The sequence below is a fragment of the Panulirus ornatus genome, chromosome 59, assembly GCF_036320965.1.
Source record: "Panulirus ornatus isolate Po-2019 chromosome 59, ASM3632096v1, whole genome shotgun sequence".
Taxonomy (NCBI): Eukaryota; Metazoa; Arthropoda; class Malacostraca; order Decapoda; family Palinuridae; genus Panulirus; species Panulirus ornatus.
Genome location: NC_092282.1, coordinates 226,051 through 370,229, shown reverse-complemented (window position 1 = coordinate 370,229; position 144,179 = coordinate 226,051). Strand labels below are relative to the sequence as shown.

At 43.0% G+C, this 144,179-nt stretch overlaps 1 protein-coding gene across 1 annotated transcript; it reads left to right on the top strand.

Annotated features, from left to right (window-relative positions):
- The first annotated feature begins 43,314 nt into the window (after positions 1–43,314).
- On the top strand, positions 43,315–142,019 carry Syn (synapsin). Its single transcript, XM_071696692.1, has 15 exons — positions 43,315–43,668; positions 53,198–53,316; positions 81,551–81,629; positions 87,567–87,677; positions 98,231–98,410; positions 102,895–103,010; positions 109,071–109,220; positions 114,774–114,909; positions 115,593–115,697; positions 118,767–118,972; positions 120,247–120,343; positions 121,627–121,794; positions 125,322–125,339; positions 135,238–135,403; positions 136,035–142,019. Exons 1-15 carry the CDS (start codon positions 43,315–43,317, stop codon positions 136,274–136,276), a joined length of 2,247 nt encoding a protein of 748 aa, XP_071552793.1. The 3' UTR covers positions 136,277–142,019.
- Positions 142,020–144,179: the final 2,160 nt, after the last annotated feature.

Below are 144,179 nucleotides of genomic sequence, written 5' to 3'. Positions count from 1 at the left end.
TATATATATATATATATATATATATATATATTTTTATTATTTATTTTGCTTTGTCGCTGTCTCCCGCGTTTGCGAGGTAGCGCAAGGAAACAGACGAAAGAAATGGCCCAACCCACCCCCATACACATGTATATACATACATGTCCACACACGCAAATATACATATCTATACATCTCAATGTACACATATATATATACACACACAGATACATACATATATACCCATGCACACAATTCACACTGTCTGCCTTTATTCATTCCCATCGCCACCTCGCCACACATGGAATACCATCCCCCTCCCCCCTCATGTGTGCGAGGTAGCGCTAGGAAAAGACAACAAAGGCCCCATTCGTTCACACTCAGTCTCTAGCTGTCATGCAATAATGCCCGAAACCACAGCTCCCTTTCCACATCCAGGCCCCACACAACTTTCCATGATTTACCCCAGACGCTTTACATGCCCTGATTCAATCCACTGACAGCACGTCAACCCCGGTATACCACATCGATCCAATTCACTCTATTCCTTGCCCGCCTTTCACCCTCCTGCATGTTCAGGCCCCGATAACTCAAAATCTTTTTCACTCCATCTTTCCACGTCCAATTTGGTCTCCCACTTCTCCTCGTTTCCTCCACCTCCGACACATATATCCTCTTGGTCAATCTCTCCTCACTCATTCTCTCCATGTGCCCAAACCATTTCAAAACACCCTCTTCTGCTCTCTCAACCACGTTCTTTTTATTACCACACATCTCTTTTACCCTTACATTACTGACTCGATCAAACCACCTCACACCACACATTGTCCTCAAACATATATATATATATATATATATATATATATATATATATATATATATATATATATATATATATATAGAGAGAGAGAGAGAGAGAGAGAGAGAGAGAGAGAGAGAGAGAGAGAGAGAGAGAGAGAGAGAGCTGTTATTTCGGTGCATCGCACATATGTAGAGAGTGGATGTGAGCGAATATTGCCTTTCTTCGTCTGTTCATAGCGCTCCATCTCTACCTTGGAAAACGGCAGTCAAGTATGAAAAAACTATCATTCGCTTACATCTGTTCTCTCCTGTCGTGTGTAATGCACTGAAGTCACTTCTCCCTATCCATAACCAGGCCCCACAGACCTCTCCATGATTTTCCCCTGATGATTCATATACCTTGAGTTAGTCCACCGACAGCACTTCGCCCCCTATATATCACATCGCTTTCAGTCACTTTATCTCGTACACGCCTTTTACCCTTCTGCATGTTTAGGCCCCTGTCATTCACAGTCTTATTCATTCCATCCTTTCGATCTACCCCTTCTCCTTGTTCCTTTACATCTGACACATATATACCCCATTTTGTCAACCTCTTGCCAGGAACTTCACGGCTCCCCCACCCATTCTGAATATAAGCGTAGCGTCTGCCACTTTCCAGTTCTTCGGTACTGTTCCATCCTCGAGAGATTTATTGAAAATATAAGTTAAGAGTCTGGCAATTTCATGTTTGATGTTTTCACTTATTGTTAGAAACGAATACGAACTGGACTTTTATCAGTTTTCCACTTATCTGTGTTATTACTTCTCGACCTGTGGCTGTAATTTTTGGTGTCATGAGAGAGAGAGAGAGAGAGAGAGAGAGAGAGAGAGAGAGAGAGAGAGAGAGAGAGAGAGAGAGAGAGAGAGAGAGAGAATGTGTTTTTGAACTGATTTTTGGGTCTTTTTACAAGTGAAGATATCTAGACAATGTATATAGTGATTTCAATGCGAAAAATATAACTCAAGCATGAAATCTCATTAGATCAGCAATCTTCGTCGAAATTTGAATAAAGAATTCTTTCTGAGTGTCGTCCAGTCAGAAACTTGAGTGAAGCTTTACTGAAACCAAGATATTTTCTAGATTCAGCCTAGACTCAGCAGTAAAGGCTGAAGGATTTTGGATTACACTATCTGTTTTAACAAGAACGGTTTCCATACCATCATGATTGATGGATGGAGGGAATGTGTTAGGGTTCGACACGAGGCCCCAGAGGAAGGGTCACTGACATCTGAACAGGAATGACCTTTTGAAGTTAATCAAGAAGTAAACTCTCATTGAAATTTTGGAAATGAGTTGGTGAGATTAGTGTACCAGAGGTTAATGAGGTGGGTCAAGTTTGTATGACGAGACTAACGAGTCATTAGTTATGATCCAGTTACCTGACTTGGCCGAAAAAGGTCGACAAAATAAAAAAAATTACCACGTGTATGTTCAGGTGGGGGGGGGGGGGGGGGAAGGGGGCAAGTAGGCAGAGTTAAGGCTGTCCAAAAGAATGGCGCTGGTGGCCAAGGTTAAAGGTCAAAGATAAGACTGTAATTAAGGGCGTTTAACTGTGGTAAATGTGGGGATAGAGGAAGGAATGTGTGTGGTAGTGGTCGTCTTTGTGGTCGTGGATGATGTGTGTGGTGACGGACAGTCTTTGTGATAGTGGGCTGTGTGTGTGGCAGTAGATGGTGTGTGCGACAGTAGGCGGTGTGTGTGGCAATAGATGGTGTGTGCGACAGTGGGAAGTGTGTACGGCAGTTGATGGTGAGTGTGACAGTGGGCTGTGTGTGTGGCAGTAGATGGTGTGTGCGACAGTGGGCGGTGTGTGTGGCAATAGATGGTGTGTGCGACAGTGGGCTGTGTGTGTGGCAGTAGATGGTGTGTGCGACAGTGGGCAGTGTGTGTGGCAGAAGATGGTGTGTGCGACAGTGGGCAGTGAGTGTGGCAGTAGATGGAGTGTGTAACAGTAGGCGGTGTGTGCGGCAGTAGATGGTGTTTGGGACAGTGGGCAGTGTGTGTGGCAGTAGATGGTGTGAGTGACAGTGTGGTATGTGTAGTAGGTGTACCCTCTCAGTTGCACTGGAACTCTGGTTACCACACTGCTCCATCTCAGGCCAGTATACATGTATATTGCTCAACTTCAGGCCAGCACGCATGTCTATCCCTACACCTCATGTCTATACCTATGCCTCAGGCCAGTGCACGTTTCTATTCCTCCACCTCAGGCCAGCGCACACGTCTGTCCCTCTACCTCAGACTGGTGCACATGCTGACCCACAGAGGTAACTGCACCTCCAGATAAGGCTTGCGTCTACAGGATGTTGCTAGGGTAAGACAACTTGTCTCATTTGTCATCCGCACATTTTCTCACAGCAAATCCTCCACTGCATCATTCGCTTTGCTCACGCCGCCCCCTTACATTACAGACCCGCTCCCCTTTCCGCCGTTCACCCCAAGTTCCCTCCCTCACATGTCGCCTGTCCTTGATCTCATGAGGAATTTGTTGGGCTTCCCACCTCCTTCCTCCCCACGTCAGCATCGTCATATGGGTCGAATTTCCTTCCATTTCTGATCAACCATTTTTTCAATCTAGCCCGTAAAGCCTCCCTCGCTTCATTTTCTTCATCTCTTTCCTTTCTCCCTTCTTGTCTACGTATCTTTCACTCACTATCATCCACTTTCCCTCTCTATATACATTTCAGACATAACGCATACCTTTTCCCTGTTGTATCTAATGATACACATTACTATTCCTCTATATAAACTTAGTACTGGAATCACAAGCCATGGACACCAGTTCTCCCGTCCGTAGGTCCTCTTCCCGTAGTTCCAAGGCTTTCCAAATCTATTCCCTCTCCTTCCGAGCTGGTTTTTCAGACGCTACTTCTATGATCATGTTCCCATAACGACCCCGCTGACCCATAGTCTGTCCCATTCGAGTGACCAGCTATTCTCAGTTCTCGGTAAGAGGTATTAGGGTAATAAGAAAGGCGTTTCCCCTGATCTGGAATATCACCGAAAAAGAAAGTTTGGAAAGCTGTACCTGAACTAGAGATCTTCAGTCTTCTCTGTGGCCATTTGTAGTCTTCACTTAAAAGTTGCAACGAAGGAAATTTCCCATGTGCTCCAAAAATGGACGATGACAGATGTCTAAAAATGTGTAGGATTCATAGTTTTCCAGGAAATATGAGAAGCAGGGTTTTTTTTTATACAACCTTCTTAAGTTTTAGCCAGATGTTCACTCATCTCGGAAGACGCGTTTTTGTAGCATTTAGTTTGAATTTGCCGGTGACTTAGAGCTCCGTGTAACTTGTAAGGCGCTGACTTGCCCGCCGAGCCGTCAACTGTTGCCATTGATTTCCAGGATTCCTGCCACTGCCGCTAGAGGGGAGCGTGCGCTCCATATCGATTTGCTCATCCATCCCAATCTGTGCAGATAAACTTTACAATTATCGATGATAACAACCTTCATTGATGACTATTGGAAAATGTATTAACTTAAAAATGGAGTACATTGGTATTTACGATAATTAAGGGTATATAATGAGAAATACACATCGATGTGAAATGTTAGACTGACTGAGCCAACGCCAGCACCGAGGAAGGGATCTGGACGCGAGCTGGAGTAGTGGCGATTCTGTCCTGCCACTCGGAGACGTTCTCTCGAGCCAGCAACAACGGTGAGTACTACAAATATTCTCCTCGGATTTCCCACTCTAACATCCTTTGATTCCGGCACTTTCTACAGAAATTCATCCTCAATATAGGTCCACCTTATAAAAGTAATTACAAGTGACCCGATGTAGTGTCTTCGAAGATTTGGAAAATCTGGCGTGAAAATCCAATACCGGCGACGAGTGACTGCAGGAGTGGGCGTGTACTCCACTACCATAGAAAACTTGTAAGAGTCTTAATGAAAATTTGTTGAAAACATTTATCTTGATTTGCTAAACTGTAGAACGATCATGATAATAGAATAGAAAGTTCATGATATTTACCATGTTCAAATTTCTGGTAAAGCGGATGAGAGTCGGTCCATCATCAGTCTGAGATCGCTGAGGTCGGCGTTTGCGGTTCACATGCCATGACATACTCTAGTGACCGAGACGCCTCTGCTTGTGGCCTACTGCCCTAAACTACGCATTCAAACTCATGAGCATGACGGATGGCACGACTTGAACACGACAGTATGAAACTTGGATGTGATAGTCAAAGGTCACCCCATCATATCCGTGGATCTTTAAGACGTACCCAATGGTTCAATGTTTGTATAAGATCGAACGGTCGTGTTTCAAGGTTTACCATGGTAATCTCCCTCATACTAGCTTTATCATGGTAAGTAACGTAGCAGAGCTGCACGGGATTCGATGCCAAGTGCCGGATATGGGTACTGAGTAATGGTATTGATTAGTCAAGTTTGAACTACAGGTTTTAGCGTGGGGCGAGAGCATAGTACAGATGGGTGTGACACCGGCTCTTCACTCCCCATCACTCTCTTTTGGTGTTCTATCCTTACCCTTCTTGCTCTAACCTCGCTTTTTTTTTTCTTTTAGCGTTAAGGCCAGTCCACCTCGCTTGGACCTTGGGTCTGTGTTGTCTGAGTATCTATTTGACTCCCTTGGTACTTTCTAACTTTGCTCTCATTGTGCTGTCTCGCTCTGTTTGGGCAGTGAAGTTCCTTTGTGCTAGAAACGCTAACTCCTCTCCCCTACTGCGATTAGGTATTTGGTGATTGCATAGAAATTTAACCCCACTAATCCACTGTGATCTGCTTGAGTGAGGATGAGGTTACTCTATACCTAGGGACTCAACTGCCATGTGTCGGAAGTCACTTTCCCCGAGGATCCATCTTTCATGTGTCTGAGGTTACTGTGTGCCAGGTGACTCACCTTTCGTGTGTTTGAGGTTACTGTGTGCCTGGTGACCCAGCTTCACGTCTCTACCATGCTGTTTTATCTCATGCCACTCTAACCCTTTAGCGCTTACGGTTATTGACTGGTTTATAGCTACTGCAAGCTCGAAACGCATAGAAAAAGCACCGTTATCAGGATGTGTGTGTGTGTGTGTGTGTGTGTGTGTGCCTGAAGGCACTGAGTTTGCGGCTCCATGGCTCGCGATTGGCCCAAATTTAAAGGGGGAGGACCGGAAGGTTTCAGCTTTGTTAGGTCCGACGTTGTTGGGCAAAAATGGATATTGAGGGGAGCCGTGAGCCCACCTAAAAGGTACGGTTATACAGGAGTGTTGTCAAGGCGGCAGTCCTTTGTGCATGATGGTACGACGCTTGAATAGGATAGCCTGGCCTTTAACTAACCCATAAGGATCTGGCCAAAGGCCGAGTCATCATCCGAGCCCTCAAGAGACTGAATTTCCAGTCTCTACTGCCATGTTCTCGTGTTGTGGGGTAAAACAAACGCTTCATCAGTAGTAATCCTACCAGACAAATGATTTCCAAGGAATATCGTTCACGGATTTTGTGGTATTCAGTTAGGATTTGATTTACCGTTGTTTCATTTTGCTGTATACACATTTTTACTGTAACCACGGAATGCAGCTTTTTTTTTTTCTTTTTTAATAAACATCATTTTACTGCTCTTTGAAATAGCTTTCTAAGTCCAACACGGTGAAGCTGATTGACATAACGTGGATTTCATGTTCTCAAGAGTGGAACATAGTGGTGAGGGAATGAGCTCAGCGTCAGCTGAGTGGCACTTGAAAAAGTAGTCCTTTTGAAGATTCAACATGAGGACACTGAAGGAGACTAGTACACGAGCCAGGTACCACTTCAACTTCCTCTTTCTTGTGGAGTACTCGAGGCCTTATGCCAACCCTGTGTTGGTGAAACTAGTCCTCCAGTGACTGCTGTATGAAGTCTCTGGTGTGTATTAATCATCCGGCAGATGTTTGTACTTCTCTCATGCGAGGCAGGCCCACTAGTTTGGTTCCACCATTCCCTCATAATGAAGAAACTTGCAGCTCTTTTTCTAGACGAAGCACATTATTCCTTTTTTGTAAGGCAGTTAGACTAGTTGTTCAAGCGCCATCACCTTAACACTGGAGGGAAATACTTTACAGTATCTGAACATTACCTTAACACAGGGAGAAACTACTTCACAAGATCTGAACATTTCCTTAACACAGCAGATAATGTTACACTAGATCTGAACAAGTCAAGCATTAATCATGAAAACAGTCTCATTATCCTTGAACTATCGAAGGAAACTGCATTATCGCTCGTTGTCTCTATTAACTCTTGGATAACTAAAGTATACTGATAATGAGCATACACGAATTGCATAGATCATCAGCATACACGGAAGTAAACTGTGAAGACCAGGTAGACGCAATAATAGACCATCAGCATACACGAAGTAAACTGTGAAGACAATGTAGACGCAATAATAAAACAGCAATAACGTAGTAACCAGCAGATCACTACCCCAAATCTTTGTAACAAGACAATCACCACCTCAGATGTTTGTAACAAGGTAACCGCTACCTCAGATGTTCGTAACAAGGTAATCCTTATTTCATGTTTGTAACAAGGTAATCACAACCATAAAGGTTTGTAACAAGGTAATCACTACCTCAGAGGTTTGTAACAAGACAGTCACTACCTCGGGAGTTTGTAACCAGATGAGCAACGCTCAAAAGTGACATCACAAAGTCAGTACAGGAAGTTAGACTCCATGTAGTATTATATTTAGTTGAGAGAGAAACCACGCTATAATAACCCACACATTTTTGTTGTTGTTATAAGCTAAACATAGACGTCTCCGTCCTTCCCTTATCATCGAAATTCACAAAGACGTGGCATTTCTTTGACAGTTTGGGTGAAAGTCATATGGATTTGGGTAGGCGGAGACGAGCACAGCGGGTCCACTCCATCGATATAGTAGAGTGGCCAGTGGGCCTGGGTGGCCCAGAGGCTCCTCGTTTCGTCAGAATTGCATCACTGGTAGTGAGTGTGTGAGTCTGGCATGACAAAGAAGAGAAAGTTCTCTTGGAGTGTTGGTGGAATGAGGTGTGGTGTGTGGGTGACAGATCTGTCGAGAACTAATGTGTTCCGGCCGGCCGTACCCAGTGCAGGTAAAGCCTGCGGCCTCCTGCTGCAGATCTCCTTCTGCTACGTTATTGTAATGGATTTTTCTTTTGTTCTTGTTACTCAGTCAGGGCGTGAAGGTCACTGTAGCCACATCAGATAACCATGAATTGAGTGATCGTTAGGTGTGTTAGTATACTGTCTGATATGTTGAGTCACGATGTGGTAGCTACATAGGTCAGTCTATGGTAACCATGTAAGTCAAACTATGGTAACCATGTAAGTCAAACTATGGTAACCATGTAAGTCAAACTAAGATAACCACGTAGGTCAGTCTATGGTAACCATATAAGTCAAACTATGGTAACCATGTAAGTCAAACTATGGTAACCATGTAAGTCAAACTAAGATAACCACGTAGGTCAGTCTATGGTAACCATGTAGGTCAGTCTATGGTAACCATGTAGGTCAGGCTATGGTAACCATGTAGGTCAGGCTATGGTAACCATGTAGGTCAGGCTATGGTAACCATGTAGGTCAGGCTACGGTAACCATGTAGGTCAGGCTATGGTAACCATGTAGGTCAGGCTATGGTAACCATGTAGGTCAGGCTATGGTAGCCATGCAGTTGAGGCTATGATAGCTATGTAGGTAAGTCTATGGTAGCGATGTAGGTGAGGCTATGGTAGCCATGTAGGTCAGTCTATGATAACCATGTAGGTCAGTGTATGGTAGCCATGTAGGTTAGGATATGGTAGCCATGTTGGTCAGTGTATGGTAGCCATGAATCAGGGTATGGTAGGCATGCTGGTCAGGTTATTGTAGACCTGCAGATGAGGACATCGTAGATGCAGGTCGTGTTATGATTGGCAATGAGTTTAAGGTGTGTAGACGTGCAGGTCAGGGTATGGTAGAGGTGCAGGTCAGGACATGGTAGAGGTAGGTCATGATATGGTTAGCATGGAGGTCAGTGTATGGTAGACTTGCAGGTCAGAAAATGGTAGAGGTAGGTCATGTTATGATGGGCATGGAGGTCAGTGTATGGTAGAGGTGCAGGTCAGGTCATGATAGAGGTAGGTCATGATATGGTTGGCATGTATAGTTACCGATCCTGAAGTAACACCATGAACTACTTTGATGCAATTATGATAATTGTTATGCAATTCTTGTCTTTACGTCAGCTCAAGATAATATGATGATATCCCTGAAAACCTTATATGTTAGGGAGGTTTATAGGAATGTTTTAATGTGCAGGAGGGTCCTGATGGAGCCACACTTCCTTACCATTGCAGTTAGTAAAGATAAACTACGTGTATCAGAAAGATGAAAAATATTGTCCAGTCAGCTTCAGTTACCTTTTACCACCATTACATATTTACTGTAACATGATGTCACATAACGTTACATCCTGTAGTCTCTATTACGCTTACAGTTCTCTCTCACTTCATATATACTGGATAACTACATCTTGTGAAGTTTTCTGTCTGGAGAACATGTCATCTAACTTACCACACATTGTTATAGCTGGGGAGCCATTTTGGTGGAGCTTACTTTACCGAAGGAAATGGTTTCACTACAGACGTGTAACTCGCAGATATTTCCCAGGTACAGTATTGGCAATATTTCCCAGGTACAGTATTTACAATATTTCCCAGGTACAGTATTGGCAATATTTCCCAGGTACAGTATTTACAATATTTGCCAGGTACAGTATTGGCAATATTTCCCAGGTACAGTATTGGCAATATTTCCCAGGTACAGTATTGGCAATATTTCCGAGGTACAGTATTGGCAATATTTCCCAGGTACAGTATTTACAATATTTCCCAGGTACAGTATTGACAATATTCACCAGGTACAGTATTGACAGTATTTCCCAGGTACAGTATTGACAATATTCACCAGGTACACAATTGACGATATTTCCCAGGTACAGTATTGACAATATTCACCAGGTACACAATTGACGATATTTCCCAGGTACAGTATTGACAATATTCACCAGGTACAGTATTGGCAATATTTCCCAGGTACAGTATTGACAATATTCACCAGGTACACAATTGACGATATTTCCCAGGTACAGTATTGGCAATATTTCCCAGGTACAGTATTGACAATATTCACCAGGTACAGTATTGACAATATTCACCAGGTACACAATTGACATTTCCCAGGTACAGTATTGACAATATTTCCTAGGTACAGTATTGACAGTATTACCCAGGTACAGTATTGACAATATTGACCAGGTACACAATTGACAATATTTCCCAGGTACAGTATTGGCAATATTTCCCAGGTACAGTATTGGCAATATATCCCAGGTACAGTATTGACTGACAATATTTCCCAGGTACAGTATTGGCAATATTTCCCAGGTACAGTATTGGCAATATTTCCCAGGTACAGTATTGACAACATTTCCCAGGTACAATATTGACAATATTTCTTAGGTACACAATTGACGATATTTCCCAGGTACAGTATTGACAATATTTCCCAGGTACAGTATTGACAACATTTCCCAGGTACAATATTGACAATATTTCTTAGGTACACAATTGACGATATTTCCCAGGTACAGTTTTGACAACATTTCCCAGGTACAATATTGACAATATTTCTTAGGTACACAATTGACGATATTTCCCAGGTACAGTATTGACAATATTTCCCAGGTACAGTATTGACAACATTTCCCAGGTACAATATTGACAATATTTCTTAGGTACACAATTGACGATATTTCCCAGGTACAGTTTTGACAACATTTCCCAGGTACAATATTGACAATATTTCTTAGGTACACAATTGACAATATTTCCCAGGTCAGTATTGGCAATACCTCCCAGGTACAGTATTGACAATATTTCCCAGGTACAGTATTGACAATATTTCTCAGGTACAGTATTGACTATTTCCCAGGTACAGTATTGACAATATTGCCCAGGTACAGTATTGACAATATTTCTCAGGTACAGTATTGACTATTTCCCAGGTACAGCATTGACAATATTTCCCAGGTACAGTATTGGCAATACTTACCAGGTACAGTATTGACAATATTTCCCAGGTACAGTATTGGCAATAATCTCCAGTTACAGTATTGGCAATATTTCCCAGGTACAGTATTGTCAATATTTCTTAGGTACAGTATTGACAATATTTCCCAGGTACATTATTGGCAATACTTTTCAGGTACAGTATTGGCAATACTTCCTAGGTAGAGCATTGGTAATATTTCCCAGGTACAGTATTGGCAATATTTCCCAGGTACAGTAATGACAATATTTTCCAGGTACAGTATTGGCAATATTTCCCAGTTACAGTATTGACAATATTTCCCAGGTACAGTATTGACAATACTTCCCAGGGACAGTACTGTCAATATTTCCCTGGTACAGTATTGGCAATATTTCCCTGATACAGTATTGACAATATTTCCCAGGTACAGTATTGCCAATATATCCCAGGTACAGTATTGACAATATTTCAGGTACAGTAGTGTCAATATTTCCCAGGTACATATTGACAATATTTCCCAGGTACAGTATTGTCAATATATCCCAGGTACAGTATTGACAATATTTCCCAGGTACAGTATTGACAATATTTCCCAGGTACAGTATTGACAATATTTCCCAGGTACAGTATTGACAATATTTCCCAGTTACAGTATTGACAGTATTTAGATAAGCTAATGTGTGTCCCCTCACCCACTTCTCCCCGCCATGTTTACCCTCACCCACCACTTGGCCTAATCGTCTTTCATACTCTTGTTTTATCCTTCCCTTTTAACTCCTCTAAATCTTTCTCCTCGTATTGGTTGAGGTCATCCTCCTCCTCCTTGTGTTGGTTGAGGTCATCCTCCTCGTCCTTGTGTTGGTTGAGGTCATCCTCCTCCTCCTTGTGTTGGTTGAGGTCATCCTCCTCGTCCTTGTGTTGGTTGAGGTCATCCTCCTCGTCCTTGTGTTGGTTGAGGTCATCCTCCTCCTCCTTGTGTTGGTTGAGGTCACCCTCCTCCTCCTTGTGTTGGTTGAGGTCATCCTCCTCGTCCTTGTGTTGGTTGAGGTCATCCTCCTCGTCCTTGTGTTGGTTGAGGTCATCCTCCTCCTCCTTGTGTTGGTTGAGGTCATCCTCCTCGTCCTTGTGTTGGTTGAGGTCATCCTCCTCCTCCTTGTGTTGGTTGAGGTCATCCTCCTCGTCCTTGTGTTGGTTGAGGTCATCCTCCTCGTCCTTGTGTTGGTTGAGGTCATCCTCCTCGTCCTTGTGTTGGTTGAGGTCATCCTCCTCGTCCTTGTGTTGGGTAAGGTCATCCTCCTCGTCCTTGTGTTGGGTGAGGTCATCCTCCTCGTCCTTGTGTTGGTTGAGGTCATCCTCCTCGTCCTTGTGTTGGTTGAGGTCATCCTCCTCCTCCTTGTGTTGGTTGAGGTCATCCTCCTCGTCCTTGTGTTGGTTGAGGTCATCCTCCTCGTCCTTGTGTTGGTTGAGGTCATCCTCCTCCTCCTTGTGTTGGGTGAGGTCATCCTCCTCGTCCTTGTGTTGGGTGAGGTCATCCTCCTCCCCCTTGTGTTGGTTGAGGTCATCCTCCTCCTCCTTGTGTTGGTTGAGGTCATCCTTCTTCTCCTTGTGTTGGTTGAGGTCATCCTTCTCCTCATTGTGTTGGTTGAGGTCATCTTTCTTCTCCTTGTGTTGGTTGAGGTCATCCTTCTTCTCCTTGTGTTGGTTGAGGTCATCCTTCTCCTCATTGTGTTGGTTGAGGTCATCCTTCTTCTCCTTGTGTTGGTTGAGGTCATCCTTCTCCTCATTGTGTTGGTTGAGGTCATCCTCCTCCTCCTTGTGTTGGTTGAGGTCATCCTCCTCGTCCTTGTGTTGGTTGAGGTCATCCTTCTCCTCCATGTGTTGGTTGAGGTCATCCTCCTCGTCCTTGTGTTGGTTGAGGTCATCATCCTCCTCCTCCTGTTGGTTGAGGTCATCCTCCTCCTCCATGTGTTGGTTGAGGTCATCCTCCTCGTCCTTGTGTTGGTTGAGGTCATCCTCCTCCTCCTCCTGTTGGTTGAGGTCATCCTCCTCCTCCTTGTGTTGGTTGAGGTCATCCTTCTCCTTTTGTTGGTTGAGGTCATCCTCCTCGTCCTTGTGTTGGTTGAGGTCATCCTTCTCCTCATTGTGTTGGTTGAGGTCATCCTCCTCCTCCTTGTGTTGGTTGAGGTCATCCTCCTCCTCCTTGTGTTGGTTGAGGTCATCCTTCTCCTCCATGTGTTGGTTGAGGTCATCCTCCTCGTCCTTGTGTTGGTTGAGGTCATCATCCTCCTCCTCCTGTTGGTTGAGGTCATCCTCCTCCTCCATGTGTTGGTTGAGGTCATCCTCCTCGTCCTTGTGTTGGTTGAGGTCATCATCCTCCTCCTCCTGTTGGTTGAGGTCATCCTCCTCCTCCTCCTGTTGGTTGAGGTCATCCTCCTCCTCCTTGTGTTGGTTGAGGTCATCCTTCTCCTTTTGTTGGTTGAGGTTATCCTCCTCCTCCTCCTGTTGGTTGAGGTCATCCTCCTCCTCCTCCTGTTGGTTGAGGTCATCCTCCTCCTCCTTGTGTTGGTTGAGGTCATCCTCCTCCTCCTCCTGTTGGGTGAGGTCATCCTCCTCCTCCTTGTGTTGGTTGAGGTCATCCTCCTCCTCCTTGTGTTGGTTGAGGTCATCCTCCTCGTCCTTGTGTTGGTTGAGGTCATCCTCCTCATCCTTGTGTTGGTTGAGGTCATCCTCCTCGTCCTTGTGTTGGGTGAGGTCATCCTCCTCGTCCTTGTGTTGGGTGAGGTCATCCTCCTCCTCCTTGTGTTGGGTGAGGTCATCCTCCTCCTCCTTGTGTTGGTTGAGGTCTTTATCCCGTCGCCTGCCCTCCTAACTACCTCAGATGATGTTGATCCAGATGAGGCGGCAGTTAAGTATGGTTGTCCCTGCCGATGATCATCACCTTTAAGCTGTGTCGCGCTCCGTCTCGTCCGTGTTGTGCGGGACCTGTAGCCCCACGGTTGACCTCCCAGACTTGACCTCCCAGACCCTGATGACTTGTATTTGACAAACAGCTTTACCGTTGTTAACCCTATGACCTACATTTGACCATCAGCTGACTATCTGCGGCCTATGACCTACTCATGATTTCGAACAACCACTGAACAAGGGTCATATTCAATTTTTTTTTACGTTAAGCAATATATAGTGCGGATGCCACCATCTTCAGCACCGACCCGACGTCCCTGATCATTGGGCCTATTCCTTAGTATAAGTCCTAAGCAGTGATCGAGGCTCCTCGACACTAAGGCAAGGCCCTCAGTTCTGAGCGAAGGCTCTGAAAACTGAAACGGGATCATCAGCACTGAGCCAAGGGTCTCAGCACTTCGCCAGAGCCCTCAGCACCGAGCCAAAGACCTCAGAATTGGGCCAGGGGCCCTTAGCACCGAGCTAGGGGCCCCAGTACTTAGCCAGGGCTCCTAGCACTGAGCCAGGGCCCTCATCCTTGAGCACCGAGCTAGGGCCCTCATCCTTGAGCACTGAGCCAGAGCCCTTATTCTTGAGTCCTAAACTAGGGCCCTCATCCTTGAGCACTGAACTTGGGCCCTCATCCTTGAGCACTGATCTACGGCCTCCATCCTTGAGCACTGAGCTAGGGCCCTCATCCTTGACCACTGAGCTAGAGCCGTCATCCTTGAGCACTGAGCTAGAGCCATTATAGCTGAAATATGGTCCTCAAGGCTGAGCCAGGATCACAGTTTTGAGCCAGGGCCTTGCCTTGTGTTACGTGTCTGTGACGAGTAGTGCGAGTCTGTGACTAATATTACGTATGAGACAGTTGTATTACGTGTCTGGCTCTAGTTTTCGGTATCTGTCAAGAGTGAGTTACGTGTCTCCACTGGAAATGAAAGCTGGAATGTACGTCCACGCATCCTTGAGGCAGGGATCAAGTGATGAAAAATATCAAGATGATGTGCGTGTAAGTAGATAGTAACAAAGCGTTCGCTCTATGCTTGCCTCCACCAACTATATATCATCATTCATACTGTAATAAATGTGATTTATTTACTGTACTTTACAAATCATGTAAATTTTCATATGTGAATTATGCACGATGTATTTAATGAAGCCTATTCCCTCCTTTCACCACCTGCTGTATCATTACCAGTTCAACTTCACCCTTTACATTGTCTACCCAAACTGTGGTGTCTTTTCACTACATTGCAATGTTTGTTCGTGTACCCAAACTGTGGTGTCTTTTCACTACATTGCAATGTTTGTTCGTGTACCCAGACGAACCCTGGTACTCTACAGATGTATTTCCTATGTTACCATGCTCTGTAATATACCAACGACAGTGATGTTGTTCATCCTTTTCTGAGGGGAACACAAACTCCAAGCCCGCTCGGGACCACCTGTCACTCCCTGTGTCGATGTGTGTTGTATACTGAACCTTCTCTACTTGCCACCACCTACCTACCTACCCCTAGCCATGTTCCCTTCACCCAAGCATTGACTATGTTATGTTTACATAAGAAGAAATTTGAAGAATGATAAAGTTAAAGTTAGATTTAAGTAAAGTTAGATTAAAGTAGATTTAGATTAAAGTTAAAGTGTTCTTTGTATTGAGTACTGTGAACCGTAAAACTCGATCCACTCGCTTTACGCCACGATGTTGATTCTCTTTTCTTCCACTGTCTTACTTCAATTACTGCTTTCGAGAGCTGGCTGCTTGTTTTTCCCTACTATTAGTCTGAGTACGTAATGGGCACCTCATCACATGATTACTTTGTACACGCTGACAACTCAAGGTTGGCCCTTTGTCATGTCTCTCGTTACTCCGCTTAGTTTTCGATCTCTGTACCGTCCCATGTTTTTCCTAATTACGAAGTGGTCCTTTTTTAAAGGAAGGATTTCCAGCTGTTTTGTGTATTTCTTTTAAGAATTGGCCTCGATAGAGACACATATAGATTGGGATATGGTTTTTATGACATGAGTGAGGAAGTACCATTAGGGGACAAACTAGATAACACGAAAGCAGTGTTGAATTATTAACAGAAACAGAAAATTTACATGAAGGCTGGTGGGAAAGAAGAGCATGATTTCATACACGATCACTGCTGTTGCTGAGATCTTAAGCGGCAAGAAAATATATATATATATATATATATTTTTTTTTTTTATATACTATTCGCCATTTCCCGCGATAGCGAGGTAGCGTTAAGAACAGAGGACTGGGCCTTTGAGGAATATCCTCACCTGGCCCTCTTCTCTGTTCCTTCTTTTGGAAAATTAAAAAAAAAAAACGAGAGGGGAGGATTTCCAGCCCCCCGCTCCCTACCCTTTTAGTCGCCTTCTACGACACGCAGGGAATACGTGGGAAGTATTCTTTCTCCCCCATCCCCAGGGAAAATATATATATATATATATATATATATATATATATATATATATATATATATATATATATATATATATATATATATATATATATATATATACTTTTCTGAAAACCCATACAAATCTTCACCTTAGCTTCCACAAGATAATGATCAGACATCCCTCCAGTTGTAGCTCTCAACACATTAACACCCAAAAGTCTCTCTTTCGCGCGCCTGTCAAATAACACTTAATCCAATAACGCTCAATGGCCATCTCTCCTACTTACATACGTATACTTATGTATATCTCGCTTTTTAAACCAGGTATTCCCAATCACCAGTCCTTTTTCAGCACATAAATCTACAAGCTCTTCACCATTTCCATTTACAACACTGAACACCCCATGTATACCAATTATTCCCTCAACTGCCACATTACTCACCTTTGCATTCAAAGGGTGGTGAGAGTAAGTGAGCTTGGGAAGGAGACTTGTGTGAGGAAGTACCAGAAGAGACTGAGTACAGAATGGAAAAAGGTGAGAACAATGGAAGTAAGGGGAGTGGGGGAGGAATGGGATGTATTTAGGGAATCAGTGATGGAGTGCGCAAAAGATGCTTGTGGCATGAGAAGCGTGGGAGGTGGGTTGATTAGAAAGGGTAGTGAGTGGTGGGATGAAGAAGTAAGATTATTAGTGAAAGAGAAGAGAGAGGCATTTGGACGATTTTTGCAGGGAAAAAATGCAATTGAGTGGGAGATGTATAAAAGAAAGAGACAGGAGGTCAAGAGAAAGGTGCAAGAGGTAAAAAAGAGGGCAAATGAGAGTTGGGGAGAGAGAGAGTATCATTAAAGTTTAAGGAGAATAAAAAGATGTTCTGGAAGGAGGTAAATAAAGTGCGTAAGACAAGGGAGCAAATGGGAACTTCAGTGAAGGGCGCTAATGTGTAGGTGATAACAAGTAGTGGTGATGTGAGGAGATGGAGCGAGTATTTTGAAGGTTTGTTGAATGTGTTTGATGATAGAGTGGCAGATATAGGGTGTTTTGGTCGAGGTGGTGTGCAAAGTGAGAGGGTTAGGGAAAATGATTTGGTAAACAGAGAAGAGGTAGTAAAAGCTTTGCGGAAGATGAAAGCCGGCAAGGCAGTAGGTTTGGATGGTATTGCAGTGGAATCTATTAAAAAAGGGGGTGACTGTATTGCTGACTGGTTGGTAAGGTTATTTAATGTATGTATGACTCATGGTGAGGTGCCTGAGGATTGGCGGAATGCGTGCATAGTGCCATTGTGCAAAGGCAAAGGGGATAAGAGTGAGTGCTCAAATTACAGAGGTATAAGTTTGTTGAGTATTCCTGGTAAATTATATGGGAGGGTATTGATTGAGAGGGTGAAGGCATGTACAGAGCATCAGATTGGGGAAGAGCGGTGTGGTTTCAGAAGTGGTAGAGGATGCGTGGATCAGGTGTTTGCTTTGAAGAATGTATGTGAGAAATACTTAGAAAAGCAAATGGATTTGTATGTAGCATTTATGTATCTGGAGAAGGCATATGATAGAGTTGATAGAGATGCTCTGTGGAAGGTATTAAGAATATATGGTGTGGGAGGCAAGTTGTTAGAAGCAGTGAAAAGTTTTTATCGAGGATGTAAGGCATGTGTACGTGTAGGAAGAGAGGAAAGTGATTGGTTCTCAGTGAATGTAGGTTTGCGGCAGGGGTGTGTGATGTCTCCATGGTTGTTTAATTTGTTTATGGATGGGGTTGTTAGGGAGGTGAATGCAAGAGTTTTGGAAAGAGGGGCAAGTATGAAGTCTGTTGGGGATGAGAGAGCTTGGGAAGTGAGTCAGTTGTTGTTCGCTGATGATACAGAGCTGGTGGCTGATTTATGTGAGAAACTGCAGAAGCTGGTGACTGAGTTTGGTAAAGTGTGTGAAAGAAGAAAGTTAAGAGTAAATGTAAATAAGAGCAAGGTTATTAGGTACAGTAGGGTTGAGGGTCAAGTCAATTGGGAGGTAAGTTTGAATGGAGAAAACCTGGGGGAAGTAAAGTGTTTTAGATATCTGGGAGTGGATCTGGCAGCGGATGGAACCGTGGAAGCGGAAGTGAATCATAGGGTGGGGGAGGGGGCGAAAATCCTGGGAGCCTTGAAGAATGTGTGGAAGTCGAGAACATTATCTCGGAAAGCAAAAATGGGTATGTTTGAAGGAATAGTGGTTCCAACAATGTTGTATGGTTGCGAGGCGTGGGCTATGGATAGAGTTGTGCGCAGGAGGATGGATGTGCTGGAAATGAGATGTTTCAGGACAATGTGTGGTGTGAGGTGGTTTGATCGAGTCAGTAATGTAAGGGTAAGAGAGATGTGTGGAAATAAAAAGAGCGTGGTTGAGAGAGCAGAAGAGGGTGTTTTGAAATGGTTTGGGCACATGGAGAGAATGAGTGAGGAAAGATTGACCAAGAGGATATATGTGTCGGAGGTGGAGGGAACGAGGAGAAGAGGGAGACCAAATTGGAGGTGGAAAGATGGAGTGAAAAAGATTTTGTGTGATCGGGGCCTGAACATGCAGGAGGGTGAAAGGCGGGCAAGGAATAGAGTGAATTGGATCGATGTGGTATACCGGGGTTGACGTACTGTCAGTGGATTGAATCAGGGCATGTGAAGCGTCTGGGGTAAACCATGGAAAGTTGTGTGGGGCCTGGATGTGGAAAGGGAGCTGTGGTTTCGGACATTATTGCATGACAGCTAGAGACTGAGTGTGAACGAATGGGACCTTTGTTGTCTTTTCCTAGCGCTACCTCGCACACATGAGGGGGTAGGGGGATGGTATTCCATGTGTGGCGAGGTGGCGATGGGAATGAATAAAGGCAGACAGTGTGAATTGTGTACATGGGTATATATGTATGTGTCTGTGTGTGTATATATATGTGTACATTGAGATGTATAGGTATGTATATTTGCGTGTGTGGACGTGTATGTATATACATGTGTATGGGGGTGGGTTGGGCCATTTCTTTCGTCTGTTTCCTTGCGCTGCCTCGCAAACGCGGGAGACAGCGACAAAGCAAAATAAAAAATAAAAGAAAGATATATATATATATATATATATACATATTTACTCTGAGCTTTCTTCTTTCACACACTTTACCAAACTCAGTCACCAGCTTCTGCAGTTTCTCACATGAATCAGCCGCCAGCGCCGTATCATCAGCGAACAACAACTGACTCACTTCCCAAGCTCTCTCATCCACAACAGACTGCATACTTGACCCTCTTTCCAAAACTCTTGCATTCACCCCCCTAACAATCCCATCCATAAACAAATTAAACAACCATGGAGACATCACGCACCCCTGCCGCAAACCAACATTCACTGAAAGAAGAAAGCTGAGAGTAAATGTGAGTAAGAGCAAGGTTATTAGGTACAGTAGGGTTGAGGGACAAGTCAATTGGGAGGTAAGTTTGAATGGAGAAAAACTGGAGGAAGTGAAGTGTTTTAGATATCTGGGAGTGGATTTGGCAGCGGATGGAACCATGGAAGCGGAAGTGAATCATAGGGTGGAGGAGGGGGCGAAAGTTCTGGGAGCGTTGAAGAATGTGTGGAAGTCGAGAACATTATCTCGGAAAGCAAAAATGGGTATGTTTGAAGGAATAATGGTTCCAACATTTAATGGTTCCAGTATATACATATATATATACATATATATGCGACAAAGCATAAAAAAAAAAAATGAAGGCATTTTGAACATGTATTTATTAAATTGTACATTTAATACTTTTTGTTATGCCCCTGCCTGGAAGTGGACTTAGCAGCGAATGGAACTATGTAAGCGGAAGTGAGTGAGGTTGGGGAAAGGGGCAAAGGTTCTGGGAGCTATGAAGAATGCGTGGAAGGAGAGAATGTTGGCTCAGAGAGCAAAAATGGGTATGTTTAAAGGAATAGTAGTTCAAACACTGATATATGTTAGTGAGACATGGGCTATAGATAGGGTTGTACGGAGGAGGGTGGATGTGTTAGAAATGAAATGTTGAGGACAATATGTGGTGTGAGGTAGTTTGATTGAGTAAGCAATGAAAGGGTAAGAGAAATTTTTGGAAATAAAAAGAGTGTGGTTGAGAGAGCAGAAGAGGGTGTGCTGAAATGGATTGGACATATGGAGAGAATGAGTTAGGAAAGATTGACAAAGAAAATATATGTGTCAGGGGTGGAGGGAAGAAGAAGTGGGAGACCAAGTTGGAGGTGGAAAGATGGAGTGAAAATGATTTTGAGCAATTGGGGCCTGAGCATACAGGAAGGTGAGAGGCATGCAAGGAATAGAGTGAATTGGAACTATGTGGTATACCGGGGTTGACATGCTGTCAATGGACTGAACCAGGGCATGCGAAATGTTTGGGGTTAACCATAGAAAGGTCTGTGGGGTCTGTATGTGGATAGAGAGCTGTGGTTTCGGTGCATTACACATGACAGCTAGAGACTGAGTGTGAATGAATGTGGCCTTTTTTGTCTGTTTTCCTGGCACTTCCTCACTGAAGCGGGGTAGTGATGCTGTTTCCTGTGGGGCAGGGTAGCGCCAGGAATGGATGAAGGCATGCAAGTATGAATATGTACATGTGTATATATGTATTATGTCTGTGTATATGTATGTATATGTTTGAAGGAATAGTGGTTCCAACAATGTAATATGGTTGCGAGGCGTGGACTATAGATAGAGTTGTGGGAGGGTGGATGTGTTGGAAATGAGATGTTTGAGGACAATATGTGGTGTGAGGTGGTTTGATTGTGTAAGTAATGAAAGGGTAAGAGAGATGTGTGGTAATAAAAGAGTGTGGTTGAGAGAGCAGAAGAGGGTGTTTTAAAATGGTTTGGTCACATGAGGAGAATGAGTGAGGAAAGATTGACAAAGAGGATATATGTGTCAGAGGTGGAGGGAACGAGGGGAAGTGGGAGACCAAATTGGAGGTGGAAAGATGGAGTGAAAAAGATTTTGAGTGATCGGGGCCTGAACATGCAGGAGGGTGAAAGGAGGGCAAGGAATAGAGTGAATTGGATCGATGTGGTATACCGGGGTTGACGTGCTGTCAGTGGATTGAATCAGGGCATGTGAAGCGTCTGGGTTAAACCATGGAAAGCTGTGTAGGTATGTATATTTGCGTGTGTGGACGTATGTATATACATGTGTATGGGGGTGGGTTGGGCCATTTCTTTCGTCTGTTTCCTTGCGCTACCTCGCAAACGCGGGAGACAGCGAAAAAGCAAAAAAGAAAGAAAGATATATATATATATATATATATATATATATATATATATATATATATATATATATATATATATATATATATATAAAGGTGAAATCGCACTTCAGTAGAAGTTCATACAATTCTATTCAACATGTAATTTTTTTCTATACATTCAGCATTCTGAAGTCAGTAAGGATGGTAATCCCTCTCTTCCTTATATATATGGTCTCCGAAAAGCTCACAAAGATTGATGTCCCCTCAGACCAATTATATCATCTGTTCATTCCGGAACCTAGTCATAAGTTATCTCAATGGTTAACAAAACATCTTAGCAATGTTCAAGGAAAAATCTCTTCATCGCATGTTAGTAATAGTTTCGATTTTGTTAACAAAATTAGCAACATTAATTTGCCTGATCATAAACTCATCAATTTTGATGTGAATTCCTTTTTCACTAAAGTACCCACAAATGAAACCATCACATATCTAAGGAGGAAATTGCCCGATCTCAACCTTGACTTGCCCCTTCCCATAAAAACTTTCGTTGACTTGTTGAGCTTTGTGTTTGTAATAATGTTTTCCAAGATGTTAAAGATAATTTTTATAGACAGAAATTTGGTCTTCCAATTGGAAACCCTCTTAGTCCGATTCTTAGTAGTTTATTAATGGAATATTTTGAGACTGAATTTCTAACTTCAGTCAGGAATCATCCGAAAGTCTGGTTTAGATAGGTGGATGACGTGTGGTCCTTGTGGCCATCATCCCAAGGTTGTGATATTTTCTTTAGTAGATTAAATAACATACACCCCACTATCAAATTCAAGATGAAATGGGAAAAAACAGGCAAACTGCCCTTTCTAGATGTGTTGATAAACAGAGAATCTGATCAGTTGTCCTTTAAAATCTACAGGAAGCCTACCAACTTTGAGAGTTATATTCATTATTTCTCTGTAAAAATGTCTGTAGTTATGTATGTTTTTATGAGCATTTCGGATATGTGATCCCATAGGCCAGGCAGATGAATGTAGTCATATAAGACGTATCTTTAGTTAGTTATATTATCCCAAATGATGTGTGAATAAAACTTACTGGTCTGCTAGGAAGACATCATTTGCTTCTTGTAACAAAGATGTGACAGATAAGGATAAGTCTAAATGTTTAGTGTTGCCATATTCTCCTAACTTAGCTAATTTTAGACATGTTTTAAAAAAACAGTTCTTGTAATGCTTTCCAGTACAATAACACCATCAGCAAGACCTTAGTAAATAATAGGCCAACTCATGCTACAATTGGGAGTGTTTACTCCGTTAAATGCAAGGCATGTAAATATATGTATGTACATAGGTCAGACCTGTAAGCCTGTAACGGAGAGGTGTTACTGTCATCACCATTCAGTACTGAGGGATGACCACAAAAATGCGATCGCGAAACATTATCATGAAAATGATCACCCTGGCCATAGATCTTGAAAATCTCGTTATTTTATACCTCTCTGCTGATTATGCCACACTAACGTCATTGAATCTGTCTTAATTGCTAATACTAAGAACTTTAATTTGTCCCCAAGCAGTTTTAAAGCCCATCCTAGCATTAACCAAATCATTATGAGAGAATTGACAAAAGACGAAAACATAAAACAAGTTGTTCATGACACACCCTGCTACCCAATTCAACCTCCGCCACCTGACCCTCCTTAATCACTCCCCCTTACAAGGGTCACGACCAGACATAGCAGACAGTGCTTGGCCTAGATAGAATGGTGTTGTACAGCAGGAACCATGTGTGATGTTGGGATTCAAATAACTTTGTTAAGTACTGGCACCTAATGAGGTGGATTGTCTTCACGAAACGTGTCGTGCCACATATATAGAAAAATTACATGTTAGATAAAATTGTATGAACTTCTACTGAAGTGATATATATATATATATATATATATATATATATATATATATATATATATATATATATATATATATATATATCATATTTATCATTCTTTCCGCTGTTTCCCGCGTTAACGAGGCAGCGCAAGGAAACAGACGAAAGAACGGCCCAACCCACCCACATACACATGTATATACATAAACGTCCACACAAGCACATATACATACATACGTATACATTTCAACGTATACATACATATACATACAAAGACATATACATATATACACATGTACATATTCATACTTGCTGCCTTCATCCATTCCCGCCGCCATCCCGCCTCACATGAAAATAGCAGCCCCCCTCCCCCCCACGCAAGGTAGCGCTAGGAGAAGGCAACAAAGGCCACATTCGTTCATACTCAGTCTCTAGCTGTCACGTGTAATGCACTGAAACCACAGCTCCCTTTCGACATCCAGGCCCCACAAAACTCCATGGTTTACCCCAAACGCTTCACATGCCCTGGTTCCTTCCCTTGACAGCACGTCGACCCCGGTATACCACGTCATTCCAGTTCACTCTATTCCTTGCACGCCTTTCACCCTCCTGTATGTTTAGGCCCCGATTGCTCAAAATCTTTCACTCCATCCTACCTCCTCCAATTTGGTCTCTCACTTCTCCTCTTTCCTTCCACCTCTGACACATATATCCTCTTTGTCAATCTTTCCTCCCTAATTCTCTCCATGTGACCAAACCATTTCAACACACCCTCTTCTGCTCTCTCAACCACACTCTTTTTATTATCGCACATCGCTCTTACCCTTTCATAACTTACTCGATCAAACCACCTCAGACGACATATTGTCCTCAAACATTTCATTTCCAACACATCCACCTTCCTCCGCACAACCCTATCTATAGCCCATGCATCGCACCCATATAACATTGTTGGAACCACTGTTCCTTCAAACATACCCATTTTTGCTCTCCGAGATAACGTTCTCGCCTTCCACACATTCTTCAACGCTCCCAGAACCTTCGCCCCCTCCCCCACCCAGTGATTCACTTCCGCTTCCATGGTTCCATCCGCTGCTAAATCCACTCCCAGATATCTAAAACACTTGTCTTCCTTCATTCAAACTTACCTCCCACTTATCTTGTCCCTCAACCCTACTGAACCCTACCTTGCTCTTATTCACATTCACTCTCAGCTTTCTTCTTTCACACACTTTACCAAATATATGTATAATGTGTGTGTGTGTGTGTGTGTGTGTTTTATACTTGATCGCCGTTTCTCGCGTTAGCGAGGGAGCGCCAGGAACAGGCGAAGAAAGCCCACAACCAGGCCCCACAGACCTTTCTGTAGTTTACCCAGGGCGCTTCAGTGCTCTGGTATAATCCATTGACAGCACGTCGACCCTGTTTACTACATCGTTCCAATTTACTCTGTCCCGTGGACGCTTTTAACTATCCTGTATGTTCAGGACCCCAGTCGCTCATATTCTTTTTCGCTTCATCCTTCCATCTCCAATTCGGTCGCCCCGTTCTCCTTGTTCCCTCCACTTCTGACACATATATCCTCTTTGTCAACCCTACCTCACTCTTTCTTTCCATATGTCCAAACCATTTTAACACACCTTCTTCAGCTCTCTCAACTACACTCTTTTTATTACCACATATGTTCCTTATCCGTTCGTTACTTACTCGATCAAACCACCTCACACCACATATTGTCCTCAAACATTTGATTTCCAACACATCCACCCTCCTTCGCACATGCCGTTCATCCATATGATATTGTTTAAAACTACTATTTCGTCAAACATACCCAAACATTTCCCTCCCAGATAACGTTCCTTCTTTCAACACATTCTTCAGTGCTCGCAGAACCTTCGCCCTTCCCCCCACCCTATGACTCACTTCCGCTTCCTTGCTTCTGTTCGATCACATGTCCAGTCCCAAGCACCTAAAACACTTCACTTCCTCCAATGTTTCTCCATTCACACTCACACCTCACCTAACCTATTCTTCAGCCTGCTAAACCTAAAAACAGTACGTTTAGTCACATTCACTCGCACCTTCCTCCTTGCACACACTCTTCCAAACTCAGACACCAACTTTTGCAGTTTCTCACTATCCACCACTAGCGCTGTATCATCAGCAAACAATAGCTGACTCACTTCCCAGGCTCTTTTATCCCCACAGCCTGCATACTCGCCCCTCTCTCCAAGGCTTTCGCATTTATCTCCCTCACCACCCCATTCATAAGCAAACTGAACAACCATGGTGACATAACTCAACCCTGCCGCAGAACATCCTTCGCTTGGAACTATTTACTCTCTTCTATTCCTACACACGCCTTACGCTCTTGATAATAACTTTTCACTGCTTCAAGCAGCTTTTCTTCCACACCGTATATTCATAAAAGATCTTTCACAAAGCATCTCTATCAACCCCATCATATGCCGTCTCCAGATCCATAAATACCACTTACTAATCCATCTGGATTTCTAAGTAATTCTCATTCAATTTCATTAAAGCAAACACCTGATCCACTCATCCTCTAGCACTTCTAAAACCACACTGCTCTTCCCCAATCTGATGCTCTGAACATGCCATCGCCCTCTCAATCACTACCCTTCCATACATCTTGTCAGGTATACTCAACAAACTTTTACCTTTGTAGTTTGAACACTCATCTTATTCCCTTTGCCTTTATGCAATGGCATTCTCCATGAATCCTACCAATCCCCAGGCACCTTACTGAAAATCCTTACCAACCAATCAACAATGCAATTACCCCTATTCGTATTCAGTTCAGCAGCAATGTCATCCACTCCAGCGGCTTTGCCATATTTTATCCCATCTAAGTTATTCAACACCTCTTCTCTCCTCACCAAACCACTTTCCATGACTTTCACCTCGTATACAACCCCAACCCCAACACCCTACATTTGCTACCCTTTCCTCAAACACACTGAAGTTCTAATTCACCCCATCTCCTCCTTGCTTCATCACTACCTATTGCGGCTTCCCCGTTTGTCCCATTCACCGATGTTCCTATTTGTTCTCTTGTTTTTCGCACAGTATTAACCTCCTTCCAAAAAATCTTATTCTATCAAAAGTTTACAGGTACCAGCTCACCCCAATTCTCTTTTGTCCGTACTTTTAATCCCTGCACCTTATTCTTGACATCCTGCCGATTTCTCTTATATATCTCTCACATAATTTGCACTCGTTCTCTGTAAGTACCACCCAAACGTCTCCTTTTTCTGTTTCACTGGCAACATTACTTTTTTACCTCACCACTCACTACCCTTTCTAATCTGCCCACCTCCCACTTTTCGCATGCCACATGCATCACTTGCATATGCCAGTACTGTTTCCTTAAATGCCTCCCATTCCTCATCCTCTCCCCTTGCCTTATTCAGTCTCAGCTTTTGCCATTCTACACTTAATCTTTCCTGTGTTTTTTGCACAAGTCTTTTCCAAGCTATTTTACTTTCACCACTCTCTTCTCAATGAAATTGTTTCCTCTTTTCCGAATACCTCTTGAAATCTTCAGTTCTGCTTCCACAAGATAGAGATTAGACATCCCACCAGCTGCCCCTCGCAGCACACTTACACCTAAGAGTTTCTCGTTTCACCGGTTATCAATCAACGTGTTATCCAATAATGCCCGCTGACCATCTCTCCTACTCCCCTACATTGACTTGTGTATGTCTCTCTTTAGAAACCAGGTATTCCCAATTATCAGTCTTCTTTTTGGCACACAATTCCACAAGCTGTTCACCATTTCATTTCTATTCACTATACTGAATACCCCCCTCCCACACACACACACACACACACACACACACACACAGAGTTATGCCCTCAACTGCCACATCACTCAACTGCGAATTGGATAACCCATCACTTATGTCCAGTCGCTTGCATCAAAACTGCTCCCACCAAAACACTTGCCTCTCATGATCTTTCTTCTCATGGTTAGTAGCATAACCTTCTTTCGTTTAGACCAATGTACTCCCGGTGCACAAAGGTCTACGGGTATATGTAGTGATCCGAGGCCCACAACAGCTAAAACACGGAGGACGTACTTCTTGAACACAAGGATCCTGTTTGCCTGAAAGCAACGATTGAATGATGTTGATTGCATCACGGTATAATATAATGGAAATGAAACTGAAGCAAAGTCACATGTAACCTGTGTAGGTGTAACGTAAGACCAGTCGTTATGGGTCAACCTTATGCTTCTGCTTTACTAGTAGTTCATATTTCTCCTCAGAAACATCCGCGATATCGGTATGATATGATATGAATAAGATACTGCCCCTGTGAGTCAGGAAGACGGGCTGCCCCAGGGCGGTAGTGTGGGTGAAGGGGGACGTGTTCCCCGAGCAGTAGAGTGGGTGAGCGGGACGTGCTGCCCACGAGCAGTAGAGTGGGGGAAGGGGTCTTGCTGTCTCCAGCTGCAAGTGAGTCAGTGGGGAAGGGGAGCTGTCCTGGCTGGGTTGGGGGTGAGAGTTGTTCCCCAGGTCCCCGGACTGAGCGTGGGTGGGCGGCACTGAATCAATGGGGCTGGGGTTATGGGGTGGGTGGGGTGGGGGGGGGGTGGGGGGGGGAGAGAGAGAGAGAGAGAGAGAGAGAGAGTCTCCTGCTGGCTTCAGTATTGGGCAGCATCGACCCGCCACCTCCAACACCACCAACACCAGTTTCGTCCGGCTAAAGTTGTCTGCCGCTCGTCTTCATCCATGTTTGTTGTTCCTCTACTGGCTCTCAAGGGTCCACGCCAACCCTCTAGAGTCTATGCTAGCCCTCATGTAACCGAGCCAGATCTCATGCATCCCTGACAATCAATCCCTCATGTACTTCCACCAGCCCTCACCAACCCCAGGCACCTCTAACAACTTTGATTAGCCACCAATGTCCCCTCCCTCCAGTTGGTGTCACCAGTAGCCAGTCTCACCCGTCGTAGTTCAGCTAAAGTAACGCTTATATATGCATATATATTATACTTTGTCGCTGTCTCCCGCGTTAGCGAAGTAGCGCAAGAAAACAGACGGAAGAATGGCCCAACCCACGCACATACACATGCGTATACATAAAGGCCCACACACGCACATATACATACCTATACATTTCAACGTATACATACACAGACATATATATATATATATATATATATATATATATATATATATATATATATATATATATATATATATATATATATATTCCCTGGGGATAGGGGAGAAAGAATACTTCCCACGTATTCCCTGCGTGTTCGTAGAAGGCGACTAAAAGGGAAGGGAGCGGGGGGCTGGAAATCCTCCCCTCTCAGTTTTTTTCAATTTTCCAAAAGAAGGAACAGAGAAGGGGGCCAGGTGAGGATATTCCCTCAAAGGTCCAGTCCTCTGTTCTTAACGCTACCTTGCTAACGCGGGAAATGGCGAATAGTATGAATAAATATATATATATATATATATATATATATATATATATATATATATATATATCAACTCTATCATATGCCTTCTCCAGATCCATAAATGCTACATACAAATCCATTTGCTTTTCTAAGTATTTCTCACATACATTCTTCAAAGCAAACACCTGATCCACACATCCTCTACCACTTCTGAAACCGCACTGCTCTTCCCCAATCTGATGCTCTGTACATGCCTTCACCCTCTCAATCAATACCCTCCCATATAATTTACCAGGAATACTCAACAAACTTATACCTCTGTAATTTGAGCACTCACTCTTATCCCCTTTGCCTTTGTACAATGGCACTATGCACGCATTCCGCCAATCCTCAGGCACCTCACCATGAGTCATACATACATTAAATAACCTTACCAACCAGTCAACAATACAGTCACCCCCTTTTTTAATAAATTCCACTGCAATACCATCCAATCCTGCTGCCTTGCCGGCTTTCATCTTCCGCAAAGCTTTTACTACCTCTTCTCTGTTTACCAAATCATTTTCCCTAACCCTCTCACTTTGCACACCACCTCGACCAAAACACCCTATATCTGCCACTCTGTCATCAGACACATTCAACAAACCTTCAAAATACTCATTCCATCTCCATCACAGAGATGCTCTGTGGAAGGTATTAAGAATATATGGTGTGGGAGGCAAGTTGTTAGAAGCAGTGAAAAGTTTTTATCGAGGATGTAAGGCATGTGTACGTGTAGGAAGAGAGGAAAGTGATTGGTTCTCAGTGAATGTAGGTTTGCGGCAGGGGTGTGTGATGTCTCCATGGTTGTTTAATTTGTTTATGGATGGGGTTGTTAGGGAGGTAAATGCAAGAGTCCTGGAAAGAGGGGCAAGTATGAAGTCTGTTGGGGATGAGAGAGCTTGGGAAGTGAGTCAGTTGTTGTTCGCTGATGATACAGCGCTGGTGGCTGATTCATGTGAGAAACTGCAGAAGCTGGTGACTGAGTTTGGTAAAGTGTGTGGGAGAAGAAAGTTAAGAGTAAATGTGAATAAGAGCAAGGTTATTAGGTACAGTAGGGTTGAGGGTCAAGTCAATTGGGAGGTGAGTTTGAATGGAGAAAAACTGGAGGAAGTGAAGTGTTTTAGATATCTGGGAGTGGATCTGTCAGCGGATGGAACCATGGAAGCGGAAGTGGATCATAGGGTGGGGGAGGGGGCGAAAATTTTGGGAGCCTTGAAAAATGTGTGGAAGTCGAGAACATTATCTCGGAAAGCAAAAATGGGTATGTTTGAAGGAATAGTGGTTCCAACAATGCTGTACGGTTGCGAGGCGTGGGCTATGGATAGAGTTGTGCGCAGGAGGATGGATGTGCTGGAAATGAGATGTTTGAGGACAATGTGTGGTGTGAGGTGGTTTGATCGAGTAAGTAACGTAAGGGTAAGAGAGATGTGTGGAAATAAAAAGAGCGTGGTTGAGAGAGCAGAAGAGGGTGTTTTGAAATGGTTTGGGCACATGGAGAGAATGAGTGAGGAAAGATTGACCAAGAGGATATATGTGTCGGAGGTGGAGGGAACGAGGAGAAGAGGGAGACCAAATTGGAGGTGGAAAGATGGAGTGAAAAAGATTTTGTGTGATCGGGGCCTGAACATGCAGGAGGGTGAAAGGAGGGCAAGGAATAGAGTGAATTGGAGTCATGTGGTATACAGGGGTTGACGTGCTGTCAGTGGATTGAATCAAGGCATGTGAAGCGTCTGGGGTAAACCATGGAAAGCTGTGTAGGTATGTATATTTGCGTGTGTGGATGTGTGTATGTACATGTGTATGGGGGGGGGTTGGGCCATTTCTTTCGTCTGTTTCCTTGCGCTACCTCGCAAACGCGGGAGACAGCGACAAAGTATAAAAAAAAAAAAAAAAAAAAAAAAAAATATATATATATATATATATATATATATATATATATATATAATTCATATTTGCTGCCTCTATTCATTCCCGTCGCCACCTAGCCACACATGAAATGACAACCCCCTTCCCCCACACGCGCGCGAGGTAGCGCTAGGAAAAGACAATAAAGGCCACGTTCGTTCACCCTCAGTCTCTAGCTGTCATGTGTAATGCACCAAAACCACACCTCCCTTTCCACATCTAGGCCCCTCAAAACTTTCCATGGTTTACCCGAGATGCTTCACATTCTCTGGTTCAATCTATTGCCAGTACGTCGACCCCGGTATACCACATCGTTCCAATTCACTCTATTACTTGCAAGCCTTTCACCCTCTTGCATGTTCAGGTCCCGATCGCTCAAAATCTTTCACTCCATCCTTCCACCTCCAATTTGGTCTCCCACTTCTCCTCGTTCCCTCCACCTCTGACACATATATCCTCTTGGTCAATCTGTCCTCACTCATTCTCTCCATGTGACCAAACCATTTGGAAACACCCTCTTCTGCTCTCTCAACCACACTCTTTTTATTACCACATATCTCTCCTACCCTTTCATTACTTATTCGATCAAACCACCTCACACCACATATTGTCCTCAAACATCTCAGTTCCAACACATCCACCCTCCTCTGCACAGCCCTGTCTATAGCCCACGCCTCGCAACTATATAACATTGTTGGAACCACTATTCCTTCAAACATACCCATTTTTGCTTTCCGAGATAATGTTCTCACCTTCATCACATTTTTCAATGCTCCCAGAACTATCGCCCCCTCCCCCACCCAGTGACTCACTTCCGCTTCCATGGTTCCATCCGCTGCCAAATCCATTCCCAGATATCTAAAACACTTCACTTCCTCCATTTTTCCTCCATTCAAACTTACCTCCCAACTGACTTGTCCCTCAACCCTACTGTACCTAATAACCTTGCTCTTATTCACATGTACTCTCAGCTTTCTTCTTTCACACACATTACCAAACTTATTCGCCAGCTTTTGCAGTTTCTCACCTGAATCAGCCACTAGCGCTGTATCACCATCGAACAACAACTGACCCACTTCTGAAGCCCTCTCATCCACAACAGACTGCATGCTTGCCCCTCTCTCCAAAATTCTTGTATTCATCTCCCTAACAGTCCCATCCATAAACAAATTAAGCAACCATGGAGACATCACGCACCTTTGCCGCAAACCGACATTCACTGAGAACCAATCACTTTCTTCTCTTCCTACTCGTACACATGCCTTACATCCTCGATGAAAACTTTTCACTGCTTCTAGCAACTTGCCTCCCACACCATATATTCTTGATACCTTCCACAGAGCATCTCTATCAACTCTATCATATGCCTTCTCCAGATCCATAAATGCTTCATACAAATCCATTTGTTTTTGAGTATTTCTCATATACATTCTTCAAAGCAAACACCTGATCCACACATCCTCCACCACTTCTGAAACCACTTTGTTCTTCCCCAATCTGATGCTCTGTACATGCCTTCACCCTCTCAATCAATACCCTCCCATATAATTTCCCAGGAATACTTAACAAACTTATACCTTTGTAATTTGAACACTCACCTTTATCCCCTTTGCCTTTGTTCAATGGCACTATGCATGCATTCCGCCAATCCGTAGGCACTTCACTATGAGCCATACATACATTAAATATCCTTACCAACCAGTCAACAACACAGCCACCCCCTTTTTCTTAATAAATTCCAGTGCAATACGCATGAAGGCAAGAAAAAAAGATAAAAACATTCTCTCCTCCTCCCCCACAACCTATCGCCGCCCCATACGTCGGCGAGGTAGCGCCGAGAAGCAGACGAAGAAAGGTCACATCCACTCATACTCATTGGTTAGCTGTCTTGTGTAATGCACCGGGACCACATCAAGGCTTCACAGACCTTTCCATGGTTTACCCCGGACGATTCAAATGCCCTAGTTCCGTTCATTGACGGCACGTCGACCCCGATATAATACATCGTTCCAATTCAATCTATTCCGTGCACGCCTTTCATCCTCCTACATGTTCAGGCCCCGATCGCTCAAAATCTTTTTCATTTCATCATTCCATCTCCAATTTGGTTTCCCGCTTGTCTTTGTTCCCTCCACTTCACACACATATATCCTCTTTGTCAACCTTTCCTCTCTCATTCTCTCCATATGTCCAAACCATTCTAACACACTCTCCTCTGCTCTCTCAACCACATTCTTTTTTTATTTCCACACATCTCTCTTACCCTTTACTTACTCGATCAAACCACCTCACACCATACATTGTCCTCAGATATTTAATTCCCAACAAATTCACCCTCCTTCGCACAAACCTATCTATAGTCCATGCTTCGCAAGCATACAATATTGTTGGAACTAATATTCCCTCAAACATACTCATTTTCACCTTCCGAGATAGCGCTCTCTCTTTCCTCTTCGCTCTTAGAACCTTTGCCCCCTCCCCCACCCTGTGACTTACAGTCCACTCCCAGATATCTAAAACACTTCACTTTCTTCAATTTTTCTCCGTTCAAACTTACATCCCAACTAATTGACCCTCAACCCTTTTGAACAAAATAACATTGCTCTTATTCACTTTCACTCTTACCTTTCTCCTTTCACACACTCTTCTAAACCAAGTTACCAACTTCTGCAGTTTCTCACTTGAATCAGCTACCGGTGCTGTATCATTAGCAAACGACAAATGACTCACTTCTTAGGTCCTTTTGTCCCCAACAGACTGCATACTCGCACCTCTCTCCGCCCTATCCATCCCAACCAAAAACAAATCAAACAACCATGGTGGCATCACACACTCTTGCCGCAGACGACCTTCACTGGGAACCATTTACTTTCCTCTCTTCCTACTGGTACACATGCCTTACATCCCTTGATTAAAAACTTCTCACTGCTTCCAGCAGCTTACCTCCCACACCATATATTCCTAAGACCTTCCACAAAGCATCTCTGTCAATTCTATCATATGCGTTCTCCAGATCAATAAATGCCACATACAGATCCATCTGTTTTCATATTTCTCACATACATTCTTCAAAGTAAACACCTGATCCACACATCTTTCACCACTTCTGAAACTACATTGCTCCTCTCAGTCTGATGCTCTGTACAAGCCTTCACCCTCTCAGTCAATACCCTCCTATACAATTTTCCAGGAATACTCAATAAACTTATGCCTTTATAGTTTTTAACACACCTTTATCCCCTTATCTTTTATACATGCATTGCACCAGTCCTCAGGCACTTCACCATGATCCATACATACACTGAATATCCTTACCAACCAAGCAACTTCACAGTCATCCCCCTTTCTTAGTAAATTGAACTGGAATACCATCCACTCCCGGTGCCTTGCCGCATTTCATTTTCGTCAAATATATATATATATATATATATATATATATATATATATATATATATATATATATATATATATATTCCTATGAGTCCACGGGGAAAATGAAACACGATAAGTTCCCAAGTGCACTTTCGTGTAATAATCACTTCATCAGGGGAGACACAGGAAAGAAATATAACAGTCAGTTGATATACAGCGAAGAGACGTAGCTAGGACGCCATTTGGTAAACATGCGATTGTCCATTGTATTGTCCAGATGAAAATACAATGACCCATATTACCTTCAGATCAACGCAAGACAATTACTTCTCTGATAATCACGATCAGCAGGTAAATCTGCCTTTTAAACACCATTTACATCCTAACCCTATTTTTCTCTTTCAGAAACCAGTCTCAGTGCCGTGATCATTAAACCGGTAGGAAACTTCCTTTTTCCTATCCACAATTTCATGTGCATTTTGCAGGACAGTATGTCCCCACATCCCGGTTCATATTGCGTGGTGTTTTCCCATGGAGAGGTAGACGAGAAGGTGCCATCTGCTTTACTGCGTTAGGTCTCAACTTTTAGTAGATAACTACATGGACCACCAGGTATCCCGGTATAGGTATTTCCCATGTAACTCCTGTGTCATCCTCCACCCTCTCTGTCACTCTTTACTGTGATGTCATCATCCACCCTTTGTGTCACCCTCCTCCCCGCATGTCATCCTCTGCCACTTGTGTCATTCTTCACCCCCTGTATCTTTTACTTCGTACAACACATAGTATAATCCATTCGGCTCGTTGTATCTCTTGTTGTACCTTCCACCCCAATAGCAACCTTCAGTTCCTGTGGCATCCCTCATCTATGACGGACACCATCCCCTCCAGCACCCTCTATACCCCATGACGCCCTCTTCCTCTAGGATAGTTTCTGTCCTCTATGATAGTCTCCATCCCATATGGCGTCCTCCATCCCATATTGAACCCTTATATCCCATATAGTAACTAGCCTTCATCTTCCATGGTATCCCTATCCCCAATGGGACCCTGTGTCCCCTATGGACCCTCTGTCCCATATGTTAAACTTTCCCCCAAGGCACCCCTATCCCCTATGGCAATCTCCATACCCTGTGGCAGCCTCTATCCCTTATGACACTCTCTATCCCCTGTAGTACCTTCCGTCTCGTATGGCACCCTCCATGTTTAACGCGGCTGACAGTAAACGTGTGATGAGGGCACAATGTACCACTGCTCTGTACAATACACAAGTTATGAATCTCCTGAGATCTGATGTGCTTGATATTTAACCAGCAGTGAACAAATTGCATTTTTGTTTCATCCGCATTTTTTTTGATATCCGAATAGTTTTACTCATTTTTTCCACAGTATTTTCTATTCATTCATGAAATAATTGGATAATACTCAACATCTATATATGGAAACATTGCTTCATGGTTGTTACTTTATCAATCTTAGGTACATACTCGCCCACACTCACCACCTTCTTGTGAATATTAGTAACTTCATAATCCGACGACTGACGAGACGGTAACCTACATGTTCCGTGTCCCAACTCTCTCTCTCTCTCTCTCTCTCTCTCTCTCTCTCTCTCTCTCTCTCTCTCTCTCTCTTAAACTATTCTTGTTACTACTATTACTACTACTATTAAAACTACTACTACTTCTATTACAGCTACTACTACTAATATACTACCACAAGATCTCCAGGTAATCGTCTTCATTGCTAACAAGACCCCAAATATATAGTAGTAACACAAGCTCAGTCTGTTCCAGTCAAACTGGAACGTTATTCAGAAATACTTTACCACCTTGAGGTCTTGCCGCAGATATTTGTACTTGTATGTTGATGATGGTATACTTCTCATCGTGCTAAACACTTAACCCTTGACCCAAGGTTGCTGGAATGAGGATGTGCAATCTCATCTCTCACGAAGGAAGCTGTGTTTTTGTTTGGTTTCACTTCCCAGGAACTTAGCTTCTGTCTAGCGGGTGAGACAAGTTGACGTGACGCAACAAGAGGAAAGGCTTCATGATAGCCTCCTGGATCACATCGTCTGAATATTCGATATGTTGCTTTACGTATCACACCACTGAACATAATTAGCTACTGAACATAATTAGCAGACAAAACGTTGATGTTTCATATATCACATCATTAAAGAGTCTACAAAACAATAAACGATCCAATCCTAAAATTTCTGATATGGTTTGATGATGCGCCATCAAACTTTGGTTGTGTGTAGGGCCATAAGGCTGGCGCACGGGACCCGCCTGTCCCGCCTGTCCTGGCAGACGCCTGGCGGTACACTGCCCACTTCCCAGTAACCCAGCATAACACACTGACCAGGAAGTAGGATACACTTGTGCCAAAGTTTAAAGTGTGACTATAAATATCTATCGACATTTTCCACATCGGCTTGGCTTATAGCGCGGCATTAAAGCCGCACCCGCGTGTGGCGTTGCTGCTCAAGTTGTGAAGGATGTTGATCGTTAGGACAAACACGAACGTGTTGGAGGTTAGTGTTTTCTGACAGTGTAAGTCTTTTTCTCTATGAAAGGATTATGTATTCATTTTACTCGTCAAAGTTACACATTGTCATCAACTTAAAGGAAAAAGTTTACATCATCGACTACTAGACACCAGTCTTGATATTTGTTTACTTGTGGTAATATTTCGGAAGAACATAGTTCATGTGAGAAACGTTAAAGATGACAATCGCACGAAGATGACCTGCAGACCTACTACCTGAGTCGGGAGGGGGAGGGGGGGTTACAGATGCCAGGGCGGAGGCTCTGATGGACAGGTCATCTTCAGGTTCAGGCGGAGTGCTTCGCCAACCATGAGTTCCGACCGACATAATTCTGTATATATACTGAACCCATACCTTAACAGGACCCGAGGTAACGTAGCGTTGTCTGCAGCCCTAAATACTTATCATGATAACGTAACATTTTCTACAGCCCTGGTGGCCTTTAGACCATGATAACATAGTTGTTTGCAGCCCTGACGACCTATTGACCGTGGTAACGTAACGTTGTCTGCTGCCCTGACGACCTATTGATCGTGTGGTTGTCTGCAGTCCTAACGGCCCATCAGCTGCCTCACTCTGAAAGCTCGTAAAAGGTTTTGTTTGGCTGTCGAAATACGAAAGTTTTATAACCATTAAACTCTTATGGTCCGGGTGTAAGTTTCCATCATCAGAACTTGACTATAAATGTTGTTGTAAACATTCGGCACTTCACGAAGATAACGTTGGCTTTACATGTGAAGGGATAGCACGGAAACGATCAAAAAAATGTTTTTAAACAGAAAATGTTAATCTGAATTATTCTGCTTTGTTGCCATACTTCTTGTACCACAGAAGTGAATTGTTGAAGTTAGAATTCACTTTCATGTGCCACACACCTGACCTGAAGTGGGCGGTGACACTTTCTGTGCCACACACATGACCTGAAGTTGGCGGTGGCACTTTCTGTGCCCCACACATGACCTGAAGTGGGCGGTGACACTTTCTGTGCCACACGCCTGACCTAAAATTGGTGGGGACACTTTCTGTGTCACATCTGAGCTGATGACTTTGGCGGTGACACTTTCTGTGCCACACACCTGACCTGGTGAAGTTGATGGTGACTCTTTCTGTGCCACACACCTAACATGAAGTTGGCGGTGACACTTTCTGTGCCACATACCTGACCTGGTGAAGTTGGCGGCGACACTTTCTGTGCCACACACCTGACCTGGTGAAGTTGGTGGTGACACTTTCTGTACCACACACCTGGCCTGGTGAAGCTGGCAGTGACACTTTCTGTACCACACATCTGAACTGATACAGCTGGGTAGTGTTGGTATTCCTCAACTGGATGAACAACGTCACTTTAGAGAGAAATAGCTTTCCCTGGAGTGAATGCCATTCTGATTTGTTTCCCTGTTTGACAAAGATTGTCTTCTTGAAGGCAGGAAATATGCCCTAAACAATGAAATGATTGATAAATCTCGGATTAGATCGCCATTGCACTATAGGAAAATACCACTATACATACTGTATATTGAAATTTGTTCTCTTCGTGGCCGCTGGAGTTGTAGTGGTACTGCTCGTGTCAGGTGGAGGGACGTGCGGTAGTATATCCATAATTGTATACTACTACGTGAGGGAAAACAATACCTCGGTGACACGATTCCAGCAAATGATTTATGCAAAGTTTTATTCCCTCTATAAATAGCATGAGAGAATTATGAAAATATAGTAAAGTTGACATGAATAAAGAACTAATTTTCACCTTTACTTGGTTCTATTGTTATTTTGATACAGTTTACATACACGAGTTATATACCTTCGTGAACACTGACTGAATACGATTTACATAAATGAGGTACATCACACCGTAAACACTGAATACAGATAAGGTAAATGTTACAGCCCTTTATGAATATGGGTGGAATGCGATTTACGCAAATGATATAAACCTATGTAAATCTGTTAATGCAATTTACGTAAATGAGTTTGCACCTTACATCGCTGTTCTATAGCTAATCTCTACAGAGAGAGAGAGAGAGAGAGAGAGAGAGAGAGAGAGAGAGAGAGTCCTGGTACAAGAAATATTTTTTCCATGAAGATTGTATGACCACATGACAGTGACTCAAGTGGTGGCAGATGCATGATAGATGTCGAGCAAATGAGAGATCTAAGACGCGAGGCAAGGTCAGCGTCCTGTGTTCCTATCTTGACCACATATGCTCCAAATTTTAAAATCAGGAACCTGTCACACTAATATTAGTCTTTGTGGATTAGTTTCTACTTAACTATCATTTTACTGCTTGATACATTTTGCTTTATGCTGCCATTGAGGACATGGACTATAACGCCATCGAACAAACATTACATTGTAAACGCATTCATCGTGCGTAGAGTCCCTTAGTATAGAGGGTTGGTAAGAGGGGTTCACATGGAAGTGGAAAGCCCAGAAGGGGCTGGAGTTTATATAATTCAGAGGAGTTTGAGAATGTGAATACATTAGTAGAGATGAACAACATAGTTACGTTATAAAGTTAGAATCAGGAAGATACGAGGAGTGAAGAATGTTGATGTAAAAGTAACATGTGGCATGAAGAAAGTCTTTTAGGATGATATATATACAATGTACAACTGGTAACAGGCAGTTAAGAAGATATGTATAAGGAGAAGAGGGAAGTCGCTAAAGAGATGGGTAAATACCGTGAGAAAATAGATTATGAATAGGTTTATCTTAGACGAGGACAAAGCACGAATAGATATAATCTGAGCCAATACAAACAATTTGTGTATGGCGTTAGTGTAAAATAGATACGTTGACAAAGTAAGAATTACTAACACAGATGTTAATGTTCAAAGTGATTAACAGATGTGGGAATTCATATTTCACTTTAGTACACGAGACTTGTTGAGTGGCTGTTTGTACCTGCTCTAACCCCTAGAGTAGGAACTTTAGTTATGATGTACTACATAGAATAATAATAATAATAATAATGATAATGATGATGATAATAATTATTATTATAATAATGATAGTAAATGGATAAAATAGATAATAATATTGATAAAGATGATAATAATATTGATAATAATAAATGATTTGATAATTTCAGAATCTCATTTATGTAAAAGTTTTAAGCAAATTCATTAGTGATATTGAGAGTGTATTTGTTTTTAACATTTAAAAAGAGAGACCTTGCGTAATTTTGGGTCTTTAAAAGAAAATCGCCACTTATTCCATCTTTGATATTTTGGTGAAAGTTGCCATTCAAACCAGTGAGTACAACGTTACATATACAGGAGTTCCGCCTCATTTAATAGGCATCTCTTATAAGTGCCACAGTTTTCATGAAAATGTTCTTAAGGTAACGTGTGTAAAGCTAATATTCAGATGACGTGTCGCAATGACAAGGCCGTACATAGCAATCCACTTGGCTGTATAGATGTTTTGCTCAAACTTTTATCGGCGTCATTACTTATGGTGAACACCTTAGTTGAGAAGACAGAACAGCAGACAAATCCAACTTACGAATTAGAAATTATCTATAAACTCACAATGTAGCGAACCTCGATATTGTCATGAATGTTCATTGGTAAGGATACACGGCTCGAGATGATCGTCGATATGAGTTCATCTCAAACATTTCGACAAGCGACTGGTAGGTATCACAACGCCAGACAAACCGCTGAAAACTTTGGGAGGGGAACCTAACTCTGCGTTGCTGCCCCAGAATACCTAACACTGATCCTCTACCCTGGCTGATGTGTTGCTGCCCAGGATACCTAATGATAACACCTCAAGATGTCAGCTCTAGAGATGAAGTTAGCATCAAGTTGTGGGCTTGTAGCATTACCTCTGCCATAGGCTCGCTGAAAGAGACTGTGCAGAATAACAAAGTTTACTGCTAGTCATATGGTTCATTTATTCAAGCTTCTAGTTCATGAAATTTTTGATATATGTTTGAAAACTACTTCCCTTTATTTAAATTCAAAGGAAAAATTTTTCATAAGATTATCACAAATCTCAGTTGTTCTTTTATTTACAATTTTGTTTACTTTTTCATTGCTTTACTTTATTTACCGACAGAGCAAAATCATCAATGAACATGAGCAGAAAGGCGTTTACAAAGCATCTTTGGCGGGCGTAAGTTGAAAATCTCATTACTTGGCAAAGTTTTTGTTTAAATTCACAGTGTAGTAAAAAGTGTATTCCAGAAGACTACATGGCAGACTTTTGAGTCAGAACCAATTAACCATAACATTTATATCACTACACATATACTCTACCTGATTCTTTTATAGCCTTTTGCATAGATTTTGGCATCTAAACCAGCATTCACAACCTAGCACTTTCTAGTGTAAAACACGCGTTAGCTGGCAGCTCTGTAACATTAATTGGCAACTGTGTATCCTTGAGCAGAAAAATGGTTCTTAGTAGACTCGAGTAGACTGGATAGCAAATCTTTAGTACCAACAACACTCTTGCTTCCAACTCTACAGTTCGTGACATACTAACTACTAGAGTTTTATTGAGTATAGTAATTGGCACTATTATTCACTTTAAAACACACCAATTAGCAACTCAGGAAGGGCCATTACACTTAATGAGAATGTACATGTTCTTAGAACTCCACAAGGTGTTCAAGATTTGTCTGTTGGTGGATATAGCTTGACGGTGATGGTCTTAATGACTGGCACTTGATAGGCCTAGAGCACAAATTGCCAACCAACTAGCCAGCTCAGCTATACAGAGTATTCTGACTGTTGAGGTTCCTAACCATTGATGATATGCTGGCTTCTAGAGGTCATCCAGATCACACGGTACCGTAAAAGTTTTACAAGCTTTGTTCGTATAAACGTAAAAATGCACTTATGTGCTAAGTTACGAAATCTCTTACATACAGTCCTATTAAGTGATACAATAAATCTAAACCTTAAGATCAAAGTATCTACGTAACAATAACATTTGAAATGAAACGTGTTACATGAAGTGAAGAAAACATCACTTTTTGAATGCGGGAGTGAACCACTCAAAAAATAAGAATACGAATACTACGAGACTAAAAACGACAGGAACCACTGGTAAAAAAAACAGTGGTAGCTTTATGTTGTCCCGTTCACATGAGCTGCCAACACTTTATGGCAATATAGCACATACATTGTCAGTGCTGTAGCGGAGAACCCACTTGTTGGTAATGTTTTAACCTAAAATATGTTAGTTAGCAACTACGTTTAAATACATTAATTAACAGTGTTCTGTGTCCTGTCTGAATATGTTTGGAGTTGATCATGAGGAAGTAATAAACAAGTAGGATTGCATCAACTTGCAAGGGAACGTAAACAGACTCCAAAATTGCCTGATACGGTTGATGAAATTCAACTTGAGCAAATGTAAAGTCAGGAGGATGGAACAATATGAAAGGCCTCAGTACAGCTAATTATGTAACAGGAAATACATTACAAGTTTTAGTGTTGAGAAGGACGTGCGACGAGACATCGTCCCTAACTTTTCATCAGAGTCACGCATTAAGAGATTGGTTAGGGTAGACAAACTGTCTGCTGGCAAATATGAGAATAGTTTTTAAGTATATGGACAAGGAAACACTTAGCAAACTATTCATATTTTGCATAAGGCAAAAACATAGAAAATGATTCTCTGGTTTGGTAACCGCACCTAAGAAGTACAAAGATTTAACAGAAAACGTTCAGAGGAGGGCAACAAACATGGTACCAGAACTGATAAAGCTAAGTTTCATGGAAAAGCTAGGGGCTTTAAGCTTTCCCACCTTGGAAGAGAGAAGAGTGAGGGGTGACCTGATCACCACCACCAAAACTAAAGTAGATCGATGGCGTAAACAGTGAACAGTTATACAGAATTAGGGAGAGAGCAACCAGAGGACATTTCATGTAATTAAGCAAGATACTTGTTTCAAAAGGTGTAAAGAAGTATTTCTACAGTATGAGAGAGGTAGATGAATAGAATAAGATAACTGACTATATGGTAAGTATAAACATACATAAATCTAAGAAACCGTATGATACTAGATAAGGTTCAAGAGATGAGGGCTTAGGAGTGTAAAACCCACTCCACAGTACACTAAAAATAGGTAATTGCGTAATAAGCTGTTAATTCTGGTGTCTACTTATTCAACACAAAAGAATAGCTGACAATTTTCAAGACCAGATCACAATAGTCTGTAAAAGTGAAAGCTAGTTATACACTAGCTGGTAACTGAGGCCTAGTTTAAAGCCCAGAACACACTAGATGGTAACAGGGAAGCCCAGAACATACTGCTTTACATTACATCATCCAGAACTGATAGTCCGGTCTGTAACAAAACGGTCTTCGAGGGACATGTTGCAGATTGCGCTAGTTGAAAAATAGTGTTCAACGCCTGAAAGAAGGTGTTTAAGATTTTCCGGGTGGTGGCACAAAGTCCATCCAACCAACTAGCCCAGAACACACCGACTACCAACTGTGGTCAGTACTTAATGTACAATGTCTCACATAACCTGAAATAAAAGGTACAAAATTCTAGAGAACTACGACTATTGTGTGTGTATGCTGTTGGAAAGTGTGCTCCCTGTTGGTGATTTGTGCTCGCTGTTGGAGATGTGTGTTCGCTGTTGGTGGCTTTTGCTCACTGTTGGAGGTGTGTGTTCCCAGTTGGTGGTTTGTGCTTGCTGTTCGAGATGTGTTTCCAGTTGGTTTTTGCCTACTGTCAGAGATGTGTGCAGAGTGTATCTCTACAGCCAGCCCCAGCGTCTAGTGGATGGTGGCAGCAAGCCTCACAATCCAGTGGGTCTCCGCAACCAGCCTCACTGTCCAATGGGTCTCCGCAACCAGCCCCACTGTCCAGTGGATATCCACAGCCAGCCTCACCGTCCAGCGGATCTCCACAGCCAGCACCACTGTGCGGTAGATCTCAACAGCCAGCCCCACTGTCCACTGGATCTCCGCAGCCAGTTCCACTGTTAAGTGGATCACTACAGCCAGCCCTTCTGTTCAATGGATCACTGCCGCCAGCCTCACCGTCAGCTATCTTGGTAAAAATGTAATGATAATAGACCCAGGCGGATGTTGCTAATGAAACTGTCAACCATCAGCAGCAACACACCATAATGTATTACTGAAATACACTCGTACAGACATGTAGAAATACTTGAGGTTCTACCACTAAACGTTTGTGATAGAGTGTAGAGGAAACCTCAATAACTGGACTGCATCTTAGAATGAAATGCTTTGAAACATTTTGCATGAAAGGGAAGTGTTTACTTTAATGCACTAGAAATAACATCACTGCATTTTCTCATCAATATCAAAATGAAGCATAATTGATTGATTTTATGGAACATATAAAGCGCTGGAACCCAGTGGTTATTCAGCGCTTAATAGCATGAAGTAAATATACAAAATTTTCAAACTATTAACATTCACTGAAAAAAGAAAGAAAAGTTTATGTACATGGCCAGTACAATAATGTTCATACTCTAGAAAGGCAATCAAATGCAGTTCATCTTCTTCCATATTGTAACCAGTGTATTGTGAACTACTGTATGAAAAACTGCTGTATGGGAAACCACTGTAAAGAGAACCACTGTATGAGGAACTACCATATAAGGAACCAATGTATGGGGAACTACCTATAGGGAACTACTACTTAAAGAACCTCTGTAGGGGAACCACTGTATAGGGAACCACCGTATGGGGAACTATCGTATAAGGAACTACCGTAAGGGGAACTACCACTCTAAAGAACCACTGTATGGGGAACTACTGTATAGAGACTACCGCATAGGAAACCACTGTAAGGGGAACTATCATTTAAAGAACCACTGTAGGGGAAATTCCGCATAGGTAACCACTGTAATGGGAACTACCGTATAGGGAACCACTGTAAGGGGAACTACCGCTTAAAGAACCAGTGTATGGGGAACTACTGTGGAGGGAATCACTTTATGGGGAACTAGCGGATGGGAACTACTGTTTAAGGACTTACTGTACCGTTACTGTACGTGTGTGTGTGTGTGTGTGTGTGTGTGTGTTGGGGGATCTCTTGAACATTCTCCACCATCATACGTGCAGCTTGTTAGATTTATGTCTGCATTCTGCATCAACCATGTTCCTCAGTCATTCAAGTATCACTCTGATATAGTGAAAAAATTTACATTTCATAAGTTTCTTGCATGGTTTCGAGTTCTCATCTGAATGCCATATCCCTACATCTCTCGAAGTGTTCACTGTCCACATTATCGATCTACTTTAGAATCTTACACGTTGTGATCAGGTCACCACTGACTCTACTCTCTTCCAAGATGGGAAAATAAAGCCTCTTGCCATTCCTGGTAACTTATTTCTCTTAATTCTAGTACCATCTTCGTTGCTTGCTCTATACGTTCTCCATTAGCTCTGTGCTTCTCTAGGTACGGTGACCAAGCTTGAAAATCAGAGTCTAGCCATTGCCTTATATAGGATGTGAACAGCATGCTACATATATACTTAAGAACTATTCTGATATTTACCAGAAGACAGCTTGTCAACATTGTTATTCTTTTAATGTGGGACTCTCCTGGGGCGGGTTAAGGATGATGTCGATACCAAGTCCTTCTTCCATGCAGAAGCCAGAAGCTTATTTCTTGCAAGTTGATAGTGATTATCATCATATTATGGCTTTCTCTCTGTTTGTCCAATCTTCATCAACTTGCATTTGCTTGGGCTGAATGTCATCAACCATCAGGTCAATTTTTTTTTAACTCCCCTTGTAAGCTGATGCAATCCTCCTTGCTTTTCACTGCCCCCACGACCTGCCTTTCACCTATAAACATATTCAGGTAGGAGTTCCTACCTTCAGGCAATCATAGAATAAGAAGAGTAAAGGTCCCAAGAGAGAATTCATTGGCACTCCTCTGGTCAACTCGACCCATATAGAGAAGGCTCCCCTTAACATGCTACCTTTTGTCTCCTTCCATCGAGTAATATCTTCTATTCAGCAAAGGAAATTCCTCCCTTATTCCTCCTGACGACGCAGCTTCATAATCAGCGTTCCGTGCGGTAACTTGTCAAAGGGTTTCTGGTCTTGTGAGCGCGCGCGCGCGTGTATGTATACGTGTGTTTATGTGTGAGTGTGTATGTATGTATGTGTGTGTGTGTCCAGAATCAGATTCATCTGTCACCTTACGGACACATAAATAAGCACACAATAATAGGTCATCACAAGCAATGGACGGCCAAGAGACAGCTAGACAGTTGGATGTTAACCTCCAGCTGAGAAGTAGATGAGAACTGGCGTGTTAAAGAAGCCATCAAGTCAGTTGGGTCTGACATTTTGAAAGATCTGACCATAGTAATGTCATCTCCATATAAGCTTAATTCAGACCTATGTTGTAAACCTCGAATGATGATAAAATCTTCACTGATAGATACCGTTAGAGAAACATTGACATACAATAAACCCTTGAAACTTCAGGTCATCATAACAAGACTTACAGTGAGTTTCCACCTTTCATTGAGGAGAAAAATAATTTTAAACCATTACGTTCATCCGAGATCATTTTGGGTGACCAAAAATATGCAACACAAACGCTGTACGTATTTTAAATGAGTAATATATTGTCATAACTTCACTAGATGTAAATTTCTCTGTAAACTTTATTGGAAATATATCTTTATAATGCGGATTTCCATCTGAAAGTGAAGTTTAACTGACTTTTCACGATTCCGATACTGGAGGATGATGATAGATTAATTACTATTTCAGATATACCTAATTTTCATCATATATATATATATATATATATATATATATATATATATATATATATATATATATATATATATATATATATATCCCTGGGGATAGAGAAGAAAGAATACTTCCCACGTATTCCCTGCATGTCGCAGAAAACGACTTAAAGGGGAGGAAGCTGGGAACTGGAAATCCTTCCTTCCCGTTTTCATTTTTCCAAAAGAAGCAATGGAGAAGGAGGGCAAATGAGGATATTCCCTCTAATGCTGTCCTATATTTTTTAACGCTACCTCGCTAACGCGGGAAATGTATCTGAATGTATTTTAACTTTCTAAAAGGGGAAAAAGAAGAAGGAGTCACGCGGGGAGTGCTCATCCTCCTCGAAGGCTCAGACTAGGGTGTCTATAAGTGTGTGTGGCTGTAACCAAGATGAGAAAAAAGGAGAGATAGGTAGTATGTGTGAGGAAAGGAACCTGGATGTTCTGGCTCTGAGTGAAACGAAGCTCAAGGGTAAAGGGGAAGAGTGGTTTGGGAATGTCTTAGGAGTGAAGTCAGGGGTTGGTGAGAGGACAAGAGCAAGGGAAGGAGTAGCACTACTCCTGAAACAGGAGTGGTGGGAGTATGTGATAAAGTGTAAGAACGTAAACTCTAGATTGATATGTGTAAAACTGAAAGTGGATGGAGAGAGATAGATGATTATTGTTGCATATGCACCTGGGCATGAGAAGAAAGATCATGATAGACAAGTGTTTTGGGAGCAGCTGAGTGAGTGTGTTAGTAATTTTGATGCACGAGACCGGGTTATAGTGATCGGTGATTTGAATGCAAAGGTGAGTAATGTGGCAGTTAAGGGAATAATTGGTGTACATGGGGTGTTCAGTGTTGTAAATGGAAATGGTGAAGAGCTTGTAGATTTGTGCGCTGAAAAAGGACTGGTAATTGGGAATACCTGGTTTGAAAAGAGAGATATACATAAGTATGCGTATATAAGTAGGAGAAATGGCCAGAGAGCGTTATTGGATTACGTTTTAAGTGATAGGCGCGTGAAAGAGAGACTTTTGGATGTTAATGTGTTAAGAGGTGCAACTGGAGGGATATCTGATCATTATCTTGTAGAGGCGAAGGTGAAGATTTGTAGAGGTTTTCAGAATAGAAGAGAGAATGGTGGGGTAGAGAGTGATGAGAGTAAGTGAGCTTGGGAAGGAGACTTGTGTGAGGAAGTACCAGAAGAGACTGAGTACAGGATGGAAAAAGGTAAGAACAAAGGATGTAAGGGGAGTGGCAGAGGAATGGGATGTATTTAGGGAAGTAGTGGTGGCTTGCGCAAAAGATGCTTGTGGCATGAGGAGCGTGGGAGGTGGGCGGATTAGAATGGGTAGTGAGTGGTGGGATGAAGAAGTAAGATTATTAGTGAAAGAGAAGAGAGAGGCATTTGGATGATTTTTGCAAGGAAATAATGCAAATGAGTGGGAGATGTATCAAAGAAAAAGGCAGGAGGTCAAGAGAAAGGTGCAAGAGGTGAAAAAGAGGGCAAATGAGAGTTGGAGTGAGAGAGTATCATTAAATTTTAGGGAGAATAAAAAGATGTTTTGGAAGGAGTAAATAAAGTGCGTAAGACAAGGAACATCAGTGAAGGGGACTAATGGGAAGGTGATAACAAGAACAGGTGATGTGAGAAAGAGATGGAGTGAGCATTTTGAAGGTTTGTTGAATGTGTTTAATGATAGAGTGGCAGATATAGGGTGTTTTGGTCGAGGTGGTGTGCAAAGTGAGAGGGTTATGGAGAATGATTTGGTAAACAGAGAAGAAGTAGTAAAAGCTTTGCGGAAGATGAAAGCCGGCAAGGCAGCGGGTTTGGATGGTATTGCAGTGGAAGTTATTAAAAAAAGGGGTGACTGTGTTGTTGACTGGTTGGTGAGGTTATCTAATGTATGTATGACTCATGGTGAGGTGCCCGAGGACTGGCGGAATGCTTGCATAGTGCCATTGTACAAAGGCAAAGGGGATAAAAGTGAGTGCTCAAATTACAGAGGTATAAGTTTGTTGAGTATTCCTGGGAAATCATATGGGAGGGTATTGATTTAGAGGGTGAAGGCATGTACAGAGCATCAGATTGGGGAAGAGCAGTGTGGTTTCAGAAGTGGTTGAGGATGTGTGGATCAGGTGTTTGCTTTGAAGAATGTATGTGAGAAATACTTAGAAAAGCAAATGGATTTGTATGTAGCATTTGTGGATCTGGAGAAGGCATATGATAAAGTTGATAGAGATGCTCTTTGGAAGGTATTAAGAATATATGGTGTGGGAGGCAAGTTGTTAGAAGCAGTGAAAAGTTTTTTTCTAGGATGTAAGGCATGTGTGTGAGTAGGAAGAGCGGGAAGTGATTGGCTCTTGGTGAATGTCGGTTTGCGGCAGGGGTTTGTGATGTCTCCATGGTTGTTTAATTTGTTTATGGATGGGGTTGTTAGGGAGGTGAATGCAAGAGTTTTGGAGAGGGGGGGGGGGGGGAGTATGCAGGCTGTTGTGGATGAGAGCTTGGGAAGCGAGTCAGTTGTTGTTCGCTGATGATACAGTGCTGGTGGCTGATTCCGGTGAGAAACTGTAGAAAATGGTGACTGAGTTTGGTAAAGTGTATGAAAGAAGAAAGCTGAGAGTAAATGTGAATAAGTGCAAGTTTATTAGGTACAGTAGGGTTGAGGGACAAGTCAACTGGGGGGGTACGTTTGAATGGAGAAAAACTGGAGGAAGTGAAGTGTTTTAGATATCTGGGAGTGGATTTGGCAGCGGATGGAACCATGGAAGGGAGTCATATGGTGGGGGAGGGGACGAAAGTTCTGGGAGCGTTGAAAAATGTGTGGAAGGCGATATTATCATCTCGGAGAGCAAAAATGGGTATGTTTGAAGGAATAGTGGTTCCGACGTTATATGGTTGCGAGGCGTGGGCTATAGATAGAGTTGTGCGGAGGAGGGTGGATGTGTTTGAAATGAGATGCTTGAGGACAATATGTGGTGTGAGGTGGTTTGATCGAGTAAGTAATAAAAGAGTAAGAGAGATGTGTGCTAATAAAAAGAGTGTGGTTGAGAGCAGAAGAGGGTGTTTTGAAATGGTTTGGGCACATGGAGAGAATGAGTGAGGAAAGATTGACGAAGAGGATATATGTGTCAGAGGTGGAGGGAACGAGAAGTGGGAGACCAAATTGGAGGTGGAAAGATGGAGTGAAAAAGATTTTGAGTGATCGGGTCCTGAACATGCAGGAGGGTGAAAGGCGTGCAAGAAATAGAGTGAATTGGAACGATGTGGTATACCGGGGTGGACGTGCTGTCAATGGATTGAGCCAGGGCATGTGAAGCGTCTGGGGTAAACCATGGAAAGTTTTGTGGGGCCTACATGTGGAAAGGCAGGTGTGGTTTCGTGGCATTATACATGACAGCTAGAGACTGAGTGAACGAATGTGGCCTTTGTTGTCTTTTCCTAGTGCTACCTAGCGCACATACGGGGGGAGGGGGTTGTCATTTCATGTGTGGCGGGGTGGCGACGGGAATGAATAAGGGCAGGCAGTATAAATTATGTACATGTGTATATATGTATATGTCTATGTGAATATATATGTATATGTTTGTGTGTGAATATATATGTATACGTTGAGACGTATAGGTGTGTATATTTGCGTGTGTGGACGTGTATGTATATACATGTGTATGTGGGTGGGTTGGGCCATTCTTTCGTCTGTTTCCTTGCGCTACCTCGCTAACGCGGGAGACAGCGACAAAGTATAATAATGATATATAGGTAGTATATAATATATATAATATATAGGTAGTAAAAGCTTTGCGGAAGATGAAAGCCGGCAAGGCAGCAGGTTTGGATGGTATTGCAGTGGAATTTATTAAAAAAGGGGGTGACTGTATTGTTGACTGGTTGGTAAGGTTATTTAATGTATGTATGACTCATGGTGAGGTGCCTGAGGATTGGCGGAATGCGTGCATAGTGCCATTGTACAAAGGCAAAGGGGATAAGAGTGAGTGCTCAAATGACAGAGGTATAAGTTTGTTGAGTATTCCTGGTAAATTATATGGGAGGGTATTGATTGAGAGGGTGAAGGCATGTACAGAGCATCAGATTGGGGAAGAGCAGTGTGGTTTCAGAAGTTGTAGAGGATGTGTGGATCAGGTGTTTGCTTTGAAGAATGTATGTGACAAATACTTAGAAAAGCAAATGGATTTGTATGTAGCATTTATGGATCTGGAGAAGGCATATGATAGAGTTGATAGAGATGCTCTGTGGAAGGTATTAAGATTATATGGTGTGGGTGGCAAGTTGTTAGAAGCAGTGAAAAGTTTTTATCGAGGATGTAAGGCATGTGTACGTGTAGGAAGAGAGGAAAGTGATTGGTTCTCAGTGAATGTAGGTTTGCGGCAGGGGTGTATGATGTCTCCATGGTTGTTTAATTTGTTTATGGATGGGGTTGTTAGGGAGGTTAATGCAAGAGTTTTGGAAAGAGGGGCAAGTATGAAGTCTGTTGTGGATGAGAGAGCTTGGGAAGTGAGTCAGTTGTTGTTCGCTGATGATACAGCGCTGGTGGCTGATTCATGTGAGAAACTGCAGAAGCTGGTGACTGAGTTTGGTAAAGTGTGTGAAAGAAGAAAGTATAGAGTAAATGTGAATAAGAGCAAGGTTATTAGGTACAGTAGGGTTGAGGGTCAAGTCAATTGGGAGGTAAGTTTGAATGGAGAAAAACTGGAGGAAGTAAAGTGTTTTAGATATCTGGGAGTGGATCTGGCAGCGGATGGAACCATGGAAGCGGAAGTGAATCATAGGGTGGGGGAGGGGGCGAAAATCCTGGGAGCCTTGAAGAATGTGTGGAAGTCGAGAACATTATCTCGGAAAGCAAAAATGGGTATGTTTGAAGGAATAGTGGTTCCAACAATGTTGTATGGTTGCGAGGCGTGGGCTATGGATAGAGTTGTGCGCAGGAGGGTGGATGTGCTGGAAATGAGATGTTTGAGGACAATATGTGGTGTGAGGTGGTTTGATCGAGTAAGTAATGTAAGGGTAAGAGAAATGTTTGGAAATAAAAAGAGTGTGGTTGAGAGAGCAGAAGAGGGTATTTTGAAATGGCTTTTGGCACATGGAGAGAATGAGTGAGGAAAGATTGACCAAGAGGATATATGTGTCGGAGGTGGAGGGAACGAGAAGAAGTGGGAGATTAGAGGTGGAAAGATGGAGTGAAAAAGATTTTGAGTGATCGGGGCCTGAACATGCAGGAGGGTGAAAGGCGGGCAAGGAATAGAGTGAATTGGATCGATGTGGTATACCGTGGTTGACGTGCTGTCAGTGGATTGAATCAGGGCATGTGAAGCGTCTGGGGTGAACCATGGAAAGCTGTGTGGGGCCTGGATGTGGAAAGGGAGCTGTGGTTTCGGGCATTATTGCATGACAGCTAGAGACTGAGTGTGAACGAATGGGGCCTTTGTTGTCTTTTCCTAGCGCTACCTCGCACTGATGAGGGGGGAGGGATGGTATTCCATGTGTGGCGAGGTGGCGATGGGAATGAATAAAGGCAGACAGTGTGAATTGTGTGCATGGGTATATATGTATGTGTCTGTGTGTGTATATATATATATATGTGTACATTGAGATGTATAGGTATGTATATTTGCGTGTGTGGACGTGTGTGTATATACATGTGTATGGGGGTGGGTTGGGCCATTTCTTTCGCCTGTTTCATTGCGCTACCTCGCAAACGCGGGAGACAGCGACAAAGCAAAATAATAAAGATATATATATATATATATATATATATATATATATATATATATATATATATATATATATATATATATATATATATGGTAGTAGTCCTCCCACTCTTGCCCTTGCGAATTTACACCTTCTTTACTAACCCCATATGTGATAGTGTCATATGTCCCGTGAGAGTCCAGGAAGGTGCAATGTCATATGCCCCGTGATAATCCAGGAAGGTACAGTCCGGAATCCATCTCATTTGCCTAAAACGGAGATCACTGTTATAAAACTTTGTCCAAGAGATTTGTTACGTAGGGCCTCCTTACCTTAATACTAGCTTCTATCGCATGCAAGAAGTGTCAGCTTTTCCAGTAATCATAGATTTGTTTTCTGATTACCCATGTTTAATGTTAAGCGAAGGGATGGTGCGGGGAGGATGAGTGAAAAATTTTCGTAATATGTAGAAAGTAGTCACACACACACACACACACACACACACACACACGTATCTGGATGTGTACATGCATATCCATATACATGTGTTAAGATGCGTATTGTAACACATTGTAGGTCACTGTATCTTGCTCAGCTGTAGTAGAAAGGTGTGATACAGTAGTGGCTGGTAACCCATGTAACGTAGTGGTATTGTACCTTGCAGGGTGGAGGTGTAGACTAGCCTAGCTGTCAAGCTACGAGAAGACTGTCTTCAGCACACCACCACCACCACCACCATCACCATCACCTGGCCACGCACCACACCCTCCACCATCACTACATCACGGCGACTCACACTGACATCTCCATCACCCTTCACCACCATCCCCATCTCCTTACCACCATCACCACCACCACCACCACAAGAGGAACAACAACCACGCTGTCCCGTGCTTAGATCGCTTGTCCTTCCTGCCGCTGAACTGAGGAGGACCACTGATTACGACCCACCGACGTACGGTCCTTCTACAACGTCTGGTTAGTCTGCCCACCTCGCTCCTTCTGGGAAGACCAGCCCACCACCGCCACCTGCTCTGCACACCCCGCTCCTTCTGGGAAGACCAGCCCACTTCGCTGCTCTTGGGAAGACTAGCCCACTACCGCCACCATACTCGGCTCTATCTGTGAGTGCAGTCCTCCAGAAACCGGCAAAATTTCCTTCTCAAGCTTTAAAGCCTCCTTCTCCAGCAATGTCAATTACCTCAAGAGAAGGTGAGTATGCCTGCATCTGTAACCCACTATGCCTGCATCTGTAACCCACTATGCCTGCATCTGTAACCCACTGTGCCTGCATCTGTAACCAACTATGCCTGCATCTGTAACCAACTATGCCTGCATCTGTAACCAACTATGCCTGCATCTGTAACCCACTATGCTTGCATCTGTAACCCAATGTACCTGTACGTGTAACTCACTGTACCTGCATCTGTACCTACATCTGTAACCCAATATACTTACATATGTAACCTCATGTACTTGCATCTGTAACACATTCTACAGTTGCAGCCCACTTTCATTGAACGGGTAGCCCACTGTACCTGTACGGGTAGCCCACTGTACCTGTACGGGTAACCCACTGTACCTGTGCGGTAACTCACTCTACCTGTACGAGTAATCTACTGTTCCTGTATAGGTAACCCCGTGTACCTGTACAGGTAACCACGTAGCGCATTATACATGCATGAGTCACTCCTGCGTCCTGTTATAAGGCAGGGGAGAACAGGTGGAGGAGCCGAGTAGCGGAAGGTCATGAAACTGTACAACCTGGGCTGTGTGTACTGGTGTGAGAGAGAAGACGTACATGTGCATGTAAGTGTACATTGTATACGCATGTTTGTTTGTACAACTACTACATATATCTCTACACATGGAATACTCCACTGTGTTATGTGCATGATTATTGAGGTCCGTCCATCTTAGGTTCCAGGATGAGTAGCCCAGCCTGTGTGAGGAAATAAGTGTTGCATCACTTCTCATAAAACCTTCAGATCATTATTCCAAAAATGAAAATAAATGTTCTGACCAAAACTGTACATCCGTTTTAAATTATCTTCAAATAAGAGACATTCGAGGTGTTTTAGAGCTTAATTCGTGTTGTCTCAGCTGCGTCTTTGTTGTCTCAGCTTGATCCGTATTGTCTCAGCTGGTTTTGTTGTCTCAGCTTGATCCGTGTTGTCTCAGCTGCGTCTTGTTGTCTCAGCTTGATCCGTATTGTCTCAGCTGGTTTGTTGTCTCAGCTTGATCCGTATTGTCTCAGCTGCGTCTTTGTTGTCTCAGCTTGATCCGTGTTGTCTCAGCTAGGTCTTTGTTGTCTCAGCTTGATCCGTATTGTCTCAGCTGGTTTGTTGTCTCAGCTTGATCCGTGTTGTTTCAGCTGGGTCTTTGTTGTCCCAGCTTAATCCGTGTTGTCCCAGCTTAATCCGTGTTGTCTCAGCTTGATCCGTGTTGTCTCAGCTTGATCCGTGTTATGTTAGAGTTAGTCTTCGATGATTCGCTCCGACTTATCTCAAGTGCAAGATATTCAATTTATTATCATTACAGGTGTTGCGCTTGTTTCTGTGAAAAAAGATACTTTTAACTTGACGGTTAATGGTTAGATAAAAGTGTGGTGGTTCATAATCTTCACTTCCTAAATAGTGAAAAATGTGATGTAAGTTGGGGTGTAGTGATGATGGCCTTTGTGGTGGTGATAAAGGTGTAGTGATGATGGCCTTTGTGGTGGTGATAAAGGTGTAGTGAAGGAAAGTGCAGTCAACACAAAATGATGTAATCTTGGTTCAAGGCTGGCCTTCAACCCGGCTTGGCAAGAGTAAAGGCATTGTGAAAATACGTAAGGTTGTTCTGAAGAAAAGTAAAGTGAGGATACAATGATCCAAGTCAAGGCCAGCTAGTAATACTAACAGTTAGATAAACCTGTCTGCAGTTCACCGATATTTCCTTCCTCCGTTTCTTTGGTACTTTACCTGTCCCAGTGATAACGTAACAAGAGCTCTCTTAAGTTTATCTCCACATTTCTCCGGCATTTATGGAGCCCTACATGTTTTTTTTTTTTAAACCCTTTAGTAGAGCCTCCTTTAATGACCAATGTGTACAGTACGGGGAGGGAGTTTTACGCTCGTGGGCCGCCATATCTTGAACTTTTGTATACAATCATGAAATTCTTTAAACTTTATATACCATCAGGAATCACAATTTCATGTGTTCATGTGCATGATGATGATAATAATGATATAAAAACAACGATTGTAATAATGATAATAATAATAATAAGTAATTTTTTCATACATATTCGCCATTTCCCGCATTAACGAGGTAGCGTTAAGAACAGGACTGAGCCCTAGAGGGAATATCCTCACTTGGCCCCCTTCTCTGCTCATTTTTAGTATTTTTTGAAAAGTATGAAACGGGAGGGTAGGATTTCCATCCCCCTCCTCCCGCTCCCTCCCCTCTTAGTCGCCTTCTACGACACGCAGGGAATACGTGGGAAGTATTCTTAATCCCCTATCCCCAGGGATAATGATAATGATAATAATAATAATAATAATGATAACAATAATGAATGGTTTATCAAATTCAGGCAGTCGTTCGGCTGAAAATGAACAGTTAAGATATTACAGAAATTACAGAAGTGAAAGTCAACATTAATTACTAGTTAACTGATCATAACAGAGCTTAAGATCGAGTAAGGGTGTGTGTGTGTGTGTGTGTGTGTGTGTGTGTGTGTGTGTGTGTGTGTGTGTGTGCCTGCTACATGGCTCAGGTGTATGACTGTACAGTTTAGTGTGTTACTTGCATGTCTGGTATGTGAGGAGTCGGTTCTGTCGTCTCGCGTTGGGCCCTGCAAGCATCTCCTGGCCAGGATCTGCTAGTAGTTCCGTTCGGGCTCTTAACGCTGCTCTGGCCAGGTTTTACAAGCTGCTCCTGGCCGAACTTACAAACATCTACTGGTTAAGGTCTACAAGCTGCTCCTGGCCGAACTTACAAACATCTACTGGTTAAGGTCTACAAGCTGCTCCTGGCCAGACAGTGTCGATCTTGCGGCTGGTTGTGCCCGGCACCGCTGTATCTGTTGCTTGCCTCCCCTGCCCCTCTTACACTGACTCGTCTCTCTGGGTCTGGCCTCCCCTGCCCCTCTTACACTGACTCGTCTCTCTGGGTCTGGCCTCCCCTGCCCCTCTTACACTGTCTCGTCTCTCTGGGTCTGGCCTCCGCTGCCCCTCTTACACTGTCTCGTCTCTCTGGGTCTGGCCTCCCCTGCCCCTCTTACACTGTCTCGTCTCTCTGGGTCTGGCCTCCCCTGCCCCTCTTACACTGTCTCGTCTCTCTGGGTCTGGCCTCCCCTGCCCCTCTTACATTGACTCGTCTCTCTGGGTCTGGCCTCCCCTGCCCCTCTTACACTGACTCGTCTCTCTGGGTCTGGCCTCCGCTGCCCCTCTTACACTGACTCGTCTCTCTGGGTCTGGCCTCCCCTGCCCCTCTTACACTGACTCGTCTCTCTGGGTCTGGCCTCCCCTGCCCCTCTTACACTGTCTCGTCTCTCTGGGTCTGGCCTCCCCTGCCCCTCTTACACTGTCTCGTCTCTCTGGGTCTGGCCTCCCCTGCCCCTCTTACACTGACTCGTCTCTCTGGGTCTGGCCTCCCCTGCCCCTCTTACACTGACTCGTCTCTCTGGGTCTGGCCTCCCCTACCCCTCTTACACTGTCTCGTCTCTCTGGGTCTGGCCTCCCCTGCTCCTCTTACACTGTCTCGTCTCTCTGGGTCTGGCCTCCCCTGCCCCTCTTACACTGACTCGTCTCTCTGGGTCTGGCCTCCCCTGCCCCTCTTACACTGTCTCGTCTCTCTGGGTCTGGCCTCCCCTGCCCCTCTTACACTGTCTCGTCTCTCTGGGTCTGGCCTCCCCTGCCCCTCTTACACTGACTCGTCTCTCTGGGTCTGGCCTCCCCTGCCCCTCTTACACTGTCTCGTCTCTCTGGGTCTGGCCTCCCCTGCCCCTCTTACACTGTCTCGTCTCTCTGGGTCTGGCCTCCCCTGCCCCTCTTACACTGTCTCGTCTCTCTGGGTCTGGCCTCCCCTGCCCCTCTTACACTGACTCGTCTCTCTGGGTCTGGCCTCCCCTGCCCCTCTTACACTGTCTCGTCTCTCTGGGTCTGGCCTCCCCTGCCCCTCTTACACTGTCTCGTCTCTCTGGGTCTGGCCTCCCCTGCCCCTCTTACACTGTCTCGTCTCTCTGGGTCTGGCCTCCCCTGCCCCTCTTACACTGTCTCGTCTCTCTGGGTCTGGCCTCCCCTGCCCCTCTTACACTGACTCGTCTCTCTGGGTCTGGCCTCCGCTGCCCCTCTTACACTGACTCGTCTCTCTGGGTCTGGCCTCCCCTGCCCCTCTTACACTGACTCGTCTCTCTGGGTCTGGCCTCCCCTGCCCCTCTTACACTGTCTCGTCTCTCTGGGTCTGGTCTCCCCTGCCCCTCTTACACTGTCTCGTCTCTCTGGGTCTGGCTTCCCCTGCCCCTCTTACACTGACTCGTCTCTCTGGGTCTGGCCTCCCCTGCCCCCTCTTACACTGACTCGTCTCTCTGGGTCTGGCCTCCCCTGCCCCTCTTACACTGACTCGTCTCTCTGGGTCTGGCCTCCCCTGCCCCCTCTTACACTGACTCGTCTCTCTGGGGTCTGGCCTCCCCTGCCCCCGTGACACTGAGTCCTCTCTCTCTGGGGTCTGGCCTCCCCTGCCCCGGTGACACTGAGTCCTCTCTCTCTGGGGTCTGGCCTCCCCTGCCCCCGTGACACTGACTCCTCTCTCTGGGGTCTGCCCTCATCCATCCCCAAGTGATTTGTCGTACCATCCATCCTCACGTGGTCTCATTCATCCTCACCTGGTTTATGGTCTCATCCATCCCATGTGGTCTATGTTCTCATCAGTCACAACGGGGCTTATGGTTTCATTCTTCACGTGGTCTATGGTCTCATCCATCACGTCAGGGCTTATAGTCCCACCCATCCCCATCCAGGGTATGGTCTCATCCATCGCCACCTGGACTATGGACTCATCCATCCCTACCTGGTTTGTAGTCTCATCCATCCTCATTTGCTCTGTGGTCTTACCTTGCATGTGGTCTCATCCGTTTCCACCGAATCTATGGTATCATCCCACCCCACCTGGTCTAATCTTTGCCATCCAACATTATGCTTTCTCATTCATGTCTCTTACCAGACCTGACCCTATCAGAACCGACCTAACCACCACTGCAGGCTTGGCTTCCTACTCCTTGTCTGTCATCATCTTCCGTGTGCTCTACCCCTTTCCCTCCGTAACTGCCCTGTAGTCACTCTAGTACGGTTACTACTTTAGCACGTCCCCACTGTCTGCGAAGGCTGTTCTTTCTCCTATCCACGATACCATATTGTCTGTTCACAGATAACCTTCCTTCTAGTTATGATGATACACATCTTCCTTGGTCTCTATCCTCCATCTATATCTTCCTGTCGTTTACTGTGATGTACAACTACCCTATTTTTGTTTACGACATTCCCTATTTTGCTCCACTGTCTACTACAACCTCTGTCCTTTACCAATAGTTACCCAGCTGTCGGGCCACCGAACGGTAACGTCTACCCTCCGTCCTCGAACTGATTTTGCCCAATCCTCATGTGAGGTGCGCCACTCTATCCACTCCCCGCTGGTGGTCTGGGTGCACATCTTTCCTGTTCTTAGCTTGTCCAGAAACAATTTCCTTTGTCTTCTCTACCTATCGCTGACCCACACTCAGTCTATTGTCCACAGCAGAAATTTCTTTCTTTTGTTCTCTGTTGGCTTGATACTTAGTATCCTGTCAGCTACGCCGTCTCTTCCCTCCTGTCTCACCTAATGTTAACATGAAAGACATTCATAGAAGGTCCGAATCTCTAGCAGTGGTTTAGTCTTTTGATTACGACTGTTTTCTGGCGATTTATTCAAAGATGATATACCGCAAGATTACGAAAGAACATGTCTGGTTTGCTTTGCCAGCAAGAAGGCAAAAGGCTGAAAGGTTAAAGGTAATTTATGTTGCTTGTTGTTAAATGAGAATGGATCTGTCCCTAGGCGGGGCCGTGGTGTATGTATGTGGCTGGTCATGATAGCTGTGACAGTTGTTCATTAGGAGTTTGTTAAAGTTTATGAGGCATGTGACTCTGCAAGAAAATTTGACCAACTGCTGCAGTGGTTATGATCTTAAGGTCGGTCTAGATAATACACATATGTCTCCTTTAACTTAGGAAAACATAGTTTCTCGAAAGACTGAAAAGAAAATCTTCTCAGGAAAGAAAATTTACAGTGCGAGCAATACCTTCACGGAAACACTTGTAATATAGAAAAACACAAGAAACTAAGGAGTTTGGTCTCTGTTTCCTGTATCACCCTTCGTCTTCGCCACTTACACCACCGGAAGCAAACTGTGGCAAGGTTAATGAAGCAAGAAATGAAGTTGATTAACACCAGAGAGAGAGAGAGAGAGAGAGAGAGAGAGAGAGAGAGAGAGAGAGAGAGAGAGAGAATACCCTGAGGACGCTACTAATGTAAATACAAAAGTTGAGCTTCCCCTCCTCATCCTCTACCGTGTTGAGGTGCTGAACCTGGTCATGCAGCAGCTGACGTCCCCCTAGTGTTGAGGTGCTGAACCTGGTCATGCAGCAGCTGACGTCCCCCTAGTGTTGAGGTGCTGAACCTGGTCATGCAGCAGCTGACGTCCCCCTAGTGTTGAGGTGCTGAACCTGGTCATGCAGCAGCTAACGTCCTCCTAGTGTTGAGGTGCTGAACCTGGTCATGCAGCAGCTAACGTCCCCCCTAGTGTTGAGGTGCTGGACCTGGTCATGCAGCAGCTGACGTCCCCCTAGTGTTGAGGTGCTGAACCTGGTCATGCAGCAGCTAACGTCCCCCTAGTGTTGAGGTGCTGAACCTGGTCGTGCAGCAGCTAACGTCCCCCTAGTGTTGAGGTGCTGAACCTGGTCATGCAGGTGCTGGGTAAGCCTCACCGCTGGGCTGGCTTGATAGTTTGGTAGCATACATACGTATGTGTCCCCGCTCTGCTTCCTCCCTCCTGGGGACTATTGAAGGGGTTGGGGGTCTGCTTTCTCCCTTCTGGGGACTATTGAGAGGATGGAAGGTGTGTACTGTAAGGCATAGCTTTGGACTCTTCATGTGTTATGTCAAGTCTATAGCTGCTTATTTGCACTGTAAGGAAGGGTGGGAGTCTTACTCTCACTAAGCCCACCTGTATGTGTGTGTGACACGAGGCAGGCAGATCCCTAGATCATTGTACTTCCAGTACGTTACCTTCCCTGCTTGTTCCTCTGCCTGGAGCCTCGGATTTGCATGCTTGCTATGCAAAAACTCGAAGCACTAGGGAGTTTTATTTTTCCCAACCGATAGGTTGGTTTGCTAGAACACAAGCTAATTCATCCGACTAGGGTGACATGCTTCCACCACTATGCATTACATACTTGCTCCAATATGCATTACACACCAGCTCCACTTTGCATTACATACTTGCTCCACTAGGCATTGCATACATACTCCACTGGGCATTTCATACTTGTTTCATTAGACATTACACGATTGCTCCACTAGGCATTACATACTTGCTCTACTAGACATTACATTTTTGTTCTACTAGACACGACATACATTTAGTCATTACATACTTGCTCTACTAAGCGTTACATATTAGCTCTGCTAAGCATTGTATAATTGCTCCACATGTGATTACATACTTTTTCTTTCAAAGACCTGGCATGAGAGGTGTGTGTCTGCCCGCTGGGGTCTCATCTCATTACACTGGCCGGATTCAGAGCATTGCTTCACCAGGCACTGTCACCAACTATGTCTGATACTCTCTTCTTGCTGCAAGAGGTGCCTGACCCCCTCCACTTGCTTCAGCAGTTGTATTCTTGCTTCAGCAGATTTCTAACACCTGCTTCTTGCCTCAGCAAGTGTCTGACACCCGCTGCTTGCTGCAGCAGATGTTTAACTCCTGCTACTTGCTTCAACAGGTGTCTGACACACATCCCTTGCTTCATCAGGTGCATGACACCTGCCTCTTGCTTCAGCATATGTTTAACACTTGCTGTTTGCTCAGCAGGTGTATGACTCCAATATTTGCTTTAGCAGATGTAAGACAATCGCTGAAGCCAGCATTGGCGGTCAGACAAGCCTACAGAATCCAACAGAACCCCAGCTAGGTTCAAGCACCTCGTCTACTCCGCAAGACATAACACCACCGCTTCACCTCCCTAACACAGTACTCAGCACCCATCCACCTTCATAATACAGTTACTACCACCATCTTACTTTCCTTACACGTCTCACCACCCTTCGCCTCCCTAACACAACCCTCACCACTCCTTCATCTACTTATACAGCTCTCACTACCCCTTCACCTCCCTAACACAGTTTTCAGTATTCCTCACCTTCCTGACACAGTTACTCGCGTCCATTCACCTCCTTGACACAGTTCCCACCACCCCCTCACCTCCCTAACATAGCTCCCACCACCCCCTCACCTCCCTAACATAGCTCCCCTCACCTCCCTAACACAGCTTTCATGAAGTCCCAACGTTATCATCTGGATGCGTGGCATGAGCTGCAGATAAGGTTGTGCGGAGGAGGTGGACGAGTTGAAAATTAAATGTCTGAGGACAATATGTGGTGTGAGGTGGTTAGATCGAGTAAGTAATGAAAGGGTAAGAGAGATATGGGGTAATAAAAAGTGTAGTTGAGAAAGCAGAAGAGGGTGTGTTGAAATGGTTTGGACATTTGGAGAGAATGAGTGAGGAAAGATTGACAAATAGGATATATGTGTCAGAGGTGGAGGGAACAGGAAGAAACATGAGACCAAACTGGAGGTGGAAGGATGAAGTGAAAGAGATTTTGAGCAATCGAGCCTGAACATGTATGTAAGTGGTCAACTCACAACACGACTCCTCCAATAACATACGTATGTCTCCAACATCTCTCTCCCCCCCCACCCCCCATGCTACCTTGTGTATTCAGCACCCTCCTTGTTGCCATATGTCTCTCCAACATCACCAGGGTCCCTTCCCCTTGTTGCCATGTGTCTCCAACATCACCAGGGTCCCTTTCCCATGTTACCGCGAGTCTCCAACACCATCAGGGTCCCTTCCCAATGTTGCTCTCTCTCCAACACCAACAGCGTGCCTTCCCCATGTTGCAGTGTCTCCAACACCACCAGGGTCCCTTTCCCATGTTGCCGTATGTCTCCAACACCAACAGCGTGCCTTTCCCATGTTGCAGTGTCTCCAACATCACTAGAGCCCCTTCCTTATGTAGCCGTGTCTCCAACACCAACAGCGTCCCTTCCCCATGTTGTCGTATGTCTCCAACATCCCCAGCGTCACTTCCCCATGTTGCCGTGTATCTCCAACACCACCAGGGTCCCTTCCCAATGTTACCGTATGTCTCCAACATCCCCAGCGTCCCTTCCCCATGTTGGTGTGTATTTCCAACACCACCAGCGTCCCTTCCCCCATGTTGCCGTTCGTCTCCAACACTAATAGTGTGCCTTCCCCATGTTGGTGTGTCTCTCCAACACCACCAGGGTCCCTTCCCAATGCTGCAGTGTGTCTCCAACACCTCGAGCGTCCGCTTTCTCAGGGCGTCCTTTGGGGTGAATGGAGGTGGGGGGGGGGGGGTTAAACCTGGCGCTCACCCATACCACAGCAGGACCGACGATGTCTAGTTGTGGCCAGGTACATGTACCCTAATGTGGCCAGGTACATGCACCCTAATGTCGGCAGGTACATGTACCCTAATGTGGCCAGGTACAAGTACCCTAATGTGGCCAAGTACATGTACCCTAATATGGCCAGGTACACGTACTCTTGTGTGGTCAGGTATACTTTGGTGTAGTCAGGTACGCACACACTGGTGTGGTCAAGTACACATACCTCGGTGTTGCTAGGTACACATACTGCGGTGTGGCTAAGTACACATACTGTGGTGTGAGCAGATACACGTACCCTGGTGTACCATACTCTGGCGTCGCTAGGTATACATACTTAGGTGTGGCCAGGTAGAAATACCCTGATATGGCTAGGTGCACATATTCTAGTGTGGCCACTCACATATATTCTAGTGTGGCCATGTACATATATTCTAGTGTGGCCACGTACATATATTCTAGTGTGGCCAGTTACATATACTCTAGTGTGGCCAGGTACACATAACTAGTGTGGGCAGATACACATGCCCTGGTGTGGCCAGGTACACATGCCTTAGTAAGACCAAGAACACCTGTTCAAAATTAGCCAAGTGCAAATACATGGGTGATTCCAGCGTTCATTGCAGGTGTGGTCACGAAAGGTACAGCATAATATGATAAGCATGGTGTGGCAGATATGTATACAATGATATGTTTGCTAGGGTAGATATGTACACACGTGTGCTTCAGCAGATAGGTATACACATAACATGTGAGCTTGGGCAGAAATGTACGCACATGACTGTGTACTGGAGTAGAAATGTACAAGCATGACATAAGTGCTAGGGTTGATGTAAAACAGATGTAGACATGTCTAATGTAGAGCATGCGTAGCCTTGATAAGTGTAGAAAAGGTCTATTGCCAGAACTGGCAAACGGCAATTGTAGGTGTAGCATGTAAACCAGTTGTGACCATGCATAAATTAACATGTGTAGCTATGACAGGTGTGAGCTAGATATAGCAAAGGCAGATATTGGCCAAATGTAGTCTTAAAAGGTGATTTGAAGACAGGTAAGCTCACATGGAGTGTAGTCGTTTCAGGTGCATTTTCACAATGTTTAGCCAAACAGATAACACTCTGAAGTATAGGTATGGTAGATGTAAACCTCCAGCTGGTGGGGTGGTATGGTAGATAACCTCCAGCTGGTAGGGTGGCATGGTAGGTGTTAACCTCCAGCTGGTGGGGTGGTATGGTAGGTGTAAACTTCCAATTGGTGGGGTGGTACGGTAGGTTTAAACCTCCAGTTGGTGGGATGGTATAGTAGATGTAAACCTCCTGTTGGTGGGGTGGCATGGTAGGCGTAAACCTCCAGTTGGTGGGTTGGTATGGTAGGTGTAAACCTCCAACTGGTGGGTTGGTATGTTAGGTGTAAACCTCCAGCTGGTGGGATGGTATATATTTTTCTTTTTAGCTGAGACGACATGGCCAACCGAGTGACCTCATCAGGGCCGTCTCATTAACGCTATGTAGAGATATAACCCAATCTAAGTCAAGTATCCATCTATTCCAATTGTGAAGACATGGCATTTGTAACCATACCAGATGTAGTCAGTCAATAGAGGTACGGCCATTTATACCTCTGTTTCGATAAGTGTAGTCACTGCAGGTGTAACTATGACTGTTACTGCCACTAAAAGTGTTGTAGCCACCATAGGTGTAGCCATGTCTGGTATAGCCATAAAAGCTGTAGCTATGCCTGGTACCCATGCCTCGCATAACCTCCACAATGGTAGCCATGCCTGATGTAAGCACCACGGATGTAGTCATCCTGGTGTAGCTACTGTAGGTGTAGCCATACTTGGTTAGGTACTACATGTGTATCTATGCCTGGTGTAGCATTCACATGTGTAGTCATGCTTGGTATAACCACCGTAGATGTAGCCATTTTGGTGCAGCAACCATAGGTGTAGCCATACCTGATGTAGCCGCCACAGATGCAATCATGCCTGGTGTAGCCATCACAGGTGTAGACATGCCTGATGCAGCTACCATAGATATAGTCATGCCTGATAAAGCCACCATATGTGTATCTATGCCTGGTGTAACCACCACAAGTGTAGCAATGCCTGGTAGAGTTACCAAAGGTGTAGCCATGCCTGATGTAGCCACCACAGATGTAGCCATGATTGGTATAACCACCACAGGTGTAACCATACCTGGTATAGCCACCACAGTTGTAGTCATGCTTATCATAACCACCACAGGTGAAGCCTAACCTGGTGTAGCCAGGTCAGGTGTAATCATGCTTGATGTAGCCAATTCATGTTTGGTCCTGCCTGGTGTAACTATCACAAATGTAGCCATGCTTGGTAAAGGTGTGGACATGCCTGATGTAGGCACAACAGGTGTAACTATGCTTGGTATAGCCACCACAGGTGTAGCCATGCCTTATATAACGGCCATTGGTGTAGCTATGCCTCATGTAATCACAGATGTAGCCATGTCTAGTGTATTGCTACGGTGTAGTCATGCTTGATATTGCCTCCACAGGTCTAGCTATGCCAGATGTAGCTACATCGGGAGTAGCTATGCCTGGTAAAGCGACTATAAGTTTAGCCATACCTAGTGTAACTACTACAGGTGTAGCTATGCATGGTGTAACTACTACAGGTGTATCTAGTGTAACTACTACAGATGTAGCTATGCATGGTATAACTACTACAGGTGTATCCATAACTATTGTAGCCACTATAAGCGTAGCCAAGCATTTTACAGCCACCACAGGTGTAGCCATGCCTGGTGTAGCCACCGCGAGTGTAGCCATGCCTGGTGTAGCCACCGCGAGTGTAGCCATGCCTGGTGTAGCCACCACAGGTGTAGCCATGCCTGGTGTAACTATCATAGGTGTAGCTATGCCTCATGTAATCACAGATGTAGCCATGATTGGTATAACCACCACAGGTGAAGCCTAACCTGGTGTAGCCAGGTCAGGTGTAATCATGCTTGATGTAGCCAATTCATGTTTGGTCCTGCCTGGTGTAACTATCACAAATGTAGCCATGCTTGGTATAGCCACCACAGGTGTAGCCATGCCTGATGTAGCCACCACAGATGTAGCCATGATTGGTATAACCACCACAGGTGAAGCCTAACCTGGTGTAGCCAGGTCAGGTGTAATCATGCTTGATGTAGCCAATTCATGTTTGGTCCTGCCTGGTGTAACTATCACAAATGTAGCCATGCTTGGTATAGCCACCACAGGTGTAGCCATGCCTGGTGTAGCCACCACAGGTGTAGTTATGCCTTGTGCAGTCACCACATGTGTAACCATTCCTGGTATGGCCACCACACGTGTAGCCATTCCTGATGTGGTCACCACAGATGTAGCCATGATTGGTATAACCACCACAGGTGAAGCCTAACCTGGTGTAGCCAGGTCAGGTGTAATCATGCTTGATGTAGCCAATTCATGTTTGGTCCTGCCTGGTGTAACTATCACAAATGTAGCCATGCTTGGTATAGCCACCACAGTTGTAGTCATGCTTATCATAACCACCACAGGTGTAACCATGCCTGGTGTAACTATCACAAATGTAGCCATGCTTGGTATAGCCACCACAGGTGTAGCCATGCCTGGTGTAGCCACCGCGAGTGTAGCCATGCCTTATATAACGGCCATTGGTGTAGCTATGCCAGACATGACCACCACAGATGTACCCATGTTTGTAAAGCCATCGCAAACGTAGCCATGCTTGGTATAGCCACCATAGGTGTAGCCATGCCTGATGTAGCCACCACAGATGTAGCCATGATTGGTATAACCACCACAGGTGTAACCATGCCTGGTGTAACTATCATAGGTGTAGCTATGCCTCATGTAATCACAGATGTAGCCATGATTGGTTTTCCCCCAACGGGTTTTGAAGCCTAACCTGGTTGTAGCCAGGTCAGGGGAAACATGCTTGGATTTTTTACCCAATTCATGTTTTTGGTTTGCCTGGTGTAACAAATCAAAATGAAAACCTTTTGGGTTACCCAAAGGTTTAAAACCCATCCTGGTGTAAACTTTTTCCACAAAGGTAGCCGGGGCTTTTAACCCCACCACGGGTTGTAGCCTCCCCTTTTAAAACCCCCCAGGTGAAAACCATGCCGGGTTTAAACCCAAAAGGGTGTACCCATGCCGGTGACCACCACGGGTGAAACCCAGTTTTTTAAACCATGGCAAACTTTAGCCTTTTTGGGTTGGCCACCAAGGTGAAACCAGGGGTTTATATCCCCTTTGGTGAAAGCTATGCCAGACATGACCACCCAGATGTACCCATGTTTGTAAACCCAAAAATCCGCAAACCCCTGGGCCATGTTTGTGTAGCCCCCAAAACAGTTAAAACCTTTGTCTGGAATAACCATGAAGGCTGTAGGGAAGTAATCAGACCAGGTGTAGATGAGTCAGGCAGAGAAAAAACAAAACAAGTATGACCATGAAAGATGTGATAGTGCCAGTGAAGAACGACACTTTAAATTCGGGGAGGTATTGGGTTTCATATGTGGCCAGAAGGCAGAACCTTTCTAGGAAAAGCTTCACGGTGTTATAGAAGGGAGATTTAGCCATATTAGATATATTCATTTACATTTCCCCATCACACCCGTAAAGTTTGAAAACCAAATACAGATGTAAATATAGTTGGTGTTGTCCTGAGAGATGCAAAGGTATTTGAGGTGCCATTTTAAAATTCTTTGCTTTTATTGGTGTGCGGGTGGCTGATGTAACTACCCCTAATTTTTGTTTCTTTTAGGTGTATCCGGTGGGTTTCAGAGAGGATGTGTAACACCCACGGGAGGAAGCCACGACAGGTGTAGTCAGGACATATGTGATGTAGCTACACACCAGGCGTATCCAACAGTTGTACTGATACAGGCAGGGAAAGTATAACAATATCAACTTTTAGCCAGGGCCCAGATGAAAGAGAGGTTTCGAATAACTATACTAGGTGTAGTTACGGCATTGTAACCGGGGGTTTTTGGGGGGGGGCCCCCCCCAAAAGGGGTTTTTTCCCCCCCCCCCGGAACCCTTCCCGGGGGTTGGGGCCCCCGGAAGGGGGGCCCGGGGGGGGCCCTTTTTCCAAAAAGGGGGGGGGCCCGGGAAAAAAAAGGGGGGGGGAAAAAAAAAGGGGGGGAAAGAAAAAAAAAAATTTTTTTTTTTTTAAAATTTAAATTTTTTTAAAATTTTTTTCCTTCAAAAGGGGGGGGGGTTGGTTTCCCAAAACCCCCCCCAAAAAAAATTTTTTTAAAAAAACCCCCCCCCGGGGGTTTTTTTAAATTTTTCCCTTTTTCCCCCCCCCCAAAAAATCCCCTTCCCCGGGCCCTTTCCCCCCCCGGGGGGGTTTTTTTAAACAAAAGGGGGGGTTTAAAAAAAGGGGGGGTTTTTTTTTTTTTTTCCCCTTTTTGGGGGTTTTAAAAAAACTTTAAAAAAAAAAAGTTTTGGGGGGCCCCCCTAAAACCCCAAAAAATTTCCCCTCCTTTCCCCGGGGGGGGGGGTTTTTTTAATTTTTTCGGGGCCCTTTTTTTGGGGGAAATTTTCCCCCCTTTTTGGGGGGTTTTTTAAAAAAAAAAGGGGGGGGAAAAACCCCCAAAAAAATTTTTTTTAAAAATCCCCTGGGGCTTTTTTTTCTTTTAAAAATTTTTTTTTTAAAACCCGGGCCCCCAAAAAGGGGGGGGCCGGGTTTTTTTTTTTGGGGGGGTTTTTTTTTTAAAAAGGGGGCCCCCCTTTTAAAAATTTGCTTTTTTTTTCCCTTTTTTTTTTTTTTCCCCTTTAATATTTAAAAATTTTTCCCCCCCAAAAAATTTTTTTTTTTTTTTTTCCTTTTTCCCCCGGGGGCCCGGGGGGGTTTTTTTTTTGGGGGGGGGGGAAAAAATATCCCTGGAACAATGGCCCCGGCCCCCCAAAAAAAAAAAAAAAGAAAAAAAAAATAAAAAAAAACGGGGGACTCCCAAAAGGGGCCCAAGGGTTACGGGGGGTTTTTTGCCCTTTTTTCCCGGGGTTTTTAAAAATTCCCCTTTTGGGGGGAAAAAAAAAAAAAAATTTTTTTTGGGTCCCGGGGGGGGAAAAGGGCCCTTTTTCCCCGGGGGTATTTTTTAAAGGAAAAATTTTTTTTTTTTCCCCCCCGGGGTAAAGGGCCCGGGAAAAAGGGGGGGTTTTTTTCCGGTTAAACTTTGGGTTTTTTAGGGAATTTTTTCCCCGTTAAAAAATTTTTTTTTTTTAAACCCCGGGGGGGGCCCGGGGTTTTTTAAAAAAAAAAAAATCATTCCCTTGAGTGGAATCAAAAGCCTTTCCTCATATAATTCTCCTAGCATTAACCTTCTTCAAAAATCCCTTTCTGTAAGTCGGGTTGTTGCTGCTCTTTCTCTGTTCTACAGGCCATTATTCTTATGAGCTGTCTGCAAGTGTCCCCGTCCCCAAGGCACTGGACGCGAGGCACACGACTGGCTGTTGCTTCCCACAGTTTCTATGTTGAAACCGACCACTCGAGAATTACCAATATGGTGCCTCCCCCTTCTCTCGAACAGTTAAGCTTTGGAATTCTCTTTCTTCTCTTGTTTTTCCTTCTTTGTATAGCCTTTCTCCCTTTGAGAGTCAGTTCTATAAACACTGCAGAACCCTCAATGATTTTGCTTTCTTTTCCTCTAACTTTATTTCTTTTGCCCGAGTTGACCTTGACTGGGGCATATTTTACCCCGTGCTGTGTCGTCACCATGGAAAATATATACATGTATATCAATGAACTATCTGGCCCGGCAAACACGAAAAAGAAATAAAGAAATGACAAAAAAATCAAAACTGAGAAACGAAAGAGCAAGTGACATGGACGTAAAATTGTTGACCCAGGTTGACGACTGGGATATTGTTGATCCAGGATGACTACCTGGGATGTTGTTGACCCAGGTTGACTACTGGGGTACTGTTGATCCAGGATGACTACTGGGATGCTGTTGATCCACGATGACTACTGAGATACTGTTGACCCAGGTTGACGACTGGGGTATTGCTTATCCAGAGGACTACTGGGATACTGTTGACCCAGGTTGACTATAGGGGTAATGCTGATCCAGATGACTACTGGAGATATTGTTGACCCAGGTTGACCACTGGGGTACTGTTCATCCAGGATGACTACTGAGATATTGTTGATCCAGGATGACTACTTAGATACTGTTGACCCAGTTTGACGACTGGGGTATTGCTGATCCAGGATGACTACAGGGGATATTGTTGACCCAGTTTGACGACTGGAGTATTGCTGATCCAAGTTGACTAGTGGATATTGCTGATCCGGAGGACTACTGGGATACTGTTGACCCAGGTTGACTACTGGGGTATTGCTGATCCAGGATGACTACAGGGGATATTGTTGACCCAGGTTGACGACTGGGGTATTGTTGATCCAGGATGACTACAGGGATATTCTTGACCCAGGTTGACGACTGGGATATTGTTGAACCAGGTTGACTACTTGGATATTGTTGAGCCAGGGAGACTACTGGGATATTGTTGGCTCAGGATGAATATTGGAAGATTGTTGACCAAAGATGACTACTGGGATATTGTCGATCCAGGATGATTGCTGGGATATTGTTGACCCAGGATGACAACTGGAATATTTTGACCCAGGAGACTACTTGGATATTGTTGACCCATGATGACTGCTGGGTTATTGTTGACCCATGATGACTACTTGGATATTGTTGACCCAGGATGACTACTTGGATATTGTTGACCCAGTATGACCACTTGGATATTCTTGACCCAGGATGACCACTTGCTTATTGTTGACCCAGGATGACTACTTGGATATTGTTGACCTAGGATGACTACTTGGATATTGTTGACCCAGGATGACCACTTGGATACTGTTGACCCAGGATGACTACTTGGATATTGTTGACCCATGATGACTGCTGGGACATTGTTGACCCATGATGACTACTTGGATATTGTTAACCCAGGATGACTACTTGGATATTGTTGACCTAGTATGACCACTTGGATATTCTTGACCCAGGATGACCACTTGCTTATTGTTGACCCAGGATGACTACTTGGATATTGTTGACCTAGGATGACTACTTGGATATTGTTGACCCAGGATGACCACTTGGATATCGTTGACCCAGGATGAACACTTGGATATTCTTGACCCAGGATGACCACTTGGATATTCTTGACCCAGGATGACTACTTGGATATTGTTGACCTAGGATGACTACTTGGATATTCTTGACCCAGGATGACCACTTGGATATTGTTGACCCAGGATGACTACTTGAATATTGTTGACCCATGATGACTGCTGGGATATTGTTGACCAAGGATGACAACTTGGATATTGTTGACCCAGGATGACGACTTGGATATTGTTGACCCAGGATGACTACTTGGATATTGTTGACCCAGGATGACTGCTGGGATATTGTTGACCCAGAATGACTACTTGGATATTGTTGACCCAGGATGACTACTTGGATAGTGTTGACCCATGATGACTACTTGGATATTGTTGACCCAGGATGACTACTTGGATATTGTTGACCCAGGATGACCACTTGGATATTGTTGACCCAGGATGACCACTTGGATATTGTTGACCCAGGATGACTTTTTGGATATTGTTGACCCAGGATGACTACTTGGATATTGTTGACCCAGGATGACCACTTGGATATTGTTGACCCAGGATGACCACTTGGATATTGTTGACCCAGGATGACGACTTGGATATTGTTGACCCAGGATGACGACTTGGATATTGTTGACCCATGATGACTACTTGGATATTGTTGACCTAGGATGACTACTTGGATATTGTTGACCCAGGATGACCACTTGGATATCGTTGACCCAGGATGAACACTTGGATATTCTTGACCCAGGATGACCACTTGGATATTCTTGACCCAGGATGACTACTTGGATATCGTTGACCTAGGATGACTACTTGGATATTGTTGACCCAGGATGACCACTTGGATATTGTTGACCCAGGATGACTACTTGGATATTGTTGACCCAGGATGACTGCTGGGATATTGTTGACCCAGAATGACTACTTGGATATTGTTGACCCAGGATGACTACTTGGATAGTGTTGACCCATGATGACTGCTGGGATATTGTTGACCCATGATGACTACTTGGATATTGTTGACCCAGGATGACTACTTGGATATTGTTGACCCAGGATGACCACTTGGATATTGTTGACCCAGGATGACCACTTGGATATTGTTGACTCAGGATGACTTTTTGGATATTGTTGACCCAGGATGACTACTTGGATATTGTTGACCCAGGATGACGACTTGGATATTGTTGACCCAGGACTCCCGACCGACAGGCCGTTCTGGAAGGTTGAGCGGTGCTGGGAGGTTTCTGTGCTTCAGGTTCGGTAAGGCTATATCGAACCATCGTCTTTCTGCCACCTCTTAACTTACTTCCGCCTGTGCTATCAGCAGTCTGATCTTAATCTTCCTCTTCGTCTGTCCATACGATCTTACTTCAATTAAACACTTTTTTCACTATCTACATGTAGTTTAGGTCGCTTACCGACATCCACCCCTTTTGTGTAGTTAAATAACTCTCAAAAGAGAAGCACAGTTTGTTAGAAATGTAGTTAGACCTTCCTGCACGTCCCAATCAACTAATTGGGAATCTATGAAGATAGCCAAATGCGCCCACATTACACCTACCCCCGTACTAGAGCCACATCCACTCTCACTTTACACATACGACACACTATATCCACGCCCATACTACACTCACGCCTACAATATACTCATACCCACACTTCACTGCGCCCCCGCAAAACCCACATCCACACCACGTCTTCGCTTACTCTACAATCACACCTACATATAACTTTGCCCACCTTACACCTACGCTTACACTAAACCCACGGCCACACTAAAACCAGGCCTATACTAAACCCACGTCCACACTGAATCCACACCCAAACTACACCTATGCCTACACTAGGCCTACACCATCACCACACCTACTTTCACACTTCATTCACGCCCACATTACACCGACGCCCTCTACACTACTACACTGCAGCCATTTGTACGGTATAAGAGAGAGAGAGAGAGAGAGAGAGAGAGAGAGAGAGAGAGAGAGAGAGAGAGAGAGAGAGAGAGAGAGAGAGAGAGAGAGAACAAGGAACTAGTATAGCAGATTCAGAAAGGAGAAAGAGGAATTTTGAAAGGAATATTGAGGACAAAGTAGCAGGAGATAGTTCAAAACTTACGTAAATTCATCAGAAGTAGATTCTCAGTTAATCTGCAGCTGGAAAGGCCAAGGAAAGAGTTTATTGGATACTGTAAGGATGTGCGAGGATATAAATAAGTGCAAAAGTGTTTGACACATTGAAGGACGCCATGTCCTCAACACCAGTGAGAATGGAAGGACGTCTTAAAAAGCAGTGAAATATCTAGACAAGACATAATGCTGAAAGAGATTTTGACATACATAAGACTCGCGGCCCTAAAGACACTTTTCTATATTTGCTGATGTGTGCAGATACACTTGACGAACTACTTCAAATACTTAAGATGTCGCTGGAGAAAAGTAAAGTACAAAGAAGGTAGAAGAGCGCAAACGTCATATCTGTTAAAAAGAAAGAAAAAGACCAGGAGGATGCCCTGAATTACAGAGCACTCTCCCAGACGAGCGTGGTCTGTAAAGTATGAGAAACATTAATTAGAAAGCAAATGAAAGATTTTCTGCAGAGGAAAATTACCTAAGTTAAGAGATGTTACGGTCACAAGGAAAGGAGGTCATTTGTAACGAACCTCAGATTTCTATACGCGACTGAGCTTCGTTCTTTACGGGAAAGCAAGCTAGCTGGATTGTCTGTATCACGAGTGCTAGGAAGCATTTGACACTACTCCACACTGGATGGAGGCTAGTGAAAGGGGGTAAACTAATTCCATGTAGAGAAGATTGTCAGCAGATGGACACAGGGTGTGATATAGGTACACGTTTTCAAAATGTGGCGTGTAGTAGGGTTCTATTCTGGAACCATTCCTGTTAATCAGTGTTAATGACATGCCAGAAGAATTGGATTTCTATCTAAATATTTGGCGGATATTGCAAAGGACGAGAGAAGTAAATAAGAAGCAGGACTGCATTAACATACAAGGGGACCTTGGCAAACTCCAATGTTGGTCTAATACGTGATGGGGATGGGACAAAGCGAAAAAAGTCCTCGATGTAAATACTATGTTCTGGGAAATAAGTTATGTGTGAGAGGGAGTTGAAACCGCCAATGATCTGATCCCAGAATCACACCTTAGAATATTTGAGGCAAATCATCTGTTGGCAAATATCAGATTAGCATCCTAGGTGCATGGACAGGAAAATATAAACTACGTTGTTCACATTCTCCATTGTTCGCATCCTACATTATATACTACGCTTCTCAAGTTTGATCGCCTTACGCGAAGGAAAAACATTGTCCACAGAAGGGCGAAAAAGATGATACAGAGAGATGTTAAAGGCCTTGAATTTGTCCAGAATGGATAAGAGGTCAAGAGATGAACTGATGACAACCTTAAATTTTTAGAATATCTAGGTGATGTAGACAGGGAACAGTTCGAAAGATGTAAGGATAGAAAAACCATAGGCCGTTACAAGATATTAAGCGAGAAATTTATTAAAAAAGATGTAAAGATGTGCTTCTATGCACACTAGTGAATGAATGAAATCCAGTGTGTGAAGAAACTGGGACTGTGGACTGCATGTGAAAGTTCAAAAAGTTGCACGATAGCTGAAGAGATGAGGCATGACGAGTGTAGAACCCCGACCAGTACAGGATGAAGAGGTCATTACACATATCCACTCTTCACAAGCACAACCCTCATACATACAATAACTTACATACAGTTAACTAGTTATCATTATGTTATTATGTTATTCCTCAGCTATATATTTTCAGTCGAAAGGCTACCTGAATGCAAGAAAGAAATCGCTCTTGATTATTTATTTCATTTTTTTCATACACAGCCCCGCTCCTCACACAGACGGGCTAACACTTCACATATAGAGCCTCCCTTCACACACACACACACACACACACACACACACACACGCACAGGTACATACGGTCTCGCCCCCTACCATCCCTGCCATACACACACGCCCCTAAAACACACACACACACACACGCTGCATCTTCCCTCGCACAAGGCTTGTCTCCTTACACACTCTCCTTTCCTTGACAAGCATTCCCACACCTCATACACAGGCCCATCCTTTACACACAGCCATGTACCTCGCACAGCCTAGTTACTCACACACAGCCATGTACCTCGCACGCAGCCAAGTTACTCACACACAACCATGTACCTCGCACACAGCCAAGTTACTCACACACAGCCATGTACCTCACACACAGCCAAGTTACTCACACACAGCCATGTACCTCACACACAGCCAAGTTACTCACACACAGCCATATACCTCACACACAGCCAAGTTACTCACACACAGCCATGTACCTCACACACAGCCAAGTTACTCACACACAGCCATGTACCTCACACACACCCAAGTTACTCAACATAACCATGTACCTCACACTCAGCCAAGTTACTCACGCACAGCCATGTACCTCACACACAGCCAAGTTACTCACACAGCCATGTACCTCACACACAGCCAAGCTAATCACACAGCCATGTACGTTACACACAGCCAAGTTACTCACACAGCCATGTACCTCACACAGCCAAGTTACTCACACACAGCCATGCACCTCACACACATCCCCAACCTACACACGAAACCCCTCTCTCACACACTGCCCCTTTCCCTCACAAACCTCCTCTTCCTTCATTCACAGACCCTTCCCTCACACGCATCCCAACCCCTCAAACACAGCCCCTTCCCTCGCGCAACGCCCCTACCCATACACACAGTCCAGTACCTTACTCACAGCCCTTCCCCTCACACAGTCCAGTACCTAACTCACTGCCCTTCCCCTCACACACAGCCCTTTCCCTTACACACAGTCCCGTACCTCACACACACAGCCTCTTCCCTCATCTTCACACACAGCCTCTTCCCTCATCTTCACACACAGCCCCTCTCCTCACACACAGCCTTACTCTACACACAGCCCCTAACCTCACTCTCACTTCCATACCTCATACATAGCACCGTCTCTCACACTGTGGTGTGGAGTTATGATCACTGTTCCCATTACTGTTGGTTCTGCTATGATGAATTGTTCGTTTTTTGTGATTACAAAATCTTTTATTTGACTTTCAAATGAAATAATTTTTTTTTCTTACCATAGGTCGGAACAACGAGTTTAGTACCTTGAACGGTAATTGACCATAATCAGTAGTTGACAAAAAAAAAAAAAACTCTCTAAAGCTCACAACTGAACATAACCTCAAGCAATATCTTCCCATGTTAATGTTAATTAACGTAATGTTAGATCATGGATCTGCCGTTTGTCCGTGTGTTTGAGACAGCGAAGGAGACTACAGGAAACTTGTGAAGCTCTATATTTGCTTCCATGGCGCCCTGTCAAGTACACACCATTCACACACTTCATCTCCCCGTCAACAAAACATTGACTCATACACTTTGTCTCCCTGGGGGTCAACCAGACACCAACCCATACTGTGAGTCTCCCCGGGGTCAACCAGACACCAACCCATACTGTGAGTCTCCCCGGGGGTCAACCAGACACCAACCCATACTGTGAGTCTCCCCGGGGGTCAACCAGACACCAACCCATACTGTGAGTCTCCCCGGGGTCAACCAGACACCAACCCATACTGTGAGTCTCCCCGGGGGTCAACCAGACACCAACCCATACTGTGAGTCTCCCCGGGGTCAACCAGACACCAACCCATACTGTGAGTCTCCCCGGGGGTCAACCAGACACCAACCCATACTGTGAATCTCCCTGGGGGTCAACCAGACACCAACCCATACTGTGAGTCTCCCCGGGGGTCAACCAGACACCAACCCATACTGTGAATCTCCCTGGGGGTCAACCAGACACCAACCCATACTGTGAGTTTCCCCGGGGGTCAACCAGACACCAACCTATACCGTAAGTCTCGCCGACAGTGAGCCATTTCCCACATGCTCTACCCAAAGATCTTGAAACATAACGCATGACGCCATCCTACCTCCAACATAACGCACGACGCCATCCTACCTCCAACATAACGGACGACGCCAACCTACCTCCAACATAACGGACGACGCCAACCTACCTTCAACATAACGGACGACGCCATCCTACCTCCAACATAACGGACGACGCCATCCTACCTCCAACATAACGGACGACGCCATCCTACCTCCAACATAACGGACGACGCCATCCTACCTCCAACATAACGGACGACGCCAACCTACCTCCAACATAACGGACGACGCCAACCTACCTCCAACATAACGGACGACGCCATCCTACCTCCAACATAACGCACGACGCCATCCTACCTCCAACATAACGGACGACGCCAACCTACCTCCAACATAACGCACGACGCCATCCTACCTCCAACATAACGGACGACGCCAACCTACCTCCAACATAACGGACGACGCCATCCTACCTCCAACATAACGGACGACGCCAACCTACCTCCAACATAACGGACGACGCCAACCTACCTCCAACATAACGCACGACGCCATCCTACCTCCAACATAACGGACGACGCCAACCTACCTCCAACATAACGGACGACGCCATCCTACCTCCAACATAACGGACGACGCCAACCTACCTCCAACATAACGGACGACGCCATCCTACCTCCAACATAACGGACGACGCCAACCTACCTCCAACATAACGGACGACGCCATCCTACCTCCAACATAACGGACGACGCCAACCTACCTCCAACATAACGGACGACGCCAACCTACCTCCAACATAACGGACGACGCCATCCTACCTCCAACATAACGGACGACGCCAACCTGCCTCCAACATAACGGACGACGCCATCCTACCTCCAACATAACGGACGACGCCAACCCACCTCCAACATAACGCACGACGCCAACCCACCTGCAACATTACGGACGACGCCAACCCACCTCCAACATTACGGACGACGCCAACCCACCTGCAACATTACGGACGACGCCAACCCACCTCCAACATAACGCACGACGCCAACCCACCTGCAACATTACGGACGACGCCAACCCACCTGCAGCATTACGGACGACGCCAACCTACCTCCAACATAACGCACGACGCCAACCAACCTGCAACATTACGGACGACGCCAACCTACCTCCAACATTACGGACGACGCCAACCCACCTGCAACATTACGGACGACGCCAACTCACCTCCAACATTACGGACGACGCCAACCCACCTGCAACATTACGGACGACGCCAACCTACCTCCAACATAACGCACGACGCCAACCCACCTGCAACATTACGGACGACGCCAACCCACCTCCAACATTACGGACGACGCCAACCCACCTGCAACATTACGGACGACGCCAACCCACCTCCAACATAACGCACGACGCCAACCCACCTGCAACATTACAGACGACGCCAACCCACCTGCAGCATTACGGACGACGCCAACCTACCTCCAACATAACGCACGACGCCAACCCACTTGCAACATTACGGACGACGCCAACCTACCTCCAACATTACGGACGACGCCAACCCACTTGCAACATTACGGACGACGCCAACTCACCTCCAACATTACGGACGACGCCAACCCACCTGCAACATTACGGACGACGCCAACCTACCTCCAACATAACGCACGACGCCAACCCACCTGCAACATTACGGACGACGCCAACCCACCTGCAACATTACGGACGACGCCAACCCACCTGCAACATTACGGACGACGCCAACCCACCTCCAACATAACGCACGACGCCAACCCACCTGCAACATTACGGACGACGCCAACCCACCTCCAACATTACGGACGACGCTAACCCACCTGCAACATTACGGACGACGCCAACCCACCTGCAACATTACGGACGACGCCAACCTACCTCCAGCTTACAACATAACGCGTGACTCCGTTCTTCCTACAGTATAACACGCGACGCCACTGTACCTGCAATGTAATGTGTGACGCCAGTCTAGTTGCAACATAACATGTGAAGTCATTCTACATACACTATTGCACTTATCGTCAGTATAACTACGACGTGACGCCACTCTACCTGCAACATAACATGTGATGCAAATCCACCTTCTATATAACGTGTGACGCCAATCCATCTACAATATAGCACGTGACACCAGTCTACCTACAACATAACACGTGACACTAGTCCACCTACAACATACTACGTGACACCAGTCTACCAACACCATGTGACACCAATTTAACTACAATATAACACGTGACATCAGTCTACCTACAATATAACACGTGACACCAGTCTACCTACAATATAACACGTGACACCAGTCTACCTGTAACATAACACGGAACACCAATCAAATTACAACATAACACGTTGCGTCAGTCTCCCTCCATCATCATCACATGACACTAGTCTACCTAAACATAACACGTGACACCAGTCTACCTAAACATAACACGTGACGCCAGTCTACCTACACATAACAGGTGACGCCAGTCTACCTACCTACACATAACACGTGACGCCAGTCTACCTACACATAACACGTGACGCCAGTCTACCTAAACATAACATCAGTCTACCTAAACATAACACGTGACACCAGTCTACCTAAACATAACACGTGACACCAGTCTACCTACCTACACATAACACGTGACGCCAGTCTACCTACACATAACACGTGACACCAGTCTACCTAAACATAACATCAGTCTACCTAAACACAACACGTGACGCCAGTCTACCTACATATAACACGTGACACCAGTCTACCTGAACATAACACGTGACGCCAGTCTACCTACGCATAACACGTGACACCAGTCTACCTAAACATAACACGTGACGCCAGTCTACCTACACATAACACGTGACACCAGTCTACCTACACATAACACGTGGCACCAGTCTACCTACACATAACACGTGACACCAGTCTACCTACACATAATACGTGACACAAGTCTACCTATAACATAACACGTGACGCCAGTCTACCTACAACATAATACGTGACACAAGTCTACCTATAACATAACACGTAACGCCATTCTACCTACAACATAATACGTGACACTAGTCTACCGACAACACAATACGCGACGCCACTCTACCTATAACATAACATGTAACACTAGTCCTTCTACAACATAACACATGACTTCACTTTACCTACAAGAAAACACTTGACGTCACTCCACCTATAACATAACACGTCGCGTGAGTCTACCTACAACAGAACACGTGGCGTGAGTCTACCCATAACATAACACGTGGCGTCAGTCTACCTACAGCATAACACCTAACACCATTCTACCTACAACATAACACTGGATGCCAGTTTACCTACAAAATAACACTGGTCGTCAGTCTACTTACAACATTACGCGTAACACCACTTACCTACAAGATAACATATGGCGTCAGTCTACCTACAACATGACACGTAACAGCAGTCTACCTACAACATAACACGAGATACCAGAGTACCTACAATACTTGACGACAGTTCATGCACAAAATAACAGCCAGTCTAATTACAACATAGCACGTGGTGTCAGTCCACCTACAACGTGAGACTGGACGCCAGTTTGCCTACAACCAACACGTGACGCTAGACTACCCACAACATAACACGTAGCATCAGTCTAACTCCAACATAACACGGGACGCCGGTCTACCTACAACATAGCACGTGATGCCAGGCTACCTACAAAATAGCGTGTAACACCAGTCTACCTACAACATAACACGTGACGCCAGTCTACCTGCAAAATAACGTGTAACACCAGTCTACCTACGACTTAAGACATGACGCCAGTCTATCTACAACATAGCACGTGACGCCAGTCTTCCTACAAAATAGCACGTGACGCCAGTCTACCTAGAATATAACACGTGATGCAAGTCTATCTACAACAGAACACGTGGTGCAAGTCTACCAACAACTCGTAACATCAATCTACAAACAATATAACACATGACGCCAGTCTACCTGCAGCATAAGATGCGATGCAAGTCTATCTACAACATATTACAAGTCTTTCTACAACAAAATACGTGATGCGAGTCTATATACAACATAATACGGGATGCGAGTCTACCAGCAACATAACACGTAAGACAAGTTTACCTACAACATAAAACGTGATGCAACTCTACCTACGACATCACACACACACACACACACACACACACACATCAGCCACCACCTACCAGGATCAAACTACGACATATCTGGCCAACACCACGACCCACCTGTAACACGCCACAACAGCCACGACCTACTTGACCCACACAACTACTTTGGCCATGACTCCCACGACCCAGCTAGCCCATACCACAAACCTGGTCACGGTTCACCTGCCCACACCACGACCCATGTGGCCTACATCACGATCTTGACCACAGTAGTCACAAAAAACTCCCTGCTCCACATCACATACCCAGGCACTACACCTACGACCCACCCATCCCACACTATGGTCCACCTGACCCACGCCAAAGCCTACATAATGACCAGTGTAGCCCACACCACAACCCTCATATGTATTATTCCTCCGGCAGGTTCTCCTCTGGGGACTTGTCTGCCGAGTGTGACGACGAGGATGCGGGGCTCAGGAAGCAAGAAGTTATTACCCAACAGGTGAGTCCCCCCCCCCCCCCCCCCACCAGCCATGACTCCCTCCCTCCCTCCTGCTGGAGAATACTGCCTCTCTCCTGCTGGAGACTACTGCCTCCCTCCTGCTGCAGGATGCTTCTTCCCTCCTGCTTGAGGATACTGCCTCTCTCCTGCTGGAGGATACTGCCTCCCTCCTGCTGGAGGATGCAGCTTCCCTCCTGCTGGAGGATGCAGCTTCCCTCCTGCTGGAGGATACTTGCCATCCTCTTACTGGAGGATATTGCTTCCCTCCTACTGAAGGATACTGCTTCCCTCCTGCTGGAGGGTACTGCCTCCCCCCCTGCTGAAGGATACTACTTCCCTCCTGCTGGAGGGTACTGTCTTTCCGCTGTTGGAGGGCACTATCTTCCTCCTGCTATAACATACTGCCTTCCTTACAACCGAAGGGTTATGTCTTCCTTCTGCTGGAGGGATTTGTGTCCTTACTACTAAAGGATACAGCCCACCCCTCTTGCTGGATGCTACTGTCTTTCTACTGCTTAAACGTGCCGCCTTCCTCCTGCTGGAGGGTTCTGTATCCCTACTGTTGGAGGATGCTTTCTTCCCCCGGCTGGAGAGTGTTCAATTCCTCCTGCCTGTGGATATTATCATCCTCCTTCTGAAGGGTGCTGTCTTCCTCCTACTGGAGGGTGCTGTCTTCCTCCCGCTAGAGAGTGCTGTATTCTTTCTGCTGCAGGGTGTTGTCTTCCTCTTGCTGAAGGGTTCTGTATCCCTACTGCTTGAGGGTGCTTTCCCCCTACTGCTGGAGGGTTCCTCCTTCGGAGGGGTGCTGTCTCGCTCCTGCTGGAGGGAGGGACACCCTAACCTAACCATCTGTTGTCACATTACTATGTGGCACCATAAAGTAAGGACTGGTAACTCGTGTTCGGTTATTCAACAATTTTTGTAAAGTACATAATGTATGTCAAGTATGGTACGGTATAAGGCAGAGCCGTCACCGTGCCCAAAAGTGATCTAGCAGACTGCAGGAAGCCACTCTACCGGCTGCGAGAGGTCACCCTTCTCAGCAGTGACCCTTGGGCCTCAGGAGGTGACTATGTCTAGAAGTGACCCCTGAGCTGCAGGACGTCACTGTGACAACCAGTAAACAAGTGAGATGCAGAGGTCATTCTACCTGCTGCAGGAGTTACCGACACGTTCATGATAAGACTTTACCAAGTTTTCCTCATAAAGTGGAGTAAAAGTGGCAGGTGTCATGTTAGAATGTTATTGTCATAAATACTCTAAGACGGGGCTAGTGCATCATCACTAGTCTTACCTGGTGTAAATATTTGAGGGAGATCAGTGGGTACATAACCAGAGGAAAAAAATGTAGAATGATGAAAGGACATGGAAGGTCAGAGAGTGCTATTCTAGATGACTTGGAGAATAGGCGGAATTCTCCTTATACAAGCTACAGAAACCATTGAAAACAGTGATCTGGGAGGGGGAGAAGGAGCAGTTTTTAGAGCAGTTCAACTGACTCAGAACATGATGACTCAAAGCAGTGGGATAGGAACCTGGGAAAACTGAAATTGGGGGGCACAAGGGACCGAGCAAAGCCGTAGAGAGATTAATATGCACTTTTAGGAACAGATCAACCAAGAAAATCTGATGGCCCAGTTGATGATAAGCTTATAAAAGTACAGGGTTTACAGGATCAGAGATTGTTGGCAAAATGAAGAGTTATAAAGTCAGCAACACAGAGACTGATGAAACTGTATGGTACCAAAGTTAGAGAGATTGATAAACCAGTAGGTTAACAAAAATATTTGATTATTTTAGAACTGGATGAATATCATATGCCAGATAGAGAGGAAAGGGGAAAGAAAGAGGAAAAGCTTAGGAGACTATGAAATTGCCAGACGCAATGGTAGTGGTCAAGGTAAAAGAATTGGTATTCATTAATGAAGACATAAGAGGACGTCCAAGTATGGTTACTTTTGTTTTATAGTCAACTAAGCAGTAGGTACTTACTTCGGTACGCAAAGAAACGTAAAAGAAAAAAAAAGCGGATATTAGTAGGGTATATAGATAGAATACAGTCAGACGGCAAAAACCGGGAGACACCACAATAGGCAAGAGGACGCACGCCCCCTTGCACCGTAGAGTTCAGGAAGTTTTGGTGCTGGCAACGTCAGAGTAATGCATACCAACGCCGATAGATTAACTGGGTAAAAAGCTGGAATTTGGGAATCGTATAGGAAAAACGCACCTTTTAATGTTGGAAATATGATAACCGAGTTTAGTAAAGAGGTATGATCTCACCCGTTATGCCTAGAAGAGTACGTGATAGTGAGAAGGCAAAGGATAGGAAGGACTGCTACTCTTACTGATAAAAGATATTCATAAATTTCAGAAAAGAGTGGAAGGTGGCCGTTCATACATTACATAATGGGAAGAGTGAGAGTAGGAAATATATGCATTGCAGTTTTGATGTTACAAAATCCTCCAAAGAACTACAACGATTCAGAACTACTGTACATTTATAACAGAAATAATCAGGACGGTTCACAAAGCATTAAAACACGCACTTTTCAGAAATGGTAAAGTGCTGATGAAGGGATTTTCAACTGTAAAAAGATAAACGGGAAGAACTTAGATTCTCTTGGTGACAGGGACTCATGGAGACTAGTTTAGAGTGTATACAAGATACTTTTGAGATGTGCATCGGCGAAGACTTAGGCGAAACTCCAGAAAGGCCGGCATTTGCCTGGTGTACGAGAACAAGGAACGAGTATACCAGGATCAGGAATGAGGAACAAAGAAAATGAAAAAAAAACTATTGTGGGCAAGACAGGAGAAAACCTGAAACTTTTCTACAAATTCCTCACGAATAATTGTCAGTTTAGAGAGGTAAGAGATTCAAAGAGATATAGAGGATGATGCAAGTTATTTTGAGGAAATTAATAACAATTTCATATTTTTTTCTGCTGTACAGTGGAAAACACTATAGTCCCATTATCACTGAGATGGAGTGAAGAGGAGGTTCATAGAAATCGTTGATATTTCTAGAAAATACAAATCTTGACCCGTAGAAGGCTCGTGGTCTTGATATTTCACCATATGTTTTGTATATTCTGTAGGTCTCCACATAAACACAAGAAAAACTGCCTAAACTACTGTTCAAGATGTCGCTGAAAAAAGGAAAAGTGCCATGAGAGTAGAGGAGAGCAAACGTCATTCCTGTCTGTCCCAAAGGAGACCGGGAACAGACAATGAATTACAGACCAGCATCAAGAACAAGTGTGGTCTGTAAGGTTCTAGAAAAGATGATTAGAAAGATGGATGAGTTTCTATACAGCAGAAATGACTTAGATAAGAGACATCATAGTTTTCGGGAAAGGAGGTCATGTGAGATACACTGCGAAAGAGTGAGCTTTGTCTAGAAAAAAAGGGAGAGAGAGTATTGTTCGCATCTGGAGTGCTAGAAAGCATTTGACATTATACAGCATGAGAGGCTGATTAAGAAACTCGATCATCAGGCGAACATAAGGAGGAAACTCCTTCATTGGAGAGATTATTATTATCATCTAAGTGGAAGGGAAAAGAGGACGCATATCACAGGGACCCTTCTCAGAATTAGTCGGTCACCAGCAGAGTGGGTTCTGTTCTAGGACTTTTATTCTTCTCGATCTATGTAAATGACTTGCATGACGATATGCACTCCTACCTGAATGTATTTGAAGATGACACAAAGTTCATGAAGAAAGTGAAAGTGTGGAGGCTCATTTCACCTTGAAATGGGACTTTGATAAACTTCAAAGTTGGATTCATACATGATTGATGAAGTTCAGCCGGAGTAGATTCAAAGTAAAGATGTGTCAAATAAAAGAAACCTTTGATAGAATTATCGAGCTGGAAACAAGCTGTGGGAATCTGTGTGGGAAAGACTTGAGAATCGATTTTGTCCCTAACCTGTCGCCAGAGTTCCACGTTATGGTAATATTTAAGACCAATTGTCGAGTTCATGGATAAAGAAAACTTCTGCAAGCTATTTACAAGGCCAAAATTTGAAAATGTTTCTGAAGTTTGGTCACTGCACCTAAACGAAAATTAGAATTAAGAAGGCAGAGTTACAGGGAAAGGCTAGATGCTTTAAATTTGCCAACCTTGTAAAAGAAGAGGGAGGGGTGACAATCATAACGTTTAGGATGTTAAAACAAATTAGTGAGCTAGACTGAATATTTCTTTGAGAGATGTAAGTATGGAACAGTCGTAGCATGAAATTTAGCAAGAAACTATGAAAACGATGAAAGGAAAATTATTATATAGAATAGGAGTAGCGGATGTCTGGAATAAGTATGGAAAATTATATGATAGTGTGTTCAAGGATGGGTTCCATGAGTGTGAAATTCCCTTCCCGTACTGTGCTGATAGTTACAACACCATTATTGATATACAGATAGTTACAACCCTAGGGCCTCCTTCACAAAGGGTCCTGAAGTTATCAAACCCAAGACTCCATCTGTAGGGACTTATATATAATATATAATGATGGCATTAACGAATGATGATGATGATGATGATAATAATAATAATAATAATAATGATAATAATAATAATGATAATATAATTGTACGTGTGTCAGAGAGAGAGAGAGAGAGAGAGAGAGAGAGAGAGAGAGAGAGAGAGAGAGAAAATGTGTATGTGTGTGTGTATTTGCATGTATGAATATATGATTATTATGATTATTTTTATTTACCTTAGAAACTCTGCCATAGAAAGTTACGAAGAATGTAATACCTAGCTTTATTGTTGGTTTATATTGACAATAAACATAAGTGCATGCAGTAATTAAGTCTGTTTATACACTAAGGTTAACTTATTACATGAATATTTAGCACCTGAATTAACTACAATAAGCTCAAATGTCACTGTTATCCTGGGCTGCTGAGGCTTACATGTGCGAGCCAGTTACCTGAACTGATCCCGTGTTTGCGTAACAAGTAATGGGTCTCATGTACTTTATTAGATAGCAAACAAGAGTAATCATAAGGTTCTGTGACCTCTGATCGTTAAAGACAGTAAAGTTAACACTTTCCTAAACTTCCTAATGTAGATCTCAGTTGTTATCTTGCCTTAAGATCAATACACTTAGGCTAACATAATGATGTGCACTTTAGTTTTCTATTATTTGAGACAACTGATTATATGAATGCATTATCATAACACACTAACTAAACTAAGAAAGTTATATTTAAGTATTATCATAAAATATTATCACTAAAGCTAGTTATCACCCTCAAAGCCGGACGAGACCAGAGATGAGGTAATTAGCAGAACCGGCCAGAGTGCCTCCCATTGACAGTATTTTTTTCCATTTTTCCTCTTACGTATCCCGGCGAGAGTTCTTGAGCATTTCTTGCCTGAAGCAACAAACTCTTAACCTAGTGACCAGGGTCAGCCCGGCGAGTAGTCCTGTTACTAGGGCACTCTTGAGAGTCTTTTCAGTGGCAAGAGGGCAGCCAAGGCCTTTCTAGTTATCAAGTGCTTCCTGGAGGCATTCTAGTGGCTAAAGGGCTCTCAGGAAAAGTTCTAGTAGCCAGGGATTTCCCGAGAGTCATCCTTGTTGCTAAGATCTCTTCTGGGATTGGAGTGGCATTAGGCGGTGGTACTCAAGAAAGCTTGTCTCTCTTATTAGCTTGGAATGTGCAGTCATGTCCTTATCCTCTACAATATTAGTTTTATATAATGCGTACATCTTCTGGTCTTCCGGGTCCTGTCCAAGCTCCCATTCTTATTTATACTTTATCCTGATTCACTGTTTTCACACGACACTGTCGTTGACTCAGGAAGTCCTTGCCTCTCCCACCCGCTAGTCTTGTTGCAACTATCTCACACTCGCCCTTCTCTTTAACCTGTCTTCACTGCCTGCTCTCTCCCCAACCTCTACCTATATCCCTCCTCCTCTACTATAAGGCTGAGAGACAGCAAGCGTCTCCAGGGGCACTGCAGACACGCAGGCAGTCTCAGACTCAGTTACAGCCCCAAGAACAAGTCAAGGCTCAGCCCAAATCCCAGCCTCACCAGGTAACTCGTAGCTGCTGCCCTGATGCATGACCTTAGAGATAGCAGGAGGTAGCCGCCTACCCCATACTCGTATACCAGTGGTAAACACTGGAAGGAGAGAGAAATGGTTCACTCATTTTCAATAGACATTTGGTTAGGGAAACTAGTACGGATCCCACGGTAAGTATCTTTAGATCTGAATGGAGTCATAGATGATACTTAGATCAATGAATGCTCATCTAGAAAGGGCTTATCCTCCTCCTGATGGGAGGCCAGCATGGCTGCCAACAGCATCAGGACAGCTTGATCGGTGGGTGTGGAATTATCAGCAAAAGAAAAAGCATTATATATATATATATATATATATATATATATATATATATATATATATATATATATATATATATATATCAAATAACGCTTATATTTAATATATTTCATACTTCCTAGCCTTCTTAATTCGTGGCAGTGGTACATGACCCTCATTTTTCATAAAGAAAGAAAGCACGATTTGCACAAACAGGAACTTCAACACCACTGCTGCAAGTCTTAATCATATACCTCGAGACAACAGCTAGGGTAGTAGATACCTAACAGCAAAATTTCATCATTTCAAGCCGAAAACTAATTTCTTTTTCTTGTTTCTTGTCCTGTCAGGCGAGGCTTAAGCAGGTACTGGTTTTCGTGCAGTAGATGGTATCCTGGGTGTTGCGTGGTGCTCAGTACGGTGTTTGCGTAGACAATACGTGACATTTTGGAACTCGTCAGATCTAAAATTAAACTTGCTTGTTTCGATTATTATTGGCTATCTAGCATTTGAACATGAGCGATACGTTTATCAAAATTACTGGAGGATGAATTATTGTGCATGATGTGTACAAGAATATGAGTGACGGCTTGCACGACTGCTTCCGTCCTCACTCACCCAGCTACCGAGAGGAAGACAAAAGAATACAGAATTTATCCCTGATGGTCAAGACTCATAAGGCTGACGATCTAATGATAAAAGTATCTTTACCACTCTCGTCCACTCACGGAACATAATATTGTCTAGAACATTCCCATCACTGGGTGCCACGTTATGCTGCATTTAGGGAGACGCTTTTCACCAGTGGTATGACGCGCCGCCAGTCTCATCCCCACCACCACCAACCAAGCCACGGTTCATCTTGCTATATCTATTCTTTCAACTTGTCTTGTGGTTCTCCTGTGTACTGTTGGTGCCCAACATGTTTACTATGTTAGTGTCTTTATTCCTAAAGCTATATGATTATCTTTTTTGATTTCAAAGTATAGATGAAATTATGTTAACTTTCAAGGGAATATTTCTCAAATAATTTTCAAAACTTTTTTGTATAGTAAAACAAACCTTCTGATCTCAGTTTCATAAGAATGGTGACTATAATTAAGCCATATCGAGAAAGTAGGATAGATTTGTGTTGATTTTGTAATAAAAAAATAAAGATTTTCCGAAATTTTTGTTATAGAATGTTGTTGTTGTTGTAAATCATTGTTGGAATTTTGTTGTTCTTTTCAGTGTTGGGTTGGTTGTCAGTGAGATTTGGAATTTTCCTTGATGACAGTGTTAAGGTGTTTGTGTTTCTCAGTCAGTGCTGGAATATTGTTGTCAGTCGATATTACGATTTTAAAATGCTGTTGACTTTAGTGTCAGAATGTTATTGTTAGTCCATGTTAGGATGATGATGTCAGTCAGTGCTAGATTTTGTTGGTAGTGTTGTGCGCCAGTGCTAGATTGTTGTTGTTGTTGTCAGTCAGTGCTAGATTATTGTTGTTGTCAGTCAGTGCTAGATTGCTGTTGTTGTCAGTCAGTGCTAGACTATTGTTGGTGGTGCTGTCAGTCTGTGCTAGGTTATTGTTGATAGTGATGTCAGTCAGTGTTAGGTTATTGTTGGTGTTGTCAGTCAGTGCTAGATTATTGTTGGTGTTATTGTCAGTTAGGGCTAGGTTATTGTTGGTGTTGTTGTCAGTCAGTACTAGGTTAGTACTGGTGTTGTCAATCAGTGCTAGGTCATTGTTGGTGTTGTCAATCAGTGCTAGGTCATTGTTGGTGTTGTCAGTCAGTGCTAGGTTAGTGTTATTGTGTTGTCAGTCAGTGCTAGGTTATTGTTGTGTTGTCAGTCAGCGCTAGGTTAGTGTTGTGTTGTCAGTCAGTGCGATGTTAGTGTTGTGCTGTCAGTCAGTGCTATGTTGGTGTTGTTGTGTTGTCAGTCAGTGCTGAATTAATGTCGTTATGTTGTCAGTCAGTGCTTGGTTTGTGTTGTTGTGTTGTCTGTCAGTGGTAGGTTATTGTTGTGTTGTCAGTCACTGCTTGGTTAGTGTTGTTGTGTTGTCAGTAAGTGCTAGGTTAGTGTTGTTGTGTTGTCAGACAGTGGTAAGTTATTGTTGTGTTCTTAGTGCTAGGTTAGTGTTGTTGTGTTGTCAGTCAGTGCTAGGTTAGTGTTGTGTTGTCTGTCAGTGCTAAGTTAGTGTTGTCAGTCAGTGCTAGGTTAGTGTTGTGTCGTCAGTCAGTGCTAGGTTAGTGTTGTGTTGCCAGTCAGTGCTAGATTAGTGTTGTCAGTCAAAGCTAGGTTAGTGTTGTTGCGTTGTCAGTCAGTGCTAGGTTAGTGTTGTGTTGTCAATCAGTGCTAGGTCATTGTTGTTGTGTTGTCAGTCAGTGATTGGTTAGTGTTGTGTTGTCAGTCAGTGCTTGGTTAATGTGTTGTCAGTCAGTGACTGGTTAGTGTTTGTTGTCAGTCAGTGCTTGGTTAATGTGTTGTCAGTCGGTGCTAGGTTAGTGTTCTGTTGTCAGTCAGTGCTTGGTTAATGTGTTGTCAGTCAGTGCTTGGTTAGTGTTGTTGTGTTGTCAGTCAGTGCTAGGTTAGTGTTGTTTTGTTGTCAGTCAATGCTAGGTTAGTGTTGTCAGTCAGTGCTAGGTTAATGTTGCTATGTTGTCAGTCAGTGCTAGGTTAGTGTTGTTGTCAATCAGTGCTAGGTCAGTGTTGTTGTGTTGTCTGTCAGTGCTTGGTTAGTGTTGTGTTGTCAGTCAGTGCTAGGTTAATGTTGTCAGTCAATGCTAGGTTAGTGTTGTCAGTCAGTGCTAGGTTAGTGTAGTTGTGTTGTCAGTCAGTGCTTGGTTAGCTTGGTTAGTGTAGTTGTGTTGTCAGTCAGTGCTTGGTTAGCTTGGTTAGTGTAGTTGTGTTGTCAGTCAGTGCTTGGTTAGCTTGGTTAGTGTAGTTGTGTTGTCAGCCAGTGCTTGGTTAGCTTGGTTAGTGTAGTTATGTTGTCAGTCAGTGCTTGGTTAGCTTAGTTAGTGTAGTTGTCTTGTCAGTCAGTGCTTGGTTAGCTTGGTTAGTGTAGTTGTGTTGTCAGTCAGTGCTTGGTTAGCTTAGTTAGTGTGGTTGTGTTGTCAGTCAGTGCTTGGTTAGCTTAGTTAGTGTAGTTGTGTTGTCGGTCAGTGCTTGGTTAGTGTTGTTGGTGTCGTCGGTAGCTAAGTTCCAGCCTCGTCCGGGCGTTCACAGGAGTTGGGCCTCTGTCGTCAAATCATTATCATTGACTTATAGGAGGATCTTCATACTAATCGTGGGTGTATGACACACACACACACACACACACACACACACACACACACAACACACACACACACACACACACACGATGGGTTTAAAGAATGTTGAGATATCTGGATAAATAATCAGCAGAATACTAAAGGGTCTTGATCTATAGAAGGCTCATGGTCATCATAAAATTTCACCATGTGAGCTGGAGATGTGTTCTGCGGGTACACGAGGAGGACCTCTTCAAATATTGTTCATGATATCATTGGAGAAATGCAATGTGCCAAGGGAGTGGAAAAGGGCAAACTTCATACTCATCTATAAAAACCGAGATCAGGAAGAGGCGTTTAACTAATGTGCAGACCAGTGTCCCTAGCGAGTGTTGTCTGTAAGGTTCTGGATAAGATAACCAGAAATATATTTAAGGTTTTGAATTTGCTTGTTGACGGAAACAGCGTACAGTTCTTCGAAAGATGCAAGGATAGAGCGAGAGACCATGACATGAAATTAAACTAGCAACTTGTTAGAAAAGATGCAAAAAATATCTTTACAATGTATGGAATAACGGAACATCCAAGTGAATGTGGACGGCATCCAAAAGTTTTAAAAGCTTGGCGATGATGTAAAAGATCGAGAGACGAGGCCTTACGAAAGAAGAACCTCCCTGTCCTTACTATATTATCAACATGTAATTGTAGATGGAGGCAGGAATTAAAAGCAAAGTTCTGGATAAGCTACAGAGATAGAGGGTACTGAGTGACACTTAGAGCTGATATCTGGGAGCAAGTAAACAGGACACAAATTAAGTGAACCTTTAGACAAAACAATAGGGGAAGCATGTTGCTTGTTCGACGTAAGGTTTTAAAGAGTTCAGTGTTCTGGATCAGTGTTTGTCAACAGAAACAGAAATCTTAGAAATAAAAAAAGAAAAACCAGATACAGTTGAAGAAACAACACTGCAGGATTCATCCAGTAAGTGAGTAACACAAACTAAGAACGTTAGTGAAACATAAAGTAGAATAACGTAAGTCACTGATAATTTTTGGACTGGAAGACAGTGGTGTTCCGGCCAACGTGAGAAAAGAAAAATATGAGAGGCTGTAGACATGACAAGTGGAATTTCCGAGATGAAAGAAAGAAATGAGAAATGGGGGATACTGCGAAGACTTGCGGGGAAAGACAATAATGGCTACCTTCAGTATGTAGTATTGAAACCAGGGGGTACTTAAGCAGGTTAAGAAATTTTTGAACAAAGAAGAATTTAGAGAAATATTCATCAGAGATGTTAGACGGAGGTAAGAACGAGGAAAAAGTAAAAATACGATCAAAAGGGGGAAAAATAGGAGATATGAAAATAGGTTTCAGAAGCAAAACATGAATGTTTAACAGTGTAAATGCAAGACTGAAAAAAATGTGTACAATGCAGATGGATTGGTAGTAAATGAAAGGCAGACATAATCCAAGGAGTGAAACAAGAAAATCAATCTTTATATTCTTGGAGCACAGGGGACAAAACTTATATAAAGGAGACCTAACCTGTCTAGAAGGATACCTGATAAAAAGGAGGGAAAAAGAAGACAGAGGAGGAGGGGGAAGAGGAGGAGTGGCCCTATTGAAAAGGGACAATGTTTTCAGGAGATACTGATGAGTGGCCCATTTCAACATTACATAATGTGAAGAGTAACTGTGGAAAAAAAAAATTGCTGTGACGTCCATGAATTATGATCCTTTAAAGAATTCTAGAGAACCAGAACAACATAGACACAACAATGAAAGAATAACCAGGATCGTGGGGTAGGCAGTGAAGGACGCACTATCCACATGATAGATGATTGATAATAGAAATTCTAATTATGAAGAGATGTACTACGGGAGTTTAGATTATCATAGAGACAGTCATGAAGTCACAGGTTATTTGAGTGTGTAACCTGCCACCCAGTCAAGGCGACGTCATTGTACAAAGTGTATCAGTATGTTCCAGCACCCCCCTCACCACTCATGGCCCTGGTACTTCTCTCTCTCACCACGACCTTGGGAAGTCCCATCTCTTTTGTTAGCTTTTCTTGAAAATAAGAAAATCAATTTCATACTAATTATAACTTAACTGATATTCAATTGTTTATCAAGTTATACAATTAGCGAGCTGAATGTAGAGTGGCAGGTGGCGAGGTCCACGTTGAGGGGAGACAGGTGGCGCGCGGCGTAGAGTAGTTCCACGGTACTGCCAACACTACCTGTTGTACTGCCCACACCACCTGTTGTACTGCCCACACCACCTGTTGTACTGCCCACACTACCTGTTGTACTGCCCACACTACCTGTTGTACTGCCCACACCACCTGTTGTACTGCCCACACCACCTGTTGTACTGCCCACACTACCTGTTGTACTGCCCACACCACCTGTTGTACTGCCCACATCACCTGCTGTACTGTCCACACCACCTGTTGTACTGCCCACATCACCTGTTGTACTGCCCACATCACCTGCTGTACTGTCCACATCACCTGTTGTACTGCCCACACCACCTGTTGTACTGCCCACACCACCTGTTGTACTGCCCACACTACCTGTTGTACTGCCCACACCACCTGTTGTACTGCCCACACTACCTGTTGTACTGCCCACACTACCTGTTGTACTGCCCACATCACCTGCTGTACTGTCCACATCACCTGTTGTACTGCCCACACCACCTGTTGTACTGCCCACACCACCTGTTGTACTGCCCACACTACCTGTTGTACTGCCCACACCACCTGTTGTACTGCCCACACTACCTGTTGTACTGCCCACACCACCTGTTGTACTGCCCACATCACCTGCTGTACTGTCCACATCACCTGTTGTACTGCCCACACCACCTGTTGTACTGTCCACACCACCTGCTGTACTGTCCACATCACCTGTTGTACTGCCCACACCACCTGTTGTACTGCCCACACTACCTATTGTACTGCCCACACTACCTGTTGTACTGCCCACACCACCTGTTGTACTGCCCACACTACCTATTGTACTGCCCACACTACCTGTTGTACTGCCCACACCACCTGTTGTACTGCCCACATCACCTGCTGTACTGTCCACATCACCTGTTGTACTGCCCACACCACCTGTTGTACTGTCCACACCACCTGCTGTACTGTCCACATCACCTGTTGTACTGCCCACACCACCTGTTGTACTGCCCACACTACCTATTGTACTGCCCACACCACCTGTTGTACTGCCCACACTACCTATTGTACTGCCCACACCACCTGTTGTACTGCCCACACTACCTATTGTACTGCCCACACCACCTGTTGTACTGCCCACATCACCTGTTGTACTGCCCACACTACCTGTTGTACTGCCCACACTACCTGTTGTACTGCCCACACTACCTGTTGTACTGCCCACACTACCTGTTGTACTGCCCACACTACCTGTTGTACTGCTCACACTACCTGTTATACTGCCCACACACCTATTGTATCACCCACACACCTGTTGTGCTTCTCATACCACCTATTGTACTGCCCACACCACCTGCTGTACTGCCAACACCTGTTGTACTGCCCGTATCAACTGTTGCGTTGTCCACATCACATGCTGTGCTTCCAACACCATCTGCTGTGCTACCTAAAACACCTGATGCGCTGCCCACACCACCTGCTACGCTTCTCACGCTTCTCACATCACTTGTTGTGCTGCTAACTCCACCTCTTTTGCTGCTAACACCACCTTTTTTGCTGCCCACAACACCTATTGTGCTCCCCACACCATTTGTTGTGCTGCCCCCACTAGATGTTCTGCTTTCCACATAGCTAATGTGCTTACCACACCACCTTTTGTGCTTCCCACATCAGTGGTGCTACCCACACTACCTATTGTGCTTTCCGCACTATCTGTTGTGCTGCCTACAGTACCTGTAGCGTTCTCCACCACCTGTTGTGCTGCCCACACCACCTGCTGTGCTGCCTACACCACCTGTTGTACTGCCTACTCCACCTTTTTGTGTTGTCCACACCACTTGTGCTTCCCACACCATCTGTTGTGCCACTCACATCACCTGTTGTACTGCCCACACTACTTGCTGTGTTGCCAACACTACTTGTGCTGCCTACACCTGTTGTGCTGCCTACAACACCTGTTGTGCTTCCCACACTATCTGTTTTATTGCTTACAACATCCTGCCTGCACCACTCCACCCTTGCACCCTGCCCACACCACCTTAATGTCACATCACACCACCGTACCCACACTCCCTACCATCCGCCCTATACCACTCCGTTGTACCATCCGCAATGCATCCCTTAGCACAACTTATTCGCTCCCATATCTTACTCGGAACACACTTCAGCTGGGTCTCACCTTTCCTGTCTCACCGTTGCTGGTCCATGCCTTTCATGTTCATCTTTTCTAGCCTACACCTTAGGTTCCCTTATCTTTGTTGGTGCACATCTGCGCTGGCCCATATATATGCTGGCTCATATTCCTAGCTCACGCCTTTGCTGATAGCCCACACTTTTCTTGGTTTAATTCGCAACATTTGGTGGCTCATCTTTCCTGGCTTACTCCTTTACTGAATCACACATACGCCAGCTCAAGCCTTTCCTTGCTTATTCCTCGACTAGCTCAAACCTTTACTGACCCATACCTTTGCTGACTCACTCATTTGCTGGCTCACACCTCTGTTGATTCACACTTTACTGGCTCACACTATTCCTCATCAACACCTTTATTGGTCAACTCCTCCGCTGACCCATAACTTTGCTTAATATCTATTTTACCTCAATCTTTGGTGGCCCATACCTCTTTTGCAAACTTTTGCAAATGCACACCTTTGCTAACTCAAAACTTTGATTGCCATCATCCTCGCTGACCTTTCTCTCTACTGACCATTCCTTTTGCTGAACATTAACTTTACTGACCTACACCTTTGGTGGACCACACATTTGCCGACCCACAAGCTTGTTGATACACACTTTTGATGACTCACACTGTTGATGACTCATCTTTGAAAATCCACATCTTTGACGACCCCACACTTTTGATGACCCAAAACTTTGATGACCCACACTCTTCGTGGCTTGCACCTCTTTTGACCCACACCTTTGGCGGCTTACACCTTTGATAACGCACCATTGTTGATCCATTCTTTTGGTGCCCCATACCTTTGTTGACCAACATTTTTGCTGACACACATCTTTGTTGACCCACACCTTTGCTGATCCTCTGACTTACACTGTTGCTGACCCACACCTTTACTGACCCACAATACTGGTATCCCAAACCTTCAGTAACCCACACCTTTTCCGACCAACATCACAGTTATCCCAAACCTTTATTAACCCGCACCTTTGCTGACCCACATCTTTGGTATTCCAAAGCTTTACTGACTCACACTTTTGCCAGAACACACGTTTGCTGGCCCACATTTTTGGTAGTCCAAACGTTTGGTGAGCCACATCATTTATAACATGCTTTTTCTGACCCACAGCTTTGTTGACTCAAACCTTTGTTGATCTGCACTTTTTAACCCACATCTTCGTTTGTCCACGCGTCTGGTGCCCCAAACCTTTGTTGACCCACATTTTCTCTAACCCATACCTTTGCTGATCTATAACTTTGCCGATTCACACCTCTGCTAACATATGCTTTTGATGACCAACACCTTTGCTGACTCGCGCCTTTAATGTCCCAGACATTTACTATCCCATACCTTTGGTCACCCACACTTTTGCAGACTTATGATGCCTGTAGCGGTCCAAAACATTTGCTAATAAACATCTGTGATGGAACACAAGTTTGATAACTCTCTGTTACAAACCCACACGTTTGGTGGCTAACACCTTTACTTACTATTACATTTGCGAACACCTTTTCTGACCCACTCCTTTGCCTACAAATTGGCATACCCACACCTTTGGTGCCTTACACCTTTGCTGAACGACAACTTTACTGATCCACATCTTTTATGGTATACCTACACCTTTGCTGACCCACACCTTTGCTGACCACCTCAGGTGCTGACCTTCGCATTTGCTGAGCTTCTCTTTTGTGTACCATCAAGTGTTCTGACCCACACCTTTTAAAGAGCCTCATTATTGTCGACTCACACGGTTCTGACCCATACCTTATGATGGTTTACACAATATTGTTATTTACCCACACCTTTGCTTATCAATGTCTTTGCTGACCAACATATTTGTGATCTTTATATATGCTGATCTACTTTTGCTGACAGTTTTGCTGATCCCCACCTGTGATAACCCATATCTATGGCACACCTGTGATAATCCATATCTATGGTGGCCCAATTCTTTGCTGCCCCACACCTTTTCCGACCCTCACCTTTGCTGATCCATATCTCTGATAGTCTTAGCCATTACTACCTCACACATTCGCTTAACATCACTGTCGTTGGTTTTACACATTTAGTGACCCACACCTTTGCTTCCCCTAGCTAACAGCTTTGCTGGTCCGCATCCTCAGTGGCTCAAGCTTTGGCTCGTTTTAGTTTTTGATATACGTTTTGTTGCATCTGTGGCTGTCTTGAACACACACACACACACACACACACACACACACACACACACACACAGAGTCAGTCACATTTACCATGAGTGTGCATGCACCTGGTTTCGTAGGTTCATCGCTTCCATTCCCTAATTTTGCATGATGATTTAGTTTAGTAATGACATATAGCTTATCAGTTAAGATTATTGAATCTTTATTAAGATTTTTTCTTTCAAGTTCAATGACTGAATGATTTCGAATTTTGTTTAGTCCATGATCTAAATAAAGAATTACAGCAATGTTCCTCAAGAATGTAAAATCAAGAGGTATTGAAATAGGTAATGCTAGAAGGAACTAACCTAACCTAACCATCAAGATCTAACAAAACTACATGACTTGAATAATTCGTAAAGATAGGAAAAATGTTTGTACAGTAGCTGCCTCATGAAAGTGTATTATAACATAGTTTGCGTTTAGACTTACCAGTGTTGCTCTTGTACTGTGGTTGTGCAGGTGAGCAGCAACAGTAGCAGTGTTGTGGGAGGCAGCGAGACGTCAGCCCCAGCAGTTCCCAGCACCGGTGCTGCCACTACTGGTAGCACCAGTGGTTTCAGCCTTAACTTCTCTAGGCCAGGATCTCGCACTACCTCCGCTCCTTCCTCACCCTCCAAGACCAGGGAAAGTTTTCTGCAGGTAAGACACATAAGTTTCTTTCTGTCTCTATGACCCCCCCTCTCATGTGTCGGGTATTACATACAGGAAATTATTTAGATAATTCTTGAAAGAGTTAGATTGATTTTTAGATGAGGTACCTAAAGGATTTTTTTTTGTTCGAAATGATAATTTTCAAAGGCAACCCTACAGAGCTATATATTGAGGGAAAGACAAATGTATATATACACTAAGGTCGGATTAGAACCCGGAAAGGGACGTTCGGCCACCTCGCCCACATGGAGGTTAAAACACAGAGCCACCGATCTCCAGTATATATCCCGTGTCCCAATCTCACCTGGGTAGGGGAAGACGTGGGCTTTAATCCGACCCGTGTTGTGCATACATTTGTCTTTCGATCAAAATATCGAATAGTTCAGAGAAATGTTCGATTTTTTGTTGCTGAAATTGTGGATCATTAGCTCACGAGATTATTAGAGCGAGCCACCCAGTTTATAAGAGCATAAAGAGCTTTACAGAGTTATTTACACAATCACGTCATCTGTCTCCAGCCAAAGATTATCTAAAGCACGTTAATCTCGAAATGAATGTGTTACAGTTTTTTGTTTGCTGTTACTTCATGTAATGCAAACTGGTTGAAAAATATGGAGAAAGTGAGACACATCGCGTATGTCCCAAGTTCTCTGCTTAGAGTTACAAGTGCAGGTCAAGGAAGGTACAAGAAGATACATTTCATGACCTTTAGGTTAAATACTAGAGGCATCTAGCCAGAACCTGATTAGTAGCAGTCAGTTAATCAACCCTGATCTGGTGGTAGCAGCCAGTTAACCATAACCTGTTAGCAACAGCTAGTTAACCATGATCTGGTGGTAGCAGCCAGCTAACCATAACCTGTTAGCAACAGCTAGTTAACCATGATCTGGTGGTAGCAGCCAGCTAACCATAACCTGTTAGCAACAGCTAGTTAACCATGATCAGGTGGTAGCAGCCAGTTAACCATAACCTGTTAGCAACAGCTAGTTGACCATGATCTGGTGGTAGCAGCCAGTTAACCATAACCTGTTAGCAACAGCTAGTTAATCAACCATGATCTGGTAAGTAGCAGTCAATTAAGCGGCCATGACCTGGTAAGTAGCAGCCAGTTAATCAGCCAGTAACTGGTAGCAGCCAGTCAGTCGGCCTTGACCTGATAGACAATACCAGTTAATTATTTGTCACCTGTCAAGTAACAGCTAGTAATGTTGTTTTTGACCTGATAAGTAGAATCCAGTTACGTTAACCAGGATTTGGTGATAAGGAACAAGAGATAGCCAGCCATGACCTGATTAGCAGTATACAGTTACGTTATCAATAAACCATGACCAGGTAAGTAATAGACCAGGTAAGTAATAGCACCCATAATCCCAGACCTGAAAAGTAATGAATGGCTGCATGGTTCATAGGTCATGACCTGGTAAGTAGCAAGCATCTGTACAACCTGCAAACCATGACCTAGAAAGTAGCAAGCAGATGCATAACCTCTAAACCATGACCTGATCACAGCCTGTGAACTATGACATGATAATAGCCCGCTAACCACGATGTGAACATTACTTGTGAACTACGATCTGAACCTAACCTGTGAACCATAACCTGATCGTAACCTGTGAAGCATGACCTGATTCATTTTGATTATCATCGAAACCCAATCCGGCTTAAAGATTACCATTAGTTAGTAAGGTTTTACATTACAAAAAAGTCGGCAAATCATTACTTGAATCTATGTCGTTCAAACAAAACAAGGATGAAAAGGCAGCGATAAGGCAAGGTGTGTGTGTGTTGCAGTGGTACAGAGAAGGCAAGGTGTGTATTGTAGGGGTATAGAGAAGGCAAGGTGTGTATTGTAAGGGTAAAGAGAAGGCAAGGTATATGTATTGCAGGGGTACAGAGAAGGCAAGGTGTGTATTGTAGGGGTAAAGAGAAGGCAAGGTGTGTATTGTAGGGGTACAGAGAAGGCAAGGTGTGTATTGTAGGGGTACAGAGAAGGCAAGGTGTGTATTGTAGGGGTACAGAGAAGGTAAGGTATATGTATTGTAGGGGTACAGAGAAGGCAAGGTATATGTATTGTAGGGGTACAGAGAAGGCAAGGTATATGTATTGTAGAGGTACAGAGAAGGCAAGGTGTGTATTGTAGGGGTAAAGAGAAGGCAAGGTGTGTATTGTAGGGGTACAGAGAAGGCAAGGTGTGTATTGTAGGGGTAAAGAGAAGGCAAGGTGTGTGTGTGTTGCAGTGGTACAGAGAAGGCAAGGTGTGTATTGTAGGGGTACAGAGAAGGCAAGGTATATGTATTGTAGGGGTACAGAGAAGGCAAGGTGTGTATTGTAGGGGTAAAGAGAAGGCAAGGTGTGTATTGTAGGGGTAAAGAGAAGGCAAGGTATATGTATTGTAGGGGTACAGAGAAGGCAAGGTATATGTATTGTAGGGGCACAGAGAAGGCAAGGTATATGTATTGCAGGGGTACAGAGAAGGCAAGGTATGTGTATTGTACGGGTACAGAGAAGACAAGGTATTGTAGGGGTATAGCGAAAGCAAGGTATGTGTATTGTAGGGTTACAGAGAAGACAAGGTATGTGTATTGTAAGGGTACAGAGAAGGCAAGGTATATGTATCGTAGGGGTACAGAGAAGACAAGGTATGTGTATTGTACGGGTACAGAGAAGACAAGGTATATGTATTGTCGGGGTATAGCGAAAGCAAGGTATGTGTATTGTAGGGTTACAGAGAAGACAAGGTATGTGTATTGTAGTGGGACAGAGAAGACAAGGTATATGTATTGTAGGGGTACAGAGAAAGCAAGGAGGCAAGGTATATTTGCTAAAGAGGTAAAGAGAAGGGAGGAATATGTGTGCCGTATTTTGTTGGATCTGGTGGCTTTCAAAAGCTAAAGGTTAGTAGTCCAGAATACACATGTTAATGTCAAACTCAGTACCAAGAGATTATCAAGGCAGACCCGGTCTAGCCAGGTCTGAAGTGAGGCAATAGATAGTTTTTTTCTGATTGTTCTTTGAATGAGTCGAAGAATGTGGAAAGTATCAGTTGGAGTGTTCTTGTAATTATGTTCAGAAGGTTTGAGAAACGGGAAATGTACACGTGTATGGGCCTCGGCCTGAGCCTTAGTGTTGTGTTTTTATGCAGTGTATTTTCTTTCTATATTTCATTGTTTATGAGGGTTAGGGGGAAGCTATGCACTGAATAAAAGACTAGAAAAACCAAAGGAAGGATATGTTTAGAAAGAAAAGCCTTCAGCTAAAAATCTTTCAAATGCTCTGAAGAGCTCAGCAGCCACAACAAAAGACTGACCAGGAGAAAGAGAGGTGAAATTAGACCTTACACGTTGAAAGCTGTAATGGTGATCCAGGAAAAAGAAATAACTGTAAGGTATCTAAGAAAAAAAGTGTTAAGTAGAGTTTCAAACACTTTGGATACATCAAAAGTGAAAACTTTGGGGCGATACTTGAAGGTATTAGAATGGTCTCTTTTCTTAGGGATGAGCTGCATCAAGTTACGTTTTTAAGATGAGGGAAATGTTTTGATTTTCAGACAGAAACGATGCAGGCAAGCAGGGATCGGAACTATCTGAAAAGCACACTCCCTTGGACAGAAGAAATGCTATCTGGACCTACTTGTAGCTGGGAAAATATTTAGACGACCTGATGCAGCGAAAAAATGGGACGAGGTGGAGAGCGGACTAGATGTAGAATCCTACAAATCAAAGATAGTGGGAAATTGAGGAAAAGTGCGCCATTCTTGATGTAAGAGTGAGCTATAGATTGATCAGGAAAGAAGAGGAAAGATTACATTATAGAATTCATTGTAGATGCTTTTGGTTAAGGACCAGAAAGATTCACCACTCGGAGAAGAAATCATATCAGCACTCTTTATACGAAGATGTGTTTGACTCTACAAAGAAAAGTATTGGAATGATTTCGAGCACAAGTGGAGGAGGAATAAGATTTTAGAAAATGTAAAATTTCATTGGTCAATATGCTCTGTCCCTGATGAGACAGGTGTCAGCGCAAGAACGATTAAAACATGACTGAGGAAACAAAAATTTAGGAAAAGAAGGGGCACAGAAATCCATCCTGGCTGAGAGGGCCTCCTCTATATGGTCAGTATTTCAGTTATGTCGGTGTCATATTTGTTGGTGAGGCTAGGGGGCTATTCTCTGAGTAGAGATTACTGAAGTGTAAAGCAGATTTTTTTTATTTCTACTTGGGAACTAGTAGTTATCCATGAAGCGGTTAGGGGGTAGGGGTGATGGTACTGTTGCTTAGAACTGAGTGCCCAGCCTGTTGAAATGGGACTGTAAAGGTGTTGAGTGTTTGTGGTTGCTTTACATGGTCTGACCTCCGTTATTACCTCATTGACAATGACAAAGTTTTTCTTTCTTTTTTGCACTTCTTTAACTATATATGAATTCGGTGTTAACCTGGTGTCTTGAGGTATTAACTGCGGCTCTTGTCAGCGTGTGTCATCGCTGACGGGGGCGGTGAGGAGCGAGGTTACCAGCCAGGTAAGACCAGCCTACAACAAGGACCGATGCTTCACGCTCCTCGTTATTGACGACCAAAACACTGACTGGTAAGATAGTCAATAGATAACTATTTCCCTACTGTATTTATCTTGTTTATGCTTAGCAAACTTGTTGGCGTTATTTCAATCTTAAACTTTTTCTGTCTTGATCTTACTTTTACCTTGACGACTTGACCTTTCTATTCATTACTTCTTGTCTCGCTTGTTTATCTTACCATCTTAACGACCCCACCATCTCGCCTCTAACTTATCAACCACATCTCTACCGTGTTGACCACACCTTTCGACCGTGTTGACCACACCTTTCTACCGTGTTGACCACACTGCTACCCTGTCGACCTCATTTCTTCTACTTCAACCGAACCTCTACATTCTAGACCTCTGTAAGATATCTACAAATAACGATGTATTATGTACCCGAATGTAGATCTGTTCTAGCCGTACAAACATGGAGATCTTTTGACCTCAATGTCACACTGTCTCACACAGGGAAATGTGAGGTCATTAACGGAATACGGCCGGCAGTTCATTGCTGGCCAGTAGACTCTCCAGAACTACTCATACAGGCTCCTGCTTACATCACCACTGGTGTTCACCTGGTATACTACCTAACCACAGCCCCCACTACAGTCAGGTTACTTCTTTCTCCCGTCATAATACCAGAGAACACATCAGGTTAGGTTGCTGATCAGACCAAATTGGCTGGTTTCACCTTATACTCTCTTTACCTTTCTATTCATCATTAAAGACTACTTCATTTCTGTGCACTAAGAGCATTTACTTTTCACTGGATTCCTAAAGTGATACAATCTTGTCCCCCCCCCCCCCTCCTCTCCCCAGGTAAGGCTAGAACTGAACAAACTTCATATTGGTATGTTCATCATTATTGTGTTCTTTCAGTTGATTACATTTGTTTTGTTGAATTCAACTTTTCGATTGTTGACCTCCACATGAACGGTATTAACCGTGTTCATCTTTATTGACCTACGTTGAAAACCTCGCCTCTGCATAACCGATATCACCTGTTAGTTCTTGACCTCATCTATACGTTATCAACCCCACCTCTGCTCTGTTGACCTCATCTATACGTTATCATCCCCACCTCTGCTCTGTTGACCTCATCTATAAGTTATCAACCCCACCTCTGCTCTGTTGACCTCATCTATACGTTATCATCCCCACCTCTGCTCTGTTGACCTTATGTATAAGTTATCAACGCCACCTCTGCTCTGTTGACCTCATCTATACGTTATCATCCCCACCTCTGCTCTGTTGACCTTATGTATAAGTTATCAACGCCACCTCTGCTCTGTTGACCTCACTTATACATCATCAATCCCACTTCGACGTTGTTAACCCCACCTTTACCTGACTGACCTCTGATTACGCAGTTGACCTCACTTGTGTGCACGTCGGTCACTTCATTTTTGTTGTTAACCTCGCCTGTCGTTGTGGACGCTATCTGTGTATATGTTTAATAACCTATCTATATCTTGTTAACCTCTTGTAAATGTTCCTTTTCCAAATGTGCCTTGATGACCATATATCCATTACCGAGTTCACCAGTAGGCTGTTGGCTTCATCTGTACATTGGTGATCTTAGTTGTGCATTGTTAACCTTCCTGCACTACAGGTTTATTACATATTGTTGATTTCTCATTTTCGTTGTTGACTTCACCTATGCTTCGTTTACCTGACTTGTATGTTTTTAACCTCATCTGTATGTTGTTAACCTCAGATGTACACTGCTGACCCCACCTCTATCTTGTTGACCTGGCTCCTACCTTGTTAGCACCCACCTCCTCCTCCTGACCCACCCTCTGCCTTGTTGGCCTCATCTCTCTCCTGCTGACCCCCGTCCCTACCTTAATGAAAGCAACTTCACCCTATCTACCTTGTTAACCTGAAATCTTCCTTGATTATCTATAATCTAGATTCTCATTTACTTTGTTAACTTGATATATCTTTTTGATCCCACGTTTATATGCCTGAATTCACTTGTACTTGACCGACTTTATCTATAACTTAAGGTCATTTACTACTTGTTCTGGCTTGGACGCACCTTACACCCACCAGTTCATCTGGTTGGGAAGATCAATAAACAACTTAGGTTGTATTAACGCACCACAGCTGTGACAGGCCTAGTTAGCTTGTAACTCGTCCCAAGTTAACCCAGGGGTGGTTATACCCGGGGACATGGACATCACTAACAGGCTATATATACAGTTAGTCTGACTTATACCTCACTCAGCGTGACATCAGTAGTCTGACTTATACCTCACTCAGCGTGACATCAGTAGTCTGACTTATACCTCACTCAGCGTGACATCAGTCACTTCCCTCAAGGTGGCTGGAATGCCAGGATGAGCGCCATGATTAGAGCCTCAGTCATCATGACAGCTCTGGAAGATGGAGTACTAGGTTGAGGGTCAAGTTGGCGAGTACTAGTATCACCATGGCATCACTGGAGCCTTGGGGTAATATCATTATGGAAAGCGATGTATGATGTATTGACAGAGTGAGAGCCAGTATTAATACAGCAGGATTGGCAGGATGGTACACTCTACTGACAAGATCATACGCTCTATTAGCAAGGTGATACATTGCTGATGGGCTGATACGCTACTGGCAGACTAACAAACTACTGGCAGGCTCATAAACTTTGGGGAGCCAATTTTCCAAGAGTCACAAATCAATGGTGTAAAACAGTCTTTGTCCCGTGTTTGTGTTATATTCCTGATGTTTTTAGTGTGATGTACGAACTCATGTATTCGTAAGGGTGTATGTTTCGTATGGATGAACGTATTCACTGGATCTAGGACGTTCACTGATTGCCGTGCATCTTTGCGCGCACATACACACACACATATACAAGGCTAAGAGACGAGAAAACACGAGTGTAAAACTAACCCCCCCCCCCCCCCCCCAACACAAACAGTAATAACACACACACACACACACACACACACACACACACACAAACACGATATGAGGCCCCTTCGCATTTAAAACTCCCTTTCCATACAGTACAAATTGGTAATTGTAATGTTAACACTCAGTCAGGGTCCATCAAACCACGCGTTGGAACATAATTCATTTGATAAGTTTCAACCTGCAAACCTGATTGCAATAAGTATCAATATGTATATATGTCATGTTATACAAATATATATATATATATATATATATATATATATATATATATATATATATATATATATATATATAGCTGATTCGTGCGAGAAACTGCAGAGGTTGGTGACTGAGTTTTGAGAAGTGTGTGGAGAGTAAATGTGAATAAGAACAAAGCTATTAGGTTCAGTAGGGTTGAGGGACAAGTTAACTGGGAGGTAAGTTTGAATGGAGAAAATTTGGTGGAAGTGAAGTGTTTTAGATATCTGGGAGTGGATTTGGCAGCGGATGGAACCATGGAAACGGAAGTGAGTCACAGGGTTTGGGAGGGAACGAAGGTTTTGGAGAGATGAAGAATGTGTGGAAGGAAAGGAAATTATCTCGGAGAGCAAAAATGGGTATGTTTGAAGAAACAGTAATTCCAACAATGTTATAGGGTTGCTAGGCATGGGCCATAGATAGGGTTGTACGGAAGGTGCATGTGTTGGAAATGAAATGTTTGACGACAATATGTGGTATGAGGTGGTTTAAGCAAGTAATACAAAGGTAAGAGAGATGTGTGGGAATAAAAAGTGTGGTTGAGAGAGCAGAAGAAGGTGTTGAAATGGTTCGTACATATGGAGAGAATGAGTAAGGAAAGATCGACAAAGAGGATATGTGTGTCAGGTGGAGGGAACAAGAAGTGGGAGACTAAATTGGAGGTGGAAGGATGGATTGAAAGAGATTTTGAGCGATCAGGGCCTGAACATACAGTAGGGCGAGAGGCGTAAAAGGAATAGAGTGGTGGAACGATGTGGTGTACCGGGGTCGACGTGCTGCCAATGTACTGAACCATGGCGTTTGAAGCGTCTGGGGTAAACCATGGGAAGGTCTATGGGGCCTGGATGTGGATAGGGAGCTGTAGTTTCGGTGCTATATATATATATATATATATATATATATATATATATATATATATATATATATATACGAATATAGTGCATAGAAACGCGCACCTTCGTCAAACACACAAACCTCCAACAGCCTGGATCGAACCCGGGACCCCCGTGCAAAAGGCTCACCAACGTGAGACGAAGGGTATTCGAGTACATAGTATTTGAATAGTTATTTCCTATTAGCCAGGCCCATAGCCTAGCGGTTAGCATTCCTACCTCTTGCACAGGGGTCCCGGGTTCGATCTGTTGGAGGTTTGTATGTTCTATGAAGGTGCGCATTTCTATGCACTGTATTCGTATTCATATACCTCCGCGTTGTACAGTTAGGTTCGGTAAAATGCTATCAGCTGGCTATGTGCGCCTGTTGGGAAATGACCGGTGTAGACCCCGTTGCTTACCAACGTGAGACGAAGGGTATTCGAGTACATAGTATTCCAATAGTTATTTCCTATTGTCCAGGCCCATAGCCTAGCGGTTAGCATTCCCACCTCTTGCAAAGGGGTCCCGGGTTCGATCCTGGCTATTGGAGGTTTGTATGATATATATACACAAGTTTTATCCGTTAAATTTCAATAACTATGGTTGCAGTTCTAGAAATCATTGGTTGTAGTTTCTTAAATCCTAACACAAATTGCGTATCATTTAACAATAAATCAACTATCACCATACCAAAATTATCACACTGTTCAGTGGTATTCTCGTAATTTTAATACTAACTTCAATCCTAAAAGTAACTTACTTCGTTGGCTCCTCCAGATGAACGTCACAGAGTCCAGTAATGAATAATAACTCATCCGCATCACTGATGGCCGCCTCTATGTTTGCTTCCGCATGCGGTACTACGCCGTCGGCTAACCGTAAACAGAAAAACCTGAAATCAGAGGCAGTGTCCTTACACCGTTGCGTCCTGTTGTAGTCTAACACGAGAGGCGCTTGATCAGTTACCCTAATGAACCGATTATGCTTCTCCTTGTATGTTGTTGCTTCCTAATGGTTCCAGATCGCCATTGTCGTAGAATCGTTACAAATATCACGACTGGCGTAGTAGCACGTCTGCACACTCTAGGAGTCACTGATAAAATGGCTGATCATCGGCGCGTGAAGCAGGAATGCTCGTGGTAGTTGAAACTCCAAACCACATGAACCGAACTCGCTTTGATCCGTTCAGACAACAATATTCAAAATGTTTCACTATTTCTCCCTTCTCTGACCAACTGCCTTGTACATTATCATTTATTATACTATTTACCATACGGTTTCATTCAAAACAAGTAATGCAGCGGAAGAATTAACAGTATAACTTAAAGTTCCACGAAGCTTTCTGAAGTCGAATGCAACAACTACGAATCACATAGAACCGTTCAAACTAAAGTATAAATTTCAAACATAAGATCTAGAATTATGGAAAATAAGACATTGAGTTTGTAGATTCATTATATTCCCCTTCTTGACTTTAAAAATCTCTTATGTATTCAAAGACTATATTTATCAAAGATATTTTGAGTCGGCAATTTCTGGTGTCCATAAGCCTGATTTAACCCGGTAATTATCTACCCCCTTAAAACGAAGGCGGTATGGCCACATATTGACGCTTTAAGTCGTTACTTAATAAACCAGATTACACATTATTATCTCGTATTCCGTTTTAAACCCCACACTAAACAAAACAATATAAGGATACTCACAGCTTAGGCGCAATATACAATACCTCCTCAGCAATCACACAAGAATTACCTTTCAAATACATACATTTATTGATCATGAATTCTGTTAGATAAACAATACAGTACTAAATCGACATAATAAATTAAACTGCTCGTACACAGAATAGTGTAACAAAGACATCTGACATCATACAAAACGAGCAAAACCAGACATTGATCAAATGATAATTCTTTCAAAATGAAATTATCATATTAATGATATAGTAATTATACACACACAGTAAGTCATCCAGTCACATAATACGCATAGCATCCTTGACCGTGATGAATTTACGATGAACAAGCTGACCTTATCCTGCTTTCCCCCACAATACTAGGTCCAAGTACTTCCGGGGTAAGCGCATCCATGGCGACTGGGACATCCGGGTGGAGCAAGCAGAGTTTCGAGAGCTGAGTGTCACAGCGTCGTCTGAAGGTGGCGTCAATGTCTCTATGGTCGTCTACAGAAACGGTGCTAAAGTTGTCAGGTGGGTCTTTCGCGACGACTTGGATCACCTTAGGATGTGTGGGTAGGGACGCTAACTTGGAAGAATGGAGGGACTGTAAGGGCTGGGTGACTCGGGAAGGGATAGAGACTGCAAAAATTGAAGGCTGTTGAAGGGATAATGGGTCCAGAAGGAGTAGAAGGTTTAGAGTGGAAACTCGTCAAGAACTAGAGACTCTGAGAATGCTGGAATCTTTGGAAGGGTTAAGGGTTATGGAAGAAACACGATTTTGAATTAGGTATATAATTCCAGAACACCAAATCCTCTGACGGTGAAGATCACTTCTAACAGGCTGGGAAACCACTGGAATACAGACGAACAGATGAAGGACGGCCTAATTTGGTCACATCCGCTCTATAGCGTTCTTGTATAATACACCAAATCCAGAAATCCCTATCCACAAACAAGCTCAACAGACCTTTCCGTGGTTCCCCAGGCCGCTTCATAAATGTCCTGGTTTGACCCTCTGACAGTATGTCGCTCCTTATCTACCACAACTCTCCAGTTCGCCTCACACCCTCTTGAATTTTTAGGGCCCGATAACTCAAATCCTCTTTCGCTTTATCCTTCCACTGCCTACTCTGTCTCCTCAGTTCCCTTACTCCTTCCTTATCTTGTTCCGCTCTAAGTCATGCTTCACTTACTACCACACCTCATTCTTACTCTGTTATTCCTACCAGAATCAACCTCTTCAAGCAATATATTGTCCTCAAGCATTTAATTTCCAACACATCCAGTCTCTTCCGTTTCCCTGAATTTTGGACCAGAAACTCACGCTCAAGCCAACCTATCTCTCTCTCCCATGGTAGGCCTGACAACCTTAACATGATTTACATAAACTCTCAACTTCCTCCTTTTACAAGCTATGCCAATCTCAGACACCAGTTTCTACATTTTCTCATCTGAAACAGCAACTTCAGTTTTTTTTTTTTCGAAAAGAAGGAACAAAGAAGGGGGTCAAGAGAGGATTCTCCCCCTTAGGCTCAGTCCTCTGTTCTCAACGCTACCTCGCTTACGCGGGAAACGGCGAATATATATAGAAAAAAAGAAATATATATATATATATATATATATATATATATATATATATATATATATATATATATATATATATATATGTCTGGTTTTGAACCAGGGCATGTGAAGCGTCTGGGGTAAACCATGGAAAGTTCTGTGGGGCCTGGATGTGGAAAGGGAGCTGTGGTTTCGGTGCATTATTACATGACAGCTGGAGACTGAGTGTGAACGAATGGGGCCTTTGGTGGCTTTTCCTAGCGCTACCTCGCACACATGAGGGGGGAGGGGGTCCTTATTCCATGTGTGGCGAGGTGGCGATGGGAACAAATAAAGGCAGACAGTATGAATTATGTACATGTGTATATATGTATATGTCTGTGTGTGTATATATATGTTTACATTGAGATGTATAGGTATGTATATTTGCGTGTGTGGACGTGTATGTATATACGTGTGTATGTGGGCGGGTTGGGCCATTCTTTCGTCTGTTTTCTTGCGCTACCTCGCTAACGCGGGAGACGGCGACGAAGCAAAATAAATAAATAAATTAATATATAATATATATATATATATATATATATATATATATATATATATATATATATATATATATATATATATATATATTCCTATGAGTCCACGGGGAAAATGAAACACGAAAAGTTCCCAAGTGCACTTTCGTATAATGATCACATCATCAGGGGAGACACAAGAGAGAAATATAACAGTCAGTTGATATACATCGAAGAGACTAAGCTAGGACGCCATTTGGTAAACATGTGATTGTCCAAAATATACAACGAGCGTTCATAAACTTATCATTTTAAAAATCTTATCAACAATAAAGTTATATAATTTGTACAGACCATCACTAATATTAAGATTATAATTCTTTGTGTATTTAATAATAGAAGATTCAATGATATTTCTCTTGGTAATAGAGTAACGCCATCTCAGTTGTTAAGTCTAACACTATTACCAAGAGAAATATCATTGAATCTTCTATTATTAAATACACAAAGAATTATAATCTTAATATGAGTGATGGTCTGTATACAAATTAGATAACTTTATTGTTGATAAGATTTGTAAAATGATAAGTTTATGAACGCTCATTGTATGTTTTGGACAATCACATGTTTACCAAATGGCGTCCTAGCTTCGTCTATTCGATGTATATCAACTGACTGTTATATTTCTCTCTTGTGTCTCCCCTGATGATGTGATTATTACACGAAAGTGCACTTGGGAACTTTTCGTGTTTCCTTTTCCCCGTGGACTCATAGGAATATATATATATATATATATATATATATATATATATATATATATATATATATATATATATATATATATGTATTGTCATGTACTCTCCTAAGATCTTGTTTAAGGATATTGGATTACTAGCAATCGAATAGGCGTTTCCCTGTTGGGGGCGATCATAGCCTCGCAGTTAGCGTTCCCAGCTACCACGCAAATGATACGGGGTTCGAATCTTTGCATATATGTATATTATATTATCATGTACTCTCCTAACATCTTGTTTAAATTTAAAATCTTATATTATTTTGTCCTCCATACTACGCACCACTGCCTCTCTGCCACGTTGGAACCAGATCGTTCTGCGTTCATTCAAGTCCTTGTTGCTTCGTCTCACTTTGACTGAGACAAGCCGGGCTTCATACTCACTCCTTATATACCAGTGCCGATGCCTTCCACGGCATTCTCAACCCAGACGTCATCCTGAGGTGTCGTGGCTCTTCCACCGAGGTGTGGTGGTGTGGTAGGGGAGCGTAACGATTTTTTTTTTATACAAGCTGCTTTTGTGGTTAAATGCACTTATGGTTGTATTAACATAGTTTTATGTTGTGTGCTAGGAAATTGGTTTGCATTTGATTTGTGGTTAATTAGTTATTATACTTTCTGTTACTTCTATGTTTGATTAATAATACTGATCATTATCAACCTGGGCTCATTCTACACCTGTAATTTTTCAGTCATTTATGACGGGTCTTCTTCTCGCAGTATAACCTAGACAACAGTGCTCTATATCGACCATCTCCTTCATTACTGTGGGAGCTAGATTCGTTATAATATATATATATATATATATATATATATATATATATATATATATATATATTTTTCATGGTGAGGTGTCTGAGGATTGGCGAAATGCTTGCATAGTGCCATTGTACAAAGGCAAAGGGGATAAGAGTGAGTGCTCAAATTACAGAGGTATAAGTTGCGCAGTGTGGTTTCAGAAGTGGTAGAAGATATGTGCATCAGATGTTTGCTTTGAAGAATATATGTGAGAAATACTTAGAAAAGCAAATGGATTTATATGTAGCATTTATGGATCTGGAGAAGGCATATGATAGTTGATAGAGATGCTCTGTGGAACGTATTAAGAATATATGGTGTGGGACGCAAATTGTTAGAGGTAGTGAAAAGTTTTTATGTAGGATGTAAGGCATGTGTACGTGTACGAAGAGAGGAAAGTGATTGGTTCTCAGTGAATGTAGGTTTGCAGCAGGGGTGTGTGATGTCTCCATGGTTGTTTAATTTGTTTATGGATGGGATTGTTAGGGAGGTGAATGCAAGAGTTTTGGAAAGAGGGGCAAGTATGCAGTCTGTTGTCGATGAGAGAGCTTGGGAAGTGAGTCAGTTGTTGTTCGCTGATGATATATCGCTGGTGGCTGATTCATGTGAGAAACTGCAGAAGCTGGTGACTGAGTTTGCTAAAGTATGTGAAAGAAGAAAGTTGAGAGTAAATGTGAATAAGAGCAAAGTTATTAGGTACAGTAGGGTTGAGGGTTAAGTCAATTGGGAGGTAAGTTTGAATGGAGAAAAACGAAGTGAAGTGTCTTAGCTATCGGGGAGTGAATTTGGCAGCGGATGGAACCATGGAAGCGGAAGTGAATCATAGGGTGGGGGAGGGGGCAAAAATTCTGGGAGCCTTGAAGAATGTGTGGAATTCGAGAACATTATCTCTGAAAGCAAAATTGGGTATGTTTGAAAGAACAGTGGTTCCAACAATGTTGTATGGTTGCGAGGCGTGGGCTATGGATACAGTTGTGCGCAGGAGGGTGGATGTGCTGGAAATGAGATGTTTGAGGATATGTGGTGTGAGGTGGTTTGATCCAGTAAGTAATAATAGGGTAAGAGAGATGTGTGGTAATAATAAGTGTGGTTGAGAGAGCAGAAGAGGTTGTTTTGAAATGGTTTGGTCACATGGAGAGAATGACTGAGGAAAGATTGACCAAGAGGATATATGTGTCAGAAGTGGAGGAAACGAGGAGAAGTGGGAGACCAAATTGGAGGTGGAAAGATGGAGTGAAAAAGATTTTGAGTGATCGGGGCCTGAACATACAGGAGGGTGAAAGGCGTGCAAGGAATAGAGTGAATTGGAATGATGTGGTATACCGGGGTCGACGTGCTGTCAATGGATTGAACCAGGACATGTGAAGCGTCTGGGGTAAACCATGGAAAGTTGTGTGGGACCTGGATGTGGAAATGGAGCTGTGGTTTCATTGCATCATTGCATGACAGCTAGAGACTGAGTGTGAACGAATGGGGCCTTTGTTGTCTTTCCCTAGCGCTACCTCGCACACATGAGGGGGGAGGGGGTTGTTATTTCATGAGTGCCGAGGTGGCGATGGAAATGAATAAAGGCAGACTGTATGAATTATGTTCATGGTTGTATATGTCTGTGTGTGTGTATATATATATATATATATATATATATATATATATATATATATATGTATACACTGAGATGTATAGGTATGTATATTTGCGTGTGTGGACGTGTATGTATATACATGTGTATTTGGGTGGGTTGGTCCATTCTTTCGTCTGTTTCCTTGCGCTACCTCGCTAACGTGAGAGACAGCGACAAAGCTAAATAAATAAATAAATAAAAATATATATATATATATATATATATGTATACACTGAGATGTATAGGTATGTATATTTGCGTGTGTGGACGTGTATGTATATACATGTGTATTTGGGTGGGTTGGTCCATTCCTTCGTCTGTTTCCTTGCGCTACCTCGCTAACGTGAGAGACAGCGACAAAGCTAAATAAATAAATAAATAAAAATATATATATATATATATATATATATATAGCTTCATTTCTATGCGTAATATATGAAGATGAAAACCAGTGTCTCTATTTACGATGTTCTTTGCCTTAAATGGTGTTAGTGAATGGAATGTTATTGTGTATAAACACTTCCAGTCCTCCTCCATAACCCTGTTGTCTGCCTTGCCTGACTCAGGGCTGTGCATGTATAGATGGGAGGGACGATGATCTGCGTGTAAATCATATTTCTTGTCCTAGGAGCAAGGCTTTAATCCTAACGTTCCCTCGCTGCTAAAGTTTTCCTGCTGATAACGTTTCTCTGGCGCTAATGTTCCTCTACCGATAACGTTCTTCTGTCACCAATAAACGTTTCCCTATCGCTCATGACTCCTACTGCCACTAACCTCCCACCTCACCTCCGCAGATCCTTCAAGCCGGACTTCGTGTTAATCCGACAGAACCTCCGCGATGCAGGCGAGGACCACAAAAGCCTTCTGCTGGCACTCAAGTTTGGTGGCGTTCCCTCCATCAACAGCATCAACGCCATCTACAACTTTCAGGTTTGGCGCCTGCCTTCCATAGTACTTTGGTGCTCTTGAATTCTGTCTGTCTCTCTCTCTCTCTCTCTCTCTCTCTCTATATATATATATATATATATATATATATATTTGCTGATAACCACAAGGAAAATGAAACACGATGTATGTACACATCTATGCTTGCTCGTAATCATCCATTCCTAATGCCACCCCTCCCCACAGGAAACAACACAAAATGCCTGAAAAGAGAGAGAGAAAAACTGTAACATACTTTCTTTTCTTTTTTACACACCTAATCGCTGTTTCCTGCGTCAGCGAGGTAGCGCCAGGAAACAGACAAAGAAAGACCACTTACCATCACATCCATACACGAGCTGTCATGCGTAACGCGCCAAAATCACATCTCCTTATCCACATCCAGGCCCCACTTACCTTTCCATGGTTTACCCCGGACGCTTCACATGTCTTTGTTCAATTCATTGACATCACGATGACCTCAGTATACTACATCGCTCCAATTCACTATTCTGTGCACGCCTTTCACCCTCCTGCATGTTTTGCCCCGATCGCTCAAAATGTTTTTCATTGCATCCTTCCTTTTATTTACATATATACATGTATATCCTCTGCTTTACTACCCTTTCCCCATTTATACAGATTAGCCTAGTACTTCATTGTAAGTCTCTCTGTCTCTCCCGCCCCAGGACAAACCATGGGTATTCGCTCATCTGATGGAGGTGCAGAAGAAGCTGGGTAAGGAGCATTTCCCGCTCATTGAGCAGAGTTACTTCCCCAACCATAAGGAGATGGTGAGTGTTGCTGTAGTGATGGTGAATGTTGCTGGATGATGACGAGTAGGACTAGCTAATGGTGATTGTTGCTGTAGGGATGATCAATGTTGATGAATGATAGACTGTTGTCATAGTAGTACTGTAATGAGTGTTCCTAAATGGTGTTTGTTTCCGTAGTGACGGTGATTCTTGCTATAATGATGGTGATTGCTGCTGTAGTGATGGTGAATGCTTCTGTAGTGATAGTAAATGATGTTGTACTGAAGGTGAATGTCATTCTATTGATTGAGAATGTTGATGAATTGCGGTGAGGTTGAAACGCATAATGTTATGATTGAGGACCAAATCTTGATTATAACCCCAAAGCTTGACAAAGTTACCTAAAATCACAATACAATTGTCTCTCAAGAAAATAATTCGCTACTGAAGACGTTAATAAGAGACTCGCAACAAGTAACAATGACCCTACATAATATCAGGAAACTTGCTCAAATGTTAAAAAGGCAATTATATAACTGATTGCTCTCAGAGCAGAGACAATTAAAGCACAATAATTACCATAAACAGTTTCTTGTTAAGAAGAGTGAGTAACTCGGTGGGCAAGATTAAACTTGGCCTGTAAAGTGACAGATCATAGATCTCTAAGCCTATGATGGAAAACTGAAAACTATCATATCCTCAGTGAAGGATTGTGACAGTCATCTTAGGGACTACATTAGGGAACCCGTACTAACTACAATGCTTGAGACACCGACGACTTGTGTTAGACCTTATAACCAGGAAAACAAGAGGTCATGACCCTAGGCAAGAGATGGCATGGTACACTCTCATGTCATGTCAATACTGGAGCTGTGAAGCACAGTACATCCTCAGGTCACGTCAGTACCGGAGGCACGGTGCATCCTCAGGTCACGTCAGTACCGGAGGAACGGTTCTTGCTGATTCCGTCGTTCAGTTCTTGTGACCTCTGCCGTCGAAGTGGAGCGGTTTACCATCTGTTAACAAAGAATGACGTCATGAATTCTAAAGTAAACAATGGTCAGAAAAGTAAGCAATAGTTTCGAGGTTTGAACTTCCTTGGAGTCAGGGTTGTTTGCATGGGATAAAATGTTTCAAGGACAGATTTAAAAAGTTCTTAATTCTTATCAGATGACATGGGCTCGAGTCCTGAATTAGGCAGTCGACTCGCACAGCCAACCCACAAAATTCCACTTCAACCCCTGAGGCCTGGAATTACTTTAGCGGGTTTTCTGGTTGGAATTTATTGGAGTGCTATATCTAAGCGAGGAGGCGGAAGCACTTTAAAAACAACAACAACAGTGCTTCATTGGATTGACTATACAAGGTGAGGTGACAGAGGGCAACAAGATAGTGAAAGAGGTGCAGGATTATGGTAGGTTAAGTAATACGAGGCAGGCTTGACAGGGGTCCTGTGATGTTGCTGATGGTAGGCATCAGATGAAGCGGGAGTACGTGGGAGAAGTATGAGGCTACCGCGTCAACGTGGAGGTTCTGCAGGAGGTGGGTGTGGCCTGCATCGCGGCTCCAGGAGTGTGCTGCGACTGCCGAATAGTGTTTGGGTTGCAGGAGTCTCCTAAAGAGGCGCTTAGGATGCAGGAGTGCCGGGTTCATGGCCGTAGTTCCCTTGTTGTTACAGCTGCTGCTCATGACGAGCAGAGGCGATGTCCCACGCGAGTCCTGCCGAAGGAGACGTCGGAGATGAGGCTCAACAATGAGACCTGCCAGAAAAATGAAATGTCAGGAGTCACGTTGGGACAACTGCCTGACTGGTTTGCTGCGGTGATACCCGGGCATTTAAGAGGTAGCAAGGTCAGGTCTGTAAGAGGTAGTTATTCCCAAAGGGAATTAGACACGTTGAAGCCGAATGTCCCAAGCTTCTGACCTTCTCCATGCTGGTGATCTTAAGTCCGTAAGAGTGGGCGTTTCTTATGGAAAGGGTCAGTCATCTATAATCACAGAGGCAGCTTTTGCTTTGCTACGGCTGACATCGAGCATAGGTCTCAAGAATTAGTACTGATGGTGCGGTCACAAGCTATCCCTTGCTAATGGCAGCGTCATTAAGGTGACTTTGAATCACTACACCACTGGTTTTAGGACACTCTGTAATAAGCATTTCAGCATCTCTGAGGTTAATTTCTTTACGAGCTGCTGTTGAAAGGCAGTTATGGATTGTGGCCTTAGTTAAAAGTCTGATGGGAGGGAATGAGTGTAAACATTTGATTTTAGCAAGGCTATTAGCATTATGATGATACTTATGACCATCAAGTAAGGTTAATGATAGAAACTGGTTACCTCGATTAGTACGCAAGGTTTAACAAGTCAGAAATAAACAGCAGAAGGAAGAGCTCTAAAGAGGTACTCTCTCCTGAGAGCGTTGCGAGAGCTGATTTATAGTCCCAGAGAACTTGTTTAGAGTTGCACAATATATCTGTTATGAATATGCCATACAGTTAACAGTGGCTGGAGTCAACCAACTGCTGTGTGAACGAGGTCGAAGGTGTTTTAGATTTCATAAGCCGCACTATCAACATGGTAGGATCCATCACAGTAAAAGCCAGCAGGGTGTTAGTCAAGCATGTTGGGTAAAAACCTGATCAATCGTTTCACATATGCGTAATTCATGGAGCAATCTCAGGAATGAAGTGGTCAGTATATCACGAACTTTCAGAGGTCTCAATGATCTTGTAAAGGGCCAGGTATAACACCTGTACGGATAACATGTTGAAGGAACCATTCTTCCTGAACATCAAGGTTGAGCCATCTACGGTAGCCTAGTGGATGAGCCTACTGAGGTACTCTGGTGGTTGATCCACCCGCGGTAGCCTGATGGTTGAACCATCTGCGATAACCTGGTGGTTGAGCCATCTGCGGTAGCGTGGTTGAGCCACCTGCAGTAGCCTGACGGTTGAGCCACCTGCTGTAGCCTGGTGGTTGAACCATCTGCAGTAGCCTGGTGGTTGAACCATCTGCAGTAGCCTGGTGGTTGAACCATCTGCGGTAGCCTGGTCATACAAGTAACTCGCTATTCTTTACTCCCTTTTCCCGCTGGGAACCGCACGGCTGCAGCTGTCTGCCCCACGTTACCCATGCGTGTTCAAGATAGGTCACGCCCATGGAGGTCTGGGCAAGATTCGCGTAGAGAGCAACGCCGACTTCCAGGACATGGCCAGCGTGGTGGCCGTAGCCAACACTTACTGCACCACCGAGCCATACATCGACGCCAAGTTCGATATTCACATCCAGAAGATCGGCGCTATGTACAAGTGTTTCCAGTGAGTGCCGTTGATGCCCCACCCTCGGGTGTGCCAATGACGTGTAATTGCGCATCTCTCTCTCTCTCTCTCTCTACTTTCGCCTACTGACTATAGATTTCCTATTTGATCGCCCTTTTTTTACCTGTTTCGCTGTTTTTTTTGCCATTCTCAAACTGTCAAAATATTTGTTCCTGTATTCCATGTGTATACTGTTTATTTCTCTTAATTTACATTAGAAATACAAAGGAATGCAAGGGATATTAAACAGTAACAGACCACTGGGACCTTTCAAAACTATCTGTGATAGTGGAAAATATCAGAACCTCACGGAATAGTGTGGTAAAAGTTTGAAGTCATACAGATAATTCAAAGATAATAACCTGCAAATTGTCATTTTGACTATGGAAGCGCAAATAATGAAATTTGTGAACTTGAAGCGAAGTATCTATCAAGTCTACTCTTGAACGTGTCTATAGTACTGCTTTCAACCATTCTAAGTGGCAAATCGTTCCATATGTCAACAATCATGTTGAAGTAAAAGCACTTCGCCTTCCTCGAGGTAAATCGTTTGCACGTGAGTTTGTATCTATTACTACGAGTAAAACCAGACGAATCAACTCTTAGGTAACTTGATAGATGAAGATTTTTGAACCTTTTGAAGCCTTTGATCATTTTGAATACTTGTATTAGATCACCTCTTAACCGTCTCTTTTACTAGTCAAGTAGATCCAAGTCATTTAAGCCGGTCTCGTAGTAGCATTTGTTTCTCAGTCCGGGAATCATCTTGGTAGTTTGACGCTGGAATCTTTGGATTCTGTCTGTCTTTTTTGACCCAAACTGAACACAGTATTCAAGATGTAGACAAACCAATGAATATCATATACAACCAGCTAATCACTTTGTAGCACTATAGTATGATATACAACCAGCTAATCGCTTCGAAATACACACAAAAGTTTAGCTTGTAAAGATAGCGATAAAACATTGAAAAATTACAAACAAAATGGATGATAGATCCACCCCGTCATGTGAAGCAGACACAGAGCCCTACGTCTGACGAATAGCATGGATGGAGCCATCCTCAAGGATTCCTTGCTTTCTATTTCTGTATTTCTTTATCGTCATATCAAACTATGTCTCTTGGTAAATATGTCCAGCTACTTGAGAAAAGGTTGTGTATTTTATATATATATATATATATATATATATATATATATATATATATATATATATATATATATATATATATCATACTCTCTCTGAATAATCTAACTGATCACTTCTCTCCTCAGGAGAAAATCCATCTCCGGTAACTGGAAGACGAACACAGGGTCAGCCATGCTGGAACAGACGCCCATGACGGAGCGCTACAAGGTGTGGGTGGATGAGGTGGGTCCTTCAGAATCATGAGTTTTGTTACGGGGATATAGAGGGTTAGTGGATTATGCAGGGTTATGTGGAATGAACAGGTCATGAAGGTTTCTTAGGTCATGGAGGGTCAGAAAATCAGGCAGTATAACGAGATTATAAGGTTTTCATGACATTCACGATAATGGATCTTGCAAAATCATGTCAGGTCAGGATGATATAGTGTCCATATATAGGTTATGAAGGGTTAGTAGGTCATGCAGAGTCAATTGATCATCATTAGATCGTGCAGGATCGTGGTATCAAACGGGTCACACATCATGAGGTACCACTGAGTCATGTGGTCCCACTGTGTCATGTGAGGACACCAGGTCAAGGAGCTCACTTGGTCATGAGAGGACGCTCGGTCATGTGAAACTACTAGGTAAGGTGGAGTCACTGCATCACGTGAAGATTCCAGTTTGCGGATGACACTGGGGGACGTGGCGCCCCAGCCTCATGTAAGGCAAGTAGGTCATGTGGAACCTCTGGTTTACCAGGGGACACTTGATCATGTGGAACCTCTGGTTTACCAGGGGACACTTGATCATGTGGAACCCCTGGTTTACCAGGGGACACTTGATCATGTGGAACCCCTGGTTTACCAGGGGACACTTGATCATGTGGAACCCCTGGTTTACCAGGGGACACTTGATCATGTGGAACCCCTGGTTTACCAGGGGACACTTGATCATGTGGAACCCCTGGTTTACCAGGGGACACTTGATCATGTGGAACCCCTGGTTTACCAGGGGACACTTGATCATGTGGAACCCCTGGTTTATCAGGGGACACTTGATCATGTGGAACCCCTGGTTTACCAGGGGACACTTGATCATGTGGAACCCCTGGTTTACCAGGGGACACTTGGTCATGTGGAGCCGCTGGGTCACTGCAGACCACGGGCACATGAGGGACTAGAGGATCATGAATGGCCGTGGGTGTCGAGAGGGACCATAAGGCGCCACTGTATTATGTGCGACCACTGTATCATGTAGGATTACATTCATGTGGGATCACTGTATCATGTGGGATTACATTCATGTGGGATCACTTTACCATGTGGGATTACAGTCATGTGGGATCACTGTACCATGTGGAATCACTGAGACATGTGGGATCACTGATTCATGTGGGATCACCGAGTCATATGGGATCACACTCATATCTTCCCTCACCACAGGTATCGTCCTGGTAACACACTCATATCTTCCCTCACCACAGGTATCGTCCTGGTAACACACACATATCTTCCCTCACCACAGGTATCGTCACTTTTTGGAGGGCTGGACATCTGTGCGATCGAAGCCATCGTTGATAAAAGCGGTGCAGAGCACATCATAGAAGTGAATGACTCTGCCCTCACCCTCATGGGTGACTCCCAGGAGGACGACCGTCGCTACATCGCTGAGCTGGTCGCCATTAAGATGCAGGTCAGTGTCCAGGCCACATCTAAATCACTTTTCTTGGAGGTACATAGACCAACTGAGCCCCTCCCTCTTTGGAGGCACATTCTAGGGCTGTCTGTTTGAATTTAAGTCTAAAACATAAAAAGATGAGGTAAAGAGTAAAGATTTCATGGAACTTAACATGATTGGAACAAGTGGTGCATTCTATTCAACCAACTTTATGCACTGTCGCACACTCATTATAATCCTAGTATCAGAAATGTGAAAATAGAATGTGATTTTTCTTTCCGAGCTCATTCAAGATACATATTTGCACTGGTCATTTGGTATATACCTGCACTAGTCGTTCAAGATATATACTTGCGCTAGTCTCATAGTACATACCTACAATGGTCGTCCTGGATATACACCTGCATTGGTCGTTTAGTCTATACGTGCACTGATGGTTCAGGATATATACATGTACTGGTCGTTCAGTATATACCTGCACTGATGGTTCAGGATACATACCTGCACTAGTCATGCAGTATATACCTGCTATAGTCGTTCAGGATATACACCTGCACTACTCGTTCGGTGTATACCTACAATGGTCGTTGAGGATACATACCTTCACTAGTCGTTCAGTATATATCTACAATGGTCATCCAGGATATATACCTGCACCGGTCGTTCAGTATATACCTGCACTAGTAGTTCAGTATATACCTGCACAAGTTGTTCAGTATATACCTACACCGGTTGTTCAGTATATACCTGTTGATCGTTCATGATATATACCTGCATTGATCGTTCTGTATATGTACCTGCATTGTTCGTTCAGTATATACCTGCATTGGTCGTTCAGTATATACCTGCACATGTTGTTCAGAATATATCTGCCCTGATCGTTCAGGATATATACCTTCACTGGTCGTTCAGTATATACTCGCACTGATCGTTCAGTATATACCTACACCGGTCGTTCAGTATATACTTACACCGGTCGTTCGGTATATACCTGCACTAGTCGTTCAGTATATACCTGCACTAGTCGTTCAGTATATACCTACATCTGTCGCTCAGTATATACCTGCACTAGTCGTTCATTATATACTTGCATTGGTCGTTCAGTGTATACCTACACCGGTCGTTCAGTATATAGCTACAACGGTCGTTCAGTATATACCTGCATTGGTCGTTCAGTATATACCTGCATATGTTGTTCAGTATATACCTGCACTGATCGTTCAGGATATATACCTACACCTGTTGGTCAGTATATACCTGCACTAGTCGTTCAGTATATAACTGCACTAGTCGTTCAGTATATACCTACACCGGTCGTTCAATATATACCTGCACCGGTCGTTCAGTATATACCTGCATTGGTCGTTCAGTATATACCTACACCGGTCGTTCAGTATATACCTACACCGGTCGTTCAGTATATACCTGCACTGATAGTTCTGGATATATACCTACACCGGTCGTTCAGTATGTACCTGCACCGGTCGTTCAGTATGTACCTGCACCGGTCGTTCAGTGTATACCTACACCGGTCGTTCAGTATATACCTGCACCGGTCGTTCAGTATATACCTGCACCGGTCGTTCAGTATATACCTGCACCGGTCGTTCAGTATATACCTACACCGGTCGTTCAGTATATATACCTACACCGGTCGTTCAGTATGTACCTGCACCGGTTGTTCAGTATATACCTGCACCGGTCGTTCAGTATGTACTTACACTCGTAAAATACTTGTTTAACCAGACTGTGAAGGTATCTATTGTGTTTATATTTACAACGTTTGATGGTAACTTACACCAATGTTTAACGCATCTATTTGCAAAGAAACTTTTTCACACATTATCAGTAAATCATTATTTCATTACTCCATTTGTCCTGGTTACTGTATATTCTTGTATTTCAAAATTTCATAAAGCTCTTCGTGATTTACATTGTCGAATTCATTTAGAAGCTTGAAAACTTTTAGTTCACTGCGAAGTCTTTTTGTTTGTTTGTTTGTTGGTATGTATGTTTTTGGTTAAGAAAAGAGTAATCTTTATAGTCTCTCTTCACACTTGAGGTATCTCGGAGATGGAAATACTTTTGTCAGCAAAACTGAAGAACATGTACAAGGTGTGGTCATAATGTTTGTGCTGTTTTGTAATTGATATTTCTAGTTATAAAGTCTAACATTCGCTCTTCTTTCTTACTTTTACTTGGCATTTCTAATCAACGTCATATTGTTAACAATAATTACTCATGTACTTTTGTTGGCTAGTTTCCAAATATTTGGTTTTTTGATCATCATGTTTAGTATTTTTCTCGAAAAAGTGCCTAACTACATTTTTCTACAATTAATTTCATCTGCCATTCTAAACGTTCTTCTAGTTTATTAAGATCTATGAATTTGCCGACATTTCTGTCCATTTGCAGCTCTACCTTCTACTTATGTATCGTCGGCAAATTTGGAGATGTTATATGTATACCCAATTTTAAATTGTTTATGCATAGTGCGAAAAAAATAGAGCCAAGGACCGACCCTTGTGGTACACCTCTCTTCACTTCTAACCTGTTTAAGGCTTTGCACATAGTTGTCCTCTCTTCCTCGTGATTTTAACTTGGATAACAGTTTTGCGTGTGTCACTTAATCGAACGCTTTTTGAAAGGGGAGGGGATACTTCTGAGTCTCACTTGTAATATAAGATATTGAAAATTTCCAGCAAATTTGTTAGAAAAGATCTTTTGTTACGGAAGCCATATTGGCTGTCTGTTATTATTGCTGATCCAATGGTTTCATAATTTTGTCCCTTTCTTTTTCCATTGTTTTACCTATAACCGACGTGAAGCTATCAAGGCTGTAATTCAAGGGACATATCTCTTTTCTGATATATATATGGGTGACATTTGGAAGTTTCATTCATTTGGTACCTTACCTTCTGTTAGTGATCTTTTGAATATAGTATTTGTAATGGTGAATATCAACTGTCCTGTCACCGTCCTCAGAACTCTGAGGGTTAGGTTCTCGGGGCTAGTGGATATATTGGGGTCTGTTTGTTCTATGTATTGAAGTAGTCCATAACTCTTGATTTCCCTTACTTTTAACTTTTCCTCGTTACTTGGATAAATATGAATATGATAAATATTCAAAATGTCAGGACATTTGAAATAAAGAAGTAATCTAAACTGTCATATCATGAACATCTACAGGTGGTGACAGTGGTAAACTTGCCCTGTGTGACACCAGAACCTATCACGGTGGTTCTCGGGGTTTGATATTGAAATATTGAAGTAATTAGAGCTTTGAATAGGATCAGTATCATCTGACAACCATGTGTTATGATCATATTCCATGGTATGCTGAGCTTATCTACTTCTTTTGTAACAAAGTTAAAAGGGGATATTTATCAGTCATTTTAGAAGGCGTATCTACTGCATAAAATCTAATTTTCATTCCTGTTTATGCAACAGTATCATAGAATAAGTATTGGAGAATAGCAAGACCAACAAACACGTATCCCAAGGTCGAACTGCTTAAATTTTGTCTCTCCCCATTGCTCCAGGATGCCTGCCAGGTCAAGGTAATCTAACGTAGCATTCACCTCTTTAATAGGCAGAGTAGTGACATCTCCAGAGCTCTAGAACAATGCCTAATTCATACACACGTGTGATTTCTCCCCTGGCCCTCGACTGTAAGCATGAATCCCGTAATTACAGTCCAAGTATCTCCCACGTACAAATCCTTAAGCTTTAGTTATGAACCTCTGTGTCCATATTTATAAGACCGTAGCCCTATCTATAAGGCCCTTAACTCCCACTTCCAAGCCCCATCTACAAGCCCCTAGCCCTTCCCAAAAGTGACTTCGTCGGTCCTCTCTTGACATTGCTGTCACGGTACGTATCAATTATTGTGGTGACACGATGATAAGCCCAACAAGGGAGCATCGTTTATAGTCTGTTGTCATGTGTATATCCTACAGCTGCCTAGTTCGTGCCTTATGATGACAGTTATAGTCTAGCACGATTTTTACTTTTATTATGATGGGATCCGTCAACTAGAATATGTTATGGACCAGTTCTAGTCTCCCATGATACTATGGTATTTCTCTTTTAGTGTACAGTCATCATCATAGCGATGCAAGCAATGTACAGTTATCATTATAGCGAAGGAAGTCGGGTACAATCATCCATATAGCGAATCAAGGATTGCACGGTTCTTCATATAGGGAAGCAAATAGTACAAAATCATCCATGTAACGAAGCAAGTAGTATATAGCCATCCATGTAGTGAAGTAAGTAGTTTATATATATTCTTTCTTTCTTTCAAACTATTCGCCATTTCCCGCGTTAGCGAGGTAGCGTTAAGAACAGAGGGCTGGGCCTTTGAGGGAATATCCTCACCTGGCCCCCTTCTCTGTTCCTTCTCTTGAAAAATTAAAAAAAAAAAGAGAGAGAGAGGGGAGGATTTCCAGCCCCCCGCTCCCTCCCCTTTTAGTCGCCTTCTACGGCACGCAGGGAACACGTGGAAAGTATTCTTTCTCCCCTATCCCTTAGCAAGGTAGCGTTAAGAACAGAGGACTGGGCCTCTGAGGGAATATCCTCACCTGGCCCCTTCTCTGTTCCTTCTTTTGGAAAATTAAAAAAAAAAAAGGAATATATATATATATATATATATATATATATATATATATATTTCTTTTTTTTTTTTTTTTTTCTTTGTCGCTGTCTCCCGCGTTTGCGAGGTAGCGCAAGGAAACAGACGAAAGAAATGGCCCAACCCACCCCCATACACATGTATATACATACGTCCACACACGCAGATATACATACCTACACAGCTTTCCATGGTTTACCCCAGACGCTTCACATGCACTGATTCAATGCACTGACAGCACGTCAACCCCGGTATACCACATCGATCCAATTCACTCTATTCCTTGCCCTCCTTTCACCCTCCTGCATGTTCAGGCCCCGATCACACAAAATCTTTTTCACTCCATCTTTCCACCTCCAATTTGGTCTCCCTCTTCTCCTCGTTCCCTCCACCTCCGACGCATATATCCTCTTGGTCAATCTTTCCTCACTCATTCTCTCCATGTGCCCAAACCATTTCAAAACACCCTCTTCTGCTCTCTCAACCACGCTCTTTTTATTTCCACACATCTCTCTTACCCTTACGTTACTTACTCGATCAAACCACCTCACACCACACATTGTCCTCAAACATCTCATTTCCAGCACATCCATCCTCCTGCGCACAACTCTATCCATAGCCCACGCCTCGCAACCATACAACATTGTTGGAACCACTATTCCTTCAAACATACCCATTTTTGCTTTCCGAGATAATGTTCTCGACTTCCACACATTCTTCAAGGCTCCCAGAATTTTCGCCCCCTCCCCCACCCTATGATCCACTTCCGCTTCCATGATTCCATCCGCTGCCAGATCCACTCCCAGATATCTAAAACACTTTACTTCCTCCAGTTTTTCTCCATTCAAACTCACCTCCCAATTGACTTGACCCTCAACCCTACTGTACCTAATAACCTTGCTCTTATTCACATTTACTCTTAACTTTCTTCTTTCACACACTTTACCAAACTCAGTCACCAGCTTCTGCAGTTTCTCACATGAATCAGCCACCAGCGCTGTATCATCAGCGAACAACAACTGACTCACTTCCCAAGCTCTCTCATCCCCAACAGACTTCATACTTGCCCCTCTTTCCAAAACTCTTGCATTCACCTCCCTAACAACCCCATCCATAAACAAATTAAACAACCATGGAGACATCACACACCCCTGCCGCAAACCTACATTCACTGAGAACCAATCACTTTCCTCTCTTCCTACACGTACACATGCCTTACATCCTCGATAAAAACTTTTCACTGCTCCTAACAACTTGCCTCCCACACCATATATTCTTAATACCTTCCACAGAGCATCTCTATCAACTCTATCATATGCCTTCTCCAGACCCATAAATGCTACATATAAATCCATTTGCTTTTCTAAGTATTTCTCACATACATTCTTCAAAGCAAACACCTGATCCACACATCCTCTACCACTTCTGAAACCACACTGCTCTTCCCCAATCTGATGCTCTGTACATGCCTTCACCCTCTCAATCAATACCCTCCCATATAATTTACCAGAAATACTCAACAAACTTATACCTCTGTAATTTGAGCACTCACTCTTATCCCCTTTGCCTTTGTACAATGGCACTATGAACGCATTCCGCCAATCCTCAGGCACCTCACCATGAGTCATACATACATTAAATAACCTTACCAACCAGTCAACAATAGTCACCCCCTTTTTTAATAAATTCCACTGCAATACCATCCAAACCTGCTGCCTTGCCGGCTTTCATCTTCCGCAAAGATTTTACTACCTCTTCTCTGTTTACCAAATCATTTTCCCTAACCCTCTCACTTTGCGCACCACCTCGACCAAAACACCCTATATCTGCCACTCTATCATCAAACACATTCAACAAACCTTCAAAATACTCACTCCATCTCCTTCTCACATCACCACTACTTGTTATCACCTCCCCATTTGCGCCCTTCACTGAAGTTCCCATTTGCTCCCTTGTCTTACGCACTTTATTTACCTCCTTCCAGAACATCTTTTTATTCTCCCTAAAATTTAATGTTACTCTCTCACCCCAACTCTCATTTGCCCTTTTTTTTACCTCTTGCACCTTTCTCTTGACCTCCTGTCTCTTTCTTTTATACATCTCCCACTCAATTGCATTTTTTCCCTGCAAATATATATATATATATATATATATATATATATATATATATATATATATATATATATATATATATATATATATAATGTGTGTGTGAGTGGATGGGCCATTCTTCGTCTGTTTCTTAGCGCTACCTCGCTGACGCGGAAAACAGCGATTATGTACAATAAATAAATCAAATGTATAACTAAATCCGCAACCAGGATCCTAACCTTTGCGCCCAACCTTGGATGGCCCATAAATGCGTCACGGTCAGGAACGCACCCATGGACACATACAGGCAGCATTACCAATACACTTTAGCCATTTTACAGTGATATGTATTTTGTGATGCGCTGTATTATCTGACTCATGAGAATTATAAGTTGAGTGACACGTCATGCAGTGGTTCCAGGATGGTTAAGATCTCAAGTGGGTATCTGCAAGTCCTGAGCATGTTTTGGATGGCCCAAGTTTCAGTATTTGCTTCCTGTTTCATTTTTTGGTTAAACATGTAAATAAATGATGTACATATATAGATTCTCCTTTACAAAGAGTTTTTCCACTTTACTTAGCATACGATATTTGTGATTATCAAATATCTTTCTGAAGAAAGTTTGTTTTACACTGGAGAACTGTACTCTACAAACAAATACGTTATAGAACTAACTCCATTTATGTGTTGCAAAGATCTCGATCAATCTTTACCTAAATTCTATTTATATGAAAATATTTCTGTTCATAACTTTTTTGAATATCAGAATTTTTCTGAGTGACACTTTACCAAGTTCAATGAATCAAACCAAACATTTGTTCCTCTTATTACAAATGTAACCTTGCTAACTCCCACCCCAGCCTTTCAAGACCTCAAGCCATCTCATCAAACATTATAGCGGCAACCATTGCCAACCCTTATTCGTAGCATTATAGCAGCAAGCACTGCCAGCTCTTGGGGGTAGTAGTATAGTGGCAAGCATTGCCATTTTTTTATGTAGTATTATAGTGGCAAGCATTGCCAACCTTTGGGTGGAGTAGCATAGTGGCAAGCATTGCCAACTCTTAGGTGTAGTAATGAAGTACCAAGCACTACCAACTCTTTGGTGTATTGCTAAAGTAACAAGCACTGCCAACTCTTGGGTACATTACTATAGTGGAAAGCACTGCCAAAACTTTGAGTATAGCATTATAGTAGCAACATTGCCAACTCTTGGCTGTAACACTGTAGTAACCAGCATTGCCAGCCCTTGAGCTTAGCATCATAGTGGCAAGCATTACCAACTCTTGGGTGTAGCATTATAATAGCAAGCATTGCCAACTATTGGGTGTTATATAATAGCAGTAAGCAATGCGAGCTCTTTGATGTAGCATTATGGTGGTAAGCATTGCCATCTCTTGAGTGTAGTAATGTAGTAGCAAGCATTGCCAACTCTTGGTTGCACGACTACAGTAGCAAGCATTGCCAACTCCTGGGAGCAGCATTATCGCGGCCAGTATTGCCAATTCTTGGATGTATTATAATATGGCTCTGGACTGAGATGACAACAGTTTCAAAGACGTCATAACTTCTACTGACGTTCAAGGCTAAAGTCGATTTCAAAATAAAGACAGGGACCTGTACATACTGTGTCTATCTGGTAAATAATGGGCTACTCAACATTGTAAGCTCACAATGAAGGGAGCCTATACCCCCATCCTACGTAAACCATGGAAAGGTCTGTGAGGCCTGGATGTGGAAAGGGAGCTGTGGTTTCGGTGCATTATTACATGACAGCTAGAGACTGAGTGTGAACGAATGGGGCCTTTGTCTTTACCTAGCGCTACCTTGCGCGCGCGCGGGGGGAGGGGGGTGACGACGAGAATGCATGAAGGCAGCATGTATGAATATATGTATATGTCTTTGTATTCATATGTATGTATACGTTAAATGTATAGGCATGTATATGTGCGTGTGTGGGCGTTTATGTTTATACATGTGTATGTGGGTGGGTTGGGCCATTCTTTCGTGTTTCCTCGCTAACGCGGGAGACAGCGACAAAGTATAATAATATAAAAATGATAATAACAATGATATATATATATATATATATATATATATATATATATATATATATATATATATATATATATATACATAAATATATATACATATATATATATATATATATATATATATATATATATATATATATATATATATATATATATATATACATATATATATATATACATATATATATATATATATATATATATATATATATATATATATATATATAGAGAGAGAGAGAGAGAGAGAGAGAATTTGAGAAGACGTACTATATTCTCTTTTGTGCATGCTTGCGGAAAAGCTTGCTAAATTGTTTGTGGGAATAAAAATTACTACTTCCTAGTAATTAATTCATCAAGAGTTTTCAAATTAACAAGATGATATGACACTTTGCTATACTGTCCGTGATAATGAAGCCAAGTACGGGGCTGCAGTGCATCAATCGTTACTCCCGGAGGCATATGGTAACATCATGGTAGTATATACAGGTTCATATGGTAAGATCATGGTAGTATATACAGGTTCATATGGTAAGATCATGGTAGTATATACAGGTTCATATGGTAAGATCATGGTAGTATATACAGGTTCATATGGTAACATCATGGTAGTATATACAGGTTCATATGGTAAGATCATCTTGGTATAGACAGGTTCATATGGTAACATCATGGTAGTATATACAGGTTCATATGGTAAGATCATCTTGGTATAGACAGGTTCATATGGTAAGATCATGGTGGTATATACAGGTTCATATGGTAAGATCATCTTGGTATAGACAGGTTCATATGGTAAGATCATCTTGGTATAGACAGGTTCATATGGTAAGATCATCTTGGTATATACAGGTTCATATGGTAAGATCATCTTGGTATAGACAGGTTCATATGGTAAGATCATCTTGGTATATACAGGTTCATATGGTAAGATCATCTTGGTATAGACAGGTTCATATGGTAAGATCATCTTGGTATATACAGGTTCATATGGTAAGATCATGGTGGTATATACAGGTTCATATGGTAAGATCATCTTGGTATAGACAGGTTCATATGGTAACATCATGGTAGTATATACAGGTTCATATGGTAAGATCATCTTGGTATAGACAGGTTCATATGGTAAGATCATCTTGGTATATACAGGTTCATATGGTAAGATCATGGTGGTATAGACAGGTTCATATGGTAAGATCATCTTGGTATATACAGGTTCATATGGTAAGATCATCTTGGTATATACAGGTTCATATGGTAAGATCATCTTGGTATATACAGGTTCATATGGTAACATCATGGTAGTATATACAGGTTCATATGGTAAGATCATCTTGGTATAGACAGGTTCATATGGTAAGATCATGGTGGTATATACAGGTTCATATGGTAAGATCATCTTGGTATATACAGGTTCATATGGTAAGATCATCTTGGTATATACAGGTTCATATGGTAAGATCATGGTGGTATAGACAGGTTCATATGGTAAGATCATCTTGGTATATACAGGTTCATATGGTAAGATCATCTTGGTATAGACAGGTTCATATGGTAAGATCATCTTGGTATATACAGGTTCATATGGTAAGATCATCTTGGTATATACAGGTTCATATGGTAAGATCATCTTGGTATAGACAGGTTCATATGGTAAGATCATCTTGGTATATACAGGTTCATATGGTAAGATCATCTTGGTATAGACAGGTTCATATGGTAAGATCATCTTGGTATATACAGGTTCATATGGTAAGATCATGGTGGTATAGACAGGTTCATATGGTAAGATCATCTTGGTATAGACAGGTTCATATGGTAAGATCATGGTGGTATAGACAGGTTCATATGGTAAGATCATGGTGGTATATACAGGTTCATATGGTAAGATCATCTTGGTATAGACAGGTTCATATGGTAAGATCATGGTGGTATAGACAGGTTCATATGGTAAGATCATCTTGGTATAGACAGGTTCATATGGTAAGATCATCTTGGTATAGACAGGTTCATATGGTAAGATCATCTTGGTATAGACAGGTTCATATGGTAAGATCATCTTGGTATATACAGGTTCATATGGTAAGATCATGGTGGTATAGACAGGTTCATATGGTAAGATCATCTTGATATATACAGGTTCATATGGTAAGATCATCTTGGTATATACAGGTTCATATGGTAAGATCATCTTGGTATAGACAGGTTCATATGGTAAGATCATCTTGATATATACAGGTTCATATGGTAAGATCATCTTGATATATACAGGTTCATATGGTAAGATCATCTTGGTATAGACAGGTTCATATGGTAAGATCATCTTGGTATATACAGGTTCATATGGTAAGATCATCTTGGTATAGACAGGTTCATATGGTAAGATCATCTTGGTATATACAGGTTCATATGGTAAGATCATCTTGGTATAGACAGGTTCATATGGTAAGATCATCTTGGTATATACAGGTTCATATGGTAAGATCATGGTGGTATAGACAGGTTCATATGGTAAGATCATCTTGGTATAGACAGGTTCATATGGTAAGATCATCTTGATATATACAGGTTCATATGGTAAGATCATCTTGGTATATACAGGTTCATATGGTAAGATCATGGTGGTATATACAGGTTCATATGGTAAGATCATCTTGGTATAGACAGGTTCATATGGTAAGATCATCTTGGTATAGACAGGTTCATATGGTAAGATCATCTTGGTATAGACAGGTTCATATGGTAAGATCATGGTAGTATATACAGGTTCATATGGTAAGATCATCTTGGTATAGACAGGTTCATATGGTAAGATCATGGTGGTATATACAGGTTCATATGGTAAGATCATCTTGGTATAGACAGGTTCATATGGTAAGATCATCTTGGTATATACAGGTTCATATGGTAAGATCATCTTGGTATAGACAGGTTCATATGGTAAGATCATCTTGGTATAGACAGGTTCATATGGTAAGATCATCTTGGTATAGACAGGTTCATATGGTAAGATCATCTTGGTATAGACAGGTTCATATGGTAAGATCATGGTGGTATATACAGGTTCATATGGTAAGATCATCTTGGTATAGACAGGTTCATATGGTAAGATCATCTTGGTATAGACAGGTTCATATGGTAAGATCATGGTAGTATATACAGGTTCATATGGTAAGATCATCTTGGTATAGACAGGTTCATATGGTAAGATCATCTTGGTATAGACAGGTTCATATGGTAAGATCATGGTAGTATATACAGGTTCATATGGTAAGATCATCTTGGTATAGACAGGTTCATATGGTAAGATCATGGTGGTATATACAGGTTCATATGGTAAGATCATCTTGGTATAGACAGGTTCATATGGTAAGATCATCTTGGTATAGACAGGTTCATATGGTAAGATCATCTTGATATATACAGGTTCATATGGTAAGATCATCTTGGTATAGACAGGTTCATATGGTAAGATCATGGTGGTATATACAGGTTCATATGGTAAGATCATCTTGGTATAGACAGGTTCATATGGTAAGATCATCTTGATATAGACAGGTTCATATGTTAAGATCATGGTGGTATATACAGGTTCTTAAGGTAAGATCATGGTGGTATATACAGGTTTATACGGTAAGATCATGATGTTATATACAGGTTTATACGGTAAGATCATGATACAGGTTCATGCGGTCAGATCATGATTTTATACACAGGTTCATACGGTAAGATTATGATGTTATGTACAGGTTCATATGGTTGGATCATGATATTGTATAAAGGTTCATACGGTTAAATCATATCATATATAGGTTTATACAGTCAGATCATGATAGTATACACAGGTTCATAGGTAAGACCATGATATCACATACAGGTTCATACGGTAATATCATGATGTTACATACACAATCATACGATTAGATCATGATGATGTATACAGGTTCATACGGTTAGATTATAAAATTATATACAGGTTCATATGGTTGAATCATGATATCATATATAGGTTCATGGGGAAGATCATGATATTATATACTGGTTCATACGGTAAGATCATGATGTCATCCTTAAGTTCATACATAAAGAATCTCAAGATATCATCCTCAGATAAATACGGGACTGAGAACAGGATATCAATGTAGGAACATACAGGAAGGAGCTCAGACTATCATCCTTGGGTACTAATGGAAAGATCAGGGTATCATTATCATGTACATACGGGAAGGAGTATCATCATATCCTCCTCACCTTCATCATAAGAACATCATGATCAAGTTTTTAATGACCATTGGATAGGTTTAGTTATAGATGTATAGTTACGCTATTAGATTTCAATGACCATTGGATAGGTTTAGAAAGTTATAGGTGTTTACTTACGCTATTAGATTTTCAGTGAAATTTTTAGATATTACTGGAACTTTTGAATATCCAAAGAAGCCTTCAGATGTTTAGTATAACTTTTAGATATCTTATGAAAATTCATACAAATATTCAGTGAAACGTTTGAATATTCAATGAAACATTTAAATGTTCAGTGATGCTTTGATGTTCAGCGATATTAGTAAAAGCTCAATTGCAGTGTTAAGAAATAGAGACAATATTGTAGAGTCTAGGATGTACATAATGGATAGAGAGGATGAGTATAATGCGCGTGTGTGTGTGTGTATGTGTATGTGCAGGGTGCGACGCGACCGGCGGAGCTGACGCGGGGTTCCTCCCGTCAGTCCTTGAGTGGAACCCTATCATCACGGGGAGGCTCCCCCACCGAGGACACCTCCCGCCTCGTCACAGGGGAAACTCCCATCCCCGGAGGTTCACCTAGCCAGCAGAGACGAGATTCACAAGGTATGTTCTGGTTAAACCCCATCTTCTTACCCTTCCTCCACTACTTATCACCTGCCACTCCTTGTTCTCAACTCCACTCCTTGTTCTACCTCACACTTCTTGTCCTCACCTTCCCCTCCATGTCTTCAACTCCGCTCCTTTTCCCTACGTCCCGCTCCATGCCCTTACCTTCATTTCTTGTCCTCACCTCCCGCTCCACGTACTTTGTCGCTTATATTGTTCACTTAAGCTGTGCATTATACCAATATCAATGTGAATTAAACGCATGAGTGGTATCTGACCAAGCACTTTGTGCCACCCAACTTGAATGGGATTAATACCTCTGAATACTGCATTGTGATTAAAATATCCTAGACATGAGGGATGATGCATGCTACTTCCTCATAGCATCAGTGAGTTCCCATACACCCAGCGCATTGTGAAGTCACGATCAAGTCCTGGTTAATAATTTTTTAAGAACTAGGATGTTTAAAGGGTGGAGAGTGAGTGGATGTTTCAAACTCTCACTGCAACATTGCTCTGCATGTGTGGGAATAAGCCTTTAGAATTCGTATATTGACGTCGTGTTGCTCAAGAGTAAACATCCACTGTAGTCTGAGTCCGTTCGCTAATCCCATTCCTTCTTGAACAGTTGGTTCTCCAACAGCATCCCAGTCGAGTACCATCAGCGGGTTCAGCAGCGCCAGTGGGACTCGTCGACAGCCCGATGACAGCAGCCAGTCTTCGCAGCAGTCAGCCTCACAACAGAAGGCACCGCTCTTCGGCCGCCAAACCTCAGTCACTGCCACTACAGAAATTCAGAGCGGCGATGACGCAGACGATACCATGAAGAACCTTCGGAAGACCTTCGCCGGTATCTTTGGGGACATGTAACCTGCAGAGTCAGCAGTAGGAGCTTACAAAGAAGAGAACACCAGAAACCAAGGAGGATGGAAGTCTTTAAGGACATATATCTTTCTCTGAAGAAATGTATCATCATGAATCCCGGTCACCTTCATTGGCTCAATGTTAGACTTAGCCTTGGGATATTCTGCCTTAAGTATCTTGCGTGATGACACGAGACATATGTAGATAATACTACAGATTACAGTTATAAGGAACTTGTTCATTTTCCATCTTGGTTCAGCAAAACAACGAGGAAATCCTCCACCAAGTACATGGTTGCAGTCTCTCTCCTCGCCTGTGAACAAGATTTGCGATACAAAGCCTTGTATCATGTTTCGACAGAACTCACTTTCATCTGTTTTGTATTTGTGAGCACGTGATCTCTTGCCTAGAATGACATGAAGCAATTTACCGGTGGATCTTGGGATAAAGTTGGAGCAAAACCAAATATATTGGTTGAGGAGCCGCACTTCATTACGTTACTTAAACTCTCTTATAGAACCCAACTTACACAGATTATTTTGATATAGAATTGTTGAATTTCATACACGTTGAACTGATTTTACATAGCATTTTTATAGATATTATAAAAAGCATTATTCATAAAGACTTTGATAGATGTTACTCATGCTTGTGTGATGTGAGAGGTGAGACTTTATCCACCAATCAACCAATAATAAAATGTATTCTCCCGTACACTCATGTTATCGCAGGTCTTGTCACAGTTCTTATTGCATGAATCGAGACAATATGCAGAGCGAATAAAATTTTGCGAATTTTTAGGAAGATGTTATTTAGAAGTTTAGCTGAGCTTCTAGATTATAGTAGACCAGGCCTACCAAGGTTGAACCTTTACTGTTACGCTAGACCAAGCCTACCAAGGTTGAGGTGCGGTGAAGATTCTTTCTTATAAACGATATATTTAGGTAAAAACTGCCAAAACAGTGAGGTATTGTTCACCTAGATCATAATTGTTGGGCCATGAATAAGTCTTTCCAATGATGTCTATAAGTCCACGAGTTCACACGTCCAGGTCATGTGTACCTGGGTTCTGGGACATTTGGCATCCCACTGGCACTTGGTACTTGATCGAGTGATTAACTTGTAGCGAGTGTTTAGTGGATCATCACACGATTGAACTCCAGTGAACCATTAGATGTTGGTCATGCGACTCTCAGCCAAGAAAATTTCACTGTTTACATTCTTAAGGATGATAATGATGACGATGATAGTCCAGATGTTAACTGCCAAATAGAACGACTTGGGGAGTCGCTGCCAAGTGTCTTCAACTTGCATTATTGATGACATTTACCAATGTTGTTAGCAATATATTCTGTGTTGTTTTATCTCGTGGGTGGAATACTTCTGACTGTTTGTGCTGTGCGTGGACTTGATGTGGTTGTCTCTTATTGACTTTGTGATCGTCTATCTTCTAGAATTTTGATGGTCCATAGACACTGTAGGAACAACAGCAGTTCTTAGATTTGTATGGTTTCTCCATAAGGTTCACCTTTGTCGTAAAGACATACAAACCTCATGCTCGAGACTGGTTGCTGCTGATCTACTCATTATGAATGTTGCCCAGACTGGAGCAACTGATGCCTTGGTATATATATAATTCGTACTTATATCTTGAGCATAAATGTAATGAATTATTAGAATGTCCTTGCCAAAAGTCTTCACATCCCATGGTCTTTTTTTTTTTTTTTTTTTTTGTGGAATCCAAAATATTACCTCTTAAACCTTATGGCATTTTCCGCTTGCCTGGTTGACGTACTTGACCTGGTTTAACACAAGACCTCCCCTACCCTGATGCTCTTTATGCCTCCACTTCGTCTAGCATGCAATTTGACGATTGATGTGCATTATAGTCATGAGACCATTTTGATTTACATTTTAAGTGTCAGTACCCGCAAAGGCAACTCCACTACGCCCAGAAAAATAAAGTGATTCAATATAAAGATCACGAGAAGTATGAAAGTTGGAGAGGATTTTGATCGACTGAAAGACATAGTTTAGCCTTAAAACATGTCTTCACCTTTCTCCTGGCCGAGGTAGTCCTGCCTTTCTTAAGGCCTTCTTTCGGTGATTCTAGACAAGTTCCTTACCCTTGATCCTCATTCCTTTCTGACCCCTACGACCTCCTGGTCAAAGCACAAATACAATGAATTGGTATTTACAATATTTCATTTCTTTTATTTCCACCCGTGGTGCTTGTCACAGGCGTGAATATAAGCAAGGTGTGAACAAATTGCTGCAGTCATGTGACAGAGGAAACTAGTAGACGTGAGCTATGTACTTATTTCAGTATGGAAAATAGGAAACTGGTAGACGTGAGCTACCTATTTCAGTATACGATAAGGGAAACTACATGACATAAATTTGTGTATGAAGTAGTAGTCAACAGTAATCACTTGAGAGAGGAATAAGAAAGGTGCGAAGAGCTAGTCACAGTCTAGTGGCAGGAATGATCCCGGCATTAGTTTGTGGCAGTTGTATCTCAGACGAAGTAAAATGATATAAAAGATTCGCAGGAGTGTGCAACCTGCTTCTGATAGTAACACTAGGAATAACAAAGAATTACCCTGTCACTCATTAGGTGAACAACTAAATGATATATCGTGAAGCTGAAACACGTAGATAGTAACACTGATTTCCATAAATATGAATATTATGATACTGTCTATATTCCCAGAGTAAGATGAGAGGTATTGTTTCCGCCTCAGGCCACATAGACACCGTTCAGAGGAAGTCCATGTTTAGCTAGTCATTATGATCACTAATACAGGACTCGTGACCTCTCGAAAGAAGGTACATAGTACTGTAGTAACGCTGTCAACTCAGGAGTCATTACGGCGTCGGAGCCGGGCTGGGGGGATTTGACCTGGTGTCTGGCGGGTATTATGAACTACAGCTTGTGTTGTGCGTCTGTATGATGAACTACAGCTTGTGTTGTGCGTCTGTATGATGAACTACAGCTTGTGTTGTGCGTCTGTATGATGAACTACAGCTTGTGTTGTGCGTCTGTATTATGAACTACAGCTTGTGTTTTGCATTCAACTGACGGCACTGTTTGTCAAATGCTCGAACCAGCTAAAAGCTCTCGTTTGTAAGGATGTTGACCCGCGGGAGTGAGACAGTGTACAGCGTGTTAGTTTTAATTGCTAAATATATGAAAGTGAGAGGCACCTTAGGTTATATCAGCTTTAACCTTTACATACCTTTTCTGTCCATAATATGACACTAAATCTTGAATGATCATTTCCATATTAGATAAAAAAGATCTCCGTTTGTTCTGTAGATTAAGATTCTGAAAGAGACCAGATACCCGTTATATTCCCCAGACACATTCTTTCTGTTTGTCCCCAGTGATGGAGCTACATTTTATCTCCAGGAACCGCTTTTTGATCCTTGAAATTTGCTCCCCTCAGCTGAAAGATTGAACAGCAAATGTTTCGCCTCCTTCAGCTGAACTCTCCTCTGAATTGCGCTAGAAATTCTATTCATTTTCCCGTCAGAACACTGAATTTTACACCTTTAAAGACCTTCGTCTAAATTTACAATTCTCTCTCTCTCTCTCTCTCTCTCTCTCTCTCTCTCTCTCTCTCTCCTTTCATGTTTCCGCCTGATTGGCTTCACGTCACTCTTGGGTAAAACGATGGAAAAGATAATGAGACAAAATCGTGAGAATTCTTAATCATGAAATGATAGATAACCATAAAGGCTTCCGCAACAAAAGACATTATTATCTGATAATTTTGTTATAATTATTCAATGTTATGTATGGCATTGGGATTCAAAAGTACCTACTGATGTAGTATGCCTTGGCTTTTTATGAAGTACCACACAAGACCCTGCTATGTAATTTAGAATTACATGGAATAAGGGAGGAATTATGTGCATGTACTAGTGACTGGCTTCCCGACATGAAACAACTTTTGGTTTTAGATGGGGAAGCCCTAGACTAGCTGCACGTGGACCAGTCCTATTCACAACACATATAAGTTATCTACCATTGTATTTAAGATCTCCAGATTTGCAGATGATACCAGACTAGGAGGTAGAGCTGTGTGTTAGAGGAATTGTGAAATAGTTCAGAGATACAAACAAACTAGTAGTGGTTAGACAAATGACAAGTGAAATTTAGTTATGGCAAATGTAAAGTTATACACTTGGTGGAAAAAAAACATATGACCATCACTTAATCAGAAACCTGCTATCTGAAGTGAATGAAGATAAGGAGCTTAGAGCTATAATTAGTACGAATCTGAAATATAGTGAAGGTTGTGTAGCATTAAGTACGGTGGGAAACTTGAGGTAACTACATCCTACCTTTCATAGCCAGGAACATAGACTATAAATCAACAGAAAAAACTAACTTTTTTAATGCTCTGGCAATACCACACCTTTGTATTCCAACATTGGTCCCCAGACCGCAAGAAATGTAAAGAAAAATAGAACAAGTACAAAGACGAACGACAAAGCCGATTACCGACGTATGAAGAGACGCTAAGGTTAAATCTCGTTTCTCTTAAGAACCGTACTTTTCGCGATGCTTTGTCAAAAATTTTTCAAAGATTTGAATAAATTCGACTACGTAAATCACGAAAAGTTTTATTTGAAATACAAAATACAGCTGCTAGGATGAATGGAATAAAACTTAAACATAAGAAATGTGATATTCACGTGAAAAAGAGTTTCTTTGCATACATATGTGTTGAACACTGGAGTGAATTAATGTCAAACATTCTAACTCACAAGACTAAAAACACCTTCAAAAACCAGTTAGACAAATGTCCCATAAGGTATCCACTGACGGCATACAGGGAAAAAATATTTACATACCCATGAATTCCCTGTTCTCACTTTAGACTCTAAGAATATATTGGCGTGCAGCACAGGGTAGGACAGTGCTGTAATGTTTCATATTAGGATTTCCCTTTCATTATATTCCATTAAATTCCATGCAGGCTTACTTCATAGTACTTCTTCCATTATTTCTCTTCCCGCCGGCTGTTGTTGCCCAGAGGGAGCACAGTGTGGGGAAAGAGCCACCTTATAATTTATCGTTACTTCATCACTTAGTGAAGGAATAGATTTGTTTAGATTTCAAGTCGAAAAACAGTTTACCTAGACATGAGTTAACGGGCCCTCGTAGTGTCTTTTTCATGTATTCCCATGTGCTCTCTCTCTCTCTCTCTCTCTCTCTCTCTCTCTCTCTCTCTCTCTCTCTCTCTCTCTCTCTCTCTCTCTCTCTCTCTCTCTTCTACCTGTGGTCTCAAACTGAATCTTTACATTTCATTTTTAGTAGTTACTCAGTCCACGATCTCTTATCTGTTTACCATAGAATGCTTTCGTTCCTCAAAAGAAAACAAACTCATTCCTAGAACACCTCAGTCTTTTGCTAAGATCTGGCGGAAACTGATAAGACCTCACTATACAGCACTGCAACCTGAGTTTCCATGTGGTCAGAAGTAAGATTTCCTGTGTCCTCAGTCCACTCAGTACTCTTCTAGCTCACTGGCTTCCTCCTTGTTGCATTGAAAACAAATGATTCCTGTGATCTATTACTTGCCGATGACCACGAGGTAAAATGAAATACGATATATCCCAAGTGCACTTCTGTGTATAATAATATCAGCAGAGGAGATATGTGAATGAGATAGAAGACTTAGAACAGCCACACACACACACACACACACACACACACACACACACACACACACATACATATATATATTCCTATGAGTCCACGGGGAAAATGAAACACGATAAGTTCCCAAGTGCACTTTCGTGTAATAATCACATCATCAGGGGAGACACAAGAGAGAAATATAAGTCAGTTGATATACATCGAAGAGACGAAGTTAGGACGCCATTTGGTAAACATACGATTGTCCAAGACAGACGTGGACTTATAGGAATATATAGGAGAGGCGGAGCTAAGACGCCGTTGGTACAAAAGTGTTTCTGGTTTGTGGTGTTCGGATCTGGCACCATGCCTTAAACATACTACCTATATCTCCTTCTCATCTTTGTTACATCCACACACATTCAGACACCTTAGCTTGAGCCTTTGAGGAAGACGGGTATGTGGCCTGTAGTCTTTGTGTGTAATAAGTGTTTGGTCATTGCCAGTGATAATGGTTCTACACTGTTTACATCCTCCCAGCCACTCGTGAAAACCAATAGGTTCCTCCAAGCTGCTAGTGAGGACTAGTAGGATCCCTAGGCCACCAGTGATGATCAGTAGGGTCTTTCAAGCCACCGATGAGGGTCCAGTGGGATCCTCCAAGCTACCAATGAAGGCCAGTAGGATCCTCCCAGCCATCAGTAAGGACCAGTGGGATCCTTCAAGATACCAGTGAGGGTCCAGTAGAATCCTCCAAGCCGCCAGTAAGGACCAGTGTGATCCTATCATCTACCAGTGAGGACCAGTAGGATCCTCCCAGCCACCAGTGAGAACCATTAGGATCATCCCAGCCGCTAGTGAGGATTGTCGCTCTGTTAATGTCACTTGCTTGCCCTTTTCGTTCCACTTATTGGGGAGATTCATTTGGCTCGCGTTTCAATTTTAATGGAGAATCATATAAGTGTAATTTGTAAATCTTTATGATTCTATTCAGAAGACAACAAGCAGCTTCACTCATGACGTCTTTAAGTTGTTTTATCTGTACCAAAATTATTCTTTCCTTACGTAACTAGAATTATGCTAATGATAAGAAAACAATAATAGATTAAGAATGTGTGATAATTTTCGGTTGTTAAGTGTCATGTAATACATGACAAAATACATAATGTTGCAGTAAATAAGTGATTTCCACAATACACCAATTTTTTATGATAATAAGTTACTTTCTGCATAATGTTACCAGTGATAATGGTGTCTAGAGAGGTAATATGAAAAATACAAGTAAATCTATTACTATGTTTTATCTAGTCAGATGGAGAGCTCAGCACCTGTTGTTAATGGTGTTATGTTTACCAATGTAAGGACAACATAACGCTAATGCCATGACTGTTATCACTGTTGAAGACTTCACCTGAGTCGTGTATGATTGACACTATAACATGTAACTTGAACAGTCTAATGTGGTATCATGATAACGATCAACAAACTTATAGCTGGGGAGGTGATGAACTTTACGTCTGGCATACCAATATTTTGCCTCCATTATATCTCTCGTTAACTGTCAGGAGGAGCTAATGTTTCGTTGCTCTTAACATCTCTACCTACTCTTCTAACCCCCTTACAGTTCTTTTATTTTCATTATTTATAAGCAAAAACCATAAACGAAAATCTTTTTGTATATAAGCATCTGTTATTGTAAATTTATGTACATATTCATTGCTGTCACAATTATTAAGGTTTCGTTTGTTTGTTTTGGGCCGCAGAGATGATGCGGTGTTTGTAAGAATAAGAGTGAATATGTGTCGTCCAGAAGGTGCTTTATTATCCCTGGTGGACGGAAGGAACATAACAGCTCTGGATACTCCTCGACTTAATGATACTGAAGATAATAGTGATAAGAGTAACTTATGTACCATCTATAGCAACAAAAACAATAATATAATGATAATAGTAATTACACTGGATTGTTGCAGCAATAAGACAAGTGCCTATATACCATACATTTGGCTTCGAGCATGATAGGAATATATGAACAAACAAGTAATGTAATAACTCATAAATATTGTATGAACAAACAAATAATGTATGAACAAACAAATGATGCATGAACACATACACACATACGCCCCGCCAAGTCACTGGCTGGGATAGAACTCTAGGTCCGGCCGTTGTTTGGTGTCAAACTTGAGCTCCGGCCACTGGTTAAGGTCAAACTCTACTTCTTGTTTCTCATTAGGATCTAACTCTAGTCCAAGTCAT

Bases quoted from the DNA above. Each gene is read 5' to 3' on its own strand.
- Syn (XM_071696692.1), top strand. From the start codon at position 43,315: ATGTGTTTCCAGTTGGTTTTTGCCTACTGTCAGAGATGTGTGCAGAGT. The intron at 53,317-81,550 runs GTGAGTATGCCT...TTCCTCCGGCAG, and splicing joins GTCAATTACCTCAAGAGAAG to GTTCTCCTCTGGGGACTTGT. The intron at 115,698-118,766 runs GTGAGTGTTGCT...GCACGGCTGCAG, and splicing joins TCCCCAACCATAAGGAGATG to CTGTCTGCCCCACGTTACCC.